General features: G+C 47.9%; 2 protein-coding genes across 2 annotated transcripts; both read left to right on the top strand.

Moving 5' to 3' along the window:
• Positions 1–65,279: 65,279 nt before the first annotated feature.
• On the top strand, positions 65,280–113,218 carry LOC119376879 (putative sodium-coupled neutral amino acid transporter 7). Its single transcript, XM_037646559.2, has 9 exons — positions 65,280–65,932; positions 74,644–74,765; positions 88,292–88,490; positions 90,654–90,789; positions 97,273–97,365; positions 97,703–97,760; positions 106,246–106,508; positions 111,863–112,062; positions 112,848–113,218. Exons 1-9 carry the CDS (start codon positions 65,590–65,592, stop codon positions 113,027–113,029), a joined length of 1,596 nt encoding a protein of 531 aa, XP_037502487.1. The 5' UTR covers positions 65,280–65,589; the 3' UTR covers positions 113,030–113,218.
• LOC125756413 (uncharacterized) lies at positions 107,620–110,995 on the top strand. The gene has a single exon (XM_049411178.1). It carries the CDS (start codon positions 108,374–108,376, stop codon positions 110,336–110,338), a length of 1,965 nt encoding a protein of 654 aa, XP_049267135.1. The 5' UTR covers positions 107,620–108,373; the 3' UTR covers positions 110,339–110,995.
• Positions 113,219–123,316: the final 10,098 nt, after the last annotated feature.

The raw sequence follows: 123,316 nt of genomic DNA, 5'->3' as shown, positions 1-123,316 counted from the left end.
CCCCCCTAAAGAGTACGCTGGGCTGTTCTACGCTCAGTGGTACGATAAATCACTGCCGCGATTAGGTCACTGGACTTTCTAACCATACAACAGTCTACACAAACATCAAACACAATTGCGAGACAACACGACAGGAGAATACAAGAAACGTAAACAAGTACATGCTAAACAATCAAGCACACCATTGCTGCTTCAAGCAGTATGATCACTAGTGTCTGTTTCTTGAATTCACAATCACACAGTCCACAACATACAGCAGCAAGTGGGCAGGAACATTCACGTCCCCCCCCAGTTGGCATGGCACTGTTATTCTGATGGCTTCCATAAACTATTCTGGAGCCTTGATAATGCATCCGCATTACCGTGACATACGCCCTTCCGATGTTGTACTGACACATGATATCGCTGCAACGCCAGCGCCCATCTTGTCAATTTCGCCCCGTGCGGAGTCGAAGTTGTAAGGTACGACAGCGGATTGTGGTCGGAAACGACGTTTACTATGGCACCAAAAAGCCAGTAGTAAACTTCTTTAAGGCCCATATTATTGCGAACGCTTCCCTCTCAATGGTCGACCAGCGCATCTGGGTCGGTGAGAAACGGTGGCTTGCAAAGGCGATAGGCTTCTCTTGCCCCTCGGCTGACACTTGCGCCAAACATGCTCCCGCCGCCGTAGCTGATGCGTCTGTGAAAAGCCAGTAGGGCTGAGATGGCTCTGGAGTGTTAAGCGCCACGGCCTCGCACAAAGATTGTTTGAGAATCTCAAATGCCGTCTGGGCTTCCTCCGGCCAGGGTATCTTATTAGGTACCGCTTTCTTTGTTAACAGCGTGAGCGGGCTCGTCACCTCTGCGTATCCTCGGACGTACTCGCGATAGTAGCCGCAAAGTCCTAACAGGCTGCGTAGTTCCTTTTTGGTGCGCGGTGGTACCAGGTTCTTAATCGCTGCTATTTTTTCAGGGTCTGGTGCATGTGTCCCTGAACCGACAATATGCCCCAGGTAATGTATGTGGGATTGCGCAATCTGACACTTCTCCGGACTGGCTTTCAGTCCCGCCTTATCTAAGACCTTAAGAATAATGTCGAGATGCTTTAAGTGCTCCTCCCAAGTACTAGAAAAAATAGCAATATCATCAAGGTATGCCGTGGCATACATTTGATGTTGCGCCAAGAGTTTATTCACCATTCTTTGAAAGGTTGCCGCGGAATTTTTTAGCCAGAAAGGCATCACTTTCCATGCGTACTGACCCTCGTGCGTTACAAACGCGGTGAATTTCTGACTCTCTTCTTCCATCGGTACCTGCCAGTACCCGCGCCTAAGGTCCACTACCGTGATGAACTGCGCTCTGCCTACTCGGAAAATCAATTCCTGAGGATTCATCATAGGGAACGCATCCACTTTGGTGACAGCATTTAACGCCCTATAGTCCACACACATGCGGATAGTCCCATCTTTCTTTCCGACGCATACTACCGGGTGTGCGAACTCACTCTCCGTGGGGTAGATCAACTTCGAAGCCAACAGTTCGTCAACTTGCCGGCTGACTTCCTTCTTTAATAGTTCCGGCACCCGATAAGGAAACATCTTTTTTGGCTGGTGGCCCGGTTCTATTTCTATCTTATGTTCGTCTACCTTCGCTATACCCGGGGTGCCGTCAAAGAGTGTGCAATGTCTTTGGAACACTGCCTGTATTTCCGCCTGCGCGTCAGCATCAAGGTGAGCAACCTTCTCGCTCGTTAGCACTAGCTCTTCCCGCTTTATAGTGGTTGGTTGTGGAGCATATTCCACCTCCCCAAAATCATGGTCCTCAGCGAAGACGACCCCAATATGACTGACCCTTGCATAGTAAGGTCGAATGTTGTTGGCGTGGACACTTTTCACCTTTCCCGCAGATGTTTCAACGCGGTAAGAATGTTCGCGCTCACGTCCAACCACTGTGAATGGGCCTAGCCATTTAGGTGACATCTTACAATTCCGATCATTGTCGAAAACCACAACTTGGTTGCCAACGTTAAAAGCTTTGAGCCTGGTGCTGCGATTATACGCACTGGCGTAACTCTCCTGATGAGTTGCACTCATTAGCTCAGCAATATTAGCGGCAGTCTCGAGCTGCTCTTTAAGTTGCTGTAAATACTTAGCGGGGCTTTCTCTCAACGTTGCGGGCACCGGCATTTCTCCCGTCCACGTCCTCTGCAGTATTAGAAGCGGTCCCGTGGGATTCCTTCCATACAATAGACGAAACGGAGCTACTCCGGTTACCTCATGGGGAACTTCCCGATAAGCCCATAAAACCATTGGGATCAATTTGTCCCAATTCTTGGAGTCTCTCTGAATGACATGGTACAACATGTTTTTCAGTACTCGATTCCACCTCTCTACAACTCCATTACTCTCTGGGTGTTCTGGGGTTGAGAATCTTGGTGTGCAACCTAATTTCTCCAGCATCGTTTGCGTGAGCTGAGATTTGAAATTAGTGCCCTGATCGGAGCAGATCATCTCCGGAACGCCTGTGCGACTGAAGATCTCAATCAGTGCATCACAAGTCGCCTTAGCTGTCAAAGAGCGCAGTGGGACCACCTCTGGCCACCTCGTGCAAAGGTCCACTAAGCACAGCGCGTACTTATGCCCTCTCGCTGACGGTGTGTCCAGGGGTCCGATTACATCTACATTGACAACTTGGAAAGGGTGTTCGGGTCTAGTGAGCGGAGTTATAGGCACGCTATCCGTGCGACGCCTGTCTGAACGAATTTGACATTCATGGCACGAACGACAATGCTCTAATATCTCCTTCGCCATACCCGGCCAAAAGAAGTTATACCTAATGCGAGCTTTTGTTTTCTTTGGCCCTAGGTGCCCCCCACATAGTGACTCATGGGCTAAGTGCATTACCTCAGTGCGCTTATCTTTGGGGACAACTAGCTGACTCACTCGAGTGCCTGCTATTGAGTCGCAGTGGTATAATAGTCCGTCTGAAATGAACATGCCGGATTTCCCACTACGAGCATCATCCCAACATTTTTTTAGCGTAGTGTCACCCAACTGCACTTTGCGGAACTCTTCTCTTTGGCCTAACGACGCCTCCTTTTCTTCATCAATTTGCGCATCTTCCCCGGAAACGTCTTTTTCCTCCAAGGTAAGATTGCAGGCCACTACTTTTGGTTTCTCTACTGCTTGTTCCTCATGAGTAGGCTCGGCCGGTGCTCGACAGGGTGCCAGAGGGCTGCTGGCCTTCAACAAAAGTTTCCAATCTTCCTCGGTCAACAAACAATCTGTGCCCTCGACGAGCTCATCAGTTAACGCGCAGAGTAGGTCGACGCTCTGAGGCTGCGTCACCACTCGCGAGCTATTTAATTTTACCGGCAACGTAGCTAGCCTTGCCTCGATCGTTTTACCAAAAGCAGACACCAATCTTACCGTGCCACACGGCTCTATTAGACTACGCGGAAGCAGACTCTCCCGAATGACAGTTACTTCACTCCCTGTATCCAAAATCGCATCTGCGGCTGTACCTGCACATGATACAGGAATTAACTGCACTTTATTTGTGCCTTCGCCCTCGTGTTTCAGAGACTTCGCCTTTGCGCTAAGGACTCCATTGGGTATTTCAATTTCCGTCTCGTGGGTTAAAATTACCTTCTGGACCTTCCGCTTTGGCTCGGTAGCCTTCTTCGGGTCGTTCTCCTTATCACTAGCCTTCGGGCACTCTTTAGCGAAATGGCCTGAGCCGTGACATAAGTGGCATTTCAAAGCCCCTTTCTCAACTCGTGTCGCCGGCTTTTGCCCCATTTCTACAATTGGTTGCTTTGAAGCACGCCCTTTCCCTTTCGCTTGTTCGAAAGTTTGGAGCACTTTAGCGATCTCCGTTGGCCTAAGCCATCCCTCGCCTTCCCTTAATCTCACATACTCCAGACCCTCCGTACTTAGTCCCGATTTTATACGGTCAGCAACCATGAGTTCGGCCATCACTTCTACCGTGTCGGCCTCTCTCACTTGAAGGTAGTATGAGAAATACGTTTTCACGCGGGACGCGAACTGCGCCCACGTCTCTTCCTTCCGCTTTACTGCTCGTTCAAACCTCTGCAGATACTCTGCCGGAGAAAGCTTCAGTTCCGTCAGCACTGCTGCTTTAACTGCCTCGTAATCTGCACTCTCTTCAGGGTTGAGGTTACGCAGTAAGTAACGAACTCGTTCCGTTAGTGCTGGTATAACCAAATGCACGCGACTCTCATACGGTACTTGGTAAGTAGTAAACAGCTTTTCTACTTCCTCAAACCATAATGGCACATCCGCGTCACTCGGCAGGCGAAACCCTTTCAGCACTTTTGCACATTGCTGGACAGAATCGAAACACCGTCGCCTCTGATCACCCGTCTCCGACCCAGAGTTGGACAACGTGCCACTGAGACGTTCCGCGTTCATTCTAGTTTGCAATAGCTTTTCGTACTCAATCTGGAGATTGAGCCTTTGAATTTCAAGTTCGAGCATTCTCGTTTCACTTGAATTCGGCAAAACCTGAGATGCCTGCTGCATCGATTCTTGCGTCTGAGTAGGCACTCTCGCCTCATTTGATTTATCAGAATTTAGACTACCATTATTTGATGGCTCTCGATTCCGATCCACTTCCGCTACACTCGCACCTTCATCTCCATTAAACTCCATTGTTTCAGCACCTCCGCGTGTTCTCACCATGTGCTCTACACATAAACTGCCATGCCAACTTGAGAAAGACGCAAGAAATTCTGCTCACCCTTTGCTGAATGCTCTGTCGTTCCTGGATCTCCTCCACGGCGCCGGAGTTGACTGCTGTGGGATCGTCTCGACGTTGCCGCTGGTGGCTGTTGGATGCCTTGCTCCTCGGTCTTCTCAGGGCTAATCCAGTGTATGGTGCTGTAGAGCTCGCCGATCCCTGTCAGACTGCGCCAGTTATGTTTTTCTTTTGTTCGTTTTCTCCTTGATGTGGATTGAAGTCCCGTCAAGGAGATGATCGACGTCGATGAAGCAGGAGGCAGGTTGGAGGTAATAAAAACTTGAAGGTATATTGCAGCGAAATATTTACAGTCATATGTACATTTTGCCGAAGCACACTGATGATAACATAGACATCAACAGCGTCTTACTCTTCTACTTAACTTTTCTTAAGTTAGAGCCTAGAACACTGTTACTACATACGAAGAACCGAGTCTCACTGTTCGACCACCAAGTGGTTACGGCCCAGACGAAAGTTGCATCGTACGGAGTCTTACTGATCAATCAGTTAAGTGATTACAGCCTAGACTGAAGGGAAACGAATTCCGTCCAGTCTTAAGTACCTTGCGGTAACAAAGAAAAAGGGGAGGTGGCCACTGGTGGTCCGCCTCGACATTCTGTTATCCAATCTGCTTATCCTCAGATTAAGCCGCTCCCTACTGGGCTGTCCCTAATCTCGACAGCAGTGTCTTTACAGCGCAGACAGGCGTTTTGGCACTCTTTCCCATCATGGCTCTCCCTCTCCTTCCCACGCTCTCAGGAATTCTCACGGTCGAAATACATCGGTATCTTAGCCCTGGTGCATTCACGCCATTTTCCCATACACACCGAGTTGAACTCGCGGAGCCAGTCGTTAAACCGTTCCGGGAAAGAAAAGGCGTCTGCGTGACCCTGCCTCCCACGCATTCGACCTTGCATTGTTGCAAAAGCACATCTTGGTCCGTGTTGGGGTCACGCATACTGTCGCCTCGAGCGACTGCTTAGAGCGGGGGATGTCCTCCTCATTTTCCCACACATTCAGGCCGCCGACCTCTGAGAACGGTCGCCTGACCGCAACCCATGCTGGCCATCGGGGTAGACAAGCTTGCTCAAAGGAAGCCGTTTGCTTTCTCTTGATAATTGCCCAGCGAAAAGACCAGGCAGGGGGAGAGCCGAGAAAGAAGCTTTGTACGACGTACCGTGCCGCGCCGTCCTGTCTGCAGGATCGACTTATGAGCGGCAAACATAACAGGAACGTTTGGGCTTGGCTTCGAAACCTGTGACCAACAAGAAAATTTACTTTGTTTCATACGTCTATTTCTCTTTACCGATTTATCTTAGGAGACAGAGGGACGGAAGGGCAGTTTTCTCGTGAATCGGTAGAGAAATACTTTGGCATTCAGAAAATTATAGTATTACAATCAATCGTCTACTTGCATACGTTGTTTTACAGAGGGGTATTTATAAAAAATTGGCCGCGTATCTGCGTGCTTCGCTGCAAATGTCGTGTAAAGACGATAGAAGAGGCGCTGTGTGAGATATGGACGCCATCTGGCAATACGTCGGGAAACATGAGTGCTGTGTTGCGTGCTGGTAGTCCCGGCGCAGCAGCAGGCGAAGACCGGCGATGACCAACGCGACCGGCGGGGACGCCAGCCAGCCCGAAAACGCGGTTTGGCGCGAAGCGCTGAAGCAGAGAAACGTCCGCACTCAACGAGTACTCTCCACACACTCTTTTATTTACACGTCGCCTGGGTAAAACAGGAACGCCAGAGCGGCGCCCACAACCGGCAGCCTGAAGGCCGCCCACAACGCTGCTTTTTCATTTTTTAAATATTTTTTTTTCACCTTCTTGGCCTTCTCAAAACTAAAGTTTTTCAACACCAACCCATGGCATTCGTACAGTGCAATACAGAACCGAAACCGAAACACAACAATGAGCTCGTGCGAAGGGCACGGAGGAAGGCAAATTTCAGCGCAGTCGCATTTTCAGCTTTGTTGAAACAGCGCTCACTAGACGACGATGAAGTAAAAGAAGGCACAGGACAGGCGCTGCCTGTCCTGTGCCTTCTTTTACTTCGTCGTCGTCTAGTGAGCGCTGTTTCAACAAGATGAACGCATACCAACTCGCTCAAGCTTCCATTCTTATGCATTTTCAGCGCAGCTTAAAGGGGCCCTGCAACACCTTTCTTTGTTATATTGGAATAATCCCATTATTGACGTATGACTCTTCACGAGCCATATGCCGCAAAAATTTTTCGAATCCGTCAAGTCTAAGTGGTGTTACCAAATTATAGAGATCACGTTCCGCAGCTTTCTCTCTCAACTCAACGCAGCGAGCGCGCGGAAAGCTGCGCGCGGCGTGAGGGGAGGGAGGGAGGGCGGAGGTGCGAGGAGGCGACGTCAGCGCCGGCGGCATTTTTTTCATTTTTTTCTCTCTGGCGTCTTGGCGCAACCACGTGGTCTGTGCCGCCACTTCCGGTCGGCTTGCGTCGTTCTCGTCGAGCGGAGCCGATATCGCGCGTGCTTGAAAACTGCGCGTCGGTTTGGTAATGTTGGGTGTGCACCTCGAACGCCGTAGTGTTTTCATCGCTCTGCCAACCATGGAAGCAAACCTGCGCGCTCGTTTGGAACGAATGACAGCCGAGATCGGTTTCGGCCCATACTCCGATACACCGCCTCGTAAGACGGCACTGGCAGACGACCCCGAAGCGCCGCCATTACCGGACGCCAGCATTGTTATCGGAGACACGCTGCGCCCGTGCCTCGGTCGGTCGTGAGAACGTGCCGACGATGCAGTTCTCAGCTGACGAGGCAACACTGGACGGCTGCCACTCTCAACGGCAACCGGCGATGGTCAAAAGCACAGAAATATTCACGTTTTCGGCACTGCGCATGGCGAAGAAAGCGGAACCACGCAACTACGAGCAGACGAGCTGTCGGTGAGACCGGAAGTGCTAATATTAATGTTTGTTCGGTGTTTTTAACGCGATAACATAATATAAACGTACATATTATCTACTTATTGAACTCAAAATTAACAACGAAAGTAATAATGAGGGTGTTATCGTGATTGTAACATCAGCCAATGGTGGAACTGCCGACAATCGCGTCATATTTTGCGGACTAATACATCATTTGTCGAGAGAAGAGGGAGCGATTTTCAGCTGATTTTGAGAATTTATTGTAAATTCCAGGCCGTGCGCATCGCTATAATATTTGGCTGGCGTGTTCTCGGGAGCCTCGACTACCGATCGGCAGCGCTTTTTGAGCATGCTCGAAAAGTGTTGCAGGGCCCCTTTAAGAAACTAGGGTCCTTAAAATTACGTGTGTATGCATTTTCTATTAAAGGAACACGCCACCTAATACTTACCTAGTGATGTTGCACCTCAGATATGCATGATATTTACTTTTTGATCGACAACGTTCACAAGTATGAACAGCCGTACCAGTTCAAGACTGCTGGCCCTTGGGCAAGTGGTTCAACTTTGGCCGAGTGGCTGAATCGAGGGACGTGCCGACAAACAGAAAGACAGACAGAAAGACAGACAGACCAATATTTCTGCGTTTAAGTTCCCCAAGAAAGACTATCGTCTTTAAAAAGCTTGCGAGTGACGCTTTCACTAATAAGCAACCGTGTTTACGGTGTGCGAGTCCTTTCCAATGAACCGCGAGCGTGGTCAGCGCGCGACAGGGCAACCTGCTCCAACAGAGCACAATGACTTGCACACCATCGAAACTTTTGTTTGAGCAAATGCATAAATGTGAGAGCAGACCGCGCTGATTGACAACTTTGATAAGAAACTGTTTTCGTTCTGCAGATATGTCACGCAGGATGTATACTCTGTACATAGTGTAAATAAATTTTTTCTAAACACTGTTGGCAGTCTTTGCCTACTCGCGTCAGTATATGCAGTCGCGGAGCATGCAGTGTTTACGAGAAAATTCAACGACGCAAACCACAGAGAAGAAAAGGCGAAATGCTATGCTTTTACCCTCTCCCTTCCTCCTTTCCCTCCTCCTCGCTCTCACTTCTTTCCCACCCCGTTGCTGTACATGGCTATGCCAGGACAGATTGTATTAGATACGATACGTTCCAATTTTATCTTACGATACTTCGATACATTCGCAAATTTGTTATTCTATATCTATATAACGTAGCACTAAATGCCTATGCACGAAAATGTTCGCTGGAAAATGTATTAATTGTGACCAATTTTGTTTCATCCGAATGAATGTGTGTTAGTATCTCAAAAGTTTTGTACTTCTTACCCAAGGTATATTAGTTCCATTTCGAAACAACTTATTGGCGTTGCTTCAGCTTCTTAACATGACAGCACTTTATACTGCTCGATGATAGAGGTTTTCACTTGTCGCTTTTGTAATTGATGGGAGTCGCTGCTCTGCTTGCCGACCACCTAGCGGGTTGCCATGTATTCATAAGAACTTCAGTAAGAAGCCTCGGCACGATGCTACAAATACCACTGTGGAGTTCTACCTTCCCCGTAAACGTATTATGGTTTTCGCAATAACGAATCACCGGACAGGTGTACGTCACCAAGAACATGTGCCGCCCAGAAACAATTCAGGCGTATTGTACAGTGGCACAAAGTGTCACAGGACACCACCGCTATTCATTCTAATGCTACTTATAGCTCCGACCACCTGGTGTTCAGTAACAATAAAAAAATTTAGGGAAGTCTAAACAAGGAAAATAAATATATATAAGTTAAATAGAAAAGCGGTTGCGTATCAAGCACAGTGAATAAGCATAGAAACACGATACAGGCAGCACCCGCAAGAGCTAATAATAATTGTTGCGTTTGACATCCCAAAACCACGATGTGATTATGAGAGACGCTGTAATGGAGGGCTCCGGAAATTTTTACCACCTGGGGTTCTTCAACGTGCACCTAAATATAAGCACACGGGCGTCTAGAATTTTCCCTCCATCGGAATGCTGCCGCCGCGACCTTCGGGTCAACAGTCAAGCACTATAACCACTAGACCACCGCGCCGGGTAACCCCTAATAGCTATGAGAATTAAATTCAGTGCCTATGGAAAATAGCGTAAAACGGCTCGTTGGGACGCTCATGAGAAAAACGGAGCATTTGGTATAACAATGTTTCTGGAATACCTTTGCTAACATATTTAAAATGGCTCCTAATAATTCGCGATTTTATACCTAGTAGTGAGCAGAATTTTTGTTACTGTATACGCCAGGCGCGCCCGGATTATTATATATATTTGCTCTCAACATCGCCTTTACATAACAGTAAAGGCAAGTGGACTATAAGTATGTAAACAGTAGCAGAAATGACGCAGACAGTTAAAAGCAAGAATAAATTAGAGAGCTTACCTTGGCAGTATGTTAAAGGCATATTGCAGTAAGGAGACCAGAAAAAACTATATAGAATCATATGTAATGTATGAGATGGAAAAGAAGGACAGCTAAGAAAAAAGTTCTGCTAATAATCAAGTTGTGATTTTAAAAACGCTTTGGATAAAAGAAAAAGAAACGTACGCCAAGATGGCGGTTGTTATGTGAATGCTTGTTCTGTTAGATTCACCTTTTTTTTTTTTTTTTTGTGTGTGTGTGTGTGTGTGTGTGTGTGTGTGTGTGTGTGTGTGTTTGTGTTTACCTATTTTTGTCCAAGTCTTCGTCAATTTTTTCTTCACTTTCCTATCTCCTTTCCTCTTTTTCTCCTCCTAACTTCCTTTCCTCTGTCTCTTCCCTCCTCCCGAAAGAGCAGGCAGGCGTTGTGCCCCTTCCGGTGGCAGTTGCCAGCTTGCTCTCTCCCTCTTTTCTGTGTGTCCTTGTGTATCTATGTATGCAAATCAAATAAATAAGTATAATAGGTCGGCAAAACCATTGGAACTCACTCAGACTCACTCAAGAAATATATTTTGCTCTAAGGGCTCACTCGGACTCAGACTCACTAAATTTTTTGTCAGCCGGATTCACTCAGACTCAGACTCACGGCTTCATCTGAGTCTGAGTGAGCCTGAGCGAGCCGACTCATGAGCCTGTTGGCATAAAATTAGCTTTTTCGATTATATAAGGTCAATGCTCTTTAACGCCAATATCTCACATAATCAGTGCTCTACGATACGCATTTTGATTCTGTACCTTCAAATACGATTTATCATCATTTATCACGTATCGATCCAGTAAGGTCATTTTTTATGAAATATGCGACTAAACACGAGATATTTTTATCAAGAACTTCCCATGAAAGAGTTTCCGGGGTGAGGTCATGGCACCCCTTTTTGATCAATAAACATTGAGCTGGCGAATATATACTAGTGTGCTGAGATATGTGTGAATAGACTTGAGTATAAACGTAAGCCGTTATAAAGCAGATAGTAGTGCTGAAGATGAGTAGATAGGACCATAAGGCGGCAACAAAAGGTGGAGCTCACTCGGACTCACTCAAGAAATATATTTTGTGCTTAGGGCTCACTCGGACTCAGACTCACCAATATTTTCCCCAAATGGACTCACTCCGACTCAATAAACTTTCCTCAACCGGACTCACTCGGACTCAAACTCACCAAAATATTACTCACCCCGGATTCACTCAGACTCAGACTCACGGCTTCATCTGAGTCTGAGTGAGCATGAGTGAGTTCGCCGACCTATGGATCGAGCATCGGTACCGGTGGTGCTATAGCTGTTGGGATATTATTTGCATATAAGTTAATCTAGTGCACGTAAGTCAAACTTACATCCACGAGATTCTTCAAGTCGCCGATGTGTGAAAGCCACTAGACGCAAAGCAATCCCCCAGGCTTCCATTCTTCAGACTTCGCAACGAGGCACCACGCAAGAGAAACTTCGATAATGAAACTACAGCGGCATCAGAATGTGTTCGAAGACGCCGCGCGCATTGGAGTACGCGCGACAATACAGTTACTAAGTGCCAAGTGTCCCGGCACTGACAGAACTAAAAAGAAAAAAGCTATAAAACAAAAGGTCGGCTGGGCATACGTTCGCGCGCTTGTCTATCGAGACGACGCGAGCGCCACCACGTGGCTCTTCTCCACCAATAGGGACGCTCACAGGTCTTCGCCTATCCTCGCTGGAAAACTCTGGTATAAAGATAAAATAATGTCACGGTCTTTAGTTTTATTCTGGCGTCTTAGTGGCAGCAGTATCAGCTTGAGAAGCGGCGTTCAGCCAACGTTTATTGTTTCGCACGGTGGTGGTACGACCGCAGTATCTTGTATCTAAAGATACACGATACATTCTTCAATCTATCGGAAATACAGATTCGCGATACAGATACAAGATACCCAAAGAGTATCTACGTTAGTATCTAAGATACATGTACCTTCGATACTGCCCAGCACTGGGCTATGCTATACATGGGTTTGCCCGCGTGACGCCAAGCGACGACAGCATACGATTGCATCAAATTACCTTCCTCCTTTTCCTCCTCCTCACCCTCACTTCCCTTTCCCGACCCCTTGCTGTACATGGCTATGCTATAGATGGCTGTGCTATACATGGTTTTGCCTGCTTGGTGAAGCCATACATGGCTATGCTATGCTTTACACTTTCTCCTTCTCATTTCCCTCCTCCTCACCCTCACTTCCCTCTCCCGCACCCATACTATACCATACTATACATGGCTATGCCATACATAGTTTTGGCTGCATGACGCCATACGTTGCTATGCTATGCTTTACCCTCTCCCTTCCTCACCCTCACTTCCCTTTCCCGCCCCATTGCTATACATGGCTATGCCATGTATATGGTTCTCCCTGCGTGATGCCAAGCGTTGACATAAGATGGCAGCATATGACGACAGCATACTCACTTCCTCATCCCCTTCCCTTCCTCCTTTTCCTCCTGATGACACTCACGTCGCTTCTCCTCAGCCTCACTTCCCTTTCCCGCCTCCCTGCTATACATTGCTATGCTATAGATGGCTTAGAATACATGGTTTTGCCTGCGTTACGCCAAGCGGCATGAGACGACAACGACAGCATACGATGACAGCATACGACAGCCTGAGCTAAAGTGCTCCGCACTTAAAAATCTTTGGGAGGCGAGTGATGCGTAAGCGTATAGGGTTTCATTGTACGCTGCGGCATTTTATTTATTTATTTATTTATTTATTTATTTATTTATTTATTTATTTATTTATTCATGGCACCTTACAGGGCCCAATGGCCTTGAGTAAGGGGGCGAGGACAAAGCAAGCGTAAGAGAAAAATGCATCAGTAAATACAGGGAAGAAAATTAAAAACAAAAATGACATCTCCCGCTAAAGGGGACCATCAGGCGATGCGAAGCCCGAGCACTTGCACGATCGCGTTCCGTTGGCGTTCGGTGGGCATGCTACCGACCTCTCTAGCCTGGATGTTAATTCTCATAGGGCGAGCGGGGAACGCGGTCGACAGGCGCGCGAGAGGGGGGCAAGCGTAGGAGAGGAGAGAGAGGGGGAGGGGACGCGCATGCGCTGCCGCTCATTACGGCGTTGCGCAGGAGAGAATTTCGGCATGTCGAGCCCGCATCACACTTCATCGGACCATCACACTTCATCGGAAACATCAACGGAGTCAAGCGGAGTGAACCGAAGCAAGCGCTGAACTGAACACGCGCAGCGCTCTACCCGCTTTATATTCACACTTGAAGGAGATGAGACTAGAGGAGGAGAGTAGCGCATGCGCCGCGAGAGCAGAAGCGAGAACGCAGGAGAAGTGCAAGCAGGTGGTAGGAGAGAAGTGGAGAGAGTAACGCGCAGTTGTTGGAGAGAGGGGGAAGGAGGAGATTTTGCGCATGCGTAGTGTGAGTGCGGACGCCGACGCCGCGGGACATAGACCCGAACAAGAGATGCTTCGCATCTAAAAAGTACAGAGCAGTTAATGAGAAGTTATTATACAGGACAAAAAACAGCAAAAAATGCAGTGCAGGGCATTTTCAGAGAGACCGCATTTCTTCTTCAATGGAAAGAATAGTCGCCGATCACACACACACACTCAAAAGAAAGAATACACGAAGACTTCTCGAATGAGAAAATAATGATGACGACATGGTACTATTTCAAAAAAAACTGTTTCCGCAGTTCATCTGGATCGTTGCTGATAAATGCAATGTTGTCGGGAATATCATTCCATAGAACAACGGCTCGGGGAAGTTGTGATGAATTGAAAGCGTCAGTTGTTCATTTATGCGTTTAATGCTGTATTGATTATGTAAGCGACATGAAAATTGTAAGCGACGTGAGGGAGGAGGTGAGGCTGTTAACCGTTGTGAACTGCTGACGGAAAGAAAGAAATCTACGAAGCGATGAAAAATGAATTTATGCCGAGAGCTGACAATTTCGAAAATAAACCTGAATGTGCAACGCAGTCAAAGGCTGTAGCAAAAATCTAAACAAAAAACGCCAGGCCTGCGCTGAAACCGCAGCACAGTCACAGCGAAAGCTGGAAGAGCGGCGTTTCTTGAGCTCGTTGTAACCTCTTTTGGGGCTACAATACAAGTACACTAGAAAGGTACCCACTACGCCATAAATCACAATTTTTGTGAGTTGGGAAGCACCTACTAAGCCATTATTCGTCATTCTGCGGAGAAACGAGGCACCAGCTACACGTCTGTAAGGCACTATGTGCACTTTGTTGACGCGACGACTGATGACGAAGAATTATGGCTCAGCCCTTTGTAATGGGTTGGAAGCTTTAAACGGCCCACCAGTATGTAATTTGCATTGGGTGACGCCCGCTCATTATTTCCCTCTCCCGTCATGCTGTAAAGCATACGTTGACATGGAAGAGAAACGGGGGGGGGGGGGCGAAGAACTTTACTGAGACCCCGAGGAAATGGATCATGCGCTTATGGGCTTCCTTGGCAACCAATACAAGTGCACTTGCGAGGAACCCACTACGCTATAAATCATTGTAATTTTTTAAAGAAGTAGGGCAGCAGGCACTGTGTCATTTTTCGTAATTCTACGGAGAGCCGTGGTACCTGCTAAACGCATGTAAGGCATTATGCGCACTTTGTTGACGCTGTGCCTGATGACGACGAAGAATTATGGCAGAGCCCTTTGTAATGGGTTGGAAGCATTCAACAACCTACTCGTTGCGCAATTCGCATTGTGTGACGCCTGTTTACAGAATTCGCGTTGTGTGACGCTTGGTGCTTATGTTACTCTACTACCACGCTATATTGCATATGCTAATGTGGTTCCTTCCCGACATGAAGCCTGTATAGGACCTTTTTGCGAAGCAGTTTCAAGCACCGGCATGGCTCAGAGGTCGAATACTGGGCTCCCACGCAGAGGGCCCAGGTTCGAACCTCGTTCCATCCTGGAATTTTTTTCTTATTTCGTTTTTTTTTCTTATTTCGAGCGATACTGGTTACGGACACCGGCGGCGGCGGCAGCGGCGGCGGCGGACAACTACGGCGCCAAAAACGGCCGGTGAAATGATCTCATAACAGCTTTCGCTGTAAAATCAGCGGCTATTTCGTGTACGAATACAACCGATGAGCGAAGCTCCTTAAAAATGGGACGCAGACGACTATGTATGCACGTTTTGAAACTGTTTATTGCGTCGCGCGCCTTCTTTTGTTTTGTTTTGTTTTTGTTTTGCCGCATCTATGTTGCGGAGCTTCGACGGCGACGGCGGGGTGCGGGCCTAAGGAGCTCCACTCCTAAAAAAAAAATACAATCGGTTTGTAGATTAGCGCCCATGTTAAAGCGCAGTCAGTCGTGAATCCTAGTAGCTGCGTGTCACATGAGAGTCCTTTCCAGAAGCCGTGTTGTTGAGGAAAAAAGAAGTGACGGTTAATATGAGAGGCGATAATGGGCTCAAGTAATTCACAGCAATTCATGTTAGCGATATGGGTCGTAGTTTTGTGGGAAATTTGGGGACGACTTTAGCAATTTTCCAGCCTGTGGGTAGCAAGCCTGATGATAATTGATTGCTGAAATATGTAGCAAAAATTCTGACTGACATTAATACAGTGTTTGTTTAATATTTTATAGTTAATGTCGGCAACTCCAGTACTGGGTTGAGATCTTGAGGTTTCCAATAATAGCACTACCTCCAGTTCCATTTTTTGTTTTTTTTTGTTTTTTAGGGGGCGGTGTGGCACGGCGTCTTTATGGCGACGCAATTTTTATGGCGACTCACGAGAGAACTGTCCGTCTTCTCTCATCTCCCATAAAGCGATCGTGGCTAGAAAGAAATAAATAAAAAGGAGTCACACGCCCCTAGTGCCTTTGCCGAAGACAACTCGATAGCGAAGCATCTGTTTTTTTCTTCTGGCGATTGTGTTCGTCGGCGCTCACGACAGAGCAAGGAGGTCAGTTTTATCGCCAAAAAAAAAAAAAGTGCGTTACACCAGTGCGTTACACATAAGCGGCGTTCGTTGGGGTACTCCGTCGGGATTGAGCAACGCAATGACAACTATAGCTTGCTGAGTAATAGCAGCTACAGTTGAAACTCGATCTAACGAAACCGATTTCGCGAGTTCCGATATAACGAAGATTCCCTGGTTTTGCGCTGTCTCCGTGATCGGCCCACCTTTGACCAAGCGACGATGTTGTGTGCTGACGTCATGATGTTACGATGGCGTGCGAATCTTTCACGTTCCGGCGCTTGACATGACCACCGTTCCAGCATTAGCCGCCGTGGCAGAGCGACCTGCACACTAACAAAACCTTTTCTTGAGGAACTTCTCAAAGAAGATGGGAGCCGGCTTTACGAACGCCATGTCTGCTTGTTACATTAGTATTCACCATTGTCCCGCATTCGTTCTTTTAGGGAAAGCTGTACGCAGCTCACCCATAGTTACACCACTAAACATGTCTCGTAGGCTGTCTGACGTGGCCATATACAGTAATACCACAGCCGCCTAATTAAAAAAAAAAAATCCAGGGCAGAATCTCATTTAGGAGTTGCCTAAGTGATGCGTGAGCGTAGAGTTTTATTGTAGGAAACTCCATGTGTTGCGGCATTACCCTGGAACTTTCTTGTCGGGCGGCATGGGCACGTGGTATTTATAGTTCCTTGCAGTGTTCGTCAGCGCCGCGAACGGCCCCACGGAAGGCGCATCCCGCGACCACCCGAGCTCGTTTTTGTCGTTAAATTTTGGCAAAGTCAGAATTTATGACGTGTACAATCTTCCATGTTGGCTTTATTGTCATAGAGAGGGCTTTTTATTGACAGCACCACGAAATATTTCTACTTTTACATTCGAAGGTTGTGGGTTCGGATCCCGTCGACGGAAAGGAGTGATTTTTTGTCCACTTTAAATTCTTTCAGTTTAAGTGAGAATAATTACAATACAGTTAAGAAACCACACATAATGTCCCCTATGCTTTTCCATGGCTGAATTGTCTGTCGGTTTCATTAGTTGTTTACAATACAGAAAAAAAAAACGAGTCCCTCGGACCATTCCCCTACTTTCGTGCTACTTTTACATTTGTTTTGTACTGCCGGTACGACACATTCGTATAGTTTAATAATCTATTTATTTAAAAAAACCCCAGGGTACAATGTACAATGAAGAGGGGAGGGGCGAAACTTGACTCATATAAAAAACTTGGTTATAGACACAAAATTAAGAATTGATACAATAAAAAATTTAACACATTTCATTCACAACGGCAAATAGTTGAAATCCCGGCCACGGCGGCCGCATTTTCGATCGAGGCGTAAATGCGTTAGGACCATGTACTTAGATTTAGGTGCACGTTATAGAACACCAGATGGTTAAAATTTCCAGAGCCCTCCACTACGGCGTCACTCATAATCTTGTCGTGGTGTTGGGACATTAAACCCCAACAATTATTAGTATAAATAGTTAAAATATGTTCATATTCTGCAAACGCGGATGCGTAGCATGGACAACGCCCATATTTCGCTCGCAAACAACGACGCCGACACCGGGATTTCTGCGAAACGAGCTCTTGAACGCTATCGCGTTAAAAAAAAGAAAAAAAAATGGTTTAGTTTTTCTCAACGTGAGAGCTAAAGGAAGTACGAGCTCATTGAGAGTAATAGCTGGGCGGGTTTTCGAGCCAGCTCGCCCAGCAGACGAGCGGAGAGGCGAACTGGGCATGCGCGGTACGCTGCGAAAGCCGGCGTCTATACGGAGTGAGTCGCTTGCCGCTCATTTCGTCTTGCAGAGAAAAGAATCGGGAGATAGTGGATTGCATGAGTGGGTATTAAGGAATTTGGTAATGGGGCCGAAATCATCCTTCTAGGGGACATGAATGCCCACATACATGACCTTGACAAATATTCAGGCACTAATGGGAAGTTATTAGTAGATCTCTGCGAGCAATGATAGTCTGGAGATAGTTAACACGGGGCCTAAATGTGACGGCCAGATCACGTGGTAAGTCGGAAACAAGCAATCAAGTATTGATTATTGTCTCATAACTGAATGAATTTATCACAAGCTGCGAGAAATGAGAATAGACGAGGAAGAATTAAAAGATTGGGTAGTGCTGATAAACGAATAACATTACAAATGGGATATGAAGCTGGAAATAAGCGCATGGAATCAGTCTGGCAGCTCGTATTTAAATGACGAACAAATAACAAATATAGCCGCAAGAGTCGAGGAAGAAGTGAGCAAATACCAGGCAAGGACTGGGAGTATAGTGAGCTGTTACATCTAATAACGAAAGAGGTTAGGAAAGAGAAGAAAACTATTTGCTGGAAAGGAAAGAGCAAGCCATAAAGTTGGCGGTACAAGGAAATCCGGGAAGCGATCGTGAAGCGACGTGAAGCATCACGGGAGCGAAGGGCAAAAGGAGAAGCGGCCGTAGGATGAAGTCAACAAAATATTGGAAATATATTTAGAGAAAAAATCCATTGTACAGAATTGGTCGAGGCCAAAATTAAAGGTGAAAGTGAACGCTGGGTGAAAGAGATTCAAAAAAAAAGAAAGGAGGCCGCGCCTAGGATATTTTGGAGCCACAGCGGGGCAAGCATTCGCAGTGGTATAATGCGCAGCGTCCAGTTATCACCATGGGCAGGCGCGCATATATGCGCAGTGCTGCCGAACCGGGTGCCCGCGCCTGTCCATGGTGATGACTGGAGGGCGCGCACTATACCCCTGCGAATGCTTGCCGCTGTTCGGGATTCATTTGACGCCGATTGTGCATGGCTATGCAATGCTTTACCCTCTTCCCTCTTCCTTTGCCTTCTTGTCACCCTCACATTACTCCTCCTCACTCTCGCTTCACTTTCCCGCCTCATTGCTATATATACAAGAGAGATACATGGCTATGCTATACATAGTTCTGCCCGCGTGACGCCAAGCGACGACATGAGACGCGAGACGACAGCCCGGGCCCCTAAGTGCTTCGCGCTTAGAAAGGTGTGTAGCCCAGTGGTTAAAGGGAGATTAAAGACAAATAACAATTTATGTTAGAGTGAAAGCTCAATGTATGACAACGCCTAAAACGGCAGTATTATCAACAGCAGTGTCCTACTTACCGAGAAATTAAGCTAAATATATCACACGATGAGCGCCACGAGCGGCACATTTTGGAAATGATCCCGATGACGTGAGAGAGTTCGACTACAATTAATCACTCGTAATCAAACTAGCTGCAATAAAAAAAAGAACCTTCCGTGCATCAAGAGACGTAATAAAATGCTGCTTGTTCGTTTTTGTTTGATTCATGGAAAAAGAACCTCTTTGGCGTTGGGGAACGGCGCGCGTGGTTCAAAGGTTCCGTTTTCGCCGAACTGCGCTTCGCCCGGCACCCTGCTTAGCTCACGCGGTCGCGTCTCAGTGGTAGCTTCAGTATCGCGTACTGCCGCGTGTGTTTTGCGCGCTCGTGAAAGTCGCTCTGATAGAAAGTTCGACAAAATGCCGCGTGCATGTGATGTTGCCGGATGCCCGAATGTGCACCATGGTGCACGCCGCCAGTGCACGCCAACGTTGCCCGCCTTTACTGCACGCCGCCGCGCAGTAAAGGCGGGCAACGTTGGGCACGGCAACAGTGACGTGAGAAAGACCGCTTTCAGTCGGGTGAATTGAAGTGCGCTAGCTAACGCGGTGCGGACCACTAAAACGTGATTTTATTTCAAAATAAGCACTTCCTTGGCACAAAAGTAGCACTACGAGGTTTCTGGACCGCTATTTCAACAATCAACGTCGATGTAATATTTGACTTTAGTGTCCCTTTAATACACTCACTTTCAGAGCGTTTGGACTTGGTTTCGAAACCACTTACCGCCAAGAAAGCTTCTATTACAATCACTCGTCTACTCGCATGCACGGTTTTTACAGAGGCGTATCTAATAAAAAGTCACAGTTTCGCCGCAACGGCGAAGCAATGATTGCGATAGCAATAAATTGTAATGTAACGTGTAACGCGAAGAACGGAAAGTAGCTCGAAATTGCCAGCGCATCGCTCGAGCCCAAAGGGCGCTCGAAAAGAACGCACACAGGACGAGCGCGAACTAATGCGTCACAGCTCGACACTTGAAGCGCACTGCTCAAACATAAAGCATGACGCACGAAACAAACGAACATGTACACACAAGACGAGCGCGAACTAATTGTCACAGTTGTTACTTATTTCTGTTTGAACAGCGCGCTCCTTTCGCAAACGCGGCCGCAGCAGCGAGCGAAGCGAAGCACCCCCCGGCCGCCCCTTTTTCTTGAGATAAGCGCACGAAAGCGACGACGCCCTGTAGAGCGAACAGAAACGGCGTTCGCAGGGCGGGGCGACGATCTTTAAAGCGCGCAACACGCGCGCACGTCGCGCCATCTATGTGGCCACTAAGAAAGCATGCTGAATTACATGGTATATATAAAAAAGTCACAGTTTCGCCGCAACGGCGAAGCAATGATTGCGATAGCAATAAATTGCAATGTGACGCGAAGAACGGAAAGCAGCTCGAAATTGTCAGCGCATCGCTCGAGCCCAAAGAAGACGCACGAAAAGACGCACACAGGACGAGCGCGAACTAATGCGTCACAGCTCGACACTTGAAGCGCACTGCTCAAACATAAAGCAGGACGCATGAAACAAACGAACAGGTACACACAAGACGAGCGCGAACTAATTGTCACAGTTGTCACTTCTTTCTGTTTGAACAGCGCGCTCCTTTCGCAAACGCGGCCGCTGCAGCGAGCGAAGCGAAGCACCCCTGTTTCATTTGCGTGTCGACTGAACAGACTGGACAGCGGGGATGTCAAGAAGCAAATGAACCCCCTCGTTTATTCTGCGTTGGTAGTTATAGTTGAAAGTGGAAAGGGTTAGAAAAGGTGAGGGCCAGGTAGGTGTATGCACGAGGCAATCGTGCCTGTAGATAGCACATGTGCTTTCATCAGATATGATACTCTCCTTCTAAACAGTTCAAGAAATCAATCCGTGGCTTGTCTGTGGAACTGCTGGTCATAACCCAGACGCTCTGGGCCGCGTCTGTCGTCGACGTCCTCAGTGGTTGAGGCGATGGCTGCTGAGCTTCCGCGGGCGAGATGCGGTGGTCGATGAACGCCACACCTTGAAATGGGGTGTGGTTGTTGGCAATATCTTCGTCGTCTGATGAATCAACATGTATGGCTCCTTCGTCGTAGAAGATGCCGACGGTTGCGCCGCAGCACGGTATTGTTCTCGTGCGCAAGTAGAAGGATCGTGGGCCGGCCGATCCGACCACTTAGCTTTCGTTGCCCATGATGCCATTCAAAGCGTAACAGTCATGTCGCAGAGGCAGGTAGGGTGCGCCTATGAGACTCTCTGCCGGTGTTTCTTGACTAGAGTTAAACATTGGATTGAAGTCCGGCAATGGTGTGCGCAGCCGCCTTCCTTGCAAGAGTTCGCCCGGGGACCGGCCATCTTCAACAGGACTCGCCCTGTAATTCAACAAGCCCAGCCAAAAACACTCTCCTGCAGCTTTTGTTTTCTTTAGGATACGTTTTACAATTTGTACACCCTTTCTGCAAGCCCGTTCGATTGAGGATACTGCGGGCTTGATTTCACATGCTTAAAGTCGTAACGCTTTGCGAAAATCATAAACTCTTGGCTGCTAAACTGTGGGCCATTGTCAGTTGCAACCTCGGCTGGTATGCCGTACCTGGAAAATATTGCACTCAGTCTATCGATGACAGTACTGGCTGTTGTGGCGGGCAGTAACTCCACCTCGGGGAAATTGGACATCAAGTCATATGCGCACAAATAATGTCTTCCCGAGTACTGAAAGAGATCGACACCGATACGGTACCATGGCTGAGTTGGTGTTGGTTGCATTATTAAAGGCTCCGATGGCTGCTTATACGCGTATGTCTTGCAAGTTGGACATCTTTCAATCAAGGACTGAATATCTGAGTTTATATTCGGCCAATAAACCATTTGTCTTGCTCTAGCTTTGCACTTTACCTGGCCAAGATGGCCTGCGTGTATCCGTTTCAACATGTCGCTACGCATGCTTGTCGGTATCACCACTTTAGTGCCTTTCAATAGTACGCCGTTTACTCCAGATAGCTCGGCGGCCACTGGTTTCAGGGGGCCGTCGACAGGCTCTCCTTTAGCAAGCTTTCTTAGCACTGTGCCAAGGTGTGGATCGAGAGCTGTTTCCTGTGCCAGTTTTCTAGCTGTCGTTTCACTTACGAGTGCTGATACGACCGTGACAGCATGGATCTCGACGTCACTCGTGCATGCAGCTGCCTTGAGTCCAGGAACGGTGATCGGGACAGCATATCAGCAAGGGCCATCTGTTTGCCAGGAATATACGTCAGCGTGTAATCATATTTCATCAACCTCAAGAAAAATCGTTGCACTCTGGGTGGCATATCACTTATGCCTTTTTTGATATGTTATCAGTGGACTGTGATCAGTCTCGAGGATGATGGGGCGGCCATAACAAAATGATTGAATTTTTCACAACCAAAAACTAAAGCCAAAGCCTCTTTTTCAATCTGCGAATATCTTTGCTCCGAATCTGTTAAAGATCTCGATGCATAGGCTACCGGCTGCCAGCAGTCTCCATGACATTGCAGAAGTGCCGCACCGACACCACTTTGAGAGGCATCTGCAGTTACCTTTGTCCCCAGATTTGGATCAAATATAGCAAGCAATGGCGCATTACTTAAATCCCGGCATATAGCCTGCCATTCGCTTTCGTGGTTTGGTGTCCAATCAAAGATGACACCATGTTTGATGAGGGAACGTAAAGTAGACGTACGCTGTGAGAGAGACGGTAGGTACTTGCTGAAGTAGTTAACTACTCCAGTAGCCTTTGGACAGCCAATTTGTCCTGAGGTCTTGGCATTTTCAAAAGACCGTCAACAAGATCAGGATTTGGCCTAATACCCTTGTCGCTAATGATGTCACCCAAAAGAGAACTTCTTGTACTCCAAAGCGACATTTGGATGCATTGAAAGTAAGGCCTGCTTTTTCAGCTGTTTCTAATGCTCTGCGCAGCCTTCATCATGCTCGGCCCTGGTCGTACCCCAAATTAACACATCGTCTACATACACGCGTACACCGGCAAGACCATCAAAAACCTCGTTAAGGGCCTTTTGAAATACTTCGCTAGCCGACGCTATACCGAACGGTAGACGAAGAAAGCGATAACGGCCGAAAGGCGGTCGCGAAAGTGCATATCTTCGATGATTGTCGTCTAATGCGATTTGATGAAATCCCGCATTTGCGTCGAGACGTGAAAAAACTTTGCGCCTGCCAAGTCCGCTTCAATATCCTCTCGGCGCGGCATTTGGTAGTGTTCCCTCTTGATGTTTTCGTTGATACGTCTTGGGTCCATGCATACTCGTAATTGCCGTCCTTCTTTAGTACAATAACAAGGGGGCTTACCCAATCTGTGGGGCTGCTGACCTTCTGGATGATGCCTTCCTTTTCCATTCTGTCCAGTTCAGTACGGAGAGGCTCCCGCAGGGACAGGGGAACCCTCCGAGCTGGCTGGACGACTGGCACGGCATCCCTGTGCAGCTCAATCTTGTATTCACGTGGGGCGCATCCTGTTCCATGGAAAAGACGTGGGAAACTCCTTGGTAATTTCTTCGGTGTCGTTAGTCGTCACGCTGTCAACAGCCCGCCGTACGATTCCAAGATTCTCGCTGGTATCCAAGCCTAAGATCGTGCTGTGGTCCTTCTTTACAACAAAAAATTCTGCGCACGCCTTACGGTCACCAATCTCGATGAGCGCTGAAAACTTGCCGATGTGCTTGATCATGTTGCCACCGTAGGATCTCAGAACAGCGCTACTGGGCATCAGGGTTGTCATCTTGAGCTTGCGAAACATTGAAAGCGGCAAAACGTTTGCCTGCGATCCTGTGTCCACCTTAAAGGTGACGTACTTGCCGTCAATGCAGGCGTTCACACGCCAGTCTCGTTCTCTGCTTGCGCTGCTGCTGGCGACATTCAGTACTTCGAAGTCGTCGCTCTGATGTTGCACTTCATCCACGCGCTCTTTCTCGCTGCAACAAGACGCGAAGTGGTTTCGGCCGTTACACGAGTAACATACTTTGCCGTATGCCGGGCAGCGTCTGACGGCATGCCTTCGGTTGCAACGGGTGCATCTTAGGTCGTTCCTGGATCCTCTAGGGATGCTCCTACTGGCTGTGACAGCGTTCATATCGAGTTCTTCCTTTCCTTTCTGCCAGAATTCATTTTGACGAGCTGATGTTTCCGCCGCCTTGCAAAGGACGATAACTTTTTCCAAGGTCAAGCTTTTGTCCCTGAGCATCTTTTCTCGAAGCCTTGGCGAGTTTGTTCCAAAAACAACTTGGTCTCGCACCATGTCGTCCGCCATGGTCCCGAAGTTGCAGTGCTGCGCTTGTTTTTTTCAGCTCACGTAGAAACAGCTCAAAAGGCTCCGCCCTCACCTTGACTGCGGGAACGGAAAACGTATCGCTCGTGTACTTCGTTTTGTTGCTCCAGGCAGTAGTCTTCGAATTTGGCAATAACGGTGTTGAAGTCTTCCTTGTTTTCTTCGCCGCTGAACACAAAATTGTTGAAACGTCCAGGGCCTCGTCCCCCGCCACGCTGAGGAGCAGGGCCGTTTTCGCCGCTTCAGACCTCGGATTGGATTTGCATGCCGTCGCTTGCAGAAAAAACTCGAATTGCTGACGAAACCGCTTCCAGTTCCTTCCTCCATCAGCTGTCAAACGTAGCGGTCGGGCGGCCTCAGGTGCTCCATGTCGTTGCTTCTTGCGTTCTCTTATCCCAGGAACGATTCGCTTACGCTGGACTGTATCCCACTTCTGACACCATGTTTCATTTGCGTGTCGACTGAACAGACTGGACAGCGGGGATGTCAAGAAGCAAATGAACCCCCTCGTTTATTCTGCGTTGGTAGTTATAGTTGAAAGTGGAAAGGGTTAGAAAAGGTGAGGGCCAGGTAGGTGTATGCACGAGGCAATCGTGCCTGTAGATAGCACATGTGCTTTCATCAGATATGATACACCCCACCGGCCGCCCCTTCTTTCCTTGAGATAAGCTCACGAAAGCGACGACGCCCTGTAGAGCGAACAGCAACGGCGTTCGCAGGGGCGGGGCGACGATCTTTAAAGCACGCAACACGCGCGCACGTCGCGCCATCTATGTGGCCACTAAGAAAGCATGCTGAATTACATGGTGTATATAAATAGCTCAGCCGTTAGCAGGCTTTCGAAAGAATTTCTTAATTATTTTTCTTTGTGGCCTTTCTATATATATATATAATATATATATATATATATATATATATATATATATATGTATATATATATACTTATACATATACGGTGAATGACGGCGACGGGGGACGGACATTTTCCAGCCGAGACTGTCCATGTAATTGCTATCGCAATAAAAGCGAGCTTGCTTGTGACACTTTTCTAAATAAGCACTACAGTGTTGATGGTGAGCGAGTCCCTTCCAGCGAACCGCCAGCGAGGTGGCGCGCCGGCACGCGACAGGGCCACCTGCTCCAACAGGGCACAACGGCTTGCACACCATCGAAGCTTTTGTTTGAGCAACTGCTGAAATGCGAGAGCAGATCTCGCAGATGGATTTCTTTTATAACTATAGGATGTTAGCTATTGCCACCTTTGGTAGACTTGTACGGACACTGTCTCCATGTGTTCGTAGTGTCTTACGATGGAATAAACTTTTTAAATGCGAAGCATTTCTTAGCGAACATCTGCGACTTTGAGCGTATCTATCTATCTATCTATCTATCTATCTATCTATCTATCTATCTATCTATCTATCTATCTATCTATCTATCTATCTATCTATCTAGCCGCCTACGACTTTGTGCTCTCCTGCTCGTTATGTTAATCGAATGTACACCAAAATTAGTATGGCATTACATGACTGTATGACGAACATGAATGACGAGTCATAACATGAAAATCATGAAATGCATGTCATGAACGACATGATATACATGCCACAGTCTTGGTGCTCTTACGGCCGTTTCGTTAACTTGATATATACCAAAATTGATACGGCGTGACAAGAGTGTATGACGAATATAACTGACAGGTCCTACCGTGCAAATCATGACACGCATGTCATGTACAGCATGATATACATGCCACGCTCATGGTGCGCTCGCGGCCGTTTCGCTAGCTTGATACATACCAACATTGGTACTGCGTGACGTTACTGTGTAACGAACATAAATAACATGAGTTAACATGAAAATCATGACACGCATATCATGTACAGCATGACTTACGTGCCACGCTCATAGTGCTCTGGCGGCCTTTTCGCTAGTTTGATATATACCAAAATTGGTATCTTGCGACATGACTATATGACGAACATAAATAACACGAGTTAACATGAAAACCATGACACGCATGTCATGTACAGCATGACATGTGCCACGCTCATGGTGCGTTGGCAGCCGTTTCGCTAGCTTGATCTACCCGGAATTGGTATTGCGCGACGTGACTGTTTAACGAGCATAAATAACACGAGTTAACATGAAAATCGTGACACGCATGTCATGTACAGCATGACTTACGTGAACGCTCATGGTGCGCTGGCGGCCGTTTCGCTAGCTTGATCTACCCGAAATCGGTATTGCACGATGTGACTGTGTGACGAACATAATTAACACGGCTTAACATGAAAATCATGAAAGCATGTCATGTACAGCATGACTTACGTGCCGCGCTCACGGTGCGCTGGTGGCTGTTCGCTAGCTTATCTACCCCGGAATTGGTATTAGGCGATGTGACTGCGTGGCGAACATAATTAACACGGCTTAACATGAAAATCATGAAAGCATGTCATGTACAGCATGATATACATGCCACGCTCATGGTTCGCTCGCGGCCGTTTCGCTAGCTTGATACATACCAACATTGGTACTGCGCGACGTTGCTGTGTAATGAACATAAATAACAAGACTTAACATGAAAATCATCACAAGCACACTCTTAAAAAAAAGGGTGTCTGTACTGACTACCTTTGGGTGGTAATCGCCTCGCTACACATATGATGACCTTTTGGGGTGTCAAACGACTCCCTTCGTTCTTCAGATCAACGACTCCCTTCTTCACAATTTGGGGTGTCAAACGACTCCCTTCGTTCTTCAGACCAACGACTCCCTTCTTCACAAGCAGAGAGTCTACGTTACTCCCAACGCAGGAGTCTACATGACTACCTTTTATTTCCCGCTAGTACCTCTAGGTAGTCAGGGTGACCCCTTTGCCATGGTAACGCTGACCCCCACTGGAGCGTTCTTTTGACTCCGTTGTCCTTAAGGACAGTGGTGTACATGACTCCCCTGGCAAGAGTCAGTGTGACCACTTCGTGGTACTCAATGAGACACTCTGCAACAAATAATGCGTTTATTTTTCTTCTTGGTCGATATTGATGAAACTTGCTGAGTTTAGGTTTACTTATGTGGCGATTTCAAATATGCAATTATCTGGAAGAAAACGCAGTTTTTACACATAAAAATTTTCATGTGTCTTGATGAGCAAGCCTTTCCAAACTTGGAGTTACGAAGTAATCGACATATCGCTATAGTTAGGGGATAAAAACTGTATGCAATAGTTTTAAAGGAGTTTACTGCGCTGTTCTGGCAAAGGAGTTTACTGCGCTGTTCTGGCATAATGTTCATGAACCCACTAGCCCACATACGAACTCGCGTTTTAAACCCATTTGAGTTAAAAGTTACGTAATATTGAACTCTCGTGAGCGAATCACCAGCTAGACATACACTTACTGGTCAATGTTCAGCATACTATGACTATTGTTAAGTGGGTTTAGGACATGCATTCTGGTTATGTTGCATACAGTTCCCATTTCATATTATTCTGATACGCTTACTTTGTAACTCGTGCAGGCCTAACATGGCACATGAAATGTTTGATATACTTAACACGACATATAATAGTAGAAAAATATTTGCATTTTCAAAATCAGCGTACAAATACACATAAACTAAACAAGTTTTATAGAGATTGATCAAGAATTTCAAAAGAACTTCAAATCAGAGCGAACACCATTAGGGTTTTTATCTGACAATCGACGAAAGTTGGTGCCGCTACCTCTTGTTACTCAACAAGGCACTTCCACCGGGTTTACTCAAACAGGAACACTGTGGTGGATGCATGACAGCCGCAACAAGTTTTTGTAGCAACTTTACAGTGCTGCATTCGATTCCTCTGGGGGAAATAAAATACTACTCGAAGTTTATATAGATGAGTCTCAGGACAATTTCTGCTCGCATAAAACAACAAAAAATGTTGATTCTAGAAGAAAGTAAGCCATGCAACACGGAAACAGAAGAGATGCGGACAGCTCAAACGCTAGCGTTTGGTTTGTCTGTGTCTTCTCTTTCACGTCTGCATGCCTTCATCCTATAAACAAACTGAAATTTCTGCGATTCGTAAAATTATTCTTTGAATCGGTTTTAAACACTTCATGCCATTTCATACATGATCACATTGTAATGACAGCCTACTGTTTTATCAGTAAGCACCTAAACTATAGGCACAACATCCTGCGAATAATGCATAGTCCTTAGCCACGTCACCACAATTGTTAAGCATTTTATATATATATATATATATATATATATATATATATATATATATATATATATATATATATATATATATATATATATATCTGTGTGTGTGTGTGTGTTTGACATTTTTGAGCGCGCAAAAGAACAGGGACGAAAAACGACGCGGACACAGCGCTGACTTCCAACATATGCTTTATTTTCTACAGTGGTACATATATATATATAGACAACAAAAAGCAACGCACGCAGGTGCATTGTACAGGAAGGCTTCATGTAAAACCACAAATAAGTATGTATGATAAGCAATCAAACAACCTGATACCGGATTTTTTTCTTCTTTAAGAGATCAAGCGGTCATTCCTGACTACCACTATCGTCTAGTCACCCCGTGGGCCTTGCTTAGAAAGTCTAGTTCTTTTTGGATAGGTCAATTGAAGGTGCACTAATGCACATGTCTCCCAAACTTGCAATCTTCGCCGCTTCAATTATCTCACGTGTTGTTTGTGCCTGGCTCCTTCCTGTCGCAGTGCACTGCGAATACATGGGATCGCACCCACACTTCCTGCAGTGGAAAGCCAAATGTCCCACACCTCCAGTTCGCACGTTATTTGCGTGCTCACGCAGCCTGTCATTGGCACACCGTCCCGTCTGCCCTATGTATTTCTTGCCACAGGACAGCAGTAACTCATAAATGATGTTGTTCTCACATTTAACAAAGCTTTCTTTGTGCTTTTTTTGGCACCTGGGTTTTTCAGAACCACTGTAGGAGGCCTTGCACAGATTATAAAGCTTGTTTGGTGCTGAAAGGACGACTCTTACGTTGGCGTTGTTTCCTATCTTTTTCAGCCTATGTGAGACATCGTGAAGGTACGGTATGACGGCGCATTTCTGCTTGACAGGCTCCATTTCTGGTGAAGCCTGCTCCTCACCCTCGCGAGCATGTTTGACAGTCTTGAGAAGACCCTCCGCCACAGATGTGACGACATACTGAGGAAACCCCGCCTTTTTCAGGCAGTCAGCTTGCGCCTGGAAACTACACGAACACTTGTGAGGACATGAGCGGCGAAGCGCATTCATTAGGGTTAATTTTGCAATACCCCTTTTAACTAGCTTGGAGTGGCCCGAAGAAAACGGCAGAAGCAGCTTATTGGCCCTAGGCTCGTACGACCAGCAGACCTGGTCTCGCTCGAAGAACATTCGTAAGTCAAGAAAACGCAAGGCGTTGTTTTGCGGCATTTCATGCGTGACTGCGAGCGGTTGCAGGAAACGCGTGAACAGATCAAGTACGTTTGAAGAATCATTGCCAAATTCGCCTGGACTTGATTCTAGAAAGACAACGTAGTCGTCTACATATCTAAACACCTTCTTTACATTTGTGCCTGTTAGCTCTGTTTCTAGTTTCTAGTAACAGGCACAAATGTAAAGAAGGTGTTTAGATATGTAGACGACTACGTTGTCTTTCTAGAATCAAGTCCAGGCGAATTTGGCAATGATTCTTCAAACGTACTTGATCTGTTCATGCGTTTCCTGCAACCGCTCGCAGTCACGCATGAAATGCCGCAAAACAACGCCTTGCGTTTTCTTGACTTACGAATGTTCTTTGAGCGAGACCAGGTCTGCTGGTCGTACGAGCCTAGGGCCAATAAGCCGCTTCTGCCGTTTTCTTCGGGCCACTCCAAGCTAGTTAAAAGGGGTATTGCAAAATTAACCCTAATGAATGCGCTTCGCCGCTCATGTCCTCACAAGTGTTCGTGTAGTTTCCAGGCGCAAGCTGACTGCCTGAAAAAGGCGGGGTTTCCTCAGTATGTCGTCACATCTGTGGCGGAGGGTCTTCTCAAGACTGTCAAACATGCTCGCGAGGGTGAGGAGCAGGCTTCACCAGAAACGGAGCCTGTCAAGCAGAAATGCGCCGTCATACCGTACCTTCACGATGTCTCACATAGGCTGAAAAAGATAGGAAACAACGCCAACGTAAGAGTCGTCCTTTCAGCACCAAACAAGCTTTATAATCTGTGCAAGGCCTCCTACAGTGGTTCTGAAAAACCCAGGTGCCAAAAAAAGCACAAAGAAAGCTTTGTTAAATGTGAGAACAACATCATTTATGAGTTACTGCTGTCCTGTGGCAAGAAATACATAGGGCAGACGGGACGGTGTGCCAATGACAGGCTGCGTGAGCACGCAAATAACGTGCGAACTGGAGGTGTGGGACATTTGGCTTTCCACTGCAGGAAGTGTGGGTGCGATCCCATGTATTCGCAGTGCACTGCGACAGGAAGGAGCCAGGCACAAACAACACGTGAGATAATTGAAGCGGCGAAGATTGCAAGTTTGGGAGACATGTGCATTAGTGCACCTTCAATTGACCTATCCAAAAAGAACTAGACTTTCTAAGCAAGGCCCACGGGGTGACTAGACGATAGTGGTAGTCAGGAATGACCGCTTGATCTCTTAAAGAAGAAAAAAATCCGGTATCAGGTTGTTTGATTGCTTATCATGCATACTTATTTGTGGTTTTACATGAAGCCTTCCTGTACAATGCGCCTGCGTGCGTTGCTTTTTGTTGTCTATATATATATGTACCACTGCAGAAAATAAAGCATATGTTGGAAGTCAGCGCTGTGTCTGCGTCGTTTTTCGTCCCTGTTCTTTTGCGCGCTCAAAAAGTCAAACATGAATTACCAACTTGCCGATGCATACGCTCTCTCAATATATATATGTGTGTGTGTGTGTGTGTGTGTGTGTGTGTGTGTGTGTTGTGTGTGTGTGTGTGTCATTCCATGCCAAGTGTCCCAGACGTGGCGCTCGCACATCACAGATTTTACTGATAAAATTTGTGCCTTTTTCCTGTGCCACATGGAGTATTGTGACAAAACACTTTTGGTCGAAAAAAATTTTGACAATCATGGCACCCCCTCGAAATTCGCTTCTATTTATTAAACTGTACCTAATAGAAAAATGTGTATAAAATCTATTTTTGTGTGTTGAGCTACGAAACCGCGCTTGCGCTATCACAGAGGTCCCATTCATTATTTCCGATTTTTTTTGTGTTTCACTACCAGCTACGTAGCTTCAAAAACTACAAAAATCTTCAATGTTCGTGAATTTTTCTTGAGCCATTTGCAACTCACCCTAACCAATATTAATCATAGCCTGATTTCCAGGAAAGTGTATTTTAGTACAGAAATGTTTAGGGGTAAAATAGACTTCAAATCTTTCCGAAAAAATTGTGATATTTGAGAAAATGTACGATTTGTCACATGTTTGACCGTATTTTTCATACTGATGCGGTCAAAGTAAAAATCCTCGTCATGTGGCGTTTGATAGAAGACTTCATCGTTAAGTAACGAAGAAAGTCTAATCAAATCATTTTTTTTGTTTTAAGGAAGAAAATAATTTTTGAATTTGGCCCTCCGATCGCGCAGTGCATTTCATTTGCTGCCACTTCGCCGCAAAGCACGTGGTCGCCCTTACAGCTGACACTCGTCACAGGCAGCGGCCAGATGCGAGATGTATGTCAGCGGCTCGTGAGTGGTCAAAAGTCTTGTCGCGCTGTCAGGGCGACGAGTAATGAATTTGCGTTACAATGAGCATTTGCTAGGCGGGCCCAATGGGAAATATGGACGCCCGAGAGCAGCATGTGGAGTCGTTGGCACAATGTCCTAGAGGGACGTCTGCACAACTAGCATACACATACTGAAAGAAATAATGCACACTGTACACACTTCTTTCTCAGGGTATACATGTTGTACAGACGGCCTCTAGCACAATGTGCCAACGACGCCATAGGCTGCTCTCGGGCGTCCATACTTCCCATTGGGCCCGCCAAGCAAGCTCACAATGTAACGCGAATTCATTACTCGTCGCCCTGACATCAACGTGACAAGACTTTCGACCACTCACGAGCCACTGACATACATCTCGCATCTGGCCGTTGCCTGTGACGAGTGTCAGCTGCAAGGGCTACCACGTGCTTTGCGGCGAAGTGGCAACAAAATGAAATGCACTGCGCGTTCGGAGGGCCAAATTCAAAAATTATTTTCTTCCTTAAAAGAAAAAAATGATTTGATAAGACTTTTTTCATTACTTAACGATGAAGTCTTTTATCAAACGCCGCATGACGAGGATTTTTACTTTGACCGCATCAGTATGAAAAATATGGTCAAACATGCAACAAATCGTACATTTTCTCTAATTTCACAATTTTTTTTCGGAAAGATCTGAAGTCTATTTTACCCCTAAACATTTCTGTACTAAAATACACTTTCCTGGAAATCAGGCTATTATTAATATTGGTTAGGGTGAGTTCCAGATAGCTCAAGAAAAATTCACGAACTTTGAAGATTTTTGTAGTTTTTGAAGCTACGTAGCTGGTAGTGAAACACAAAAATTCGGAAATAATGAATGGGACAACTAAACAGAACCTCTGCGATAGCGCAAGCGCAGTTTAGAAGCTCAACAGACAAAAGTAGATTTTATACACATTTTTCTATTAGGTACAGTTTAATAAATAGAAGCGAAATTCGAGGGGGTGCCAGGACCGTCAAAAATTTTTTCGAGCAAGAATGTTTTGCCACAATACTCCATGTGGCACAGGAAAAAGGCACAAATTTTATCAGCAAAAGCTGCGATGTGCGAGCGCCACGTCTGGGACACTTGGCATGGAATGACCCTTAAATATAAGAGCTACAGAAAGATCACGAAGGTCCTGATACTGTAGGAAGGCATTTGACACACGACGTACGTTTTAGCACTATGCTAATGCTAAAACGTACGTCGTGTGTCAAGTACCTTATATATATAAGGTATGATATATATAAATATATATATTTAGCGGTGGTATGGAGAGTTCTGTACAGAACTGAAATACAGAAACACCGTCCAGAAATACAGCGAGACACATTACTGTCAGAATGAGTGAGATATGAAAAGCAATAGTTTCGCTAACATCGTTCATTACTGTCAAATGCGGCAATATACTAGACCTGGCATAAACATTAGCATAGCCGGCAGTCAGTTTTTATGAATAGGAATCAATGGCCAGCCATCAAGCACTTCTTTGCGACATCCATTACATATTTTATGTGGCATACAGCGCAAAACATGCAACATGTGTAGTTCTCATGTAGTACAGGATTCTCATGTAGTCATCTGAGATACAGGACCCCAATAGGTGACACAGCTTGCGTGCATGAGCTTGGCAGTGTCGTGTTCCCAGACCATGTCAGGGTCAGGTGGCATTCTGGCGAAAAGGACAGCAGGTTGCACTGATTCGAGACCACTCACGGCCAGACCTTAAGCGTGGCTATTCCGAATTCTTGGACACGTCTTGACTACCTCGAGACACGAAGTTTCCAAGGAGGCTTCCTGGTCAAATGCAGCTGTAGAGCTTCAATGTGCAGTCTTGAAGCAACCTGAAATAGTCAAGTGCACAAAAATAAACACATGATGACAGACAGATCGATCACCTTTTAATCTGACAAGGGCAGCGCTCACACACCAGATTCCATGAAGTGTCATGGCAATGAACAAAACCAGGGATACTCATTAACTTTGCTGTACTTTGAGGGTCTGTTACTCCCTTAGCCAGCTGCAACTGTTTCCGCTGCATGAGCTCCGTACAATTAGAAGGATGTTTTTTTAGAGAACGCATATTTCTTATCAAAATTGTATAATAGTCATGCTCAAGATGTTTTCGCGCACACACTCTATGTCAAGAAGGAAATAGTTTGCTGCAACTAAAATGGCAATGAAGAGATTAATTAACAAAAACTCATTAATTAACTTTTAATTCCTGACCTGGAGGTAGCTGTTTATATTAGAAAGTTGTATCGCGTGCCAATTTATGGCATGCACATTTTTTTTAATCGCGAAAGTTACACGTAATTCGTGATATTCATCCTTGAATTTCAAGGACGAAATCGAAACTGATAGCGCCTGACGTGCAGGAAACGTCGCTTCTCTGTTACGTAAGCTCGGAGCTACACGTGAAAAGAAGGTGATGATAGTTTAATGAAGGTGGGCCGAAGCAGAATGTGATCAGGAAAATCTGCAAGCATTCAGAAATACACAAGTAAACAGCTTATTATTTGGGTGCGATGTGTGGTACTTATCTGTAAACATAGAAAGAAAAGGTTGATATTACTGCCGTTTCGGATGCGCGCATCTCGAAAGAAACAAATGAGCACCAAATGCCACATGCAAAGGTAAGGCGATCCGCTGACGCAAGTTAGATGACTTGCCCGTTTTCACGAAAAGGTACGACCACGACGCGCCTTCATTCAAATTTCGTCACTCCCTTGTCGCGGGCAGCTCCGGTCTGACGTAACAGAAAAACCGCGTTTTCTGTGTGCCGGACACGATCAGTTTTGATTTAGCCCTTAAAATTTCACAATAAATATCTCGAGTTACGTAAAACTTTCATGATTTCTGAAAAATGGGTCTACCATAAAGCGGCACGCACTACAAATTTCTAATATAAACAACTGCCCTCAAGTCAATAAATAAAAATTAGTTAAAGGGTATTTTGTTAATTAGTCCCGTCAACGCATTTTTTGTTGCGGCAGAATATTTCCGCCTCGAACTAGAGTACTAGTGGAGCGTGACTGTCATAGAGTTTTTTTATAAAAGATATGTACTGTCTGAAAAAAAATCACCCTGTATAGCATGGCAGCAGTATTTTAATAATAATAATAATTGTTGGGGTTTGACGTACCAAAACCACGATAAGATTATGAGAGACGCCGTAGTGGAGGGCTTCGGAAGTTTCGACCACCTGGAGTTCTTTAACGTGCACCTAAATCTAAGCACACGGGTCTAAACCATTTTCGCCTCCATCGAAAATGCGGCCGGGGCGGCCAGGATTCGATCCCGCAACCTGCGGGTCAGCAGTAGAGCACCATAACCACTAGACTAGCAGTATTTTAACGAAGACCTGTAGGTCGCGGGATCGAGTCCCGGCCTCGGCGGCTGCATTTTCGTTGGAGGCGAAAATGTTTGAGGCCCGTGTACTTAGATATAGCTGCACGTTAAAGAACCCCAGGTAGTCGAAATTTCCAGAGCCCTCTACTACGCATGTTCGAAACGGGCGGCGCAAAAACGAGGACAAAGGAAAGACTACACACCACAGAGCGCCTTGAGCGCTCTGTGGTGTGTAGTCTTTCCTTTGTCCTCGTTTTGCGCCGCCCGTTTCGAACATGCATAACCAATTCCAACTTGCCCAGGCATCAATTCTTCTGCCCTCTACTACGGCGTCTCTCAATCATATCGTGGTTTTGGGATGTTAAACGCCAAATGTTATTATTAGTTTAACGAAGAAAACGGCAAAATGTGTATACAGCTACACGAAATATGGCGAATGTACGACAAGACTAGGCTTGCCTTCACTGCCTTCTTTCTGTCGCATCATTGTGAGCGTGCCCTTCTAGTGCCTGGCTTCAGAACAGCTGCACGAAGGTGCAGCTATTCTAAAGGCCTAATGTGCCATTTTTTCTTCAGATCTATATCAACAGGCAAAGGTCTCGTTTTTCCGTTTGTCTGGAAGGACAACCCACCAGCCAGCGTTGACCAGTATAGAGGGTTGGGAGCAAACTCGGGCAAACTGTGCAGCACAAACATCACCTCAAACCTCAAACAATCGAGGTGATGAGAAGCGGTCAAACAAAAAGGAACAGTGCTGAAGTGACTTATATACATATTAAAAACAACAGCTGATTATGGCACGAAATTGGGACAATTAAGGTGCATTGTAAAAGAATGTCAAATGAGGTACCCTGCTGTAAAAAGTGCTAAATATTCATTGCAGACTATGGCGAATAGAATTCAAATAGGATACAGCGAGTGTTTCGAGGTATAATGACGAAGCAATAATTGCTAGAGATTTATGAGCGAAAAGCACAATGCGATTAAGCGGTGCTACATAGTGGGAGATCACGGATTAATTTCAACTACCTGGAGTTCTTCAACGTGCACAAATCAGAGGGCATGGGAGTTTCTGTATCTCGCCCCCTTCTAAATGCAGCTGCCGGGGTCAGGAATAGAACCCGCGTCCTTGGGCTTCGCAGCGTAACGCTTCCAAGTCCATTTTAAGGGATTTTTGTCCACTGCCCACAACATCACTGTAGACTGTATCTTTGTGTTGAAAATAATAACGAACTGAACCACGGCTGGTATAACAAAGGCATCCAATATCCACGAAACACAGCGTTTGAGCAGTATGTTTACTGCCATTATTACTAGCCGGTGTTGTGTTTACTATTAGGTACTAGCACCACACCACCTTAGACAAAGCAAGTATCACAGGAGGATGAGGTTATGCTCGTATGCAGTTTGTGGACAAAAAAAAAAAAAAAACTACAACTTTGAAGTGAACTCACATTTACCTTTGTTGCATGATATTTTTTAGGATCATAAGATCAAGTCACCACTGTTTCAATTAAATGAAACCGTGCTACAAAAGCTATTGCATCAAAGCTTTATAGCAGTTACGCAAGCACGCACGCACGGACGCGCGCGCACGCACGCGCGCGCACACACACACACACACACACACACACACACACACAAACAAACAAACAAGCAAACACGGCGAGAAGTTTGAATATGCAGCGAATAAATACGTATTAAACGTGTTTCAACGTCTGGGTAGCAAAGGAAAGAAACACTAAATTCTAGAGTTTCACGAGCCAAAATCATGATCTGGATATCAGGCATGTTCGGGCCGGGTGCGTTAGATTGATTTTGATCAGCTGATCTTACTTACCCTTCAAATATATATCGGTGCAACGTTGCTCTACGTGTCACCACACTCGACTTGCAACCGAGATTTCAACTCGCAATTTCATGTTTTTCTGGCATGTATGGAATAAGGAAACACGATATTGGCGCGCACCACTCCGTTTTACCCGCTACTGGATACTCCAGTGCGGTTTTCGTCGTTGCCAAGCAATTGAAACACGATAGCAAAATCCGTGCAACTGGAACATCAGAAAGACAAGTGGCAAAGCTACGTGTGAAGCGAATAAAAGAGTTGTAGGCAGAAGCCGGCAGAACTCACCTGAAATCTATAACGACCGTAGGAGCGTCGTCCACAGGCTTCGTCTGTCGGTGCCACTGGGATCCGTCATGCGCTGCCATCTTGCTCAGGCAAGTTCACGACGAAACGAAGCTTACTGCAGGGACTTCTCCGTCCGGAGGCTGCTTTTCCCAAACACTGAGTGACACTGCTTCAGCCAGTCACGGCAAGCGTGAGCCGACGACACGATACTACGCCACGAATGCATAGCACGGAAGGAAAGTCACGCAAAACGATCAGCCAGACACGGCAAGAGCGAGCCGACGATACGATACTACGCCACGAATGTATAGCACGAAGAAAGTCACGCAAAACAATCACTTGCAATCACGCCTGACGACACAGATTATTCTGGCGGACTAAAGAACGACCACAACGAGACGGATCACGAACAATGCCGTCTCACTCTCACGACGCCAGGCCAAAATGGCTGTCTCGTATTGATGGCTTCGGCTTTGGATTAAAGTAGCCTCCACGAACGCCTAAATGGTTTCGGTTTTGTTTTGGTGCTATGGAACACACATCCATGCATAGTTAAAGTTCTATTGAATAATATCAGGGTGGAGGAGGCGAAGCGTGCCCTGTGTGTGTCTGTAAGGGCTGTACGGTGGGAGGGGGCGCAGGTGAACGTGCATCCCCTGCTCTAGGGGCTAGGGAGAGTGCGGTGAGGCCGTGTGTGCGTGCCTAGCTGTGCTCAACGTTTGCTGAGCGATTTGGTGGCCCGCGCGGATTATCGTGAAGATATAGTTTAGCTGTGGCGGGCAGAAATGATGACCACGCGAGCTATAATTCTGGTAGTATTGTCGCTCTTTAGGAGACGCGGTAAAGCGTCGCCTTGATAACCGGTCTGCGCGGTTATCATGCCAGCTTTGCGGCACATGTTTTTACGGCCGTCGAGTTAGATGTGTTCCCGATCGCCAGTGCGTTCAACACCATGCACGTCCATTTCACTAACAAATGTATGTTTTCTGCCATACATGCTGTCGTAGGAATCTACAAACCTCGCTTGCAAACGTGCGAAGATTCGCAAATTTGTCAGCGCTGCCATTGTTAAACGTTGTCATAACTCTGAATGTTTCGCTTGGGGGCAAGATTTTTTAAGAACCCTGTTTACTTGTAGACGTTTTCGAAGCGCCGTTTCAGCAATATCGTAACACAATACGTGCGTAATTCCACATTTTACGAATCCATGTTATATATTCTCAACCAAAATTTTTCGGTATACCACAAGCCAAAGCAGCGAACTGTATCTTGGTCGCAGCCAGTGAAGCTTTCTTTTTTAAAAAAAACCCACCCTGTATATGCAGAACCATCACTGACTCCCTTGGAGCAAGGGAGTCATCTATTTTATTCAGGAGCGTCGACCAGAGCATTGTGACTCCCCTTAGAAAAAAAGGTGGTCATCGGCTGCCACAAAGAGAGTCAAGCAGACGTGACTCCCTTTTGACTCTCTTTTTTTTAAGAGTGATGCATGTCATGTACAGCATGACTTACGTGCCACGCTCATGGTGCGCTGGCGGCCGTTTCGCTAGCTTGATCTACCCCGAAATCGGTATCGTGCGATGTGACTGTGTGACGAACATAATTAACACGGCTTAACATGAAAATCATGAAAGCATGTCATGTACAGCATGACTTACGTGCCGCGCTCACGGTGCGCTGGTGGCTGTTTCGCTAGCTTGATCTACCCCGGAATTGGTATTGCGCGACGTGACTGTGTGACAAACATAAATAACAAGATTTAACATGAAAATCATGACAAGCATGTCATGTACAGCATGACTTGCGTGCCGCGCTCACGGTGCGCTGGTGGCTGTTTCGCTAGCTTGATCTACCCCGGAATTGGTATTGCGCGACGTGACTGTGTGACAAACATATATAACAAGACTTAACATGAAAATCATGACAAGCATGTCATGTACAGCATGACTTACGTGCCGCGCTCACGGTGCGCTGGTGGCTGTTTCGCTAGCTTGATCTACCCCGGAATTGGTATTGCGCGACGTGACTGTGTGACAAACATAAATAACAAGACTTAACATGAAAATCATGACAAGCATGTCATGTACAGCATGACTTACGTGCCGCGCTCACGGTGCGCTGGTGGCTGTTTCGCTAGCTTGATCTACCCCGGAATTGGTATTGCGCGACGAGACTGTGTGACAAACATAAATAACAAGACTTAACATGAAAATCATGAAAGCATGTCATGTACAGCATGACTTACGTGCCGCGCTTACGGTGCGCTGGTGGCTGTTTCGCTAGCTTGATCTACCCCGGAATTGGTATTGCGCGACGTGACTGTGTGACAAACATAAATAACAAGACTTAACATGAAAATCATGACAAGCATGTCATGTACAGCATGACTTACGTGCCGCGCTCACGGTGCGCTGGTGGCTGTTTCGCTAGCTTGATATACCCCGGAATTGGTATTGCGCGACATGACTGTGTGACAAACATAAAACACAAGACTTAACATGAAAACCATGACACGCACGTCATGTACAGCATGACTTATGTGCCACACTCATGGTGCGTTGGCAGCCGTTTCGCTAGCTTGATCTACCCCGGAATTGGTATTGCGCGACGTGAATGTTTAACGAGCATAAATAACACGAGTTAACATGAAAATCATGAAAGCATGTCCTGTACAGCATGACTTACGTGCCGCGCTCACGGTGCGCTGGTGGCTGTTTCGCTAGCTTGATCTACCCCGGAATTGGTATTGCGCGACGTGACTGTGTGACAAACATAAATAACAAGACTTAACGTGAAAATCATGACAAGCATGTCATGTACAGCATGACTTACGTGCCACGCTCATGGTGCGCTGGCGGCCGTTTCGCTAGCTTGATCTACCCCGAAATCGGTATTGCGCGATGTGACTGTGTGACGAACATAATTAACACGGCTTAACATGAAAATCATGAAAGCATGTCATGTACAGCATGACTTACGTGCCGCGCTCACGGTGCGCTGGTGGCTGTTTCGCTAGCTTGATCTATCCCGAAATTGGTATTGCGCGACGTTGCTGTGTAATGAACATAAATAACATGAGTGGCACGCATTTTCCTCAATGACAGACAAGACGATGTATGTAGCTCTTTGCTGGCTGCTTCGCATTACGTCGATTCCAACAATGCGTGGGATCTGGCGGCTTTCTTTTTTAAACACAGCCTTTGTCTATTCGCTTCACAAAAGAAAAAAAAAATGCTCGCAGAAACTCCTTTGGGATTTGTCTAAGTGATGCGTCAAACGATCGCCACAATAAGGAAATAAATGAAAATAAGTTTTCATTGCGGTGCTCGGGTGTTTCCGTCCGGTACGACGTAAATACGTGCACAACACAAAAAAAAAAAAATCACAGCATATTCACGGAGTGAATGATGATGAGTGGGCGGAGCTGCGGAGGTTCATCGGTAAACCGTGAATCTTCCGTGAATTCTGCCCAGTACATCATCACCGACGTGAGATCGGGCGCGTTTATACTAAAGGTCCGATGAGTTATGACGACTTGCAGCTCACTTTAATTTTACATGTACGCTGTGAATTTTCATTGTTTAGAAAACCATTGCTTTAGAAAACATCTGGCGTCTTTCGTTAAGCAGCTGGCGTCTTTTCGTTTTGCTTTAGAAACAATCTGGCGTTCTTTCGTTTTGCTTTTAAAAAACATATGGCGTCTTTCGTTGGTTTATTTCATCAATCAACGGCGTTTTGAACAAAATTTTTATTGTTTAATCACGCACAGGAGAAATCTCACCAGGCACTATCTTGGAGGTAAACAATGGCTGCTAATGGGAATGAGAGACAGAAGAAGTCGGCTTTTAGCTAACACTTACACTTCTACTTCTACTAACGTTTCCTACTGGAATATGCCAATGGCTGCTAATGGGGAATGAGAGACAGAGGAATTCGGCTTTTAGTTAACGCGCACGCTGCGAATTTTTTATTGTTCAACAACGCACAGGAAACATCTCCCACCGGCACCACCTTGGAGGTCAAAGCGTAAGACTGGTTACGCACTACGACTACGACTACGAGGGACGAACGGGTGCCGCCTTAAGGAGCTTCGCCCCTAAAAAGGGGCTCGCATAAGGCATTCACAAGGTCAACTTTAATGTATTTTAATGTACTGCTGAGTGCGGCTCATGTTGTCTTACATGAATGCAGCAAAGCTCTTGTGTTGCAAGAGTTCTGGAACCTTGCGATTAAATTGATTAACCTATATTTGGCTGGTGTAGAGAACACTTTAATGCGAGCGAAGCAGAGAAACTTTGTCTCTGGGCTACTCTGCATCGGTGTTCGTTTACTACGAAAAGACTGACTCCGGCAGTATACTCGGAAAAATATGGGGGCGGGGGGGGGGGGGGTATATTTTGCATGGATGCAATTCAAGCGTAATGCGTGCATTTATGGGGCAGCCGCAAGAAGTGCGAATGCCATTCTTTCCGCTGAGAACATCTCCGTCCATATAGTATTCCAAACACGACAGAAGTTCAGGGGAAGATGCATGAAAGCTTGAAGTGACGAAATAAATCATTGAACCGGAAATGACGCTGGAGCCAACGTTTCGACAAGTGGACACTTGTCTTCCAGTTGGCTCCAGCTAGATTTCCTGTTGTACGGCTTGTCACGACCGCGGATGCGTCATCGCTAGCGCACATCATGTTAATTCACTCGTCGCATCGTTTAATCGCATTCGCAAACGCTTTGTTACCCCTCTCCCAAATTCATGCAAGATATAAAGAAAGCTTTTTCAATTATTCTTATAAGATGAATTTACCCGTGCTGGAAGCTCAAGGACAAGCTAGCGAGAAATGCTGCGCCCGTAAGAACGCCACTGGACTATTATACATTCGCGACTGCATGGCTTGCCGTTGAAATTGTTCATAACGGGAAATGGAAATTGCTGTGAGCCACCGACGCATGTACTCATTACCTTCGCAAGCTTTACTTGCACACAGCTGTGTCTCTTCGGTGTCACCTAGCTTGTGAGGCACGCCTGACGCGTGTGGTTGTGAAACGTCGTGCAAACTAGAGTTTACAATATATTCGCTTGCTCGGTAACGCGTGGCCGGTGTAAATCATTGTCGTATATTGCCAAACAGCAAAATGTGACAAACGGCAGCAGGCCTATGCGAACGTGCACTATGTGATGCGCGGCACGTTATACGCCGCGGGGTACGCGTTGTACGTCACGAGATAGAATAACGGTGACTAAGAGGAGGCAACTGCGCTAACGAAAGCGACGTTGACAAGGCCGCACTCCGGTCCGTTATCGGCGCAGAGATTGTTACCCACCTTTCACGGGAACCACAGCTAACCATTGTTCTTGAGCAACTGAGGCCATCCCACTTAGTGTGCTTGGCGCAGTTATGCGATGTCGCGTGAAGTCGCTTGACACATTTTATTTCATTAACCACAGTAAATGAATTAAAAAAAACGAACAAAAGCGTTGTTGAATTGCCTCGTAACAGTGAATTACTATACGGTACAGGTCGTACCTTATTTGAGGTGCGGTTAATTTATACGTTCGAACACGGAATACGTGGCGTGAACGAGCCTTTCTATACACGCCGTGAAAGACGGTTGCAAGCGCACTGTTGTTTTGTAGGTTTAACGCGGCGAATTTCGTGCGTTTATTCATGCAGGTCCTAAACAACGAGAACCAGTCAACCTGGCTCCCTGATGCGCTCAAAAAGTTACCAAAATTCATAACTTTGCAGAGGAACACTATTCAGCCCATGCTCACATAATCGCAGACGTTGAATACTGTGTGGACTTTGTGGATGTGGATTAGGTGGATGCATCGGCGTGTTCACGGGCGGAGGGGGGGGGGGGGCAAAGTCTGCCCCCCACTTAATAGGAAGGGGGGCTCTGCGATGAACCCCCCCCCCCTGAAGGGAAACCCTGCGCACGCCTATGGATGGCTGCTATTTGAAAGTGCGCCTTCTTCACCAGCTGAAGGAGACTTCTGGTTAGCAGAGAGCAGCTAACGCAATGACTGTTCAAAAAACTGCAGCCATACCACTCCGAACAATATCACATGGCGTGAGTAAGACGCCTATATGCTTATTCACGCTTTGTGGTATCGCTCGGAATGGTAGCAGCAATTATTTTAAGACTCAGTGATTTGCCTGCCACCAGAAGTCCCCTTCTGTTGGTGAATGAGATGCACTTCAATCGACTATGTTTGGAAGAGCTAGGCCTCAACAGGGAAAGTGCTAACGCTGGGATGAAGCTACGTATGCAGAAGACAAAGGCCTGGCGAGAAGACACAAATTGAAGATTGACAAGCAGCCCCTAGGATCTGTGCAAGTGAAAGTATATATGTGGGTCAATTACTAACAGGGGAGCCTTCTCACGAAAAGGAAATTCACCTAAGGATAATGATGGGCTGAAGCAACGTTACTAGAACAAACTCAGTTTCAGAGCTCCGTATCTCCGCCAGCGGAGGAGGGTGGTCCGAACGGCGGTCGCGAGAACTAGCGGCGCTGCAGTTCCGTCTTGCGCCACTATCGGCGGGTCGTGTGCTGCCACGGCATAACGCTGCGGTCCGCCGCGCAGTTGCTCGCGGCAACTTTCTTATTGTACTAGTTAGGTGGATATGCATAATGTCGTCTGTATGCATTGTCCCGCGTGCGTTGTTCATTGATTGGCTAAGAATTGATGTTCTGTCTATATTGCCACGCCCACTTCTTGTTTTATTTTGATGTATTCGGGTTTGACCAGCAAGGAGGGTTATCAACGCTCGACGCTGTCCGCGAAGCAGTGTTCGAGAAGCTTCGCGATTGTAATAGACCGTTTTGGAAAGATTACGCGCTGCACGCGAATGTTCCCGTTTTGCCGACAGATTACGCCGCTATCAGCGATATCGCTGGAAAGTTCGATAGCGCCTGTGTAAAAGCCGACGCGCTTGACCGCTTGTCAGTTGATCGACGGTCGACGCTCTATTCGCCGCAGTGTATTGCTGTAGTTTGACTTTCAGTTTCCCGGCCACAAGTTCGGCCAAATAAAGAGTTTCATCTCGGACCTGCTGATTGCTGCCTTCGTCGACGTCACGATACTGTGACAATATTTGAGCTGTCTACATTGCGCTTAACTTCCAAGCATAGGAGTTTCTAAGCGAATGAGGGTTTTCAGAGTAATTTTTATAACTACCACCACAATTTTAGCCGCTGCCGTCTTATCTAGACCAAGAACAACCCAACACGTTTGTAAAAGCCTTTATAGTGCACAAAGAAGCGTACTTACTCGAGATACAAAAACGTTCTAGAAAAACACTACTCATGTTTCTACAATTTATTGAAAAAAAACTTTCTCGAAAAACATCACCAATGCCTTGCAATGCTTACAAGACACGTTTTCGCGACGGTTAAAGGGATACTGACCCAAAATCGGAAAATTTTACGAGAACTCGGTAAATAAAATCTCAGTGTGCTATTACATCGAATAGATGTCGTCTCTGAGCAGTTATTTCAGCGGATAGTTGTATTTTCGGTGTCTCATCTTTCTACGTCGCATCCTTCTACGGTGCCTTAAACAATTCGAACAGATCGGCCGTGATGTGAGGACCGAGCATTTATTCGCGCGTACTCTGTCGCTAGAAGAGTCGTCAGTATTCAACTTCAGTTTTTCAACTTCACCGAGCAGATGGTCCATGCCCGCAGCACTTTACACTGTACGACAGCCGTTTGCGTTTCGTGCTGTAGCCGTTCACTACGCAGTTAAACTGCTCGTCAACTACAATTATCTTTTGCACAAGTAAGTATCCGTTCCCGAAGCAAAGTGTGGGATTGGGCTAGTTGGTATTCCATTATTAAACTGCTCAGCGCAAAAAATTTGACACGGTACACATAGAAAAGACGAGGACCAGCGCTGGTCCTCGTCTTTTCTATGTGTACCGTGTCAAATTTTTGCGCTGAGCAGCCCGTTCCCAAGCCGGCGAGTGTAAAATATTCCGCACATCTTGTTGAATACCTCGTCGAAAAATCTCTCGAAAATCCACTGCTTTGAAGGCATAGCGACAGCTGACAACTGATCGAATGTTAGTGTGATGCAACTCAGTCTTGGTAGCGTATATAGGTAATCGCCTGCCTTTCGTTTTGCTGTTCTATTTCTGGCGGCTCCTCCAAATTGGGCACTGGGCTTTCGCGGGACGCCGTGCGTTTTGGGGGAGGGAGGGGGGGTTGCGCCTAAACACCGAACATTTTGGCTTTGAAATGTGGGGTGGAAGTGCTGGGAACAAGCGCGGCACGGCACCTGGCGCGAGTTCCCACTTTCCACGTGGGATCAAAACTTCTTGTCCCGCAACGACACGACGATAGTGCTTTACAATGTCGTCACTCTCAAAATGAACGTCACAGACCTTGCATTTCGCAGTAAGCTTTCTATCTTTGCGATGCAAAGCTTGAATGGCATAGGGTCTTTTGCAGGTCCGAAGAAGTGTCGTGAAGCGGAGTCGTCGTTGCGGTAGCCGCTCTTGCAGCCCGGCGCAAAGCAAGTCGGTATACCGCACTGTGAATCTGTTCGACCTCGTTACGCTTCGTACATCATGCACGTGTCTTCGTGCAAGACGCTAAGCCTGGTCAAGAACAGTCGCAAAAATGACGAGCTAACAAAGCGCAGACGACGCTGTAACCCACGTGCGCTCGTACATCGGCGGCGCCGATCACAACAAGCGCCAGCCGCGGGAGCTAGACGTGACTGCAGCGCCACTAGTTCTCACGACCGCCACGCGGACCGCCTCTCCGGCGGAGCTTTTAAACTGAGTTTGTTCTAGTAACGTTGGGCTGAAGTGTATACCACAGGCATTCCCAAATCATTACCGCTATGCCATTGAAGCGAGAAGTGTCCAATCATTGCATTTTGCTGGTACTAACATACGGGGCAGAAACTTGGAGGATCACGGAAGAACTTGAGGAGATGTTGAGGACTATACGCTTGATGGAGAAGTCAAGGACTACGCTTGATGGAGTGGAAAATGATAGGCTTAACGTTGAGGTACAGGAAGACACCAGAGTGAATCAGGGAACGATCAGGGGTAGTCGATGTTCTAGTTGATCCGGAGCCCTATACAGCGTGCCTCATAATCATATCTTGGTCTTGGCACGGAAAACGCCAGGTATTATTATTATATTCTAGTTGACATTAAGAGGGGAAAAATGGGTCTGGCTATAGGCCAGATAACCGGCAGTTAAATTAGAATGCGCACCAAGAGATGGGAAGCACAGCCGCTGACATCAGACAGTTAGGTGGAGTGATGTAATGAAGTTAGCAGGCACAAGATGGAACTATAGCTCGCACAAGATAGGGTAAATTGAATATCATTGGGAAAAGCCTTCGTCCTGCAGCGGCAATAGAATATGCTGATGGTGTCGATGGGACTCTAAGTGTTCTTTCTTTAGTATGTGCAAAGTCGCAAATTGTTGGCTCCTCCGAACTTATTAAGGACCACATGATTTTTAGGGACGTCTCACTTCAGGTGGGGGCAGATATGTTTACGGCCAGTGCAGTAACAACGTTCTTCGATAATCGCAAGCTTCTGCCATGGAATTAACGGACCATACGGAGTAATAGAGGTTATTGATGCGCGCGGTCGATTCCTTCTCCGTCTACACTTCGCCTTTACGTGCTTGTAAAGCAACCATAGTTCATTACATTCGCATGTTACTGTATTTAACTTCACGTGCTGTTTGGTATCAATGATATACTGCATATATGCAGCGAAATATAGATGTGTCATCCGCACACGCTGTATATATACAGCGTGTGCACTTTCGTCACACACTCTGTAATCATGCGTGCCTGAGCGACATGTGCACTGTATCTCTCAGAGCCCACAGGAGAGAGAAAGCAGTGCATCACAGTCCCTCCCTCAGCCCGTCGACGAATGCGCGTGGCAATAACGCAGCAATGGTCGCCTTCCGAAGGGGTTGTCAAATGTGCGATAAGGAGAACATTTACGGACTACACCGGGTCTCAGTCGCGCTCTGGACGCATAGCGAAGATGCGGCACTGCGTATATACGGGGGCCTTTCCGCGTATAGGTGCGCAGTGGTGGGACACCACGCCGACGCGTGCGCGGCGTAATGAACGCTCACATCTGACCCGAAAAACTTTGGCCGGTGACTCCCAAGACAAAAGGCGACAGAGCCGGTCGTCGGCGCCACCAAACAATGCCCGCTGCCCTGCTCTTCGGTCTCTCGCGCAATCTTCAGATTGCGTCGCCCACAACCGAACGGTGCAGCGAATATGAACGAGCTTCGATGTGGGTTAGCGATAGCGGGACCTGAGATAGGCAGCGACTATCTGCGGGGAAACAGAGGCGCACGCCGAGCCGTCGGCCAGGACACCGGCATCTGCCACCGGGTGAGTCGGGGCCGCCCGCGGTCTTCTCTTGAGTCTCGCTTTGCATGCATCTTATGTCTGGCTTCTTTTTTTTTTTTCTCGCCTGCCTTTCTTAAATTGATTTGAAGGACAGGCAGTTCGAGCTTCGTTCGAACGCCTCAAAACGCGAAAACGTCTCGATCATCGAGACGTTTTCGCGCACACCTGTATGCAGTTTGGCTTACTGCAGACTGGTATACGCGGGGCCGCATATTGTTCGTGTGTTTATTACGATGGTAGCTAAATAATATAATTGCTGAGGTTTTCAGCACCAAAACCACGATATGATTATGAGGCACGCCGCAGGGTGGCACTCCGCATAAATTTTGACCACCCGGGGTTCTTTAACGCGCACCTATAGATCCAGGTGCCCGGCTGTTAGAGAACCACGGCACGCCGTGTCCGGGAATCGAACCCGCGTCCTCAAGTGCAGTAGGGCGACGGATGGCGGCGAAAGAGCGCGCTATAACAGCAAACGAGATGAAAGCCCGTGCGGTCTGCGGTATATATAGCGTGTCGCTGGCGCTATACCGACACACGCAGTTTCGCCATGCATCCGTTTGACAGTCGCTTCCTTAGCTTTACAGGCAAGAAGTACACGACCGAGATAAGAGCACAAAGTTCACAGTGAAAGAAGAGCTTGGTACTGCGTACTTGCTCGCAAATTTAAATAAGCATCGAAGAAGCACGCTTCTAATTCGCTTGTGTTTCGTCTTAACCGCGCTACAATTTCGGGGGTCGATAACCACTGCATTGAACTGTTTGCGTGCATGCTCTGTTTGCAGAACTGTGCACGTCCTTTCTGGTGATACCACGAAGGAACGTGGGGCATTTTTATGCTTCAGGTTTCGCACACTGATTATCACGGTTGAATCATGGTAAGGCGAATGACGATAGAATACGTATAAAAAATCGGCTTTGTCGGCGCCCGCAAAGAATAGGCAGCGGCGATAAGTTGGCGCACAATCTAGCGCAGGTTGTCAGCAGTGAAGAGTTTTAATCAGTCACTAACAATGCGGGAATTCATAGCGCCGAGTGTACAGGGGCGCATGGGTGAAGGTGACGCACGAACGGGCCGCGAGAGGGGCGGCATGATAACGCCAGAAAAAGGTAGAGCCGGATTCGTCGGGAGGAGAAAGGACGTGCAGTTGCTAACGGTTCGTTCCGGGAAAGGACCAGTTAAGCGCAAACAACGCGGTATACGCGTTTGCTGCGCGTACTCGCTTCGCGACGTTATCCTGCGTCGGAGCTTCTAATGCGTGACTATACCACGGCGTTAAAGAACGGTAGAAGCGTCGAGATGCGGGCTATATGGCATACGTTCGTGATATCTAACGGCGCGAAAAAGGACGGGACAAAGAAGCGCTTGTCCTGTATAGTTTCTTTTTCGGTGTCCTGTCCTTTTTATGTTAATTATGAGCGTTGAAGGTCGGCAGTCGAGAGCACGCTTATCGTGAACACGGGAGCGCATGACGCGCTGTGCTGTCAGCGCACATAACTATACATCAATGCAAGTCTCTGCACATGCGCAGTGCGCTTGAGGCAAGACATTTTGACATAGCGCGCAACGCGTCACCTGCAGCGCACCTGCGTTGAAGGCGCTCACGGTGGATGACGTGCCTCGCGCGATAGTAAAATGAGTACGCCGCAAACTGCGCATATGTCATAAGCTTCTTGTTGGTAAATGTAGGCGTCGCTGAGAGTATACCATCGTACAGTCTTTGGGCGAGGTACAGGGAAGCGCGCTTTGATGGTTATCGCGCGAGCGTCGGCCGGCCGGCCGGCCTATAGCTATGGCTCCGTGTTTTCGAATAAATCCGATAAACACTCGCCGGTAAAATTTTTTACAATTCGCATTTATCCGACAAACTCCGATTTTTACGGCCAATATGACCTTGTTGTCTTCTTTATCGAAAGCGCATGTTCTAAGCGGTCATTGATATATCGGCCGGTTTGGCCGATATAAACATTACCTCACGCCAACAGTGTCTCGTATAGACCGCACCCATCACACATTTAACGAAGGGCTTCTCCCACACGGAGCGAGAGACGTGAACGTATGTAGGGCCTCAGGGAGCGTGAGACGCCTTGATATACCGTCCCCTGGCGGCACTGGGGCGCGCTAGACATCGAATATACGGACCTCGTAAGGTATGCTTGCGTCTAATGCGACAAGCTTTAAAGGCCAACTCCGGCGATTTTTTGGCCATGTCAAAGTAATGGTGCTTTTATGTTCCTGAGACGCTCCTGTTACGGGCACGATAGCAGAAATACTCGGCAAATTGGAGAATAATTTTAAATAAGCAAAAAAGCGCAACACCGAAACCCAACCGAGTGTACTGTCTACGTATGACGTAGACGTTGTTACGACCGAACCGGAAGTCGGGCAAGGCATGCCGGTCACGCCGGCGCGGAGTATGAAAACTGTGACAGCCGGGACGACCAGCGAAACGCCGACCAAACAAACGCTGTCTGTCGCCGTGTGCACAACAGACGCTCGCTATATGGGCCTAAGCGTGAAGTTAGCGGTGCCCTCGGCTGCGTCACTTCCGCCGCCTTGCCAATACTGACGTCACAGACGCAATTTCGCCAATAATTGTGGGAAGCCAGGAGGGCGTTTGCAGACAATCATTAAAATTCATTTGCAAACAATCTGCGCATGTCTCAAGCCTGTAATTTGGCATAAATGACGGAAACGTGCAAAGGAACGTACCCAGCAGCGAATTTCACTGAGATCCATCGACCTCGAAAAATCGCCGGAGTTGGCCTTTAAGGTTGCAATACGCCCATACGTAGGTGTTTTGTAATGAGGTGTTTGTGCTTGTGCGTTCAAGCCTTCCAAGCAACTCAAATACGCTTCGTGTGTTCTGATGTTTCAGTGTTCAGTTATCATTTCATCTAAGATATTGGAGTATTGAGAATAATGCAAAATTAAACTCCGAATATCGGAGGATGGGGAATTTACGAGAAATAAACTCCGATAAGCGTCAAATTTCCGCCAAAAAAATAAACTACCTATTTGGCTGTCCCCTACTACAGCAATCACTCCAACGACGAACTCTCCGCTCTTTCTCTCTGTTATAAGCTTTCCGGACGTTACGGTCAAGCGTATACGCTTGGTGGGCTCTTTCCGGGCGATAAGAAAGTTCGTGCTTGACACGGCTTCACTTTAACGACTTGCTAAGTTGCACAAATTATAAAGTCTGCATCGAGCGCAATACCATCACTGCCTGTTCCAATAAGGAAAAAAAAAAAGCTTGCCTTATACCTCCCGCTCCTCGAAAGAGGATTCTGGGCCGTGCACCACTGTTCCTGTTCCTGGTCGACGCCCGCACGATAACCTACAAATCGCGCTAGAGTGTACATTCGTGAGCACGCTAAGTGTGCTGACGACTGTACCTAGCCCAAAGACTGACAGTGTGTGTGTGTGTTTCGGGGAGGAGGGGGGACGGAGCAGATATTCGTTAGTTCCCAATACCTCGGAATCAAATTTATTCACCAAAAATCTTGGAGCTACCCCTAGACAAAAAGCTACCATCGGACTAGAAAGCGCTCCTTTCAGGCAAAAACCAGTCAAAAAGACGCCGGACAAGGGGAAGAAGTGACACACACAACACAACACACAACCCCTTGTCCGGCGTCTTTTTGACTGGTTTTTGCCTCAGCGTCATGTACCAACTGACCCAGACTTCGACCTTATTGCTCCTTTCAGGCAGGACTTCGTTTTACCGCCCCATCCCCCACCATTTTGTAGCGTTAGCTACACTTGCCTAGCCGGGGCCGATTTCGCGTGTATCGTCATGAGTCGTGCTGCGCATGCGCGAGGATCAGTGATGTCACACAGCTGGCTCACCGGAGCCGGCATCTCACGCGCTCTCCGCCGCCACCGCCGCGCGCGGCTCGCCGCTGCTTGTCTGCGCGTTCGGGAGTGGCGTCGTAGCCGCGGCAGACAAAGTGGCGCCGGCGCGCGCGCAGATTCCGCCACCGCCGGTCTGCGCTTTCCAGAGGAGTGACGTCGTAGCCTTGGCAGACGTATTGGCGCCAGCGCGCGCGCAGCTGTTCGCCTTTGCTGTGCAGTCGCCGTCTGACACTGCGCTGGAGCCGCTTGATGGCGCCTCTGACTGGCGTTTGCAGGTGGGTAACGCCATGGAGAAGGAGAGCGCAAATGCTGCTCAACGGCGCAGGAGAGCCGAGAAGCTTATCTCATCGGATCCGGAAGTAGTTGCCTGGCAATTACGGTTCAGTGTACAAAGAATGACTAGAAGGCTAATAATCCAATCTGGAAAGCTAAGAATAATCAGCTGAACCTTTGGCTAACGCTACGTATATCCTGGCAGAGCCGAGCTAAGCCACTGCAAGTTTTTTTTTTTTTTTTTCTGGTTGGAGCAATGCAGGATCTTGATTTCAATACCTTTGAGGACGGGATGTGTAAACGCTAGAGCCTGTGATTTGAAGTATATATATATTTCGCCTCCACTTCCCCAATGGAAAGCACTGCGCATGCTTATGGCGCCCGCCTGCAGTGGATGGCCAAACAGCGCTGACAATGCGTCAAGTGGCTTTCGCTTAATCACGAACGCCACTTCTTTCCAGCAGTTCTTTTTTTACCTGCCGTTCCGTAGTCAGCTACGACACCAAAAACCGAGAGTGCTGTTTCCTTCGGTACATTTTTTTTCTTTACGAAGAATAAAAGGTCGCAGAAGTCACTCGATAAGATCAGAACAAAGAAAGTTAAGCGCTAGCGATGCCGCCCCCCCCCCCCCCCCCCCCGGCGACAAAAGCACGGGTGTGAGGCGCTTCTGTTAACAGGTATCTTCCGGCGAAGATGAGCGAGCGAAGCTTCTGCAACCTGTCCGTTAAGCAGACCGTATCGCGAAGTATATTTACCTGGTCGCATGTCACGGTCGTCGATACTTACTGCCACGATATTGTGTTTTACACGCGACAGACACATGCGCACAGTTTCTTTCGTCTCCTAAGATTATGCCAATCGCTATCACACTCAACAGCTATGAGCTGGTGTGTGCACATCCGACGAGTGCTGTTGTGCCGTTTGTCACGTCCTCCCCCTCCCCATGTTTTGTGTGTGTTGTCGCAATCATGTCCATTTACACGCATTTGAGAACGTCGTTGCCACAAATTTTTCTTTGTTCGTGGCTTAGCATGTTTGTTGTTGCATTAACGCGCTTTGAAGCTTATAACAATAATATCTGGGGTTTAACGTCCCAAAACCACGATATGATTATGAGAGACGCCGTAGTGGAGGCCTCCGGAAATTTCGACCACCCGGGGTTCTTTAACGTGCACCTAAATCTAAGTACACGGGCCTCAAACATTTTCACCTCCATCGAAAATGCAGCCGCCGCGGCCGGGATTCGATCCCGCGACCTTCGGGTCAGCAGTCGAGCGCCATAACCACTAGACCACCGTGGCAGGCGCGCTTTGAAGCTTTGTCGGCGCACTTAGCTCACTGATGCTGAGTGTATAGAACTGCGCGAACACAAGATGAAAAAACCGGCAGATCCCACGCATTGTGGGAATCGATGTAATGCGAAGCAGCCAGCAAAGAGCTGCATACATCGTCTTATATGTCGTTTAGCAAAATGCATGTCGTGGTGTTCATGTTAACTCCTATTATTTATGTTCGTCACACAGTCACGTCGCAAGATACCAATTTCGGTGTATATCGAGCTAGCGAAACGGCCGCCAGCGCACCATGAGCGTGGCACGTGTCATGATTTTCATGTTAACTCGTGTTATTTATGTTCGTCACACAGTCACGTCGCAAGATACCAATTTTGGTGTATATCAAGCAGCGAAACGGCCGACAGCGCCCCATGAGCGTGGCACGTAAGTCATGCCGTACATGACATGCGTGTCATTATTTTCATGTTAACTCGTGTTTTTATGTTCGTCACACAGTCACGTCGCGCAATACCAATTTCGGGGTAGATCAAGCTAGCGAAACGACCGCCAGCGCCCCATGAGCGTGGCACGTAAGTCATGCTGTACATGACATGCGTGTCATGATTTTCATGTTAACTCGTGTTTTCATGTTCGTCACACAGTCATGACGCGCAATACCAATTTCGGGGTAGATCAAGCTAGCGAAACGGCCGCCAGCGCCCCATGAGCGTGGCACGTAAGTCATGCTGTACATGACATGCGTGTCATGATTTTCATGTTAACTCGTGTTATTTATGTTCGTTACACAGGCACGTCGCAGGAAACCAATTTTGGTGTATATAAAGCTAGCGAAACGGCCGCCAGCGCATCATGAGCGTGGCACGTAAGCCATGCTGTACATGACATGCGTGTCATGATTTTCATGTTAACTCGTGTTTTCATGTTCGTCACACAGTCATGACGCGCAATACCAATTTCGGGGTAGATCAAGCTAGCGAAACGGCTGCCAGCGCTCCATGAGCGTGGCACGTAAGTCATGCTGTACATGACATGCTGTCATGATTTTCATGTTAACTCGTGTTATTTATGTTCGTTACACAGGCACGTCGCAGGAAACCAATTTTCGGGGTAGATCAAGGGAGCGAAACGGCCGCCAGCTCACCATGAGCGTGGCATGTAAATCATGCTGTACATGACATGCGTGTCATGATTTTCATGTTATGACTTGTCATTTATGTTCGTCATACAGTCATGTTACGCCATACCAACTTTGGTGTACATTCGATTAACCAAGCGACCAGGAGAGCACAAAGTCGTAGGCGGCTAGATAGATAGATAGATAGATAGATAGATAGATAGATAGATAGATAGATAGATAGATAGATAGATAGATAGATAGATAGATAGATAGATAGATAGATAGATAGATAGATAGATAGATAGATAGATACGCTCAAAGTCGCAGAAGTTTGCTAAGAAATGCTTCGCATTTAAAAGAAACGACTATAGCCCGCAGTTCGGTAAAACTGACTGACTGCGAATAATTACCATTTTTGGGTTTGCTTCGGTACCTTCTATGCAAATGGTCGTACCGTCGTGGCTTCTTTTTGCGATAGCAGGCTATAGAAATAGTGACAATCCGCGTGTGTGCATTCGACACCTGGAAGATACATGAGCTATAGTAGTGGAGCAGTGACATGTAATAATAATAATTGTTGGCTTTTTACGTCCCAAAGCCACAATGTGATTATGAGAGACGGGGGGCTCCGGAAGTTTTGATCACCTGGGGTTCTTTAACGCGCCCCTAAATCTAAGTGCACGGGTGATCCTTGCACTTCGCCCCCATCGAAATGCAGCCGCCGTGGCCAGGAATCGAACCCGCGCCCACGAGCTCAGCAGTGCGACACCCTACGTGCTGAGCTACCACGGCGGATAACAGTGACATGCATAATGCCAACTGTAGGAAGTCTGCGCGGGATTCGATCTCTCTTTTATTTCCTTTTCGCCCCTTTATCCCTTCCCCCAGTGCAGAGTAGCAAAGCCGACGTGCGTCTGGTTAACCTCCCTGCCTTTCCATGGTTTTCCTCTCTATCCAGCATCCGGCCGCTGTGCTGTTACAGGCCACCACCGCTTTGACCACGTGGCAACTTTGCAGGCTCCGAGTCGCGACGCGCATCCTCGATGACGCGGCTTCCGCCGTTCAGCCGTGTAAAGTGCCGGCTGAACAACGATGTGACACATCGTGGAAGAAACTAAGGCGTGCAAACACGGACGCAAGAGAAGAAAAAAACGCCGACTGTCAACTGAAAGGCCGTAATGTGGCGGAAAAGAAGGTATAGACACAACTCATCCGCGAATGCTCGGGAATTGCAGCGTCGCCCGTCAATCGAGCACACGTGCGGGTCCACGCGAGATATACGCGTACCTGTTGAAGCATTTCATTTCTTCTTTAGCCTCCGATTGTCGTGCACAAAGAATAAATTGACTACTTAGAAGAGTTATTCTCTCGCGTGTGCCTGATTAACGGGTGGCGCTGCAGCTCCTTAGCGTGCGCAGATGAGTTGTTTGTCTACCTTCTGTCCCTCCGCATTACGACCTCTCCGTTGACAATAGCTGTTTGAGTTTTCTCCTTTTGTGCCCGTGTTTGCCAGCCTTAGTTTTTTCCGCGATGAATCCCCACCAAATAGAGCAACTTTCTGTCGTGCTATGTAACGGTGTAGTGCAGTTGCACTGTTACGACCTTATATATAGTACAGAAACTGCACAGTGGAAGGCGAGGGACACCGTACAGCGGAGGGGTCCCAGATTTCAGGTCACCACCTTTGTTCGTTCTAATACACATACGCGCTCGCTGGCAGCTGCATGCACTCACCTAGCACCGCCATCATACTTGTCCTCTGCAGGCTCTTTCCCCAGTTACCCCTGTGTTGAGGCAGTCGATCGCATGTTATATGTGCAAACTTCTTAATTTACCCGCCGTAGTAACTTAGCATTTTGACGAGGGCGAAATGCAATAACACTTTTATACTTAGATTTGGGTGCACGTCAAAGAAACCCAGGTTGCCAAAAATAATCCGGAAGCCCCCACTACAGCGTGCTTCATAAAGATTTCATTGTTTTGTTACGTAAAACCCACAATTAAATGTAAAAAAAGAAGTGTCCTCCCTCAATACTTACGGCTCTAAAGACTCCAGCAATTGATCGTTAAGTGCGTATCGAAAGTAACTCCGATTTTTGTTTGGTATCTGTATAGTGTTCTCGTTTATTATTCGTTCCTGGCTTTCTGCGCGTAGTTACCCGAAGCTATCTCATAATCTCGCCCTAGCGAGCTGTACCGTTACGTACACCCTGACGATAGAACGTGACATAATGAATGACGCCCTCGCTTTCATTTGTTTACCTCGCTATGCTTTTACAACGGCACTGACCCAACATGCCAATGGAAACGGCGTTTCACAAGCCAATAGTCACTACTATCTTGCTGGCAATTGTGGTAACTTGAGAAGGCACCTCAAAGGCGGACGAATGCGAGCCCGCACCAATGGGCGCGCGCTCAAGACTGACCTCATTAGCCGGACGGCTGTTGACTAGTGATGCAGAACTATCGGTAAATTGACTATCGATAGTATCGATAGTGCAATCGGTAGTACCATGGTTAATATTACTAGCGATATTACCGCCACGCGTGTTTATTGCTTTGTACTGCTGACTCGAAGGTCGCAGGATCGAATCCCGGCCGCGGCGGCTGCATTTGTTCTTTAACGTGCGCCTAAATCTAAGTACACGGGCCTCAAACATTTTCGTCTCCATCGAAAATGAAGACGCCGCGGCCGGGATTCGATCCCGCGACCTTCGGGTCAGTAGTTGAGCGCCATAACCACTAGACTACCGTGGCGAGGAATTAGCAAACTTTGTTCTTGTTTTTTTTAATTTTGATTTCATAAAACGCAATATAAATCTGAGTCCGCGCAGTTCCCTCACATGTAACGCCTTCCTTTCCGCAGCTGAAAAGTTTGGCTTTATGATCATGTGTCAGCAAAGCACTCAGGTGTAGAACACAAGCATGTCAAGTTTCTTGCCCTTCAGCCTGCTCCTCCGGATCCACTAGTACCACGCGCGCGGGGCACCAAGTTCATTATGCAATGAGTACTTGCTGTTGCTTTTATACTATCGATAGTGCCATCGAATTTCTTGCTATCGGTATGTATGTATGTATGTATGTATGTATGTATGTATGTATGTATGTATGTATGTATGTATGTATGTATGTATGTATGTATGTATGTATGTATGTATGTATGTATGTATGTATGTATGTATGTATGTATGTATGTATGTATGTATGTATGTATGTATGTATGTATGTATTTGACTTGAGGTGATCAGATGACTTGCTTTTCAAAACTCTGTCTTAAATCAAGGAAGAATCTGCACAAACAGATTGTGCAGGCTGGGCCCCCCTATACCGCGACAACACCGCAGTGTTTAATAACATTTTGGAAATATTACCATGAAGTTTAAAACGTACACCCAAATTTAACCTGATCATCTGAGAATTGCATCAGCAAATTTCCCAGTCTTAGTTTGGCGTTGTAGAAACGATGAGTATGAAGAACCTGCTATGACTCTAGTACCTTAAATTCACACTTATTAAACAAAACATGTGGCTGAGAAAGCAAGGTACTTCGCAGAAGTCTTCAGGATAAGCCGAGTGCCAATTTCTTTACTGTTAGAGCCCTCTAATATAAAGTCTTTCTTACGAAGAGGAACAGACACAATCGAACGAACAGACACAATCCTTTGCAGGTTGGCAGCCTTCATAGTCCAGATAACCGTGGACGCTGATCATCTCCCTGGTGAGGTGGATCAAGTAACGGGGCAAACTTGAAAACTGAGCTTCTCAACGTGCTCAAGTCCACTGCCTTGTTACAAGCCGCCACGATCGCTGCAGGCTACCATATGATAAGCAAAGTGAAGCAGGCTAATCGGAGACTAAAGTGGGAATCTATTTTAGCTGTCCTGGCTAGACACAACTAAAATACTGGACACTTCTGCACACTCGTCAACTCACAGCAGCTTGGATATGGAGCAGTGGCGATGCTATTCATTTTCAAACAAAGAAACTGAATTTCCTGAAAAAGGAGAGCGTTTGATCGGGCTATAAAACGCTCATATTTGCGTCGCCGATTACTTAAATTTCAGGCCAGGCAGAACAAAATAAAATCACGACAGATTGCTGTAATGTTATACAGCCCTTGCTGAGCGATAGCCTCCTCTACAATGCTCCAGCGCAAGACGCGCAAACGTGGAATAGGCAACCCGCACCGCAGGTAGCCTACAGTAGAGCACTGCACGGGCCGATTTTTCCGGCCCGGGCCCGGCCCGGCCCGAAAACGCCATGCTCCGGCCCGCCCGAGCCCGGCCCGGTGTTCTTAAATGTGGCCCGTAACCGGCCCGGGCCCGAAAGGTGTGGGCCCGGCCCGGCCCGGCCCGGCCCGTTTCAGCTAGTTATGCATTGAGCCAGGCCTGTAGCCAGAAATTTTTTTCGGGGGGTGCCCACTTGCTGAAAGCCTTGACTCTTTGAGGAGAACGCCTATTTTCATTATTTATTTTCGGTAAAACACAATATAACATAAAAATTTCGGGGGGGGGGGGGGGCCGGGCCCCCTCCCTGGCTACGGGCCCGCATTGAGCATAATGGAGGCACTGTCCAACCTTCGGTTATTGTGAAGATGCCTGCCGCACACAACATATTTTCTTGAGATTGTTTTAGGAACTTCTTTCAGTGTCACGACTTTCACTGGTATTGTCTATACTTTCGCATATTTACGCCCGTAACACTCTTGCGAAATAATTGCAGGGCAATATAAAATATAATTGCAGTCATACCTGGCTGTTTCATGTGCGCACGCAGTGCTAACCACGCAATCTTATTTTTGCATTTCAAAGAACGACTACAAAGTATAATGCCTCCCTAAAGTGAAAAAAAAAAAAACAAAACATGGCAGACATTTTTAGTTTGAGTCTACATCAATTGCATACGAGCTAGGGGTATACATTTAAGGATGGGTTACGTTTGTAAAACACGCGATCAGTAACCGCTCACGGCGTGCCCCTGACTGCCAGAGGATGGGCTTGCTTGTCGGAATATGCTGGGGGCTTATTCTGAAAGCAAATTTTGAAGCGATTTCTCAGATCGACGTGGTTTCATTCGTGCATAGCCAGTGCCTAAGCGAAACGAGGTCCCCGCCATGTATTATGTGAAACTTTGATTTCATTGCGAAGTTATTTAAAACGAAACACTATAGTGTCAGACGTGTGTACAGTAACGGTGCGTTGAATAAGGGGTGGTTTAAATAAAACTAATCAGTCTGTGTGTGTGTAAACAGAGCGGACAGGATCGTAGGCCAACAGGGCAGCCCCAGACTCAAACCCACAACAACAACGTTGTCGTCTTCCTCCATTAGGTGTCATTTCAGCGCCCGTGCCTGAGTCACGTTTCTATACCCGTGACATGTGTGTGTTGGTTATTCCCAGAATCCCGGATCGCTTCGCTAGCCTCATCACTCCAGTCGTGAGCCACACTAGGGGAAACGAGTGTCGCTATGGTCTGGCGCCTCACCACTAGTATGGGAAAATCAACAACAGCGTTCGCCCTGTGATAAGAGTCGCTCCGCATCTTGCACTTAAACTGCACGAAAAACAGCTCCTGAGATGTTAATGACTCACAAGTCGCGTTGACCAGTCTACGGAGTCACGCAGGCGGAAACAGGCGCGGCGGGCATGGGAGCGTAGCTCCATAACGAAATAAGGCGCTCATCTTATATACACTAATCTAGGCAGTTTACCGTTGCTTTCCTTACACGGCACCCAAGAAAGTCTTATGGTGGAAACTTATATTAGGCGTTTCTTGTAATTACGCGTAGCATATCGATGGAGCAAAATTGTAGACGTCTTGTACTCTGCAATTTCTATGCACACCAATGCAGTCCAGGTGGTTTAAGTTACCCGGAGCCCTCAACGATGGCGTCTCATATAGCCTGGGTCGCTTCCGGAACTTAAACCCCACAAAACAACAAAAGGAATCCAAACAACGTACACACGCAATTATACAGATACGTATGAGACCCGGGCCTAATACGGGCCTGGTTCAGGCCCGAGCCCGACCCGAGCCCGAAGGTCACGGGCCCGAGCCCGGCCCGGGCCCGATCCAACAATCCCTTACCCGCCCCGGCCCGCGGGCCGGGCCGGGCCCGGGCTTTCGGGCCGGCCCGAGCCCGTGCAGTGCTCTAGCCTACAGTGCGTGGTCATGACACATGGAGGAGAGACGTCACGGCAGAATCGTGGGAAAAATTTTATTACAAAATTACGTTACTGCTGCGTTCAAGTAAAACTTTGCCTGACTTGTTAGTTTCCCACTTTGCAGCCGACAATAACCACTTTCGAAAGTCGAGGGGGCACCGCCCCCCCCCCCCAACATTTCTCAGTGGGGGGGGGCTAGCGCCCCTCTTGCCGCCTCCCGTAGCCGTTACCTGAGTGAACCGGTCGAGCAAAGCAAACTAAAGCTGACATACGCCTAGAAAAAGACAACCCATTGTATACTTTTCTCTATCGAGGACGTAACGCTGGGGGAGGGGGGGGGGGACCCTATCACAATACGCGTTTTCCCTCAGGTTAATCTCCTTGCCATTCTTTTTTTTTTCTCGCTATCTCTATAGCCTGTGCTAGACGGCGCGCACCGTGAAGACTATATACAGCCGGCAACAGGATGCCGCTTCCGGATGCTAACGAAAAAATTTCGAAGTTAAAATACGAAAAATTTCAACGGAGTACATACATGGGCGTAGGCTCACAATAAGCATGATCACACAGGATCATGCAACGCTGGTGCATTTTTTCCCCACCTGAATTTACACCACACACGCACACACGCGCACACACGCTAAAACCGCCCTCCCTCGCGAAGGTCGCGGGATCGAATCCCGGCCGCGGCGGCCGCATTTCGACGTAGGCGAAATGTTTGAAGCCCGCATGCTTACATTCACGCGCACGTTAAAGAACACCAGATAGTCAAAATTTCCGGAGGTTTACACACACACACACACACACACACACGCGCACACACACACACACAGACACACACACACACACACACAAAGGCGTGCGCACAGGGGGGCGGCCGCCCCCCCTAGTCACCTAATAGGGGGGCGCAAAATCTGCCCCACACATTGCCCCCCTAGTCACCTAAGAGGGGGGGGAGCGCGAAATCTGCCTTGTACATTGACCTAGTAGGGGGGAGGGGGGGGCTGCGATGAACCTTCGCCCCCTCTGATGGGAACCCTGCGCACGCCTATGCACACACACACACACACACACACACACACACGCACGCACGCACGCACGCGTGCGCTTGTTAAAACCGCCGCTCCCTCGCGAAGGTCGCGGGATCGAATCCCGGCCGCGGCGGCCGCATTTCGATGTAGGCGAAAAGTTTGAAGCCCGCATGCTTACATTTACACGCACGCTAAAGAACACCAGATGGTCAAAATTTCCGGAGCTTTTCACTACGGCGTTCCTCACAATCATATCGTGGTTTTGCGACGTAAAACCCCAGCAAATATTATTAAAAGCGATGCTCCCTCCCACACCCTCGAAATAAAATAACTGGCTACACCCCTAGCCTGTCTACTGCGCATTACTTCATGCTTTTACTTGTAACACCACCGCACAAAAATGACGACTGAACGTGGATCAGACTCGGAATTTCTGCATGTTTGTAGCGTTTATTTTAAATAAAATACTTGCGCTGTATTGGTCCCGAGGTACTTTGTCTATTCAGTAAACGCCTGGCGAACAATGCAGTGTATTAAGAGAAGTAACGAAATCTGCCGCTCTTTTCTCGGCAAAAAAAAAAAAAAAACTGTCGTAGAAGCGTGAACTGTTGGGCTAGTTGGTGTGGTGCATGTGGTTTGAAGAGCGAAAACTTAACGATGAAACTACATCGACGAAAGGGAGTAGAGACAGGAAAGACGCTCACTCATAAAAAAAAAATTGTCGTTTTGAGGACATTCCGTGAGAACTGACGAAACATAAAAATACATTTTCCCCTGCATTTCCCACTGAATACTACTGCATATGAAATATTATCAAACGCTTTACAGGCGAACCTTTGGTTTGATGCAACAAAAATGTATTTTATATTAATTGATACTGTTGCGCCATGTGTCTCGAAAATCAGCGAACTTTGTAAGTGCATCACGTGACAAGAATTTTTTTTCCGGCGAAAATATTTTGGAAAATGCTCTACGCGAGGCAGGAAACAGTCAGATTTTTTTTAAAGAACATCTAAGATAGTTACCGGAACACCTAAGACACTTCACGTGGCTCGTACGACCAACACGGAATGGTCGAAGTAAAAACGTTTCGTGGGCGTCGCAAGACTTGCGCTCATTGCGTCATCAAAGCGAGAACGCGGTAAAGTCTCAGAAAAACTCCTAGGAGGATTCTGTGTGAATGCCGCTGCGTCAGTGCTGCGTCGCATGCCGCGACGGCCGTCACGATGCTTTTTCAGTGCAGTATTGGAGAATCACTCCTAGCAATTTCCGTCCGCTTTTTTTTTACTGTTTTAGATTGGAATCCGCTCACGGAGAGTACTTTTGATGTTGTTAACTGTGATCCGTTACTTGGAATGCATCTTTTTTTTTGTTAATTATTTCTTTTTCTCGTCTTCTTTACAATAGAAATGATTATGGAAAGCTTGTTTTGTTTGTAAGTGTTTGTTATGTGCATGCGTGTTTCTTTTGCTTTGTGTGTTTTATGTTAATCCTCTTCTTTATTGGCCCGCAGTATTTCGATACAAGGTAACTTATTCGAGACTTATCGCAACGTACAGATCCAACAGCTTGGCAGCTATGTAGGACTCTTGTACTCTCCGCGCTTGTAACTGAGGCGGTTTCCTACACAATTCCGCAACCTATGGTCTGCAAACAAAGTGAAAAGTTGCACTGTTAACAATGTCGCGCGAATTTCTCGTAGATGCAAGACTCCTTAAGTTAAATAGGCATTGATGAGATTTTATGCGCTGCTGCGGACATACACAGGCATCCAGGTTGTCTGCGATGAAGCTGTCGTGGCCTTTGGTGAACCGCTACGATTTGCTGTCACCCGTTTTATGTGTCCCCTTTTTGTACGGTCGTAAGAGGTAATATGACACAACGCCTTTTCGCCGTGCACCAGATAAGCTCGCCCCAAATCGATCTGCGACGTCTTAAGAATTCCATTAGAACCAGCGGATCTTGCCTCGATTTTTCTTTTTTGAGCGTACCTTTAAAAATTCCGCTCTTATATATAGTTATATACATTGCTTGTCCTGAATTTCGTCCAATCAAACTTGCTTCCCGTATTATATTTTGTGGGTAGTTTGTAGGCGGTTAGGGCTTTCAGGTTTTGTGTATGATTCAAGGAACTAATTATTGAACTCATTCAAGGCACTCGGTAATTGTCTATTTCGTACTATGTACAGAATTTTACGGCGCTCGTAAAACGGGCAAGGACGTGATAACCGGACACAAGTACGGATACAGCTCGTGTTGCTGAGCGGCTGCAAGCCTCTCCTCTGTCTAAGTGGGGCATTACAAACCAGAGGCCTAACTCTAGCCGTGATCTATGGTCTATACTTCTAGTTCAATGTGCCGTGAACACAGATGGATATTTCAAAAGAGGTGCGTGTAAATGAGCCGCGCCTTGCAAAACATGGGTCACGTGCAAAGAAGACAAAAGAGGAAACAAAAACAGGGAACTGAAACATTTTACTGTGGTGTGCAGCCGATATGTATTCGCAAGATAACGACCTGCTACTTTGCAGTATCCTCTTCGCAGTATCCAGAGAGCCCGATAACACCGTATATAGTGTGCTGGCAGGCTTTATCGGACACCGTTGTTCTGTCCACTTTTTTTTTTCTCTAGAGCGTGCCAGAAGTGTTACAGACATTAGGCAACCGTTGAATTTCGCATACTCCAGCAAGTTGCAAAGCTACGACAGTATACCCGTCGCTAAGTTGGGTTCAATTATGTATGGTGAGGGTGTTTTCCGTGCGCTCCTAGTTCTTTCAATATAGAATACCAAATTGCCCAAACTGCCGCATTGCTGAGGGTAGCGCTAACGAGGAAATGCGCTGATCATGAAGTTGCCTTCACGGCGCGGAAGAACCTCGTAGCTTCCCGGAATATAATAATATCTGGGGTTTAACGTCCCAAAACCACGATATGATTATGAGAGACGCCGTAGTGGAGGTCTCCGGAAATTTCGACCACCTGGGGTTCTTTAACGTGCACCTAAATCTAAGTACACGGGCCTCAAACATTTTCGCCTCCATCGAAAATGCAGCCGCCGTGGCCGGGATTCGATCCCGCTACCTTCGGGTCAGCAGTCGAGCGCCATAACCACAAGACCACCGTGGCGGGGCACTTCCCGGAATAGGATGAACAATTCGTTGAAATCGTGATGCTCACGCGGTATTTCACAATGGCCAGCCAACGGTATATAGCACGCCTCCGACCGAGCGGGAACAGCGCAGAAGCTGCGGCAGCGCGCGGGTCGCGATGGAACACGATCTGCCGTGTGGCAGATTTTATCGGTCCTCGGCTTGACTAATCTAGGCAGCGCCGATAGCTGCTGCGTACGCCGAAAGCTAGTTGGCCGCAAACAGGCGAGGGCGAGGAGGGATGTGGGATCACACCGACGGCGACTCTGGATTCATCCAGAGCGGCGGTGGCCGGGTTTACCAGATGCCCTTGACTTAGGCCGCAGTCCACTGCGCAAGCGCCATACGATCTGCGCGCGAACGATTCGACGTTTTTCGCGACAAAGCCCAGGAGGCGAGGAACGGGAGCCACAGTCTGTCCAGCGAGGCAGACGAAATAAGCTAATCACGTCGTCCCGCCGAGAGGGCAGGTCCGGCCGCCTGGTCGAGGGCGCCGACTCTGAGACAGAGGCCGATCTCGTCCCCACAGGTGCCTCCATGGCCTCACACCGCAAAAGTATGGTCAGCTTCAGCGAGGCGTTCGCTTCGACGGCGACCACCGGGATGCCTGCGGGCGCCTACTACCGACATGGCCACGGCGGCAACTTCATCCAGGACAGCTTCCACAGCTCCACCGACTTCCCCACGTATATCGCGTGGCAGACGCTGTCCACCGACTTGTCTGAGCGCATGCGCCAGGGCTCAGTGCGTCTCAGCCGGACCAACACGCTCGAGTACGCGCCCATCACCGAGGAGAACGGCGAGAAGGCGCCACTGTTAAATATCCCGGACGACGCAGGCTTGTCCGAGTCTACCATCTCCACACCGGCCATTCAGCAAGGTGGGTGCTTATGTGCTCTAGACTTCGCTTATTGCCACTGTTTGAGCTACTGCGGTGTTAAAGCAAGTAGGGCCAGAGCGGCTTCTGTAAACTTGTTTCTTGCCTAAACACAGGCAAGCCCCCGACGAGCAGATTTGAGGGCTTCCAAAAGCCCACGTTGTACTACAGTCACATTAATTATCCTCTGGCAGTATTAACCTGATGCTCGATAAGCTTCCAGTGTGGGCTGCTTGGTGCGTTTAGGGTGCCGCGTCTAATAGACACACACACTAGCACAAGGGAGCCTCTGACGTGTTAGTGTTATTGTCTTAGTGCGCTCAGCACTGCATCTGCAAGAATGCCTAATACTCAGTTGTACAGAGCTCAACACGCTTGCCTCGAACGCTGCAGTAGAGTGGCACGTCCGGACTGCAGTGGCGTAGGCAGAAATTTGTTTCGGTGGGGGCATGACCTTGATCAGATGTGGGGGTCGGGCAGGCAAATGTGGTAGTGTCATTTTGAGCTCTGTGTCCCATGGAATAAATTTCGGAAGGGGCACGTGCCCGGTGTGCCAACCCCCCCCCCCCTTCGCCCCCCCCCCCCCCCTGGCTGCACACTGTCGGGCTGCATAAACTGCGTCTACCGAGAACGCATGGTTCGAGGTAACCCAAATTTACGCATCCACTGCCACCAGTGATGCATAATTAGATGTGGGCTATCTCAGGCAGGCGTTTTTGGTAGACGTCGCCAGTGCAGTTCGGAACGCGCCGATTGAGCGGTATAGACAAGCGTGTTGAGTTCTGTACCGCGAATCCCCTTTGCCGCGCTTAGAGGTTCGTATAGACAATTTGTTAGGATAACTTCCTTGCAAAGGTGGGAACTATGCACCACGGTTAAGCAGTAATGCTATGAGAGCAACAGTATAACTATTGCGTTTAGTGGCTTTGAATTGAAGGGCTCATTGCGGGGTTTATGCACTGCAAAACAGGCAAGAATGGTGTGTAAACCGCGCAGTGAAGATTATTGCTTGAGGAAAAAAAAAAAAAAACGGCTTAAAATCGAAAGTAAAACCCGCCTGCGCGACCTTCTGGTAAAACAAGATGAATGACGTCGTGTGCATGGCTCCTACAATGCGAAAATAGCCAGCGCCATCAAGAGGGAAATGCACATGGCTTTTACCACAAAATGCAGAGCTCGTGAAAATGTCTGAAAATGCGCCGCGCAACAACGGATACAAATAAATGTCTTGGTAGTAGGAGTCATTACTGAAAGATGGTCAACACTTAATTTACTTGCTATGCACTGATCCCTTTAATAAAAAATTTTAACCATGGATGGTGGTTTACAATTTCGTATGTAAACTCCATTACGTACCTTGCTTCAAACAAGTGACCTTCGCTCATTTTTTTTTTTCGTTTGTGCAGTTCGAAGTGCTTTTTACATAGAAATACTTTTCGCGACTACACTATTTTTTCCACGTGTGGTGAAGTATATCCGCCTTGAATGTTGAGCGAAACCTTCGTTTGTTTGTTTGTTTGTTTGTTTATTTGTTTGTTCCTTGTAGCTGGCGCAATGAGATTGCCGGTAGATTCTGCGTATGTCAAGGATGATGTGTATTGAATGCGCTTGGTGTAACTACCTGGTATATATTAAATGACTAAATATCTGATAGCTTCGGAATTCCATCAGCGTACCGTTTCAAACCTATCGGGCATTAATAGATGAAGGCCTGCTAAGAATCATTGCTGTTTCTGGCCGCCACGAGAGTCATCTCGATGCGTCTTGTCGCAGCAAAGTGCGCGTTTAATGGGAAACATTCTGAAGTTTGAAATGTGCATACGTGTCTTAATTTCCGCCAGAGTATTTCACTCTCTCCCACTAGCAGTACCTAAAGAAAAAAGGAACGTATAAGCGAACGTCTTAAGATCCATGCTTCACGCTTTGCAGGAGTCTGTCTATAATCAACCTAAGTTTGAACAGCGCGACTGAACGCGGACAGAGTATACAAGAACACACACCGCGCTGACTTTCACATGGAAATGTTTATTTTCATATGCACGTGACGCATATATCTACATACGCGAGCATGTGAAAACAAAACAAGCTGTGCGTTAAGTCGCGCTGTTCAAACTTAGCATGATAAACCAACTAGCCCGCCAACGCACTTTGGCCTATAATCAACCGCCGAAAGTATTTTTCTTCGTTCAGCTACCGCCTATAGGTTCTGCGTAGCCCTGCCCTCTGTTGGTTGCCGTTCAGGCGTCAGCTCTTCGAGCTGACGCGCGAACCGTAACGGTGCTGCAGGTACACCTAGAATATTGAGTGCGTTGCAACTAAATTATTCGGTATGCAGTGCTTGAGTGCCGTAGAAAACTTCCCGTTCGTTTCGCCAAGATTTCGAGTCCGAGCGTACGCTCATGGGGCGGTCGAAAGTCAATTCCTGTTCAAGGAGTCTTCGCAGGGAGTGTTGCCAGAACTGACCAGTTGGCATATTTTAGGACATGTGGCAGTTGTCACTGGCGCATGGCACTTCATTTCGCTTTGCTTTTTCTCGCTATTCGGTGTATACTCCAGGCGATAAACTTCCGCGTCAGCGTGCGTATACAACGCTATAGCGTTTTGGCTGCAGTAGATCTGATAACGCGCGTTTCTTTTCTTTTTTGCCTTGGGACGTGCCCGATAGCATCTGTTTTCCTAAGCGCAGCTCCGGTTGCAACCGACCAGAGGCCGCCAGTAATCTTGCATGTGAAGCCATCTTTTAAACAAATATTCTTTAACTGTTTTTGTCCCGCACGCGTCGAGACGAGCTCGTTCACGGTGCATATTGTACTCAATAAGAACAGCACAGCCGCTACTGACTCACATTACGTCAGTGGCGGTTTAAAAGCGAATTGGTTTACCTCATAATAAAGGGATCGTTTCATTGGAGCCTGCAAACTGACTTGTTGCTTCCGCTTCGCTGGATATACCGGGTGTTCAAAGTTAAACATTATGGTTTTCTTAAGAGGCAGCACTGGAAAGGACGTGAAAACCACCTTTGCAGATAAGCTATGCATCCAGGTGAACACAAAGTGAGACAATATCGCTGTCAGCGATAAACTAAGATTGAATTAAGATTGAATAATGAACTTTTTAGCGGCTGCAGCAAGCGGGCATGTTTGTATTGAAAAGTTGGAGACAGTCTCGTTTCTACACTGTCCCGCTTGGACGAATTCTTCTAGCACGTCTGTGCTCCGAGACACGCCGCTTCAAAGTTTAATTGCAGTTTTCATGATTACGCATGCAAGGCGGTGAGGATCGGCGCAATGTTCCTCGCTTATGTCAGATTTCCTTTCTGATGTCAACCCGTTGTCAGATTAAATGCCGAACGCAACCGCCGCGGCACAAACCTAGAATTTGTGCTAAGACGACGGTATAACTGTTGTGTTTGTTGTATATTCATGTTTTTTTCGTCCGCTGCAGTATTTCTAGAATGTCGCAGTGCCTATGGCATTCACTGACACGTTAGATTTCTTGTGTTGGTTCAGGGTTTCTCACATTAAATGTGAACTCGTAGCATCTCGGCCTGGGCGCTTCACTGACGTGAGGTCGATCATTTCATGCTTGGCTTCTGCAAGTTATCTTTCAGCAAGATCGCGCGCTTTGCTTTAAACAGGACATTGAACTGGTTTCGTTTGTTGTCCTTATCTCGGAATTTGCCGATGCGAAAGCAGACAGTGCTTCTGCGTGAAGAAATCTGCTCGGCCAGTAGTATTGGTTCGAGAATGCAGCGCTTAGACGGTGATCACGAAAGAGTGTGGGCGGGCAAACACGGACACAGAAGAAAACGAGACAAAAACAGAAGCGACATAAATGGGCAGGTGAATTGCCCTTCAACAAAATTTTGGTTTTGTTGAGCTGATAAGTAATGATTGCACCTTGCTTTTTATTGTGACCGTGTGCCATACTTACCATACGTTTGAAACACGTCCGTTCAGGGCCATTACAGGTGTCTGTACGAATGCAAATAGAAAGTAAACAAAATAAGCAGGGTAGTACTTTTGAAATTGGGTGACCACAACCGCAGTGCACCATGCAGTATCACTGATGCCCCTCTAAAATCCTGCAGTATAGCAGTTCATGGACAGTGCTCGGTATGTAGCTCGTTTCGACGTTCAACTCCCGGGGAAAGATAAAGAAAAATTGTTTACCGTAGGTCGCCGCGCAAAGAAGGGCTTGACGTCGAGGCCGTGACCTAATCTCACTTGCACATTTTTTGAAGCAAGCGCCAGCAGATAGACTACAAGAACGAATGAAGGCGTGGAACGTCTTCATCACTTCGACGTTTCCGCCTTTCGTACGAGAGCAGCGGCAAATTCAAGTCAAGACGGTCGATGAAAAATCGTGCTCGTGGCCGTTATTACAAATGACAGCGATGGGTTTCCTTTATACAGATTCAAATTTGTGAATTTCACTCTGCTTACATGGACATCAGATAACGCCACACGTGATTTATAGATAACTCGTACCTTGACTGTAGTCGCGAGCGCCAGCTTACCTCGGAGATGATGCTTACGAGCCGCGTGTTTCAGGTCTTTCGTCACAACGAGTGAGTGGTAACGGCGGAAATGTTTCCTTCCATATCGAAAACTCCCATTCTATTTGCGAGTTTTTTCCATCACGTTTTTTTCTTTATACAGGGTGTACCGAGAAATGTGTCCGAAAATCCTCAAAAATGAAGGCAAGGCGATGTTTGCTGTTTACATTCTTAATTAGATTTCCGTTACTGCGTACATCTTCGGATGATTTTCGATGGAGGCGAAAATGTTTGAGGCCCGTGTACTTAGATTTAGGTGCACGTTAAAGAACCCCAGGTGGTCGAAATTTCCGGAGCCCTCCACTACGGCGTCCTTCATAATCATATCGTGGTTTTGGTACGTTAAACCCCAGATATTATTATTATTACATCTTAGGATGACTACAGAGAATTATTGCACTAATTACAGACATTAAAATGACATTTCAATTTGAGGGGACACGAGGTTGGATCAAATGGGAGAATATAAATCCTTCCAGCGAAGAGTCCATTGCCACTTTGAGATTTCCGAAAATAGGCCTCTAATGTTTACTGCAGAGTGACGAAATTGGACCAGTTTCATAGGTGAAACCAAAATCGGAGCGCGCAACTAGCACACGACCAGAGTGACGTCACTGCTTCCGACAACGATTGCAGGGATATTAGTTCTGCATTCGTTAGCCTACGGGCGCGATGCGTGCTATAAATGCAAGCGCTGCCCGCACACCCACGATAATAATAGGCAGTTTTAGAATAGCGCACGCTAAGCTTTGTGTTAGCGTCTGTCGCCACTGCGCATGCGTCGTACGCTATCCTCATGCGGGCCCCCGTTAAGTGACGGAAATAGCGGGCGACCGCAACGAACGCTATCTTTGCGTACGCTATTCTAAAACTACCTAATATCTGGTGTTCTACGTGTCCAAACCACGATATGATTGAGGCACGCCGTAGTGAAGGGCTCCGGAAATTTGGACCAGCTGGTGCTTTTTTTTTTGTGGTCTGAAATCGCACAGTACACCGGCCTCTAGCATTTTGCCTCCATCGCGAACATCCACGAAACGAAGTAGATCGATGGTTGATACTATAGCAATGCTTGCTCATTCTGAGCGTCTCGGAACAGTATGACAGTTGAGCTTTTCCACGATTCGGATTCTTCGGCGAAAGTGGTCGGATTTCATCACTCCGCAAAAATTACCTGCGGAAGTTTTATGAAGATCTCAAAGCGGCAATGGGCTCTTCGCAGAGAAGAGCATTTGACCTGACCACCTGCCTCAAAAATAAAAAAAAGTTAATTAACTTCATTTCTTTCACTACTGTCATAATTGATATCTCTGCTCATTTTAAGGTGAATGCCAGTACAGAAAAAAAGTAGTCGTAAAAGCGACGAGAAAATATCTCATTTCGCTTACTTTTCAGGTACACATTTCTTGAAACACCCCTTATAATATACTACACTCTAGATACGACACTCTTTACTCTACACTCTACTACTCTCTCTAGAACTGCAATTTGTACCCAATCCAACATTTCTTTTCAGTTAAACTTTGGGGGTAAATAGGGCACAGGACCTTGTGGACCGTCGTACGAGACTGAAGAGGTCGATAAATGGGGATTCAGATAAGGATGGTTGAATCCAACTAGGATTGGTGCAGGTTTAATCTTGAGAACATCACTGCTTTAAAATTACTACGTCAATGAAGGACTGCATAAAAAGTCATAATCAAGGATAATACTGCGCATGATAGTAAAAAGTAAGTGTTCGGGAGCAATGGTTGAACGACGGTTGGCTGAGTGCCCTAGGGCTCTAGGTAGTCGACACGTATGTTCTCTTTTCAGTTACATTTTTTTTTCAGTGGCATGTTCAACTGGTGCTTAAATGGGAAACGTTAACAACGCCCAGACACACAGACGAAAGAAGCCAACACACGAAGAGCGAACTTTCAACTGAAATTTTATTACAGGAATGCGAAATAATCTAAATAAATCGCGACATCAGGGAACAAAAAACAGAAAACAAATATCTAATAAGGGAGCCCATACACCACGTATGTCGGTCATACACAAGGGACAAAAAAACATTCTTTTTTTAGACGACGATCACACGTTTACACAATTTATGCCCAATCCATAATATTTAAAGCAGCTCAAAAGACGGGACGAAGGACAAAAAGTTGACACACGAACGCTTACTCGCAACTGGCAGGTTTATTAGAAGAACCAAGAAAAAGAAAAAAGGAAACATACAGAAGGTGACTCAAATGATCTGTGCAACGCCGGAGTAAGCGTTCGTGTGTCAACTTCTTGTCCTTCGTCCCGTCTTTTGAGCTGCTTCAAATATTATTGAACCTGACCAACTGGCCCAGCTGTCAACCTTGCTACATTATACCCAATCTCTGCTGCTTCAATTATTTCTCGCTTAATGTAGGTTCCGCTTCGCCCCGCCACCCGATTTGGCCTCCAAACGCCTATTCGATCAGTGCCGGGTGGGAGGACGAAGAGGAACCCATTATGTGCTGGCAATCGTTGAAACAGCAGAGTTTCCCGAATTGCGTATAAATTGTGTGTGCCGTCCGTCGCATTGTCTGAAAAAAAGAACGTAGTTTCTTTCTTTTTTTTTGTCCCGTGCGCATGACCGGCGCATGCGATGTAGGCGCTCTTATTAGGTATCATTTTCTTTTTTTTTTCTTGATGTCACGATTTCCTTCCATTCTCCTTTCATTTCTGCTATAAATTTCAGTTGAAAGTCAGCGCTTCGTCTGTTGTCTTTCGTCGTTCTGCGCTGTTGTTACTTCTATATATAGCACTGGCCCAAGATTAACTCAATCTGAACCGAACTTCACGAAATGCTTCCAGCGAAGCGAATGCAAGACGTGAAATGCAGTGTCGGCCGTAACGCGGTACCTTTTTCGGTAGCTTAGTTACTATTTCGGATCTGTAACGGGTAACGTAGTTGCGTTAACATTTTTTGGTAATTTGAGGTGCCGCGTTACTAGTTAATTTTTACTTCAGTTATCCCAGTTATCCCCTCCGTTCCCTTTTCTAGAAAAAGAAAAAGCGTAGACCATCTGAAGAGATGTTGCAAGTAAAGGCTGACCATGAAAGTTCACATACGCTTGCAATTTTTGCAGCAATCATACAGGTTAAAGTGAAAAAAAAAAAAGTTTATGTGCGCAAGCATTTTCTCCCCGGAACCATGATATTGAACCAGCGCTAATGTTTGCGTCATTTTCATGTGTGCATGATTGTCTTTTGTGCGCTGCTTCCTCAGTATTACGCCATTTAAGCATTTCTTTATAGCTATAAAATTTGCGCATCTATTTTGTTAGCAGAAGCACGCCATCAGAATTACTGTAAGTTTGTTGAGAGTTTAGAGATGTTTTCTTTTCGGGGAGCGTTGATGGTTAAATATCATTTTGTGCTTAATGTTGCACATGAGAAAAAGGACTTCACCATGTGCCACAGAGTTAGAAGCCATCACACGTAACTCTATAGGCAACTTTAGGCCGCTATATTATTGCTAAGGTCCGGCACATTTGTGCAAAGTATTCTCGTTAAATCAGTATTTCGGGTAAAATCGTTGGGCTGGAAATGTTATGTGAAGTATAAATATGAGGTTTATAAAGTTGTTATTGCTGGTTTCTGCAGCGAAGATTCACTGATTAATACTTCTGACCAAGGAGTAACGACAATAAGTGACATGCGTTATTTTTTCGGTAATGGTAACGCGGTACCTTTTATTTTTTATTTTTGTAGGTAACGTGGTGTGGTAACACGTTCGTTCTTTGTTTTTAAAGCGCAACGAGTAACGTATTTAGTTACTTTTCTTCGGTAACGCCTACAGCACCGGTGAAATCTTCGCTGATGTTATTGGTTGTACGTTTTAGTTCATTTCATAAAGCGTTTCTTTGAACTGGGCTAATATTACAGTGATTGGTCTAAAGAATTACCTGTGGCCCTTTCCAGACTCTCAACAGGAGCTCTTGGTTAGATGTATGAGCACAAGATATAGCACGCAGCATGAAGTGAGGGTGGCCTTTATTGCTTTTTGCGGTGTAGTGCGCTCGAAACTCGACCGTCTTGTTTTCCCGGTTTCGCGTAAGTGTCCTCTGTGGAACATGTGTCCTTTTTGGAACCTGTGTCCTTTGTGGTGCCTGACAACTCGTGCTGCGAACCGCAGGGGTCGCATGGACCGTGGCCGCCTTCCTGCTGGTCAACTCTGCTTTGGGCGCCGGAGTGCTCAACTATCCGGCTGCCTACGACCGCGCTGGCGGCATTCTGGCGGCAACTCTCCTACAAATAGTAAGCCATTTGTCGCACTACACCGCTTCTTGGGGACACGGGAGCCGATTGGCACTCAGTTGCGCTGTTCTTTTCTTTTTTTCTCCTTTATATTTTATCCCAACTCTCCTTCGGTTATCTTGTCCCCCCATACACCACTTCAGAGTACATGTATATTGCCGCGAGTCTTATATTTCATGAGTGTAAGCTTCACCCACAGAGACTGTGGGCAACGCGCTGCGCAGGCCTCGCCGTGATGTGTAGGAAGCTTCGCGATTGTTTTGGAACAATCCGTTAAGATTGCGCGCCGCACGAGAATGTTCCGGCTTTGTCGAGAGATAACGCCGCCACCAGCGATATCGCTGGAAAGTTCGATAGCGCCTGTATAAAAGCCGACGCGCTTGACTGCTTGTGAGTTGATCGACGGACGACGCTCTGTTCGCCGCTATCATTGTACAGCGTGTATTGCTGTAGTTCTAGTTCTCATTTTCCCGGCCACAAGTTCGGCCAAATAAACAGTTTCATTCTGCAAACGCCGACTGCTGTCTTTGTCGACGTCACGACCACGTGACATCTGGTGGAGGTGCTGCTTCATGATCCGGACGCCACCGCGGAGCGCTGACCCAAGCCCAAGCCGCGAAGAAGACGACTCCAAAGACAACCCGGATCCTCGAACCAGCCGCCGGCAGAAGGGACTACAACCAGAGTACGGGCTCCTTCCCGAAAACGCCAGGCAGTCGAAGACCGTCACATCGACCGCCGAGACGATGACTGACGCAGTGCCCCCTACGGCGATCGTGATGCAGCCACCCAGGGAGCCGCCGACGTTCCGTGGTTCGCCATGTGAAGACCCCGAGACTTGGCTCGAGACCTTCGAAAGGGTCTCAACATTTAATAACTGGAACTGCGAGGACAAGCTGCGCCACGTATACTTCTACCTAGAAGACGCCGCGAGGACGTGGTTCGAGAACCGAGAATCCGCCCTACAAACATGGGATCTCTTTCGGACGACGTTCCTAAGCACGTTCACGAGCGTGGTCCGCAAGGAACGGGCCGCGGCTATGCTGGAGACCCGTGTGCAGCTGCCCAACGAAAATATTGCGATCTACACGGAAGAGATGAATCGCCTGTTTCGACACGCCGACCCAAGTATGCCCGAAGAGAAGAAAGTGAGGTTCCTCATGCGGGGTGTCAAACAGGAACTCTTCGCTGGATTGATAAGGAACCCGCCGAACACGGTCGCCGAATTTGCATCGGAGGCTTCCACGATCGAGAAAACGCTTCAGATGCGAACGCGGCAATACAACCGCAGCTTCTCGGCTACAAGCTACGCCGACGTTCAAGCCCTAGGACCCACCGACCTGCGTGAGACGATTCGAGAAATCGTGCAAGAGGAGTTGCGAAAAATTCTATCTCCGTCGCAACCTCAAGTAGAGTCCATCGCCGACGTCGTGCGCCAGGAGATCCAGCATTCACTCGGCGCGCCTCAGCTAGCAGAGCCGCAGCCGCAAGCTATTAGCTATGCTGCTGCAGCCCGCCGTCATGCTCCTCCTCCACGCCCCCGCCAAGACGCCACACCGCCGCAGTACCGTCGCCAGACGCCGCCGCCGCCACCGACGCCCTACCTACCACCTGTCGGTCAGCGCAACACCCCGAAGAAGACCGATGTCTGGCGTGCCCTCGACAACCGCCCGCTCTGCTACCACTGCGGAGAGGCCGGCCACATGTACCGCCGCTGCCAGTACCGACAGATGGGACTACGCGGATTCGCTATCAACGCGCCGCGCCCGCAGCCAGGCGAACGGCCGCGCGACATCGACTACCTCACCGGAACACAGGGGCAAGAACGACGACCTTCCCGCTCGCCGTCGCCCGGCCGCTACATGTCACCGCACCGCCGGCCATACACTGGCCCAAACCGGGGCCGGTCGCCTAGCCCGCATCCGGAAAACTAAGGGCAGCAACCGATGGATGTGCGGTTGCTGTACGACGAACTACCGAAGATCCTCCGCCGCCGACGACGACGCCGCGACCCCCGCAGGGGCGTCTGCACAAGCAGGCGTTTGGTGTGTAGCGACACCACGGACCCGAGCTAACGGGGGGGTGTTGACCCCCTCCCACGCCTAGCCGTGCGTGGCTTTGCCGTGTCCGGGGAAAAGGGGATCCTGGGGGTTGAGCCGACGCCGGGTGTTTGGACCTTTAAGGCCCCCCGCAGAGGCAACACACCCCTTTGGCCCCGGCTTCACGCAGACGGCACCCCTGGGCTGACCCACCTAGGGGAAATCGGCAGTCGCCTTTTCCTATCTCTCTACCCACATCTTCGTATTTCTCTCTCCCTTTTAGCCTTTCCTGTCCTCTCCTATCTTCTACTTACTTCCAACCTTCTTGGCGGCAAGGGTTAACCTTGTGTGGCTATCCAACCTAGGATAAACCATATTGGGTTATGGTAACCGCGTACTGCTGGCGTTGTGCAGACTTGTTCACATGTTCTGCCACGTCCCCTTGTTGGGCTCCGTGGTGGGTGGCAGGCGCCGTTACCGAAAAATCCACCTTTTTCCATGGGATCCTCGACCCCCTCTGTAACCACCGATCGTCCCCCGAAACGGGTACGCACCGATGCAAGTTCACTCCTTTGGCCCAAAAACAGAGAAATTTTCCCAAAATACCACGTCGTTCACTGCGAACAATCGTCTACAAAAGCTAGAACAATCTCACCCTTTCTTGTGGCCAAGTGCTTGAAAGAGACCATTGGAACCGGCTATAAGGCCACAAAGATGGCAAGCGGAGATTTGCTTCTCGAACTAAAAGACAAGGAACAGTACAATAAACTCTCACACCTCGTAGCCTTTGGTAACATCCCCGTCTCTGTGAGCGCACACCGTACCATGAATACAGTGAAGGGAGTGGTATCGGACGAAGACTTGATGACATTGAACGAAGAGGAGCTCCTTGATGGATGGAAGGACCAAGGTGTAACACATGTCCAGCGCATCACAATCAGACGCAACAACAACGAAATAGCAACAAAGCACTTGATAGTCACCTTCAGCTCAACCACCTTACCCGAGACGCTTGAAACTGGCTATGTAAAACTCAATGTCCGACCGTTCATTCCAAACCCGAGGCGCTGTTTCAAATGTCAGCGATTTGGCCATGCATCCCAGAGCTGCCGAGGGCAGCTGACGTGTGCTAAGTGTGGCACAACCGGCCACAGTGCTGATGACTGCAGTCATGACGAGGTCCTCTGTGCAAACTGCGAAGGTAGTCACCCCGCATACTCCAGAGCATGCCCAGCCTGGAAGAAAGAAAAAGAAATAATAACTATAAAAGTCAAGGAAAATATTACATTCAGGGAAGCAAGACAACGGATCTCCTCATCATTCGCTCTAAAAACATCTTTCGCCGAAGTGGTGCATCGAGGGGCGGCACCACAAAGGCCCCTGGCAGTTGCCCGGTCCACGCTTAGCGTGCCGAGGCTAACGCCACTAGCCCCTACGGTGGGAGCAGCCAGCGCTGCCCTGCCCACATCCAACCTGTCCACACCAGTGGCCTCCACAAGTTCTGGTAGCATCCAGGGCAATCACGAGGCCAAGGGGGTCCCATCGACCTCCAGCTCGGTGGGGACGACTTCGTCCACCGAGGCGAAGTCTCAGCGACGCACAGCTCGCTCTGTGGAGCGGGCGTCCAATGCCTCGCAAGAGGCTATGGACACCACTTCAAGCCAAACGGCGCAGGAAGCGCCGAAGGAGCGTCGAGCTTCCCTCGACCGCTCCAAAAAGGAGAAAACACCAATTACAGGGCCTCACAAAGGCCCTGTAAAATGAGCCCATCCCAGACCTCCTTACACACAGCACTTTTTTCTTTTCCCCATCATGGACAAAATCATACAATGGAACGTAAGAGGACTGCTTAGAAATCCAGATGACGTCCAAGAACTTCTGAATAAGTTCAACCCGAAAGTGCTGTGTGTGCAAGAAACGCACCTAACCCCCAAACACACCAACTTCCTTCGCCAATACATTACTTTCCGAAAAGACCGCGAGGATGCAGTCGTATCATCTGGCGGTGTGGCCATTATAGCTGATAGAAGTCTAGCATGCCAGCATTTGAAGCTCCAAACGGCCCTTGAGGCAGTGGCTATTCGAGCTGTACTTTTTAATAAGCTCATCACCATATGCTCCGTGTATATACCACCACATCATCAGCTTCACAGACGCGATTTAGATACATTAATAGATGAACTTCCAGAGCCCTTTTTAATTCTAGGTGATTTTAATGCACACAATGTCCTCTGGGGCGATTCTCGCTGCGATGCTCGAGGACGTCTCATTGAACAGCTCCTCTGTTCGTCTAGTCTATGTCTTTTAAATATGAAGGAGCCTACGTATTTTAGCCTCGGAAACAACTCATACTCCTCCATAGATCTTAGCATTACATCGCCGTCCCTCTTACCCATTTTTAAATGGAACGTTCTTAAGAACCCTTATGGAAGTGACCACTTCCCAATCATCCTGAGTACGGCGAACAAAGACCAACCACCCCCGCAGGTTCCTCAATAGGAAGGTCGACTCAGCTGATTGGGAACAGTATCGAACCCTTACACATATGACATGGACTGAGCTGTCCGCTCTGACCATAAACGACGCTGTCACGTATTTTACAGCTTTTATACTTGACGCCGCATCTAAATGTATTGCCCAAACAAGCGGCCGGGGTTCTAAGCGGCGAGTTCCATGGTGGAACGATGCATGTAGGAAAGCACGGATGAATCAGAACAAAGCGTGGGCGTTGCTTCGCGATTCCCCAACAGTAGAAAACCTAGAACATTTCAAGCAGGTCAAATCGCAGGCAAGGAGAACGCGCCGACAAGCTAGACGAGAAAGCTGGACAAAGTTCATATCGAGTATCAACTCGTACACAGATGAGGGAAAAGTGTGGAATAAAGTGAAAAAAATTAAGGGCCAACAAGTGTATTCCCTGCCATTAGTGAATAGCCTCGGGGAAACCCTGGAGGATCAAGCTAATTTTCTTGGCACACATTTCGAACACATATCGAGCTCCTCACACTACTCCGAAACTTTCCAGAAGTACAAAGCACGAATAGAACAACAAAAGTTAGAAAGAAAATCTGCAAAAAATGAGGCGTACAACGAACCATTCTGCTTAGCAGAACTGCAAACGGCACTGAACTGTTGTAATACATCTACTCCAGGTTCTGACTGCATAATGTACGAGATGCTGAAGCAGCTACCCTCTGAAACACAAAAGACCCTCCTTACGCTCTACAACTATATATGGTTTTCGGGTGTGATCCCATCATCTTGGAAGGAGGCTGTTATAATTCCAATTTTGAAGCAAGGAAAGGATCGCTCTGCTGTATCAAGTTACAGACCTATAGCGTTAACAAGTTGCCTCTGCAAAGTATTTGAAAAAATGATTAATTGCCGCTTACTACACTTCCTTGAATCAAACAAATTATTCGACCCATACCAGTGCGGGTTTAGAGAAGGCCGATCCACCACCGATCATCTCATACGTATTGAGGCACGCATACGTGAAGCTTTTGTTCATAATCAATTTTTCCTATCTGTATTCCTCGACATGGAGAAGGCCTACGATACGACGTGGAGGTTTGGGATACTGAGAGACCTTTCACACATAGGTATACGCGGTAACATGTTCAATGCCATTGAAAGCTATCTATCCGATCGCACATTCCGTGTTCGAGTGGGTAGTGTTTTGTCCCGAACATTTATACAGGAAACCGGAGTGCCACAGGGCGGGGTGCTCAGCTGTACGCTCTTTATTATAAAAATGAATTCTCTCCGTTTGTACATCCCACGTAATATGTTTTATTCAACATACGTTGACGATGTTCAGATAGGTTTTCAATCGTGTTCTCTTGGGATCTGTGAGCGACAGGTTCAGCTTGCTCTTAACAAGGTGTCCAAATGGGCTGATGAAAACGGGTTCGAACTGAACCCACAGAAAAGCACTTGTGTCCTTTTTTCACGAAAAAGGGGCTTGCACCCTGATCCTGAAATCGTCATGAAGGGTGAGCGTCTGCCCGTAAATACAGAACATAAGTTCCTAGGTATAATTTTGGATGCGAAGTTAACCTTTGCACCACACATCAAACATCTTAAGAATAAATGCATGAAAACAATGAATATCCTAAAGGTGCTGTCACGCACAACGTGGGGAAGCGACAGAAAATGCCTCATGAATCTGTATAAAAGCCTTGTACGCTCACGCCTCGACTATGGGGCGATAGTCTATCACTCTGCCACGCCAAGTGCTCTGAAAATGTTGGACCCAGTTCATCATCTAGGCATCCGCCTGTCCACAGGCGCATTTAGAACAAGCCCAGTTGAGAGCCTTTATGTAGAATCGGACGAGTGGTCACTCCATCTGCAGAGAACGTATTCTTCTTTCATATATTTTCTTAAAGTGAACGCGAACAGTGAGCACCCTGCATATTCTACCATCAACGATCTGTCCAGCTCTCAACTTTTCGCAATCGGCCCACAATGGCACGCCCTTTCTCACTGCGTGTTAGAGAGCTAGCTGAAGAAACAAATCTTCCACTGCTTGAATATCACCCCATTCCCCCCGCTATGCAGCTCCCGCCATGGCAGTGGCAGCTTATAAAATGTGACACATCCTTCGTAGCTGTCACAAAGCACGCCCCTCTTATACACATTCGGATGTATTTCCTAGAGCTGCAACATAAATATAACTGCCCAGAATATTATACTGATGCATCCAAGTCCCATGCTGGCGTGTCATATGCAGCGGTAGGCCCATCTTTCTCGGATGCCGGCGTTCTACCCACTAGCACAAGCATTTTCACAGCCGAGGCTTACGCGTTATTCGTAGCCGTCAAACGCATTAAAGAATTGAATACACCCAGGGTAGTTATATACACTGACTCCTTGAGTGTCGTGAAAGCTTTGAAAAGTCAGAAAAAACATAGAAATCCTGTAATTATGTCCCTCTACTCAATACTCTGCGCGGCGTACGCTTCCAAGCAACATATCGTCGTGTGCTGGGTGCCAGGGCACCGGGACATTGAAGGAAATGTGTTGGCTGACCAGCTGGCCACGTCAACCAACGTAAGCGCTGCCAACTCTTCAATTGCTGTCCCCGTGATGAACCTAAAACCAAACATACGGAAAAAGCTCAGGGCTCACTGGCAGAAGTTATGGGATCTACAAACGCATAACAAGTTACACCTGATCAAACCATACGTCGGTAACTGGCCACCTACATCAAAAACACGCCGTACAGAGGTCACTCTCTGTCGGCTTAGAATAGGACACACACACAGCACACACACACACCTTTTGTCCGGTGGTGACCCACCCAGCTGTGACAGATGTGGCCATCCACTTACCGTACATCATACTCCTTGAATGCTCTGAGCTAGACGCTTACAGAAAAAAACACTTTCCACTGGCGTTCAAGCAACACATACCCCTTCATCCAGCAATGTTCATAGGTAGAGAACCTCTTTTTAAATATGATGCATTGAATGCATTTTTAAAGGACGTACATACTTTTCATGTCATCTATGCAGGTGATCGGTAGCACGGCCTCCTAAGGGAGGCTGCTGCTGCGGATGCTACATCAAAAGAGAGCACCTGCCTCCTGGCCCTTGGGACCAAGGGCGCTGACGAGGCATCCGTGCTAATACAACACTTCTATATTTTAGCGTCACGATAACCTAGAACTCATCTTCACCATGCACGCTTCACTCCACTTTCATGATTTTAATACATATATGTTTTACGCACCTTTAGTGCGCAGAATCTTAGGCCCTTATACAGCCACTAAACATCATCATTGTTCCCATCCTACACCATTTCCTGGCGCTCTTTGGCCATCAATGGCCCTTGCGCCATTAAACAACATATATCATCATCACGACGCCGCGACGACACCTTCAGAACACGACGCGAACCGGACAGACCTCTGACGACGAAATCTCGCGGAGTGAAGACCCGACGACGCAAAATGGAAGCAGCGGAACACACCGACGCAGCCGTGACCCCACGCCACGACCTAACTGCAACGCGAGACGACGAACTAGCGACCTCGACGTTCTTATCGACGGCCACAGCGTCACAGCTCTCGTCGACACCGGAGCCGACTATTCTGTCTTCAGTGGACCGTTCGCCACCAAGCTGAAGAAAGTAAAGACCGCTTGGAGTGGACCCGAAATCCGGACAGCTGGAGGCCACCTGATAACGCCGATTGGTGTCTGCACGGCGAGAGTCACCATCAATAACCGTACTTATCCTGCGAGCTTTGTAATCCTACAAAATTGCTCTAGGGATGTGATACTTGGAATGGACTTCCTAAGAGACCACGGCGCCGTCATTGACCTTAGGTCTGAGTCGATAACGCTAACCTCAGACAAAGCACTCCCGCCCCACGCGACGCCAGGGAACCATGCATTGAACGTGATAGAAGAGCAGGTGACCGTCCCGCCGCGCTCCAGCGTCATTATATCCGTTGGCGCCGAAAAACCTGCGAACATTGAAGGCGTCATCGAGGGCGATCAGCAACTACTCTTGAACCGTCAAATTTGCGTCGCAAGAGGTATAGCCGAACTGCGGGACGGTAAAGCAAAGGTAGTGCTGACAAATTTCAGCCACGAATATAGGCACCTCAACATTGGTACGACGGTCGCCTACATCGACGAATGTGTGGCCGCCAGCAATGCTTTCGCCCTCTTCGATGCTGCCGAACATGCTTCAACGAATCGAGGTCCCGAACCAGATTTCAACGTCAACCGGAGCCTCCCGAAGGTCAAGCAAGACCAGCTGAAAACCCTGCTCCTGCAATACAAGGACTGCTTCTCGTCGTCATCACGAATTCGACAAAGTCCGGTGGCGAAACACCGAATTATAACGGAGGAAAGTGCGAGGCCCCTCCGTCAGAGCCCCTACAGTGTTTCGACTCGAGAGCGCGACGCGATAAAGAAACAAGTCGACGAGATGCTACGCGACATCATCATCCAGCCGTCCAAGAGTCCGTGGGCGTCACCCGTGGTGTTAGTGAAGAAGGACGGGACACTGCGCTTCTGCGTTGATTATCGGCGCCTGAACAAAATCACGAAGAAGGACGTGTACCCCCTCCCACGAATAGACGACACCCTGGATCGACTTCACAACGCGACGTACTTTTCGTCGATGGACCTCAAGACCGGCTACTGGCAAATCGAAGTCGACGAGAGAGACCGAGAAAAGACTGCCTATATAACACCCGACGGCCTCTTTGAGTTCAAGGTCATGCCTTTCGGTCTTTGCTCGGCACCTGCGACGTTCCAGCGTGTCATGGACACCGTACTGGCCGGATTGAAGTGGCAGACGTGCCTTGTGTATTTGGACGACGTCGTCGTGTTTTCCTCGACCTTCGACGAGCATCTCCGGCGGCTTGAAGCAGTACTTCAAGCAATCAAGGCTTCTGGACTGACCCTGAAGCGAGAAAAGTGCCGATTCGCGTACGACGAGCTCTTGTTTCTGGGTCATGTGATCAGCAAGTCTGGAGTGCGCCCAGACCCGCGGAAAACAGCTGCCATCGCCGACTTCGCGCCACCCACCGACAAGAAGGCCGTGCGCCAATTTCTCGGCTTATGCGCCTATTACAGACGCTTCGTCAAAAACTTTTCACGTATCGCCGAACCACTAACTCTTCTCACGAAGAATAACGTGGAATTCAGGTGGGAAACGGCGCAAGTGCAAGCCTTTCAAGAACTTAAACGACGCCTGCAGACGCCACCCATACTTGCGCATTTCGACGATTGCGCCGATACGGAAATACACACCGACGCAAGCAGCGTAGGACTCGGTGCCGTCCTTGTACAAAAGACTGACGGGCTTGAAAGGGTTATCAGTTATGCTAGCCGGTCACTATCCAAGGCAGAATCAAACTATTCCACAACAGAAAAGGAATGCCTTGCCATCCTCTGGGCTACATCAAAGTTTCGCCCCTACCTCTATGGCAGGCCCTTCAAAGTTGTCAGTGACCATCACGCCTTATCTTGGCTAGCTAAATTGAAGGACCCTTCAGGTCGTCTCGCACGATGGAGTCTGAGGCTTCAAGAATTCGACATTACCGTCGTGTACAAGTCCGGACGAAAACACTCTGACGCCGACTGCCTGTCTTGTGCCCCCGTCGACGCGCCGCCGCAAGACGACGACGATGACTGCTTCCTCGGAACTATAAGTGCCGACGACTTCGCCGAAAGGCAACGGGCCGACGCGGAACTGGGGGGCCTTATTGAGTACCTCGAGTGCAAGACCGCCGTTGTTCCGAGGATATTCAAGCGAGGACTGCCGTCGTTTTTCTTACGGAACGGCGTTCTCCTGAAAAAAACTTCTCGCCACTGCGAACCGACTACCTTCTCGTCGTGCCCTCATCATTGCGACCAGAAGTCCTCCAGGCCCTACACGACGACCCAACGGCTGGACACCTCGGTGTTTCCCGCACGCTCGCCAGAATACAGGAAAAATACTACTGGCCACGCCTTGCTGCCGACGTCGCCCACTACGTCAAGACTTGTCGAGATTGCCAGCGACGGAAGACACCGCCGACTAAGCCAGCGGGACTTCTGCAGCCAATCGAACCACCGCACCGGCCGTTCCAGCAAATCGGGATGGACCTACTGGGGCCGTTCCCGACGTCGACTTCCGGCAACAAGTGGATTGTCGTAGCGACTGACTACCTCACCCGCTACGCCGAGACAAAGGCCTTGCCCAAAGGCAGTGCCTCCGAGGTAGCCAAGTTCTTCGTGGAGAACATCGTCTTGCGTCATGGCGCCCCAGAGGTCCTTATCACAGACAGAGGTACCGCCTTTACTGCGGACCTAACTCAGGCGATCTTGACAGCGAGACGAGCCACCGCCGCACCACCGCCTACCACCCGCAGACAAATGGCCTCACCGAGCGTCTAAATAAGACCATCGCCGACATGCTCGCCATGTACGTCGACGTTGAGCACAAGACGTGGGACGCCGTCCTTCCGTACGTGACCTTCGCTTACAACACGGCCGTCCAAGAAACGACGCAGATGACGCCGTACAAGTTGGTCTACGGAAGGAGCCCGGCGACGACGCTCGACGCCATGTTACCCAACGTCACCGACGAAGAAAATGTCGACGCCGCCGCTTACTTACAACGTGCCGAAGAAGCTCGACAGCTGGCCCGCCTGCGCATCAAGACACAGCAGCACACCGACAGCCGTCGCTACAATCTTCGACGACGCTTCGTCGAGTACCAGCCCGGCGACCGTGTCTGGGTCTGGACGCCAGGGGCGTAGCCAAGGGGGGGAGGGTTGGGGGGGTTCAAACCCCCCCCGAAATTTTTCGGTTTTGCTTGCGTATATAGGCACGTACACATACAAACACACGCACGAACATACATAAAGTATGGTTGAACCCCCCCCCCCCCCGAAAAAAATTTCTGGCTACGCCCCTGCTGGACGCCAATACGACGACGCGGACTGAGCGAGAAGCTTCTTCGACGATACTTCGGACCGTACAGGGTACTTCGACGTCTCGGCGCACTCGACTATACGAGGTTGTCCCCGACAGCATCACGAACTCCCAGAGGCGCCGAGCTCGACCCGAGGTCGTGGATGTGGTGCGCCTTAAACCGTACTATGCTCGTTAGCGCACCTGACGACTCTAATGTTTGCTTTCTTCATTAGTTTTCTTTAGTATTGCATGTATTCATGTTCTATTTTTAAGCATCGGGACGTACTTTTTCAGAGGGGGGCATTGCCGCGAGTCTTATATTTTATGAGTGTAAGCTTCACTCACAGAGACTGTGGGCAACGCGCTGCGCAGGCCTCGCCGTGATGTGTAGGAAGCTTCGCGATTGTTTTGGAACAATCCGTTAAGATTGCGCGCCGCACGAGAATGTTCCAGCTTTGTCGAGAGATAACGCCGCCACCAGCGATATCGCTGGAAAGTTCGATAGCGCCTGTATAAAAGCCGACGCGCTTGACTGCTTGTGAGTTGATCGACGGACGACGCCCTGTTCGCCGCTATCATTGTACAGCGTGTATTGCTGTAGTTCTAGTTCTTACTTTCCCGGCCACAAGTTCGGCCAAATAAACAGTTTCATTCTGCAAACGCCGGCTGCTGTCTTCGTCGACGTCATGACCACGTGACAATATCCAGCCGGTCATTACACCCTATGCATGACGTGGACGAAGAGAAACACAGCGTCGACCACAGTAAAAATATATTAATAAAGAAAAGACATTTCGGCTCCCGCACGGCAGCTTCGTTCACAATGAAGCAACAACAGCTGTGTAACTTAGTTACAAGGTCATCCTATCACCTGTTTCAAGCAGTGCGCGCATATATTGGCGGAAGAACACCGCGACTTTTGTTTAGCGTGTGCGCAGTGTTTTGAATCGTAAAAATTCCAAGTGAATCCGTGGAGTTTCTTTTCCGTGGCGATGACGGAAGCATATCCTCCCAGCTTATCGCATGGCCCGTGGACACATGCATGCTCTCCGAGGACACTGGACGTCACCTTTTTGTTCTTGACGTCATTGCAGTGCTCTCGTAATCTACTCTTGAAGTTTCCAGTTTCTCCTATGTAAACATGTGCACAGGAGTGCAAATTCTGGCGAGCTCCTCGCTAAGCCCAGCGCATACGGTACCCTATATATGCATGGCTTTCCCTACAATTTTTCGGTGCCCCCTCCAGAGCACCAGTGCACTTTCTTCACGGTAAGCACACGAGTACACGATGGTCGAATCGGCAAGAATCGGACACCCCTGCAGCGTGTGCACTAAACGGCCAATGATTATGGCGAAAATTGTGTGGGCAAAAGTACGTGTGCGGCATTTCCGCATAATTTGTACAGCATAAATAGGTTTCTTTAAGAACGTTTGCGCAGTCGGGGATTTATATATGCGGTGCAGTATGCCCTTTTGTTACGCTGGTTCTTTTTACTGCTTTCATGCTTTCATCTGTACATGCAGGTCTAACGTTGTGACCGCCCTGTTAAGTCGAATTCAAATAGGCCGCACAAGAGCGTTACTTGTGAGAATGCGAGCCTGAAAAACGCCTGAATAGCGAAACATGTTCACAACGCGCGTACATTTTCAGTAGTGCCATGTCTGAGCCTAGGATTTCGGAAAACAGCAATTGTTTCTTTTATTTATTTTTTTTCAGACACGATGAAACAGGCTGCTTCAAAGATGCTCTGATCATTCGTTGATTGACAGATTATCTTGAGACAGTACGTAATCTGGGCAATTCAGTTGTGATTGATTTCACATTAAACGTGGTTTTTCATCCTGAAAGCCTGTATTCAAACACTTGCTGCGCGTTAAAAAAAATCTCGCCAGCATGTTTTACATGGAGCATGCTTCAAAACATTGTAAGGTTTGTCGTATCGCCAAACTTTAAGGAAGTGCTACATGACGCATGACAGGGTTTGCATTGAAGCTAGCTGCAGTGTTAATGGTGAGGGCGTGCGCTTTCTTTCAAATGAGTAATGTAACCACGCCTTTGTCGCAGCTCATGATCTGCCTGAATGTGGTGACCATGCTGATCCTGGGCTACTGCTCCGACCTGAACGGTGACAACACGTTCCACGACGTGCTGCTGACCACGTGTGGCCGGCGAGCCCAGCAGATTGCGGCCATCTCGATCTTGCTGTCGTGCTATGGCATCAGCATCACCTTCCTCATCGTCATAGGCGACCAGTACGACAGGCGTAAGATCACTGTTCTCTTGTTACCGTAACGTCGATAGGATGCGACACGGAATGTTGTTGGCCTTAAGCTAAACCACGACAAATTTCATTCATTTGGAACATGCTGTTTTAGTCTTATGGTACAGTGGTAGACATTACCGTTATGCGTCGGTTCTGAAGCTTGCTAAGCTTGTGATACGAGTCTCCACAAGTGACGCTGATGTTTTGAGGCCGTAAGCAAGTTTGCTGCGGTTTAGAATCTTTGCGACCAGTGTGCTGCGAGTAAAAAACCTCGACGAACACCAAAAAAGTATCATAGCGCTAGCAGACACGGACGAGGAAGGCACAACGGGACGAGCGCTAACATTCAACTGAATTTTTATTACCAGAAGCAACAGTGTAGATCAGTACACGAAAAATGCCCACTCAACGCACATGAAAGCCTGCCGCGTCCACAAAAGCATTTGCAGCCAGCGCCACCGAAGGGCAGCTGACGCAGCTGTCATCGGCGCTCGCTGACAGGGCGGCCTCAACAATCTCTCGCGTTTTTTATCTGCATTACTATACATCACAGTGCACTCTTTAAACAAAGGTTCGCATCTACAATCACTACAATGCAGACACGTGGCCATCGCGATATCTGCTCAAATTTTGCTGACGTTCTCTTAGCCTATTTATTAACCCTTTGTAGGTGTGCCTATATTTTTACACGATGATATAAAAACCGGCCGTGGTATATTGATATAAACTACAAAGAAGTAGTATAAAACAAATTTCGTAAAAATCAAGCCAGTAGTTTAATGAAAAAAAAAGTGGACAGATATGTCCCACTGACTCATGAGTGTTTTCAAAACGTGGGAGAACAATGTCCCACTGAGTCATGAAGGCACCACCTCGCAATCGCATCAACGGGTATTTGGGATGAAACGGCCGAAGCAAGTGACACACAGTACCACTTCTCAAGTTGTGCTGAGAATTGTGCGGACCTCATTTGCAGTAGTAGAACACCACCTGCACCAGCGCCTCTTGTGAGCCTTCATAGCTCTGTGGTCTGTTCCTGTAAAGCTTACTTCACCGCATGCGCCAACCAATTTTTTGTCCATTTGCCTGTCCTTGCTTTGTCTGTCGAAATTGTCGAGTACAGCTGTTGTCCTTGAATGTGTGCCTACTTTTCAAGAGGTATATGATATCAAGAAAACTATTTACACGCACCAATATCCGCAATTATACGCCGAGGGATGAGCATGGCAATTTCGTACGGGATTGTTTCGACGCCTTCATCGGTCAAGTTATTGCGCAAATTTACAAAAACACGTTATCAACTCTCTGAAAAACCAGAAAAAGAGGAAATTATCCGGCATTTTGATTGGTAGGTTCTTTCTACCGGAAGAAGAAAATTCAGATGCTATCGTAAAAAATCGGTCGAGATTCAACGTCAACACTACTTCCGCTCTTCGAAAGCGTGGTAAAAGAATTTTCCTCGAGATTACGAAGACCTATGTAAGATATGAGTGACTTAGCACCGCGCTAATTTCAACGGGTTATGTGGGAGAAAATTTCTTTCTGCAGACGGAAAATTGGGACGTATGTGTCCCGCTGTCGCACAAAGGGTTAAGGCATCTCCCGAACTGATGCCCACTGTAAACTTTCCCGCATGTAAATGGGAAGCAATACACCACATTCTTTACGCATGATACAAACTGATGCTTCTTTACACCCTGTACGTCTCTTAACTAACGGATCTGTGGCCTTGCAAATGCCGATTTTCTGTGGAGCAGAAAGTAGCACATCTGTACCTTTACGTTCCTACCAATTTTCTTTAAAGCATGCGACACATTGTGCACATACGGCACAACCCTTTCCACACTGCAAGAACTGACCTCGCTTGTGTAATTGTTTAAAATTGTCAACGCATTTTTCTGCCACTGAAATAAGGACATGGCCGAGGTAACCTGCTAGCGAAAGGCGCTTCTTTTGTTTATCAAAGCTACTAGACATTTTTGGGAGGCATGATTTGCGAAGCGCGTTGTCAAGACGGCGCATTGTAAGATGATGCTTCCGTATCAGTCATTCCATGCTATGCTGGTGAAGCGAGAAATTGCTCATCTCTGTCTTGACTGCCGCACATGCGCCATGACATCGTCCACCCTCGAGAAATGCCTGTACGCGTGCACGTTCTCGCAGTGTTCGCATCGCTGTTTGGGCCCGTCTTCTGCCACGAGTGGTACCTGAACCGCCAGTTCACCACATTCGCCACGGCCGTGCTGTTCATCATGCCGCTGTGCTACTTCCAGCGTCTGGACTTCCTCAAATACGCCAGGTTTGTGAACAGCTACATAGTATTGACGCTGCACAACGGACGAAACGTTCACAGAAAACTTTGTGCAGAAACCATGGGTAATGAGTGTCAATGCGAGCGAACTTCATCCGAATGCTTCTTGAGTTATTCGCGTTAGTAAATCGATAGTTGCTCTGAGCGCGTATATTTGCGGCAGTGAGAATATTCAGGCTGCGTTTTATTGCAGAAACCTATAGGAGTAATTAGCACATGTGTAGCGATAAGATATATGTAGACGCCATGTGTGGATATATGTGCGTCTCCGTGACCCACTGTCGTGCGACGGCGTACTCATGATTGTGCGAGAGCACACGCAGCTCCTTTCTATCAACCTAAAGTTTGTACCACTGACCTCCATTAAAAACGCTGGACGGCGCATCCCCGCACTGCGAGGCGGGCGCTTGTGAAGCCACCGGAAGGTGCCCTGTTTGTCCCGGAAGCCGGCGTCTTCTGTGCGTCTCAGTCGCGCAATTCAAATATTCTCTGGTGGCAGCTGTTGTTATGATGGTTTTTCGTTTTTATTTTTTCAAACTCTGCAATTACTGCTCACTTTAGACGTCGACGAACGCTACACGATAGACGACAGACGCCGTGCCGACACCGTCCAAATACGGCGGAGTGCTGCAACGTAAAAAATGCGTAAAAAGTAATGCAACTTTGAGGTACTTACGCGTGAAATGTCTTCCCTGACGACTTTTCCGGTCGATTCGTACAGTTTACTGCGCTACAAGCAGGTATTTCTTTAAAAAAAGAAGAGAAAAGCTCTTTTCCGGGACAAAAACGGCGGCTTCCGGTGGCTTCACGCCCGCGTGCTCGATGCGCCATCCAGCTCCTCCTAGTGGAGATCAGTTTTTTTTTTCTTCCTGTGGCACTTAAACTGCCTGCCCTGTGTTAAAAGGGAATAGGAACACCTTACTTACTTACTTACTTACTTGTACGCGCGACGCCAGCGCCGGATGCTCCCCTGGTGGGCCGCTGAAAACGTCGAAGGTCGTCGGCTCGCCCGCGGAAGCGACTGCGCGCTGCCGACGTTTTCGGCGGAGCGCGTGCTGCCGGTGATAGCGTTTCAAAGTTGCAACAAAAGCCACCTCATTCCACAAGTCGGTACGCACCATGCCGCGCAGTGCCCCATCAGCCTTAAGAAGATTATAAGCACTGAATTGAAGTGTGAAACTGCATATTCAAGGGAAATGCACAGGCAAAACAAGCGCCAAGCTGTATACGCAGACTCAAATCGTCATTTATTTTGCGCGCCTTATTTTGATCATTGTCGTACGGCAGACCGAGTGGTCCTTACGCATCCAGCACTAAAGTTTAGTCGACTCCTCCCATATCATCGAGCCCATTCAGTACCTTCAGGGAAGAGCACACTGGAACATCGCCGATGTGAAAATCCGTTGTGGTACGGCGCATACTGCTAATATTTAACACAATGATCACGATTGCGTATCTGCACTGCTGCTCTCCGATACTCCTACTTGTGGCCTGCGAGCCCGTGAGGCAGCCGCGTGACAGAACGGGTTCGGTATTTTAGATTCATCACATAAATGCACAAATGGCGATTGTATTTTTTATCATTACTAATTCGATGAGTTTATTCTAATAAGCCTTTGAAAGTCCTTGTATCATTTATTGTACGCACTCCTCACCAATACGAAGACCATTTCTGATCGTTTTATGCGTCGTTCATCCACTATATGATGACAAACATTTTTGTATCTCGCAGTAGCAGGCGCTCAAGCTACTTGTCCTTTTTTATTTCAAACGCGTAAAGAGACCATATTGGTGCAACGGATATTGCAGCATTCCGTTCTTTCCAGACATTGACTACTGTGTACAAAGCCGTTGTAATTGGTTAAAAAAAATCTCGCCCGTGTTTGAGGCAAAGCAGCACAAAGTGTTACCGTTCGCTCAAGTGCTGTCCGCCGCGGTGGTATAGCGGTTACGGTGCTCGGCTGCTAACCCGAAGGTCGCGGGTTCGATCCCGGCCGCGGCGGTCGCATTTCGATGGAGGCGAAATGGTAGAGGCCCGTGTACTTAGATTTAGGTGCACGTTAAAGAACACCAGATGGTCGAAATTTCCGGAGCCCTCCACTACGGCGTCTCTCATAATCATATCGTGGTTTTGGGACGTAAAACCCCAGATATTATTATTCGCTCAAGTGCTGCTATTGGAAACAGACTGTGTGTGTGTGTGTGTGTGTGTGTGTGTGTGTGTGTGTGTGTGTGTGTGTGCGTTGTGTGTGCGCGCGCGCATCTTCGTTTCCACAAATTTTAGCAATGCGGCTTTTATGTTGCTCTGAAATGACATTGGGAAGAAATAAACAAGATTACAGGATAAACTCCAGCGTTATTCTGTGGACTAGACCACAAAATAAAATGCAGCGTTATTTTGTGGACCACACAATAAACTTGCGCGCTGTGGGCTGTACAGAATGCACTGTAGCCCAAGCAGCCCACCTCTCATGACGACGGTTTCTGTGCACCAGACGACAGAATATAGTCCCAATCAATTCTGTGGACCAGACCACAGGGTAAACTGCAGCTTCATTTTGTGGACCACCCCACACCAAGTAGACTTGTGCTGTGGACCGTGCGCACCAGACTTCGCTGTAGCACAAACAGCCCACCTCTCTTGACGACGATTTTCTGTCACAAATTGCGAGGGTTTATTTGTGGTATGGTCCATAGATCAGACACTGCTTTCTTCTCTCTTGACAACAGCTTCTCTCGCGAATCGCAATATTCGCTCGCCGTTTTGTGAATCGATACTGAAGACGCGTATGCGTGAAAGATTCCAATGTTCTGACATATGCGAGTATTGATATCAGCCGCAGATAAACTTGTTATTGTGAACGGAAGCAGCAAAACGAAGGCGTATAATAACAAATGACGGCAGTTCTAAAATTCCGTGGACTTGATCTATCGCGTGCGGAACACTGAAGTCACTTTCACCACAGTACGCTTGTGTCATGTGAAAAAAGTGCACAAACATTTGCACGGGAGACTCGAATTTTGAGCAATCCTTCTGAATGGGCGCGGTTGTAAATCACCCGAAAGAGAACGCTAACGCCACGGCGAAAAGAAAACAATAATAACAAATGACAGCGTGCATAAAATTTTATGGTCTTGATCTATCGAGTACGCAACGCTTAAGCCACTTTCGCCGCAGTGCACCTGTGTCAAGCAAAAAAAAAAAAAAAAAAGCGCAGTAAGATTGGCGAGAACCTACTAGTTGTCACTGGACACAGCACACTTTGTCGCAAGTAAATACACTTGCACGTACCGTATAATTACGAGTACTTGTATGATCGTCAACGTCTGAAAACTTTACAGAAACAGCTAACGTAGCCCCTTAGCAATCTCAATGCACTTTTTTTGCACGACACTAATGCACTGCGGTGAAAATGACTGAAGTGTGTCCTGACGCGATAGATCGGTGCCAGAATATTTTAGTAGCGTCGCCCTTTGTCGTTATGATTCCCTTCTCGCGGTGGCGTTGACGCTGTTTTTCGGAAGATCTGTGGCAGTGTTCGCACAATCGGGGGATCGCTCAAAATCTGAGTATCCCGTGCAGATCTTAGTGCACTTTTTTTTTGCATGACACAAATGTACTGTGGTGAAAGTGACTTAAGTGTTCCAGCACGCGACAGATCAGGTCCAGAAAATTTTAGAACCGCTGTCATTTGTTATTACACGCCTTCTTTTTGCTGATTCAATTCACAACTTTACCTTCTTTGGCATGTCAGACCAGCAAGCATACCAAAGGTGGGCTTCGCCTTCGAATTTCGAACCTTTCACTTATAAGCGCCTTCCATCTCGCGTACTATGCCCGGAAATGACCTCCTTGGTCCGGACTTATTTACAAAGCTGCGAGCGAATATTTCGATTCGCGAGAGAAGCTGTCGTCAAGAGAGGAGGGCGCAGCGCTTATTCTGTGAATTAGACCACAGAATAAACCCTCCCAATTTGTGAGAAATTCGTCGTCAAGAGAGGTGGGCTGTTTGGGCTACAGCGATGTCCGGTGCGCACGGTCCACAGCACAAGTCTCTTTGGTGTGGTTCACAAAATAAAACTGCACTTTAGTTTGTGGTCTAGTTCACAGAACAAAGCTGCAGTTTATCCAGTGGTCTGGTCCACATAATAGATTGGGGCTATATTCTGTGGTCTGGTGCGCAGAAACCGTCAAGAGAGGTGGGCTGCTTGGGATACGGTACATTCTGCACGGCCCACAGCGCACAACCAGTGGTACAACTTCATTGTGTGGTCCACAAAATAACGCTGCACTTTATTTCGTGGTCTGGTCCACAGAATAAAGCTGCAGTTTATCTTGTGGTCGGGACCACAGAATAGTCACTGCGTTTTTTCTTCGCGCTGTTCTATTTTCGGAAACCGCAAGACTACGAAAACAGCCCACCTCAAACTTGGGGAAAACTTATGTGCAAGAACGGAACAGTGAAGCTAACAAACGCGAACGCACCTTTCTTGTTTCGCCTTCGTACATTGGTAACATCTTGATGAGGGCTAATCGGTTCATAATTAGAGCAGAGAATAAAACAGCGCGACGAGAACAAGGACAACATAGGAACGAAGCGTTCGTCATATATCGTCTTCGTTCCCTTGTTGTCCTTGTTCTTGTTCTCATCTGCCCTTGTGCAGTTCTCCCCAAAAATCGTTTACCAAGAAGCCCAGCTTAAAATCTGTTTTCGGGGGGACACGCCCGTTTTCGGGTGGTTTTCATGCCAAACTCGGCTTGGCATGAATTAGTCCATGCTGGTTGTGTCATTTATAAATGCCTCTCTCATATTCACACGTTTTGAAGCACGGTGACTAATTATTTTTTTTTGCGTTTTATTTTCATACCGAGGTCGCAGAAGCTCTCGTCATAAATGTTCTGCGCGATCATTGTGCCAGTTCTATTCACCATTCTAAAAGCATGACGCACTAATTTATTTTCAAGCTTTCATTTTCTCGACCATCTGGGCATTACCGTCGCCAAAAGAGTGGCTTTCTTGGCCAGTCTCTTGACAAACGTGCTCTACGCCATCTCCACTGGCCCCACGAGACCACGACCCGCAGTTCAATATAACGCTGGAGCAAGCGCACCGCGAGGTTAGCGCGCAAGCACGCTCGCGTGAACACCGCGAGCAAGAGCACGCGCACTGCTGCTCAGCACAGTGCGAGAGGTGAACGCGCACGACCGCCGAAGGCGCACCCGTAGCGCGAGCAGAAAACGAGAGGGGCAGAGAGAAAGCAAGCACGCCCGCGCGTGCAGCGAGACAGAATGCACGCAGCCGCAATGTAAACAAACCGCCGGCGTCGCGCCGTGCGCGAACGCATAACGAGATTTCCAGAGATTTCCGAGAAAGGGGGTGCTTTTCAGAAAGGCGCAGCAGCGCCCCCTGGCCCAGGTTTTCTAGTCTATACTGGCGGCGAGTCCAAGCTCCGACCACAATAAATCTGAGGAAATCGCAGTGAAATCCATTCAAATTATAAAATAGGGCTGCGCATTCTGAATTTGCAAATGCAACAATCTGCCGCTGATGAAGCCTTGGCAACCAAGAAACTACGCACAAAGGAAATCGACAACCGATTTAGCTCTGATCATTTGACGATAAACTGTTTATCAATAAAAAATAAGTATGGTACATATTAGCGTCATGCATGGTCTGCACAGCATTCACATAAGCAGGGTCCAGCGTATTAAAGGGGCCCTGCAACACTCTTTCAGCATGGTCAGAAAACTCTGTCAATCGGTAGTCGAGGCTCCGGAGAACACGCGAGTCAAAGATTATAGCGCAGCACGCGTCCTGGAATTTGCAAATAATTCTCAGTCCGCTAGAAAGCGTTCCCTCTTCGTTCTACAAATGATGCCATATATACCCAAAATGACCGCGCCATATGCCCGAATCCACGGCTGATTTGAGCATCGTGGGCTGCATAGTTACCGCGGCCGCCGCGGGAGGCCGCCACGTGCCCGCGCCCTTGCTCACGATCACACTGAAAGTAAGCCACGCGAAGAAAAAAAAAGTACTCAAGGTCATGACGCGCGCGTGACGTTACTTCTTTCCCTTGTGCCATTTCTCCCTGCTTAGCTGCCAGCGCTCTCGTCGGGATGAGAGAAGAGAGAAAGCAGTGACAGCGTGCGACAAATCTAACTCCTCACTAATTGACTGCTTCTAAAAATGTTTGCTGCGGTCGATTCGTGAGGCAATAAACTCCTTTAGGGAAGCCATTCGATGGTTACTTGAAAAATTGTTGCCGGGCCCCTGGTCAGAAGCGTCGCTCAAAATATCGTTTGTGCCTTACGTGTCGCTATTGCGTGCACCAATAAACTGTGGTTCTTAAGGCACAGCGCTCGTGTTGTACCTTCCTGTCGCGGGGCAGACTTATTGTGGAAAGTATGTATACATCAGAAGGTGCACAATGTACTAATTCTTCTTCCTTTCTTCTTTACTTCTTTAGCTCGCTCGGAATCTTCGTCATGCTGTACCCTGTTTTCCTGACGATATTTATTTTTTCTACGGAAGAGCTGGAGAAGGTCACCATGAAGACAAAGTAAGTCTTCAGTGTTAAAACCCTCTAGGGGCGGGTATGTTGCGCGAACAAAAAAAGACGTTGCAAAGGTTTCTTGGTCCTCGTTGCTAATGGCGTGCCATGCATGAGTGAGGATCTTCATAAGGTGTTGGTCCGGCGCCTTGCACTTTTCGGAAGACAACCTGACTTGCCGTTTTTTCTAACCATCGGAGCCACACTCGAACGCAGCTCAATAAATTAACTTCGTCCTTATATCATCCCTGAGCTGCGAATTTTTTTTACCGATGCATGTGTACCGTTGAGAATGAATGGGTGCAGTGACTGCATGTGTGTGATGCCTCGTTTCTCTTATGTGCAGACCGGACAACCTTATCGACCTTGTTATAACTCTGCCAGTGATCTGCTTTGCGTATCAGGTAAGTGTATCCAACGTTGTTTGTAACCCTTCCAAGTAAGAAATAAGTTTTACCCACATGGCGCTGCGTTCTGTGCATGTTGGCGATACAATCATGTGCCAGTGTCTCACGCAGGCATGACATATGTGGGCCTAAGTGAACGAAAGAAGCGGAATTTTTTCGAGGGGGTCATTTCTTTGTTAGACACAACAAAATGATTTGGTTGGGGTGTTGTCACAACCACTTGGATGTGTGGCAGTTATAAAATGGCTCGAAGTGCTTTGTTTGAGACTTGAAGAGTAACTGGCTGCAAGTGCTGAAAGCGTTGCATGAACATTTGGGCGTGGATATATTTGTAGGAACAGGGACCAAATTAATGAAACATATTTTAGATTACTTCAAAATCTTATGTAAATGCCGTTTAAGTGTAGTTGTCAGTATGCTGTTTATAGAGCAGACAGGGGCGTAGCCAGAAATTTTTTTCGGGGGGGGGGGGTTCAACCATACTTTATGTATGTTCGTGCGTGCGTTTGTATGTGTGCGTGTATATATACGCAAGCAAAACTGAAAAATTTCGGGGGGGGTTTGAACCCCCCCAACCCCCCCCCCCTTGGCTACGCCCCTGAGAGCAGATAAACGCCAGTGCGAGTCAGGGAACGAGCGAATATAACCAGTGTCGTGCAAGTTAAACGTCGTGTACTTGCTGTCAACTATTTCAAGGAAAAATGGCATCTGGAAACTTTTATATTTCACACATAGTTTCATTCGTATGCAATGGCACGAGTCTCGATGTGTTTATAAAAGTGGTCCTATACCTGTGCGTTTTTGGTACGAGCATAAAATGCCCTCTTTAATGCTATAAGGAGAAATTTCCACGAACGTGACTTTTTTTTTTTTTTTTTTTTTTGTGGCGTCTTCCTCGTCCTGTTCGCTATCTGTTTTCATCGTATACCTTGCCAATCATCGGGTTGCACCACTTAACAATACTATGAGAAGCAAAATAACTCTTTCTGCAGTTTCGAGAAAGTTCAGCTGTTTATTTTATCACAATTTGGATAAAATCACTTAAGGGGGTACTGACACAAAATTTTGCGGTCGAGATAGCCTGCTGGATCGATTCCTGTGCACGTGCGTGTATCATCTGCAAAATAGCGACGGCGAATAAAGCTTGGAAGGTATTTTATATGAATTTTTAAGTTCGCGAGCGCGATCCAGCATTATAGGCCGCACCTGGTGCATTGACACCCTCGGAGGTGACCCGAGGTGACCCCCCTACTTCCCCTACGTAACCGTTGCAGCCGGTACAAGTTATGATGACGTCGTAGCCGCCATTTCTGTTTTGACGTGCTTCCCGACGAATCGCTCCTCGCCAGCGGGTCAAACCTGAAGTGATTCGCCACGTCGAAAATTCCTTCCATCCCCGCCGCAAGAAAATCGTCGCCATCAGACGACGATGAGCCCGACGACGACAGACCGCGCGGAAATGCGTCACTGTTCTGTGTGCTCACGTGACCGAGCGTTTCACTCACTAGGTGGTGATAGTTGCACCCGGCGGCTTGTCGTTTTTGGAGCTCTGTCAAACCGAAACTGAGGCTGTGTCGGTAATGAGGAGCTTGTAATTATCTGTCGCGCGCTGCAGCAAACGATGTGCCGTGTTATGACTAACAGGCCCCCAGCAACACGTTGCAGCAAAAAAACGCGGGGTGAAAACTTTTGTGTCAGGATTCCTTTAAGAGCTAGTTACGGTAATTTTTAAAAGCATGTTGTTCGCTTACCAAGCAACTAAGACCAAGACATTTAACGATTTAGGTGTTTAAAATTGCACAACACTAAATTGCATGGCTGTAAGATTATTTTCCTCTGGAGCTATAGAGATAGCAACTTCTAAGAATTATCGCCAATTCAGAATTGTTTTACTATTGGCCTCGAGGCCCACCACTGGAAACGCTGGCGCCACCGTCGGCGTGACGTGCTTGGCAGGATCACGTGGTCTCAGCGGCCGCGTCGACTGCTTGTGGCGCACTGCCGCGTGCTTTGAAAACGAGTTTCAAGTCCCACATGCGCTGCGGTCTGTTCAAATTCGAAAGTTTTATCTCATTTTATACTCAATTGAAACCATTGCAATAGAGTGGCTGCCTCCGAAGGCGACGAACATGGGGCTCTACCGCTCGGTGCCGCAGTGCCGCGCTTACGCCACGGAGCCCAGTGTCAGCCTGCACCGGTAACCGCGGGACAAGAAACTACGTGAGGCATGGGTTGTAAAGCTAAGAAGCGGCAAGTGGCCATCGGCTACGAGTCTTGTGTGCAACATGCATTTCCGCGACGAAGACTTTCGTTACTGCGTCGGGCCTGCGATGTTCGGTGAGTAGCCGACAGCGCGCACTGAGACGATGGCTCGCGCGCGCTTCCCGCCGGCAAATGATGCTCATCTGCCACAGGATGGTAAAAGCGCTACCTTTTACCACGTGCAATGCCATCTCAGAACCCTCCAGTGCGACCTCTTGATCGTCGGCCCCGTGCTCAGCGTTCACAAAATCGGCTGCAGATGCGCAAGTCATTATTTAGATACGTTGAATTAAAAAACTCACAGGGTCCCTTATGCATTCGTTAAAGATGACTAGAAGGCGAAAGCCATCTTCTTCTTGTCAGTCGATGTACTGATTCTCCCGCGCCCTCCTCCAAAAGCGTTCTGTACCTAACGCGGTTTTGCACGGCCTCCGTGACCGATCATGGAGGCAAAGCAAAGCGACCATGACGTGTGAACACGCCATCGTGTGACGTCACGTTATGTGACGTCATAATGACGCCATATATTTTGGCGATCTGTGACGTCATGATGACGTCATATGGTGACACCATCACGCGACGGTTACTTTTTGCATCGCTCGTGTTGACGCCGCCGACGCGGGACGCCGACGGGCAACCTTCCCATTTGATGAGGCATCTAGGGCTTTCGCCTTCATAAGCTACATAAATTTTGCATTGCCTCCGTGATCGGCCCACCGGCCAACCCCATGTATTTTTTTAGAGCCTCATTTATTTACGTGGGAAAGATGCCACCCTGTTGGCGTTAGACACGACACTGATGCCAAAATTGCTGGGGTACTAGTCAAATATTGACTATACTGTTTTGCGGCTGCTGGTTGCTGCAGTTATTTCAAGTTTATGTAGGTCCTAGTTCACAGTCGACGTTTGCGGAAGAAATCTGGCGAACTTTACTGTATTTTCTTTCTTTTCCTTGGCGTTGCATGCTACTACATGCTCGGTCTCGTAGACTGCTTCTCCTTCCACCAGCAATCTCGAAGTGGTGAAGCTTTGGTCTATGAATTTGTTGATGAAAGAGTGCGGCAAGTTCACTGGAATGCAAAGGGAACGATAATTAAGGAGCATTAAAAAAAGGCGTCGCATTTGCCCACGTTTTGTGTCAGCACCAAACGAAACGAATGCACTGAATAAAGAAACAGAAGCAGCAGCGTTTGCCCGCTGAGAAGACCGATCAATACGCAGTGCGAGACAACTTGTCAAATGACTTTGAAACGTACCCGAATTTAGACCGAAAAAGAAAAAAAACAGTGTACTTGCCGCGCTACGCTCGGCGCCTTGTTGGCGCTCGAACGTACGTGTGCAGCGGCGCGCTAGTTCACGCGAGGCGACGGCAGACGCGGCCCTTTGGATCGCTAAGTCCGAACCCACGCTAGTGGCCGTACTCCTGTGAGATACGTGCACATTACAAAGTTCACAGCGCGGTGCCAAAACGCGCCAAATCATCAGTACTAACATACATGCAGACGCTCATACATGCAGAGGCACCGTCACCCGTCAGTCGTCGCGAACCCGTGCGATCGCTGGCTTCAGGCTTCTTTCTGTTATGCTCGGTTTGGTTATACAGGCAGTCTACTCTAACGAGATATTTCATAGTTTGCACTCAGCGAGTGACTGCCTTTCACGCAAGAAGCCGGTTCAGGGGTCTTTAACGCGGTGACAGCGTGAAGCGGGTGCTCGGTTTTCTGCAAAGAGACAGCGACTGTAGACTCTCATGTGCTTTCAATTCTTCGAAGATGATTATTTTGACAATAAAGAACACAGTTCCTTTCGAAAGTACTTACAGAAATGCCCTGGAGGGCTTCCGCGAGGTGTTTTTGTAGAGCGCCGACAGCAAAACCTATGGGGAGCGCGCCGGCGGTATCCTACCTAGCACGCAATCGAGGCGCGTCCGATAGAGGGCGACTCCGTAACTCCTCGAGGCCAATACTTATTTTCCGCAGACATAAAAGCCTAGCTGGGTGATTCCACGTAAGATCGAACAATCGATGGCTGGTCGACCTCTCAAATTTATTTCAAAATTTTATATATTATTGCCTGATGAGTGGAATGAAGAGATCCGCAATTTGTTTTGCCGCCAAAAATTTTTTCGAAGCACAGGAAATCAATAATGACGAAGAGGTGGAATGGAGCGCTCATCCGCTCTGCTGTTTTGGCCAACTTTCGTTATGAATTGCACAAAATATATTAAAGTTAGGTAGCTGAAATTTCTTAACTAAATATGTGCATGTTTTTGCTTCTGCTCAGGTATTTTTAGTTTTGATGTGTAGTGTAGATGTTTTTATAAAAAACCTCAAAATTGGCCCAGGAAACGTTATTTTCTTTAGTTTGAAGGTCTTTATTTCAAAAAATGCTTGTAGCAGAGCGACAAAAATGGCGCATTACGTTTTCCGCATGCTTATCTACCACACTGCCGAATCTTATATTTATATAGCCTTTCAGTAAAGAGATATGATCGGGCTAAGTTAAAGAAAACACCGGACAATGAAAACTTCTGACGACAATTAAAAAAAAAAACCATTTATTATATTTCTTAAACTTTTTCCGCTTATTCTGCTCCACAACAGCTTTCATAATCATTGAAAACATGTTGCATAATGTCGTTGCACTAACAGTTACGACCCCTCCAATGAGACCCTTATATAGGCAAGGACTGGCAATTTCGACTTCTTACCCAGCAAGTGTATAAAATGCAGGCAGGATTGAATTGCTTTTTATTAAAAGGCCAGCAGGTACCGAAAAAGGTGTCGCCGGCACTGAAGACGTTAATTTTGAAATTATTTGGTCACTGCAGCGGCCACGAGCGCGGGGCTACCGAGCAGGCGCGCGCGCATCCGAGATGCTCGTTGTAAGAGACGGCGCAGTGAGAGCTCGTTTTCGCGTCCTCAGACCGATCGAGTTCGAAACAGCAACGCCTCTCCGGTGACTTGAACGCACATGCACTGGAGCTTCGCTATTCTATCCGCCCTCTGTTCGCATCGCAGCTAGGCGCTGATAACAAGGCGGAGATGGAAGCAAGATGAGAACTCTATAAGGAGCTATGAGCGCTCGCTTCAGGCACGCTGCTGCCAGAGAAACTGCGCTGCACCAGTTGCGATCAGTGGAAAGCATTAACGTGGCGCTCCAGTGGCAAAGCGAAATATGGAATGTCAAAGGAAAGAAAAGCAAAACTATCGGTAACCGGATGCGCTTGCCTATCTTAGATGTCAGCAGCAGACGGCCTGAACTAGCCGCGCGTTCAGAGCGCTGTTCACACTTCATTCGGCGCGGATAGTTCTTGTGCTTTGCTCTTACTCTACTCCTCCTGTGCGTCTCATGGCGAGAAAGTATAGCTGGGAATGAGTGTATTGTGGAGACTACCTTTCGAAGCACAAGAAGCTTAAAGGAGTACTGACACGAATTTTTAAAAAAATTTGGATTGTTGCTCTAAATAAAAATACTGGTGTCGAGAAACCTAAAACGACTATTGTGGTGCCTGGGAATGCATCGTATATATTTTAATTAGCGCTACCTTAAAAATACTTTCGGTTTAGATATCGAGGGCGTGGCTTCTCAGTGTCGTTTCATAGCAGTGTGACGTCACGGAGATACAGAAACTCGCGACGTACTAGCAGCAAATTCGTCATATGCTCGTGGTGCACATAAACAACGATGAGTGAATTGTCGCCCTGTGACCCTGACAGTGATTTCTGTGATTTAGGCTGCATGCAGGACGCAGAACTCGCATGTTCGGGGGAAATCTCTTGACTCGTCGGGATAATGTCCTTGCAGTGGAGCTGGCTTGCAGATGCTCAGCGACGAAAACTTCAAAGTCAAATTAAAATATTTTATACGTGTTCTCCGACTCCAGTGTGTGGACAGCGTTGACAATGCATACCAACGAAGCAAAAAATGTCCCTTTTGCGATGTCTCAAAATCGTGTCAGTACTCCTTTAATTATTGCAAAGAAGCCAAAATTTCGCACAGCAGCCAACCTAGGCATATACGCTTTGAAGAAACGTTTAACGCCCGAAAGATAGTGACTGCCAGTGAGACGCACTACTTGTGCTACGCGTGCTTTTGCTACCACTCGAGATGCTACCCTCGCGACTATGCTGCGTACTCTTACGATCTGCGACCACAGGGCCCGATCGCTCGAGTAAGGGCAAACTCCGCTCGCGTTGGCTTCGATAGGTACGGTCTCGGCGTAGTAAGACCACGCGCGAATGCACCGCACCGCTCTTCAGCCTAGCGTTCGGAAAGGACAACGTAAGGTAAGCGCTCGCCGCTGGCGCAAGGCACCGTTGGCGAACTCCGTCCGAGCGAGCCCAAACAAAGGAGCCGACGGACAGGAAAGAAAATGCGTGCTTACCCTACGAGGACCAGAGAGAGTCTCACTCGCCCGCCGCGCAAAACGTCTCGCGAGACTCGAAACTCGAACGCGGCGCCACCGTCGCGAACCGGCGCCGGGGTGAGGAGGGTTAACGTTACCCCCGCTCTCCCAGCGCCGTAGGACGGCGGAGGAGGGGAGCGGCATGATCGGACATGAGGATGGCAGAAATAGGCGAAAAACCCGCGCAATGGCGACGGGCAGACCTCAATCCCCACAAGCTAAAGCTTCTGCTTTCGCTTGCTTGAATTTTGACATCACTGCTACACTTCTATTTCGCGCTGCTTCGTGAATGCAGTGGTGCATTCACCATTTTAATAAACAAGTGTAACGGGCTAGTTGGTTGGTAGCGCAAAACTACACACAGGGACAGCGCTTATTCGCGCTTCCGAATAAACGCTTAGTTGCAGTCAAGCGCTTGTGTAGTGTCTTTCTTTCTTGCTGTCCCTGTGTGTAGTTTTGCGCTTCTTACGAAGATGGTTCACCATTTTAATTCAGTGCCTAGCGTTGCTAAGCTCGAGGATGCTGGTTCGATTCCCGGTCGTGCAGCCACATTTCGATGGGGGCGAAAAGCTAGAACATCCGCGTACTTAGATTTGGGTGCACGTTAAAGAAACCCCAGGTGGTCCAAATTTCCGGAGCCCTCCACTACGGCTTGCCTCATAACCATGTCGTGGTTTTGGCATGTAAAAGCATAATACAGGGTCCCTTCCTTGTGCATTCGTCCAAGACGACTCGAAGGCGAGAGCCATCTTCTCTTTTTACTTCTCAGTCGTTGTCCTCCGCCGCCTCCCTCCGAAAGCTTTCTGCACCGAACGTAGTATTGCACTGCCTCCAGGAGGCATTGCAAGCTTTTTGCACTTCACCTGGTTTTGCACTGCCTCCGTGATCGGCCCACCTTTGACCAAGCAACGGTGTCGCGTGATGGCGTCATCATGTGACGTCACGTTATGCGACGACATGATGACGCCACAAATTTTGACGATCTGTGACGTCATGGTGGCGTCATATGGTAAGGTCATCACGTGATGATCTATTTGCATCGCTCGTGTTGACGCCGCCGGCGTGGGATGACGATGGACAATTTTCGCGTCTGATGAGACAGCTAAAGCTTTAGCCTTAAATAGTTACTATTATTAGTTGAGCTTCTTCAGCGGTAGTTATTGCGTTGTCGCTCTTAGCGCGTTCCGTATCGTCTCTTTTCGTATATCATACTCCTATCAACTTTTGGTTCGCCGTCTTTCGAGACAGGCGGGTGTCGTGCAATTTTTAATGGTGTCTTATTTTTTTCCTCTCAAGCATTGCTTTTCGTAACAGTTCCGTTATTATCGGTGAATTAGCACCGATTTTTGTTGAAGACATCCATTTCGATAACGATATGGTCGAGCTTCTAGAGGTTAACAATTATGTAATTTCAATATCCCTGAGTGCTTGTGCATACAGCAGCAACGACAGAAATTACATACTCTCGGAATGCCTACGAAACATGCAAATGTGTTTCGTTTTTGATATCTCTAGCACGAGTGCAGGCTACTCGGCAAGCATGTTCACATGTTGGGCGTCTGTTATTTCATTGCGCTTTTTTTTTTTGTCTACATGTGCAGTCTCTCTCTCGGCTGCCTTTTTAGTCTGTATATAGTCCTATTTTTCTAGTCTTTTTAAAGCATTTTTCTCCTCTTAAGGGCAACACACACAGTCTTCAGCTGTATTTTATTTTTAAAGTTTTTCATCTCTTCCATATGAACAGACAGCCGATTTCTTATTGTCTAAGCTGTCCATAAGTTTGCAGCTAATAAGCGTACCCTGTCTTCGCAGGCACACGAGGTGGTCGTCCCCATCTACGCGAACATGCGCGACCGGCGATTGGCGAACCTTGCCAAGGCCACAATCCTGACCACCATCTTCCTATTCGTCATTTACACTCTCATGGGTACATTTGGCTACATGGCCTACGGCTCGCACGTCAAGCCGGACATCATGCAGATGTTCGATGCCTCTAACCCTTGGGTCCTGTTCGGCATCGGCGCCCTCATAGTCAAAATGGTCACCACGTACCCACTGCTCACCTTTTGCGGTCGGTGGGTGCTCAGTTTTCGTTTATTCGTGTATCGTTCACTGCCCGATTTCACCAAAATTTGCACGGAGGAGTTGAAACGTCAAAATTTAACACAAACTTAGAATAACGGAGAGCTGAGCTAGTTGGTACGTGTTCATGTTAAGACTGGGCGAGCACGGACACAAGGATGGTGTCTTGAGTTCTCTTTTGTGTCCGTGTTTGCCCGCCCAGTCCTTTAACATTAACACTAACGTTTCGCGCCGTTTTTTCTTACCTTCGCACCTTTTTCTATTGCGGGTTTTGTTTTCACATTCTCGTGATGGTCCTTGGGGCCCAGCTAATCTGCAATAGTGGCTTTTAAATCACCAGGCCACTCATGACTTCTGGTCAACAAGTTGTCAATGATTGATCGACTAATTGATTGATTGGCCTGGTACTGTTTTACGCCAGGTTCTACCAGGAATTGAAACACGTCATTTCCGTCACGGATGTGACGTCACTCAAAGTGTACGTGTGTATAGTTCAGAAAGTTACGCAATTCACATAGTGTGACGCCTGGTGCGATACTTCGCTTCTGCCACGCAATATTATATCTGTTGACGTGACTCCTCGTCCGACATGACACCTCTGTAGTGTTTTTTTTTTTTCTCGAAGGGGTTTCAAGCAGTTCCGTGGCTCTGCGGTAGAATACTTGAGTGCCATGCAGAACGCCTGGGTTCGATTTCTAGGTCGGGTAACTTAGTAACGTTTTTTTCTTGTTTTATTTGGGCATACCAAATACATGGTTTGCCTGCGAGGTAAGGCAAAAGGAGAGCTTAAACTTCTTGGTTAGGCCTTTACCTTTCTTGAGCAGCAGAGAAAGCGGATTTACAAGCAACAAATAACTAGTAAAATGGGCATGCCATAACTACACACAATACAATTTTGAGTTGCGTTGGCACATAAGTTGCGCTGGCAAAATAATAAAGAATTGAATTAATACGTCACCAATGCAGTAACCTAAACGTCATTATCATTAAATAATGCAGTTATGTTAACATTTGTTCAACACATCTAGATTAGAAAAAAGAAACGTGTTCAGTATTTAATGTTTAAACTTGCGAATTGTTCAATTTGTACGCGACTGCTCCACATCTCTGACTTTCGTTTTGTTCTTTTTTGTGTGTGTGTGTTCTGTCATGCGAGTGTTCGCTAGCCACGTGAAGGGGCCTCCTCCTTGTTTATGGGCTGCTGAGATCGGTTTTCGCCACGGGGCGCCGGGGCACTCCAAGTTTCCTCGAATGCGTGGAATTGGGTCCTCGCCGGCTGCCCAGACCCTCCGACTTCGTGGAACCATTAGTGCGCGCGCGCGCGTGTGTGTGTGTATGCGTGTTTATGTCAACGTGAACGTTTGTGTGCTCGGATCTGTGGCCGTGAAAACGAGAGCGAAAAAGCGCGGGAAGGACGACACGGACAGAGAAGAGCGAGCAGCGAAGAAGAGTCTGCGGAGTGCGAGCGAATTGAACGAGTGTGCGAAGGGCGAGCGAACAGAGCGGTTGTGTGCGATGTTGAGGCGATTGTGCGTGTGCGTTTCGTGTTAGTGTTTTTGCGTTATGTAAGTTTTTAATCAAGTTTTCGTAATTAAAATATAATCAACCTCTTTACCTTTTATTCCAGTGTGTCGAGTGTTTATTGCGTGTAGTGTTTAAATTGCGTTCATGCCTACGTTGTAAACTTTTGCGGCCATCGTTTAGCGTAGCGTTAAATCCTTTGACGCTAACATCCTCAGAAGTGGGATTGGACCAAATGTAGGAAAGGTTAATAAACGAGTGAGAAGCGCTAGCGAGGACTACGATCGCGCCAGTGCGGGGAATGGTGGACTGCCAGTGAAGGTGCGTAAGATCAACCATGCTGGACGGATCGTCGCCGGAGGAGAGCGGTCACCGTGATGACGACGACTGCGCTGGACTCACCAAGCGGGAACTTTTCGACGCTCTGCGCGAGAAGGACCGCTTGTTGGCGGACCTGCTGCGTCGGCTTCCGCAGCCGGAATCGTCGGGGGCTCCACGCCAGGCGGACGTCACCACATTTCAGGTGATGCCTGATTTAAGTAAGAACATTTCAGACTTTGCCGGTGACGGTTGCGCGTCAGCAGCGCGTGACTGGATGGAGGGTCTGCGGCAGACGGCGACGCTTCACCGGTGGCCAACGCCATTTCTGCTCGAAACGGCGAAGGGTCACCTAGTCGGCGCCGCCAAAGATTGGTACCACTCCAGGTCTGCGGAGATTTCTTCGTGGGACGACTTCGAGCGAATTTTCCGGCGGACATTTTATAGCCAGACTCGGGCGGCGGAGCGTTGGAGGCGGATGCAGGAACGTGTGCAGCAGAGAAATGAAAACACGGCTGCGTACTTCCACGCCAAGGTGCGTCTTTGCCGCGAAGCGCACTTGGACTTCTGCGACACGAGGGAGCAGGTGCTGACCGGTCTGCGATCTCGGGAATTATGCACCATGCTCCTCGGGCGGTCGCATGCAGACGAAGACGACCTGCTGCATGACGTGGAGGAATTCGAGCGAATTGACCGGGAGCGACAACAGCGCTTCGGCGGAGTGAGTGAGCGAGGAGCGCCGAGTAATCCACCACGTATGCAGCCTGCACCCAAGACGCCGTTGCATGATACGTTCGGGTACGGCAGCCGGAACAAGCGACCGCCGATGACAAACACAAACGGTGAGCGAAAGTGCTACAATTGCTCGAAATTCGGGCACATTTCGCGAGACTGCCCGGAGGAAAGGCGTGTTGAGAAGTGTTTGAAGTGCGGGAAATTTGGGCATACCCAGAGACATTGCCAAAAAAGTAGCCCCAGAAATGAGACCAACGCGGTCTCGGAAGACAAGATTGGCCCCGGTGCGCTCCTGAAGCATGTTAAGTTCAGTGACAAAACAACTCTGATCGGAATGATTGACACCGGCAGTTCCGGTTGCCTAATGCGCGAGTCGGCGGCAGTGCAGTGCGGAGCGGAAATGCTGGAAGACGCCACCGCTCTTTATGGCTTCGGTAGTCAGGGGGTTCCAGCTGTCCGTGCGATTGGCAGGTGCAGGGCCGATTTAGAGATCGATGGTGTCGTTGGCAAAAAGATTCCGGTGCTTGTTGTGCCAGACGAGGCCCAGTCGGTCGACTTGCTTGTTGGCCGCACGTTTACCGAGCTGCCATACGTGACATATGCCAGGCTTGGCAGCAGCTTGCATTTCTGGCATAGAGACGAGTGCCCATTCTCTCATCTCGAGCCCCTTGTTTCATGCCCGAAAGTGCGTGTGAAGACTGCTGAGGAGACCCCACTGCAGGCCAATGTTGTCAACTGGGTAAGACTGTCGTCGCCGTCTAGCATCACCGGTCCAGTGCTGTTCGATAACTGCGGGCGCGAAATCGTCATTGACATGGAGGGCGGAGAGGTTATTGTGCCAGCATTCACGAGTGGAGAAGAAGATGGGGTCATCCGTAAAGGACAGCGACTTGCGCAAGCGACAGAAGTGGACACCCCAGGTTGCGAGAGAATGGAGGGAAATGATTGCAGAGAGGAGTGCGGCGCGGCTGAGTTAGAGCAGATTCTGGTTACGGAAGCGCGACGGCCGATTATGCGCGAGGAAATTAGAGTGGGACCATCGGTTACGGAGGAAAAACCTCGTGAGCTCGCGTGCCTCAGCGAAATTGGATGCACATCCATCCTCATTATGGACACACAGGAGACACCTGGTAGTACCCCCGTCGATGTTCGGCCCTACCGGACAAATGCAGCGAAGCAAGAAGCTATGCGCGACATCGTCGGAGAATGGGAAAAGGCGGGAATCGGGACTGAGTCGTTCTGCCCGTAACTGTGCCAAGACTCACCCCTACGCGAGTGCACCGTAGCAATGTTGGCGGCCCCTGTGAGAACTTCAGTGCGCGGTGAAGATAGATTTCGTGAGCGAACTGTGACAATTTAAACAAACAGTTTTTTTTTCCCTTTCTGTCGAAGGAAGCGATTCCACTTGTGTATCGGCGTGCGTGTACCTTATTTTACTTTATCATTTTTTTTTCCATTAACGAGGACGTTAATGACTGTCAGGACGACCGAGTGTACGCGACTGCTCCACATCTCTGACTTTCGTTTTGTTCTTTTTTGTGTGTGTGTGTTCTGTCATGCGAGTGTTCGCTAGCCACGTGAAGGGGCCTCCTCCTTGTTTATGGGCTGCTGAGATCGGTTTTCGCCACGGGGCGCCGGGGCACTCCAAGTTTCCTCGAATGCGTGGAATTGGGTCCTCGCCGGCTGCCCAGACCCTCCGACTTCGTGGAACCATTAGTGCGCGCGCGCGCGTGTGTGTGTGTATGCGTGTTTATGTCAACGTGAACGTTTGTGTGCTCGGATCTGTGGCCGTGAAAACGAGAGCGAAAAAGCGCGGGAAGGACGACACGGACAGAGAAGAGCGAGCAGCGAAGAAGAGTCTGCGGAGTGCGAGCGAATTGAACGAGTGTGCGAAGGGCGAGCGAACAGAGCGGTTGTGTGCGATGTTGAGGCGATTGTGCGTGTGCGTTTCGTGTTAGTGTTTTTGCGTTATGTAAGTTTTTAATCAAGTTTTCGTAATTAAAATATAATCAACCTCTTTACCTTTTATTCCAGTGTGTCGAGTGTTTATTGCGTGTAGTGTTTAAATTGCGTTCATGCCTACGTTGTAAACTTTTGCGGCCATCGTTTAGCGTAGCGTTAAATCCTTTGACGCTAACAAATTCGTAGTTACAAATATAACTACTAAAATAGGCATGATGAAAAAATCCGTAAACAGGGGCTGGGTGCTCGAGCCGACGTTTCGACAAGTGGACTTTTCTTCTTCAAGGCTGGAACAGTTCCAACCTTGGAGACAAGTCCACTTGTCGAAACGTCGGCTCGAGCACCCACCCCTTGTTTACGGATTTTTTCATCGGTAGCTTCCATCTTCCCCTTCCTGCCGTTTTTTTTTAAAGTATACATGTCATAACTATACATATCCCGATTTTTCGCGAGTATTTCGGAGCTATCCACGTGCCCTTTTATTGACGTCGCCTCCGGGACGGAAATTGCGTGCTTCAATTCTTGGTGGACCCGGGCATAAAACACTTTGGTGTTAATGGGAAATCTATACACTTTTGCAGGACCTGTCGGAGCTAACGGACGGAATACGCTGTCGAAAATCAGCGGTGGTTATTCTCTAAGTTGTAGTGACATCGATAGCAATATGAATTTCTGACACTTAATTACCGTATAATGTTTCGGTTCAATCGAATAGTCGGCGCAACTGTACGTGTATGACGCAGCGGTGGACTGCACCATATGAAGTTCACCTCATAACTCAGTATGACCTTGCGTGCCTGCCTTTGTGCAGGGGAGCCTTCGACGGTCTGTACGCAGAGCTTACGAAGCTTCCGGCGAAGGAATTCATCGAAGGGGAGCCGCGGAGGCGCATCTTCATCACCACGGGCTGGTTCTTGACTACCGTAGCGCTCGCCACATTCACGTCCAACGTCGGCGTTGTGATCGAGCTGCTGGGCTGCTTGGCAGCTGCCAACATCTTTATTTTTCCAGGTAAGCTCGCACTCGGGACTTGTGGGTCATAATCACTTGCACTCGAAAACAACGTTTGGGGACTCGCGACGAGGCAGTTGGCTCACGGGTCTAGAGTATGCGTGACCCCCCCCCCCCCCTCATCTATTTTATCTATTCTCAGCTTGTCACTAGCTCTCGATTCGTTTAGAGTATGGCACTCCATTATGTCTATATGTGCGCTTTGAAATCGTTCGAGGCATCGCTGTAGCGCGTAGCCACCGCAGGCTGACTTATACCGTTGATAATCGGCAGAAACTACATGGTGCTTTCACGATATAATTGTGACTTGCATTGGAATATGCGCGTGGAGCTCCATGAGGTGGGTTTCAAATGATGCTATGTGATAGTGGGTAAATACAAACCGATTTCATCCTTATGCCTTACTACTTGCGTACACGTGTGCCATGACGAAGCACACAACTGTTATTCCAACGTAATCAAGAAAATTATAATTTGCCTAACTTTTCCATAGGACTGCCACAATCACAGCATAACATACCTCGACGAGTAGAGGAAGAACTTTTACCAACCACTCACGTACGCATGTAGCAACCTTTACTGACACTGACACGCTGAGTAGTAACGTTTACTATTTCATACGTTTCTACAGTATAGAAAACGTTAGCGACACGTACTAAAGTTGACATGGTAATAGTAATTGCTGCAGTTACTAACTTCTGTCATTTCTTTTTTTAAGAGAGCACCGTGCACTGTCGAGAGAGCATCTCCTACGCTCTGCCCTAACGCCAGGTGGTCGCTTGCAGGTCTCTGCCTTATAGGCGTGTTCCACCAGCAAGAGAAATTCGGCCTGAAGCGGCCCATGGCGGTGTTCACCATCGGTGCCGTCATGGTTGTCATCGGCAGCTTCGTCTTCGGCGTGGTCCTGCTCAATACCATTATGCACGACATCACCAAGGGCGGCTCGCATCACTTGCTTTGCACGTGACTGCGACGGCCCCCTCTCGGTGCCTGTGTACATTTTGTATAGAAGTGTGATGAGTGCGCCACCTTTTATTCTTTTTTTACACCTTAAAGATCTGTAACTTAAGTGTCGCATGAACATTGATTTTACTGCGTGATCTTGATTAGCATTGTTTTCTGATCGAGCGCGTGTTTTCTCGTGAGAAATAAATGCGAATTGAGGCCGTTTATTGTTTTTTTTACGCCTTAAAGATCTGTAACTAAGTGTCGCATGAACATTGATCTTACTGCGTGATCTTGGTTAGCATTGTTTTCTGATCGAGTGCGTGTTTTCTCGTGAGAAATAAATGCAATCGCAATTTGTTTACATCGGTTCAGATTACTCGACGTCTTGTGCCTGCTTTATCATGACTTCTCTGTAGCACGCCCAGTTACGTAACCCCCAATCACCCGTTCGTACATAAGATACGTAAAACGTTTACGACGCCCCCGTTGCTGTTAGTTAAGTATTAATGACACAGATATGATGACATTCAAAAACTCACAGGGTTCATCATGCGTTCACCTAAGACTACTCGAAGGCGAAAGCCATCTTCTTTTTCTTATCAGTCGATGTATTGATCCTCCGTCGCCCAGCTCCGAAAGCTTTCCGAACCTCACCTGGTTTTGCACTGCCTTCATGATCGGTCCACCTTTGACCAAGCGTGACCAAGCGACGACGGCATGCGATTACGTCATTATGTGACGTCATGAAGACTCCACCAATTTTGGTTATCTATGACTTCGTGATGACGTCATATGGTGAAGTCATCACGTGTTGATTTTTTTTTTTTGTGCATCACTCGTGTTGCCAACGCCGATGGTCAATTCTCGCGTTTGATGAGGCATCTAAGGCTTTCGCCTTAATAATAAGTGTTTGGGTTTTACGTCCTAAAGCCACGATATGACTACGAGAGACGCCGTAGTAGAGGGCTCCGGAAATTTTGACAATCTGGTAATCTTTAACGTGCAGCTAAATTTAAGTACGAGCGCCTCCAGCATTTCGCTTCCGTCGAAATGCGGTCGCCACGGCCGGGATTCGATTCCGCGACCTTTGGGTCGGCAGTCGAGCACCACCGCTTACGAAAGCACGTGTGGTGCTTTCGCAAACACCACTCGCGCGAAACTCTGCTTCTGTCTTTTACACATGATGCTATCTTAGCACTAAATGACAAAATACCGGTTGACTGCACGAGAATACACACGCATACACGCAGAATATCAAGTTGCACCCAGAGGCTTGTCGTTTTTGAAACCGAAACTGACACTGGTCGGTAATGAGGAGCCTATAGACCAGAACACAGCGAATTTCATGCGCATCGCCATATTTGCATCGCGCGTCGCGCCATCTATCGCACACGCGACGAAACATGCGCGGGCTGCCACGCCAGCAGACGCTATACAGAGCAAACGTGAAACTTCCGAAACTCAGCCCGTCGGAGAGAGTGTTTCGCGTCTTTTCTAGCCTGGACATTTTCGCTGATTTTATTGGAACATCAAGAACATCTTCCTCATGCAAGTCCACAATGTGCTGAGTGGGCTGCGGAAGCAAACCTTGTCAGATACGTACGCTGTTACATTTATAAAAAAACGTTCTCGTTGTATTACGCGTGGATCGTAATTGCAGTACAGCTCGCGAAAGAGTGAAACGATGTTTTGTTGCCCTATATTAAAAGTTGTGCACAAAGTTTTGTGAAAGCTGATCATTTCAGCATGCATCGCGTAATAAGTAGAGTACGCTTTACGTGTAGTTTCGCGGAACGTAATTTTTGTTTCACGGGCGCTCTTACAGTAATGCGTCTTGCTCACAAAAGCGTGCTATCAGAGAGTATAACCTGAAGTATCGTTCAGCGATCCCTTTTGGAAGCTACCTGCGCTATTTTATTCTTGTAACGATGGTGCGCTTTACAAGCGAAACTGTGCTACTCTTAGTTAAGCCGGTTAGCTACGCCTGCGACGTAAAGGACACTGGCGCGAGTACTGTTTACTTACGTGCCACTATATGTATTATGTGCAGTTGGATGCCTCGTGTCCAAATAAATTTGGGGACATCAAACACTGAAATGAAAGCACGAAATTCTGGCCAGCTGTTGAGGAGCACCGTGCCATTTATTACGTTTTGAAGACGAAATCTCGAAGGCGTGGTTGCCATCAAAAGCACTAAAGCTTAATACTACGTTGAAAGTGGCAAAGCATGCTGATTGCTTGTGCTTGAAAGCACTACCTTGCACTACCCCCACACAAAGCTCGCGCCTGCCTTCAACCCAGCTGCGTGTTACGCAAATTAGGTTCGCAAAATGAAATAGGTGATAGGTGGGCATCACACTGCAGAATACACGCTGTTAGTGTACTTACTCGCGCATTTTCACTCGGCTCCTAGTTTTTTTTACTTGAATCACAGTTATCCACTTGCGGCGAAGCTGAAAACACCGCACCGGCACTACTTCCGTGGCGCGTCGTAATCGTCGCAGACAAGGCTAATATCCTCTTGTTGCGCAGCTTGTTTTGGCATCCAGAGACGACGCAGTAGTGCCCAGACGAGCTCTTATACGCTGAAACGGCGTGAACGGGTACTTTTTTTCGCACTTTAAAGCCTCAGAACTGCAGCTTGCCCTGTTTACTCGGTGCAGCCCGCGCGCGCCTTGGCAGCCCCGGTCAGCCCGGCGTCTGGGTGCGAGAGTATCCGCTCGGCTCGCCAGCAGCCTGGGTGCGAGACAGGCGTGCTCTGGTGTGCGTTGAAGCAAACGTTGTGCAGTTGGTGCAGTGTTGACTAACAGGCCCCCAGCAACACATTGCAGCAAAAAAGCGCGAGGCCAAAGTCTTTGTGTCAGTACCCCTTTAATGAAATCTACTCATTCTCTCCAGATCTGGTAACAAGAACAACAATTTTCTATCTGTCGCTGTTTAATAAAATTTTCTTCAATAAAGTACTTCGAGAGGAATTAACATCCGAACCTGCTTACTTTTCATCACGTGTTGATCACCCCAATAAAGTTGTCATCCTTTTCTTCACGAGGTGGGATTCGAACCCGCGTACCCTCGATCCGAAGGCTAGCGTCCTAGAACCACTCAGCTATCCAGGAACGCTAGCCGAGCTTAGCTATAGCCTTGTATGGCGGCGAGGACATACCGTGGCGCCGTCTACCGGAATCTCTCTGTGACGTATAAAACGACATCACGTGGTACCGAGTGCGTAGTGTTCGACCACGGCAGTGTTCAGCCATGGTTTTTCTTGTTTTGCAAGCGTTGAATGCACTTGTATTAGCTGTGAAGCAATCAGTGTGTTTGCCAGCAAAGGTTTTTCGTGAGCCAACGCGCTGTCATCGTCGCGTCGTGCATTCTCGACGGAGCGAGTGCGCGCGGAGCCATGGACACCGAACGTGAAGACGCCACTGTTGTAAAAGGTGAGTTATGTAATTTACCTAATAAACTAACTCGAAGCATCCTCGCATCTCGTGTACATTTATGTTTACTGAGGCAAGCGCGATATCGCGCACCTATCTCTTGCTTTTGCGTGGAAGGTGCGCGGCCGAGAGGTACCGTTTCGATCGGCGCGCACTGCCGCGCACAATTCACGGCAACGCCTCACCCTAGTTTTCAGCGCGTAATTAAATGGCCGAATGAAACCGATGCTTCAGCATTGGTTATTACGTTCGCGAGATCTTTCGTAAAGGTAGCCATAAGTTATTTTGCCGCAATAAAAAAGCCCAGAAGGCAGGCGTATCACAGAAGTATGTACCAAGAAAAGTTATTGACTTGCCATAAAGGTAAATATCTATCCAAGTAGGTTGCATGAACGTTCCATAGCATCAGCATTTTTACAACGGATAAAAGTAACTCCGATTTGTATATACGCTGTCGTAAATTGTAATTTTATCTGTTTTTGGCTCTGATCCTGCAAATTGCATCACATTTGTGTTTTTATCTTATCTCCAGCTCCCGGTTCCGGCGACGCTCGGTGTGTTTTGGACGATCCAAGAGCCAGACAGGAAGGTTTTGCGACGGCACTGCTTCGGGACAGGCCCGTAACTAGGGGGGGGGGTTGAGGGGGTTCTGACCCCCCCCGAAATTTTTTTGATGCTTTAACTTTTCGGGTGATACTAAAATATTTACACGCCTTCACAGCGACCCCCAGTTGCCAAAGTTACACTGCAACTTTCCTGGCATTGCTTCCCTCTTCTTCCTTTCTTCAAACCTACCAGAACACCTCAGCGCTCCCTCCCCCGCACGCGCACCTGCCCTATTTGTACAGCTTTGCACTTCGCCCTCGCGTTCCTTCGAGTCTTTTCTTTTTCGTCTTTCACCCCGTAGCAGCTCCTTTATTGATTCCAGATGCTTTCCTTGTGCATTGCCGCTGGAGAAGTTATCCGTCTGTGCGGACCGCACGTGTCGGCTTTGGGTTTCTACGAAAAGCGCGTCTCCTTCTGTGAAAGTAAACAGTTCGACAGCAACGGCAACACCAACACGACGTGCGCAAATTTGCCAGGGGAACGAAACCCCTAAGCGGAAAAACTCAGCGGCGCATTCCGAGGACGCAGGCTGCAGGGTAAACTTTTCTCAAACTGTAGTCTTCGCCACCGAAACGAATCATCGAAGATGACATCTACTGAAAGACTGGCATATCCGAGCAACTTCGAACAACCTTAACCACACGCAAGGAAATCTACCTCTTCTGTACACACAAGGTATATGCGCCTCCCTACAAAGCACACAAAGCGAGGATACAGCCGGCACACAATCCGGCACCAGCGGTCAACTTTCACAGGAGAGAAAAAACGCCGCCAAGCTGGGCTGCGCGCGGGAGTACAGAGGCTGACGTCACAGCCTACAAAGTGCATTTTTGGGGGGTCACGGCTATTTAATTAGCGCAGCCCAGAGAGAATTATGCAGGCGCCCAGGGAGCCGTCTGTGAAAAGGTGACTTTTTCACAGGAACGGAGCAACACCTGCTTTCTGGACTGTACCACGGGAGTGCAAATGTCTCGGCAGTGCATTCTTGGGGGGTTCACGTATATTAAGGGGAGTATGGAGTGCCCATGGAGTCTTCTGTGAAAAGGTCTTTAAGTAGCGTTAATCCAGTTTGCTGCAGCGGGAGTACAATAATGGTCCTGCATGCACACCAGCTGTAGCGGCGTTCAGAAAACACATGCGCCACGCGGGAGCCGGCGCGTTCATCACACTTCTACATTCTAGCCACTGTAAAGTGGATAAGAGAGGAAGAAAACATCGCCCGCCGTTCACGCCAGGCAGTCGAAGCAGTCGCAAACGTCTTTTTGGAGCCACTGGCCACTTCTGTGTGCGTGCACAGGATTGCGGCAGCAAAATGAAAAGACACTCTGCAACAACGAAGCAAAGGAGTCTTGCGTCTTACTTCAAGAAAGTTCGAACCGATGAAGCGGACGGAGAAGAACCGCCTCCTTCGAAGGATAAAACTTCGCCCTCCTCAGCACTGGTGGAAAGCCAAGCGCGTCGGAACTTCTGTAGCGACTCAGGAGAATGCACCGGTTTATGTGAATCACCTGAGAACGAACACAAGCAGGACACCCATGCGCCGCCGGAAAATGATGGTGGCCGCAGTGCAACTCCAAGTGACCTTTGTTCTACAGTCAACGCTGGGCAAAGTGACGCCTTTACCACTGGGCAATGCCCAAGGAAGGTGAGTGGCATGGCACCTACACATTCTGGTTCGCCTCCCCTCTGTGCGACGAGTGCGAATATTTTGGACTTGGGACTGTTTGTCTCGAAAAGCAATAATGTAAATGATCCAGAGACGACGGAGAAGCTGCTGCTCAATCCGTGGACCCCTCCGGCTAACTATGATTATCCAGCCACAGGGAAAAGGAATCTGAAGTTCCAACCTCACTGGGTAGATCGTTACCTATGGCTTGTTTATTCAGAGAAGCTTCAAGGAGCATTATGCAAATATTGCGTAGTCTTCGCAAGCGAGTGTGCAGGAAAAGGGGAGCACCAGCGCTTGGGCTGTTTTGTAACTAAGGAGTTCACCAATTACAAGAAAGCCATGGACGCCTTTAAGAGCCACGCATCCAGCAGTTATCACGCCATGTCAACAACGCTATCGGAGAACTTTTTAGCAGTCCGGTCCCGCTCACAGCATGACATCTTAACACAACTTGACCACGGTCTTAAAAAGCAGGCGGAAGAAAACCGCAAGAACTTGCTGCCAATAATAGAAACAATCCTTTTCTGTGGCAGGCAAGAAGTACCGCTTCGCGGCACAGACGACTCTGGTCCGATAAATATGTCTGAAGTGCTGCCATTGAAAAATGATGGAAATTTCCGCGCACTGCTTAGGATGAGAGCAAAATGTGGAGATGCCGCCTTGAGAGCTCACATGGAAACATCTCCGGCGAATGCGCTGTACACGAGCCCAAAAATTCAAAATGAGTTGATCACCCTCTGTGGAAAAATCATACAAAGAAAGATAGTTGAAAACGTCAACTCAGGTTCGTGTTTTTCAGTTCTAGCTGACGAGGCCACTGATATATCTCGCACCGCCCACATTTCCCTATGTGTAAGGTACGTTGGACACGACACGTCGGGAGTGCCCATACTTAAAGAAGATTTTGTAGATTTCGTTCCCGTGTACGATCTCACTGGCAAGGCGCTGGCGAGCACAATCCTGAACAGCCTTAGAGGTCATGGCTTTGACCTGAACCTACTTTGCGGGCAAGGATACGACGGCGCGGCATCAATGAGCGGCCACCTTAACGGTGTTCAAGCCTTCATTCGTCAAACAGCGCCCAAAGCGTTGTACGTGCATTGTAGCGCCCACTCGTTGAACCTTGCTCTGCTTCACGCATGCAAACTCCCCAGCATCCGCAACTGTTTGGGAACTGTATCCTCAACCTGTACGTTTGTGAGAGCTTCGCCACAGAGGACGAACCAACTGCGAGACAAAGTAGAAGATTTAACACAAGAAAAAAGAAAATCAGTTCTCTCCTTTTGCCAAACAAGGTGGGTAGAGAGTCACGATGCACTTCAGCGTTTCCTTGAACTGTACGTGCCTATTGTACAATTCCTCGAATATTTGGAAGAAGAGGCCGCGTCATCTGATACTTCATCAAAAGCTTCTCAACTGCTCAATGCCATTACGAAGCCCGAGTTTGTCGTTTCGCTTCAGATCTGTAGCGACCTCTTCTCTTTGACACTGCCACTTTGCAAGTTTCTTCAAAAAATTGACTGTGACTTGGCTCAAGCGTGCGATCACGTAAAGAATGTTATAGACGTTCTTTCCACAAAAAGGGCTAGTGCGGAAACGGAATTTAATAAGATTTTTCTGAAGTCGCTCTCTTTGCTGAAGATCACAAATGTTGAGATGGCCCTACCACGCATCACTGGAAGGCAGATGCAAAGAAGCAACGTACCTTCTGCTACTCCCGAAGAGTACTACCGGAGGAATGTGTATTTGCCTTTGCTGGCTGACTTCGAAAATCAATTAAGAGACCGGTTCGATGCCCATAAGAAGGTCGTGGTTGGCCTTAACATGCTGCTGCCGAAATTCTGCGCATCGGCTAGCCTTTCTGATATTGATGATGCAGTGCAGTTTTACCTTGGCGACATTCCTTCCGCTAATGTCATCGAAGCAGAGTTCACACTGTGGGTGAACAAATGCTGCCAGATCGAAGAAAAGAATCGCCCAGCTTGTGCTTTACAGGCCTTAGAGATGTGCAACCGCGACTTTTTTCCGAACATCCACAGCCTACTTTCTATCCTGGCGACTTTACCCGTGTCGACGTCGACCCCGGAACGGACTTTTTCCACACTGAGAAGGCTGAAGAGCTACCTTCGAAATCATATGAACAACGACAGATTGACCGGACTAGCACTGCTCAGCATCCATCGAGAACTTCAAGTGACCCCAGAACAAGTCCTCACAGAATTTTGCAAGTTGCCGAGAAGGAAAAACTTCCTCGTTTAAACTTCCCTCTATGTTTGAAGAGTCGATTAAAAGCTAAACCCAGCTAGCCCAAGCTTCAACCCTTCTATTCTTTCGCAATTACGAGGAAACTATCCAGCAAGCAGAATGTGCGAACGGTAACAAGAAGATCGGAATGTCGGGCGACTTGTTTGTTTGCTTGCATACATACTGTCACGGACTGCCATTTTTGCGACCCGGCGTAACGGCAAATTAACGGGCGCCGCACTCCCCCGCTGACCGGTGGAACCGTTCGCTCATGAAAAGACTGGTCTTTAGTGCAGGGAAGTACTGAATGGGGTGTTCTTCTTCAAACGTTAGTCGCCGATGTTTGATCCTTTGTACCTACGGCGGCGTCGGCAGGGTCGTCAAAGGCCGCGATGCACCCCGAACCAGCTGTAGACTGCAAGACGCACCGGCTGAAACCAAGGAAACTGACCATTCCCACGGGCAAAACTGCTTGTGGACAAGCCGTATGAGAGAACCCCAACAGGTTGTCACTCTCGCTCAGTTGAGGACCCTCTCCTAATTAAAAAGGGACGCGGTCAATATATTTTTAGGGTGGACTTTCTAACAATGAAACGTGCATGATTGGACCCATCTAGAGGTCTCTTTTCCCCCAGGACGAGAATGAGGGGACACGGAGGTCGATTTAAGCGCAGGATTTCGCCTTGCTAAGCAGTCTAGTTGCTGACCAACATGGTGTAGAAGGAGATCAAGAAGTATCCCTTAAGTGGTTGTGGCTCCGTATCGGCTGGCCACCTAAACTTAGCCATTCGTCTAGTTGTGACGCGAAATTAACGTCTGTAACGTAGGCATCGGTACTTGAATCTCGAGTAAGTTCAACCTGCCCGAGATCGGCTTCAAGCACTATAGCCTACCGGAAACACCAGCGCTGCAACACCGCCGACATCGCAGTTGTGCCAGAACTCTCTCTGACTTCTTGCATCCGATCGTCGTGGACTCGAAGCTGCCGGTCATCACAGGTATCCCTTCACCTGCTTATACCTTCGGACTTTCTCATCTGTAGTTTTATTGTTGGTTAGTTTTGTGTAGTTTGTAATACTTCTCTCTTGTAAGCTGATTTATTGATTTTATATGTATTTTGTTAGTTGGTATTAAGTGTTGTACTAGATTCCTCGTGCTGCAATATCACTAGAGTTTTGTTTTTCCCCACACACGTCTCTGATCTCTTCACTGTCTCTGCTTACGTACGGAACGACCTAACCTGCTGCCATTCCCGTCGCCGACTTCGCGCTGGCGACGCTAGAGTGGCAGCTTGTAACACATACATACCGTTTTTGTACCGTGGTTACATTGTGTTACTTCATCAGGAGCCGTTGGTCGCGGTGTCCCCGGCTTTGGTGGTGCTATTGTCCAAACTTATTTCTTGCTTTAACCAGAATTTGAGGTTGACATACCAATTTCTTTATTTTGGGTACAAATAATTGAAAAGTACCATCGAATTATTACAAGTAAGCGATGTACTTGATTTATTCACAAAAATAAGCCAGTATAAATCTTAAAAAATGGCAGCCGTTCTACACGCAAACCCCCCCCGAAAAAAATTCCTGGGTACGGCCCTGCTTCGGGAACCAGGTACCGTCTTTTCCAGCCTGGCGTGAATAAACGTCGTAAATTCCTACGTGTACAATCACGGGAAGTCTCACGTAGTACTTACCGAACATTTTAGCTCCAGCGCAGTACACAAAATCTTCGCGAAAGTGCTTGCTACACACGCGATAATGGATGCTGGGTTGCTTCCTCATTCTAAGCTTTATCAACCACGCATCTCGCTGCTTCTTGGTTTTTGGGGTATGCGTGGAAACTCACACCGGGCTCGGTCGAATACGTTCGGCACTGCGGCACAGAGCAATAATAGACCATGCTGAAGAAAAAAAACAAAGCTTCAACCTCGGGCATGAGATGCAGCGAGCAGCGTTGGCAAAGCTTTCGGCGCCAAAGGAGAGTCACGTGATGGCGTTATTCACGTCATAGCGATAGCAGCGCCGGTCTCTCCTGTGGTGGCCCTCGAGGCCAATAGTGTAACAAGGGGGTGGGAAAGGAAAGTGAGCGTGCGGAGGAGAGATGTGATGGTGAGGAGGGGGGGTAAGGAGGAGGGGAGAGAGTATAGCGTAGCACAGAAACAATGAGAAAGCGAGAAATGAGAGAAAGAAATGCAGAAAGAAAAATACAGAGAACATCAACGAAAGAGAGGGGAGAAAAAGATAGAATGAGGAAGCAAGCATCGCGTCGTCTAGCGACCAGATACCGCACCACCTGGCCAAGCCGCGCATGCGCAGTAGCTAAGCCACGCCCGCCGTGTCGGTCGACGGGG

The sequence above is a fragment of the Rhipicephalus sanguineus genome, chromosome 1, assembly GCF_013339695.2.
Source record: "Rhipicephalus sanguineus isolate Rsan-2018 chromosome 1, BIME_Rsan_1.4, whole genome shotgun sequence".
Taxonomy (NCBI): Eukaryota; Metazoa; Arthropoda; class Arachnida; order Ixodida; family Ixodidae; genus Rhipicephalus; species Rhipicephalus sanguineus.
The sequence above is the reverse complement of the archived record's forward strand: the minus strand, read 5'-3'. Positions and strand labels throughout refer to the sequence as shown.

Excerpts from the sequence above, each read along its gene's own strand:
- LOC119376879 (XM_037646559.2), top strand. The coding sequence starts at position 65,590 with ATGGCCTCACACCGCAAAAGTATGGTCAGCTTCAGCGAGGCGTTCGCT. Across the intron at positions 74,766-88,291 it reads CGGCAACTCTCCTACAAATA|CTCATGATCTGCCTGAATGT; the intron begins GTAAGCCATTTG and ends CCTTTGTCGCAG. Across the intron at positions 112,063-112,847 it reads CAACATCTTTATTTTTCCAG|GTCTCTGCCTTATAGGCGTG; the intron begins GTAAGCTCGCAC and ends GGTCGCTTGCAG.
- LOC125756413 (XM_049411178.1), top strand. The coding sequence starts at position 108,374 with ATGCTGGACGGATCGTCGCCGGAGGAGAGCGGTCACCGTGATGACGAC.